Source organism: Aythya ferina, assembly GCF_964211825.1.
Source record: "Aythya ferina genome assembly, chromosome: 1".
NCBI classification, from domain to species: Eukaryota; Metazoa; Chordata; class Aves; order Anseriformes; family Anatidae; genus Aythya; species Aythya ferina.
The window spans coordinates 180,263,503-180,407,681 of record NC_140296.1 but is presented as its reverse complement, the minus strand read 5'-3'; the positions used below and the strand labels follow the sequence as shown (position 1 = coordinate 180,407,681).

The 144,179-nt window shown below is 36.8% G+C and overlaps 1 protein-coding gene and 1 long non-coding RNA gene across 3 annotated transcripts; one reads left to right on the top strand and one right to left on the bottom strand.

Annotated features, from left to right (window-relative positions):
* Positions 1-71,835: 71,835 nt before the first annotated feature.
* On the bottom strand, positions 71,836-72,698 carry LOC311423543. The gene is made up of 2 exons (XR_014685739.1): positions 72,489-72,698; positions 71,836-72,388 (listed from the first exon to the last, which is right to left on the bottom strand). It is a non-coding gene; the product is annotated as an uncharacterized lncRNA (long non-coding RNA).
* Positions 72,699-86,122: 13,424 nt separating this feature from the next.
* Positions 86,123-141,683, top strand: TFEC (transcription factor EC). 2 transcript variants are annotated; one of them, XM_084497460.1, is made up of 7 exons: positions 100,785-100,930; positions 103,251-103,346; positions 123,731-123,845; positions 124,735-124,791; positions 128,331-128,406; positions 136,613-136,760; positions 137,364-141,683. In XM_084497460.1, the coding sequence occupies exons 1-7, from the start codon at positions 100,850-100,852 to the stop codon at positions 137,742-137,744; spliced, it is 954 nt and encodes a 317-aa protein (XP_084353586.1). In that variant the 5' UTR covers positions 100,785-100,849; the 3' UTR covers positions 137,745-141,683. The 2 variants fall into 2 exon arrangements, with proteins under 2 accessions (XP_084353587.1, XP_084353586.1); XM_084497461.1 differs by lacking the exons at positions 100,785-100,930; positions 103,251-103,346 and adding an exon at positions 86,123-86,201.
* Positions 141,684-144,179: the final 2,496 nt, after the last annotated feature.

Genomic DNA, 144,179 nt, shown 5'->3' with positions numbered 1-144,179 from the left:
CTCAAGTGTTGGAAAATGGACTGGTCTGAAGAGCTTTAGGAAAAAAATAAAAATGACTGTACATGCAAGACAAAGAGCAAAGGTCAGAAGCAAATGTAAAGAAAGCAAGATTTAAAGGCTACGTACATGGACTTCAAGAAGATTTTTAAACTGAATTTTTCATGTTTATTCCTACCGATCTGTCATCTTGCTTAGGATCTACTAGCAGAAAATGTAGCAGTAATCATATGGAAAAAAGTTGGCAGAGTAAGAACAGTTGGCACAGAAGGGATGTACTGCATGTGAATTCAACCCCTTCCTGCTGCTTGCTTGGAGGTTTATTCACTCTGATGCTCTGTGCATCATACCCAACTCAGTTCTGCTGCTTTGCTATGAGCATCATTATTCCTGTACATTAGTAACTTATGGGACAAGATGATCACTAAAATGGCTTTAATCCATATGGGTTCTGTGGATTTAAATCAGGAGGCACTTATTTTTCGTTTCAATTTGTTTTTCTTTCTTCAGCTTTTTGTGATTCAGGTGTGATGACGTTCCCCAAAAATCAGTGGTAACCCATGGCACTAGCAGTTTCCAACTAGCAGTTTTTGTTGAAGCCATCTATGTCTCAAATTTATTTAAGCAGCTATGCTTACTCCCAGAAGATTCTTTTTCACAAGCATAGCTTGTTGTAACAGAAGTACTATCTTTCATTCATAAGGACAAATAAGCCTATCTCTTTGCATCAATATTCACACTTTGCATAAACCCCTTAGAAGAAGATTTCCATTTTTAATGGTTTTAATTAGCATTTATGAAAAACTGTGGTTTCACATGATATAAAGTGACAGATTAAATTTGTTAAGTGGATAATAATAAAATGTGAGTTGATTTGTTTCACAGGAGTTTAAAAGGCTTTTGCTCAACGGGGCCTCCATGTTAATTCATTAAGCATGCTTTAGACCTTATGGAGATTTTTTTTTTTTTGATTTAATTAACACAGATCAAACTCCCAAGAGATTTCATGTCCTCCACAACTGCGTGTGATAGAGACAGTAATTTAAAATCTATTTATAGGTCTTTGTGTTCATTTACTTGAAAAAGGGATTAGAAAAACTGTGAAATCATTCTAACACAGTGGAGGGTAGAGAAGTTCTTCAGTGTAGGAGCCAAATGCATTTAAAAGATGGAAGGGCTGCGGCTGGGACCAGGCTTCAGAGAGATGTTTTTAACTGGTTGCAACAGTGGCACCTAGTCCCTGCTACCAAAGTCAATTTTACCTTTTGTCCACTTATGTTTTAATCCATGATGTGTAAACAGAAGCTAAGCAGGGTCCCCAGCCCCTGACTTCTAACTCATGGTGGTTGTGGTGGTCAACAGTGGTCAACAGGGTCAAACTTGATCTCTGTCCCAGGGACTCCTGGATGAATTGTGGCCTGGTTTCAAGAGATGGAATGAAAAACTTGTGGTTTGGACAATCTCCTGGGAAGTTGTGGGTTGTAGGTTTCAGCCTCACCAGATTGAGGAGGTCCCCAGGTTTCACAGTTCTTGAAGCACTGTAACTATTTCTTAATATAAGAAATCACTTTTAGATCCTTCTTCAAATTTCTTTCAATGTGACTACAGCCATTTTTTATTGAAGTCAGTGATTCCTAAGCATATTAGATGTAGTCTGAGAATGCTTCACAAACAAGTTCCCTCCTATCTGTTTTTGCTAGTGTTGTGACTGGAGTGAGGTATCCAGCTTGAACACATAAGGTCTGCCTCAAGATGCTTCAAATTAGTATCAAAGAGAAAAAAAAATTGCTTACAGCAAATAATGATAAATGGAGAGGTAGAGATATGTGATCACTGAGGTATACAACAGCAAAGAACATGATAAATTCTGCAGAACAATATTCTGTAGATCATATTAGAACTATGGAAAGAGATCTCAAGCAGATGTACAATGTCCTCTTGTCCCGACCCCCAAATTTTTCTTTTATCACATTTACTGTTAGACTTCTGCACTAAATAAAACAGGGTCCTGAGATAAAAAATAACAACCTATGATCTCTCAATTAAATAGTATATCCTGTCACATACATGAAGGATAGAAGAACTGCAGGCGCATACCCCCTTGGCATACAGAATATAAGTAGTTCTTCCAAGATGGGGACCAAGCTGAATCTTAGAGGAAATAAGTCTGAGCAGAATGAAACTCTGCCTTTTTCAGAAAGTTCCATAATATTATGCTTTAAAGCCCTCTAGACAAATGGGATTTGAATTGAGATTTGGACACCTACAGAGAGGTGTCCTGTGAGCTAAGTGTCTAAACTCCCTTAAACTCAGTGAAGATCTGGGCAGTACAGTGCCTGGAGAGTAATTCAACTGACTAGCTCCTCCAAGGGGAACTGAATTGTTCTTTGATTGATGCCATGATAACCAGTGCCTGTAATGGAAGCTTAAGATACCTAACACAGTGTGGATTTCTACAGGCAGGCACACAAACTGGCATCTCTTAACCTTGAGCTGAACCTCAGATAGAAAGAGTCCCCTTGATATAGATGTTTTTTGAACAGTTATTACCTGAAATACGTAAGTGGCAGCAGTGGATTTTCATACACACATTTTGCTGTAAAAGTAGGTGAATATTGCTTTTTTACGTTTTAATTTATGATTGTAATGCTGACCACTTTATACTCTTCAGAGTTCAGTAGATTTTGCATTAGTGAGCAGAATCCTGTGAGTGCTAAAAAGCTAAATGATGATCCCCTCTCCCAGCAATTATCTGAGAGGTGCTGATGTTATGAGATAGTAGTCAGGCAGATCTGTATTTTGGTACTGAGACATGGGGTTGATGTTATTCAATGTTCATATTCTTTAATAATTAGGGAAGATTGGAGTTCTCACTCCTTTGTTAGTTTAGTCAACAGCCAATAGAAAATGTGTGGGCTTGTGCTGGAGGACTGCTGTTTCCCTAGATAAAAAGTTAGCACCATTTTTCCCCAGTCTGATTTTACACATCTTTCAGGTTAGTTTTCAGTTATTATTATTATTCTATTCAATTATATTGAACTTTACAGGTTTTAGCACTATTCCTATGGGATTTTTTTTTTTTTAATGCTGCATTTCTTAAAATGTGCCATTATCATCCCAAAAGATTTGTTTTTCCCTGCTCAGTGCTATTCCTTTCAAAAAATATTTATTATTTTCTTTGAGGATTGCTTTTAGGGACTCCCACAGAATTTCTGTCAATTCCTCTTCACTGCTATTAATTACTGGGAATTTTTTAATCTCTATCAATACAGAAATGCATAAAATCAGCCTCATTTAAAGATGTGCTCCTAGGATGCAATGATTTGATATGGGTTCTGAGACCTGCCACAGGTATAGTTGAACATCTGAATGGTTGGGCAGCTTTTATGTTAAAAAAGAGAATCACATTAAGGAAGAACACTTAGGAAGTTAATCAGCAGTTTGTTAACACTGAACTTTAAAGGCAAGCCTTCATTTTCATTATTTTTTTTTTTTAAATCTTAAAAACAATTTTAATAATATATTCTATCCAGAAATTAAAATTCAGAATGCTTTAGCTTTCCAAACACTTAAACGTGTACTTAACAGTAGGAATGCAAGTAATACCATAACTTAATCTATTTTGTTCTGGACAACTGATGAAAAATATTCCTGAATCTGGACTTGTTATTACTATGACAGGAACACCATCTGTTCTGGAAGAAGTATTACATTTGACATAAGAAAGAGTGAGTTTTCATAGTCCTCTGCCAGGTTGCATTAACTTTTTTTCCCGAACACTTTACTAAAATACTAGGCACAACAATTTATTTGAATTTCATCTTTCAAGAGCATGAGTTACAAAAAATGAAAAGATATGATAAAACTCAAGGATAAAACTTGAATTCAGAGGGAATATCACCCCATCCCATATGAACTTTGTGTCATAATGCACTTTAATACTTTATAATTTCAGAAAACTATACTATTTCTAACTACAACAACAGTAGCGATTTTAGAACATACTAGAAAAATTACTTGTGTAGTTAGCTATATATACATAAAAGTTATGAGTATAGTTGAGATTTTCAAAACACTTTCTATGTAAGTGTTTATACAGAACACAACATGGATTTCTATTACAAAAAAAAATAAAAAAATAGAACATACAACAAAATATTTATATTATGCTTTTACATATTCATATTTTTATGCCAATTATTTATGCTGATAAAGGATGGTAAATTAAAGATCACTAAGGATGGAAGATACAGCAGCCTCTGTAGAAAATAAATAGCCTTCTGGTTGGACAAATTGGGAAGAAAGACCACCTGCATCTCTTTCCTGAGGTCTGGATCTAGTAAGATACTCTGAGTCTCCTACAGTAAAGGGTTGGGTTATCTATTATCTACTATAATATCTATATTAAATACTATTATTATTATCAACTAATACCAGTAGCATTCATGCTGATAGTTCCTCACAGAGGATCCTGGAACTATGTATGTATTTATGTGTATTTATGTGTGTGTTTTACTGTAAACTCTTTACAGTGTTAGATATTTGGCCTGTACATGGAGTCTTTAATTAAAGAGTCTTTAATTAAAGAGTCTGTGGTCTTTAAAGACGTGGAGTCTTTAATCCAAAAGAACATTTGGATGTTCTTTTTGAGAGTGCTACTTAGTGTTTTCTTGGTTTCTAAGTCTTAATTTTTGAGCCATGAAATGGGGAGGTAGTGGAGGTTCTTGGGAGTAATATATTCCCTTTCTCCAAGCATCCCATATTTTGCAGAATCATGCAGCCCTAACCTTTTCCAGGAGAGAGGACTGTACAATGTTTCCAGTACTTTTTTTTTTTTTTTTTTTTTTTTTTTTCCCTCAGTGGATCAACTGCTTGGCAAGCTTTATATATCATGACACATCTCCTTCTTTTTGAGGCTCATCATGGAGCTTCTGCAATTTCCAAGAATACTAGAGAGTGGAGGAATAGAACAGTTATTTGGGGGAAGCTTTTGATAAGTGGGATTGAAATTGAGCTCATCTAATTTTCATTAAAGAAATGATAACGTTCAGTCTAAAGTTGTTGTTTAGACTTCCCCCAGAGAGAGAGAGAAAGAAGGGAAGAGGTAGAAGAACTCTGAAGGTGAGTAATTTTATCCTCTGAAGTTGTAAAACAGAGATGAAATGAATCATTTTCTGTGTCTCCATTAAGGAGCCTAGATGGCGAGCTTAGACCACACATGAGCTTTCAGCAAGATGAATATAGTCTGGAAAAAGATGAGAAGGATAAATAAGGCAGAGCTCAACTCTGTGGAAGAGCATAATGAATGAGCTTATGTAGTCCATGAACTTTTCCTGCTTTATGGCATCAGGACACTCGAGGCATGGAGAAAGCACATGTTTGTCTAACAGGGACAGTTCAAAGCAGAGAAATCAGGAATGCAGAGGAAAATATTTATGAGTGCAACATATGACAAGGAGAAAAGCTGAGGTTTTTACCTTGTCGACCAGAAGAACTCTGTGGGGTATCTAAGGGGAGTTCCACTCCAGAGGAACCTCAGAGGACCTTAGACAGTCTGCAGACAGGAAAGAGTAGAAGAAAACAGATGATCTGATATATTTGGTGATATTTCCCCTGCTTGAAGTCTGCAGAAGGGGAAGCCCCAGAGAGCTTTACTCAGCCCACCACGTGAACTTTGGGGAGGAAATGGTCTCCTTTTACATTGTCAAAAGCTCCTCATTAGCAAGTTACATTTTGAGCACTCTGAACATTATTTATGCCACAAAAAAGTCAGAGAAATTTTGCTTTGAATCAATTCAGATACTCTATCCTAATTTTGAAAAATTTTGCTCAATCAATCACAGACCTCCACATTTCTCAGTTTTGAAGGTATTAGGATCACTTTTATGAGTTTTAGGGTACTCAGGAGGTAAAATGAACCTCTGCAAGGCGCTCAGGAAACTCTTAGCAGTTTGGTAAATTACCTTACTCTGTGAAAGTGTGTCAGTTATTACGCAATATATACAATAAACATGCAGAACACATAAAAAAATGATTAGTTGCTAGAAGCTGACCCCCCTCCACAGTGTTTGGTTGAGTATTATCTCTGCTTTGCAGATGGGGATGCGCAGACAGACAGCTCTTTAGGGACTTGAAGGTGACTCAGGAAGCCAGCAGTAAAACTGTGCTGTCAGCCTGTGTGACTTTTGGCTTAGTGCCCTGCTCACTTATTGCAGTTTGTTTGGCTTAATGTGCTTGAGGCCTAAGTGAAGGAGTACTGAAGCGGTTCAGCTTTACCTGTTTTTGAATCACTTCTCACAAGATGATGCATCCAGCTGGTTGTACGTAGGTTGCATACGGCTCCAGCTGGCTGAGTTGTAAAAGGATTAAACAACAGGAACCAGGGATCTCATCTGATCTTTACTCAACCAGAATGGCTACTTATTTTCAAGATAGTCATGATACTAACGTTTGAATTATCTAATTAAGCAAGAGATGACTGAGGCTGCATGCTGCTGTGGGGGTGGGAGACTTGAGACTTTTTGAGACAGGGTGAGCAGAGCCAGATACAACTCTGCTCTCACCATCCTTGCCTGGTTGTGCCACTCTGAGGTCCTCAGCAGCCTCCCTTGGCCACCATTCCAAGTCCTGCAGGGGTGCTGGAGGCTTGCTCACCCCCAGACAGGAGTGCAGAGGAGACCACAGTCCCTAAGTGACCTGACCAGGTTCCCAGCATGGTCATTTCTTCCTGGGCCACCCGCCACTCCTAGGGCAGCTTGTCCCACAGCTGGGGACGGGAAACAAAGACTGCCCTAGGTTGCACCCCGGGGGAAAGTCTTAGGGAACTTGGGAGTTCGGTCCTTGTAACGCCATTGTCATTGAAACAGGAGGCAAGGGGGTGGCTCAGCTGGAGCCTCCTCAAGTCCGACACAACCTGGCCACAGAATGGTGGTCCTGCATCAGCACCAGGGACACCATTCTGTGGTCAAACCCACACAGTGGCCTCCAAACCACTGAAAACATCCCGAAAGGAGGCCTCGGCTCTGCCTGGTGGCCTACGTGTAACCCACTGGCAAAGTGACAGGGCTGTATAAGTGGAAAGCTCTGGAAATGTTTTAAGACTAAGAAAATTCAGGTTGGTTCCTGAGGGAGTAATAACCCACCCCAGGCAAAATCTGCCACAAATGACAGCAATTGAGAACTTCTCATGGGTCAGATGTGCAGCTCCTGCTGATGCATCTGGGTACAGGAATGCTGCTGCAATGGGGTCAGTGAAGATTTTCCCTGGCACAGGGGAATCCCTTTGTTGCTCAAATGTTAAAGAGAAAGCAAACAACAGAAAGTTTTGAAAGTATTTGACTGTCTTCTCTACAGCTCCACTTTTGATCACCCAGTTTCTGCTTTCCTGAATCCTGTGATGTTGTTTTTTTCACCATTTTTTTTCAGAGATCACTGAAGATCTAGCTAGAGGAAAATATTTTTGAGAGGAACAAGCTGAAAATTAGACAATTCATTGTCTTTTAAAAAACAAACCCTGCACAAAACCTCTAAGATATCTCTTAGCTGAAATAGCCTCTCAGCAGCCTTGTTAGCCAGCTCACTTTTAAGATTGGTTTTCCACTGTAAAATTCTTTAGGGCCTTTTACACACACACACGCACACACAAGCAAGTAAGGTCTTTTTCGACTTCTGGAAGCTGAAATACCTAGCCATCTAAGTAGCAAATGTCTGACAACAGGAGCACTAGGCTTTGTTTCACTGTTTCTTACATCTATTCTTTGCTATTATTGGCTGAATTAGGCTTTTTATTGTCACAGTAAGTCCTGGTGGCTCTGCTGATGTGCCGTGAAGTCACTGGAGGTTGTGGACCCCCAATCAGTGTTTACTATTGTTCCAGGCATGTGTGATAGCTATCGAGTAAAAGGTCACTCAGAGTACTTTCTTTTCTATCTCTCTCTCTCTCTCTTTTTTTTTTTTTTTTTTTTTTTTTTCTCTGAGATAGCAACTGCTCATCTACACAGAACTAACTTTTTACCTGATGCCCTGCAAGTCAGAAACATGCTGCTCTAGTGTTTCCAGTTGGAGACCTGCTGGCGCCTTTTAGAAATCCTTATTGCATCCCTGAAAGCAACAGACACACAGCCCTCTGCAGTACTGTTCTACTGTGGCAGCACTTACAGCTGAGTACATGAGAAAACCTAAAGCTCCACAAAGCTTACTGCATTTTCAGAAAAAGCTAAAGTATTGCAAGATTAGTTCTAGCTCAGCTTACCTGCTTTAAGAGTCTAATATAAGAACTTTGTTTCCAGCCTCCCATACTTTGTCAAAGAGGCCCTTCTGGGGAGGTGGGTAAGGCTTAATATGATATTTGTGATCATTCCAGATCTTACTCTCATCTTACTTCTAAAGGTCCATTAAAGCTCAAATTAAGCAAGACTCCTGCTGTTAGCCCAGTCAACTGTGAATGGGTCTGTGGAACTGTTACACATCCTTTGAAAGTATAGAATAACAGTGGGGAAAAAAAAAAAAAAAAAAAAAAAAAAAAAGCAACAAAAAACCTGCTAAGGCTTCCCTTTTGATATATAAGGATTCTTACTGCAAGGATTTTTGTTTGTTTTAAGGCTTTGATTGCTTAAATATTTTTAGAGAGAAAGCATACATGATTCTTAATTGCTCCCTAAATTGGAAAGCTGCTGTATCTCAAGAAGAGAATTAAATTATTATGCTCTTCTTGAGGACCCGTGTCTTGCTAATCTTCTAAATAAAATGAACTCTGGAGTGAAAGTCATTAATCATGATATCTTAATAACACACACTTCAAACAAAGTATATACCCTTTCAGATTAAAGATACTGTGAAAGCAAAGCATAGTGTGACATGCTGAGGACATCTAGTGGAGAAAAAGTAAAATAGTAGTAAAAGTACACAGCAGGAATGCTGCCTACTCTGCTACAGAAAAATGAAAATCTGAACTCACACGATTTAGCAAGAGTTCTCTCTGTTTTAATCCTAAAGTACATGTTTCCAGAAAAAAAAATAACTATTTTTTTTTCTTTTTTAGAAGAGCCAACTATGCCTTTGTACTTGCCTTAAAAAAATGCATTACATATTATTTCACTTAATTTTAGATGTGGTAGTTTCTTTTTCATTTCTTCCATAATTTTGTTATTTGGCAAATAAATTAACTTACATTCATGTCAGAGTCTATGTCTGTAATAAAGCAAGGATAATACCTACCAAATAATGCTTGCCAGCTAGTTCAGTAATTTTGAGATCTTTGGGTGGAAAATGTTAAAAGCAGTGTGTATAGGTAGCTTGAATATTCCTTATTTGTCAGAGTTACAGTTGGCATTTGAGATTATTTATATGATTAATATTACCAGTGTTATTACAGTGTTATTATCTTTGATTACATGCAATGTAGGGATGACTTTTATATATGACCTCACAAAGTAACGTGGTTTTGGAGCTGTATAGTCATCCCAGTGAGCAAAATGGTTGCTTTGACTACCCTCGCCACATTATCTATCACTAGCTTGAATTCTGAGGCCTTGCAATGAATAATCTGAAATCTCCAGGAAGAGGCATATTAATTTGCAGGAACTCAAATGAGAGTTGTATACTGTCAGGTCAGTCAAGTGAAGGAGCCTGCATGTTTCAGGAACTACCTGGCAGCTGTTACCACAACAAGACTGCCTGAAGAGCTGCTGTATGGTGAGGGAAGAGACAGATCATTTTGTAATAATGCAAAATAACCTCTGTCAACCTAGATAAATGTGGTATTACTAAGTTCAGTATCTGTTCCTCTGTTCCTGGCTTGCTTTGGTGTTGTGTCCACATGCTTGCAGTTGCAGCTTGACCCTGCTGGGCCTGTCACCACTGGTGACAGCTTTGGGCCAAGAAGCTCCCTGGATCTGGAGTTCACAATACGGACTGTTTAGGTTCACCCAGAAGGTCACACCAAGAGAGGTGTTTTGACATTAAACACAAAAATTAGGCTGTTTATAAAACACCCATAGAAAATTACATTTCCTTTAAATGTGGCTTTAGTGGGGTCTCTTATTAGGGCTGCTTGATCAATGCTAACAAAGACCTTTATACAGTGAATAGATTATTTAATAGTTACTCAGTTGTCAATATTATATCAAAACAATTACTGATTTGCCGCTATGATTACAGACAGAACAAAGAATATTTAATACACACAATAGCTATTTTCCCCTCTATCTTGCTTCACTTAAATACTCAGTTCACTTTCAAACAAATCCACACAGGTGTGTAATCACGTAAAAAAAAGGAAATAATAATTAAAAGATACAGGCATGTAAGATTCCAACTCACTGCTAATGGAAGAATATTTGGGGGGTGAGCAGCCTCAGTGTCATACCAGTAGCTAAAGCCACTGAGAACCACATTGTCTTGAGCAAGGCTTCCAAATATAAAGGATGGGAGAGAAGGTATATTAAAGTATTATGCGGGACTGTAGCAAAATGAAGCAATGCCAAGGGCCTGCGTGGAAATGGGACACCACAGATACATATAAATTGACAGTTCTACTGGTGAAAGATAGTTAAATTTTTGAGTCAACAGCAGCATAATTTCAGACAGGGACATGGGGCAATGTCTCTGTAAAGAAGCAGAGAAGCACAGCTTGTGTAACAGCCACCTTAAGGAAGAGCTGGGTTACATGGATTTGAAGCCCGAGAAATCCTGTCACCATTGAGCCTATTCTAGTCAGGATATATTATATTTTTCTCGATGCATCAAGGAATCTTTGGATAAAGGAAATGGTGCCATGGTTTTATTTTAGCACAGAGTGTTTGAGGTAGTTCTTCAGAATGGCAAAGTCTACAATTACTGCTAATGGGAGAAAATCAAAAGAAATATCCATGTGCCCTGAGTCTTCCCCATTGGGAGTTCTTACAAAAGTCAGGAATCGGACAATATAGGAAAGCAGGTAGTTTGGGGAAGAGTTATCCATTCGTAACGGTAGAATTTTCTGTCTTAAAAAGCCCTAAAACATAGGCTTTCCCCTCTCCAGATAAACACCATGATAATCCTCTTTCCCACAAACTGGGTTATACTAGACATGTTCACACCAGTCCTGACTACTGTTCTCCAGAGACTTGTGAGGAAAACATGTTTTCAGGCATGATGGGGTTATTGAGTTCTGCTGTAAGATCAGTAAATAAAGAGAGTCAATATATGAATAAAATTTTCAGATATTGGAATCTATGGAACTGTGATAAATTATTTGCTTATGCAGTTGTGGTCAGAACCTTTCCCTTTTGCATCCTGAATTTTATAAGGTCTGAGAGGAAAGTAAAAGCCTCTTCTGAGGAAGAATCTGTAGTGAAAATCTGATAGTTATTTAAGTAAAACTTTTAAGCTTAAAGGAACAGTAAGATTTGCCAAGATTAAACAAGGAATTTCCAACACTGCAATTTTGTTTGTCAGACCTGTTCCTAAAAACCTCCAATGAAGTTTTTGAAGCAGCCTGTTCAAACACTTACCTCTCTTCATCCTTAAAAAGTTCTTACTGGTAGCAAACCTTAATCCTTTTACTTTTTGTCAAATCTGCAGAAGGCATCTGCAGAAGAACAGTGGGTGTCATACTACCTATAAAACCCTTTCATGTATTGAAAGAATGTTCCCAAGTTTCCTCTAAATGATTTTTTCTTTCTTTCTTTTTTTCATCCTTTTTTTTTTTTTTTTTTTTTTTGATTAATACAAAATAATTCTTTTAACATTTCTTTGCAGATCGTATTTTCTAAATCTGTTACATTCTTTTTATCACCTGGGCTGTCTTCCAAAGCAGAGGTTATCTTTGTATTATGTTGTAGTGCCCAGAAGTATACACAGCACTCTAGGTGACATCTCTCCTATGCTGAACAACTCTTGTGTCTTGTAGATGATGCTCCTCAAAATACCTCCTGGAATGCCCTTTTGAAATGCTGTCACATTCTTGACTTAAATTAGGTGTCTGATTTGCTGAAAGCCCAGAGACTTTTCTTCAGTATTACTGACTAGTCAGCTATTCTCTTGTTGTATTTATGCATTTGAATTTCCTTTTTTGAGCACTTTACTTAGTATTTATTGAATTCAAACACAGTGATTTCAATCCATGCTTTCTTTTATTGACATTATTGAAAAGTTGACTCCTATGAAGCTGAGTGTTTGCAACCTACTGCAGTTTCGATATGACAAGTATACTCTCTTGTCAGTTGTCCAAGGCATTGAGGAACATATTAAATGCAGCCTACAATGAATCTCTGCACTCTGTTGCTTGACATCTGACAATTGGCCAGATAATTTTTGGTAACTTTCTTGTGAGTGCTTTGTTTTTTTGTTTTTTTTTTTTTTTTTTTTTTTTTCTGGATATTTAAACATCCATCTTATGATGTTTATCTATACCAACTCAGTATTTGTGATTTTGCTAGTGAGAATGGTATTTCAAACAGCATTGGTACTAAGTGTATTGTACATCAAGTATCTGATCAAGTCTTATCCTTTGTGAGTGTTGAAACACAGGTAATACTGCCATTTTAGCCTTTATTGCCTGCTGTTCTCTATTCAACAGACATATTATTTTCCTTGTCATCTTTCCATTTCTAAAATATTTTTCTTGTTGTACTTTATGTTTCTTGTTAGTTGAAACTCACTTTCACTTTTATCTGTTCTGCATCTTATTCCTTTAGAGACAATTACATCTATGCCTGTAGGTCCTTGTTCCTGCTCTTGTACTTAAGTTTATACTTTTCTGCTTTCTTTTTTCTTTTCCTGGTCCTTAAAGAGCTTTTTGATGGAGCCATATTGGTGTCTTGCTATGCTCTATATGTTTCCTTTGCATCATGACAGTGTGTCATTGTAACTTTAATATAGTCCCTTTCAGTAAGTGTGAGCTCTCTTGCAGTCTTTTTTTTCCTTAGAATATCTTCCCAAGAGACCCTACCTTCCCTGAGTTTGATGAAGTCTGCTTTTTTGAACTCTATTGTCCTTATTCTGCTGCTCTCATTCCTCCCTTTCTTTAGATTTGTGAACTCTATGGTTTTGTAATCACTTTCACCAAAATTACCTTCTACCTTTAGCTTCTCAACCAGATCCTCCCTATTAGTCAGAATCAGTTCTAAAACAGCTGTAAGCTTCTCAGTAGCTTCTTCTATCTTCTAAAAAGAAGGTTGTTCCCAACATGTTCTGAAAGCTTACTGGATTTTCTACATTCTGACATTATTTCCTACCATGTATCTGTGTTTAACCCAAGTCTCCTATTATTACAAGTAAGGGAGGCACCCTTTGGATGTGTCTGTTAGTTGCAAAAACAAAACAAAACAAAAATTAAAACAAACAAACCCCACCACCTCTTCTAAGTTCTTCTGATGAGGTTATTCTAGCAGGTCACTATAACAATATTGCCTTTATTTTTTCCTCTGTAATTTCCTTGAGGTGCTCAGTGCATCTTTCACCTCTTCTGGAAGTTCTGACCAAAGACCTATGTTTCTGATGTACAGTGTAGCGTCTTCTTCTCTTTCCCCAGGGCCTGTCTTTCATAAACAAAGTTAATTCCTTTATCTCAGTGGTTAGAGGAAACAGTGTGGAAACCTGACCATTGCACAGCAGTCATAGACAGCTGCTTAGTCCAGCTGGGACTGTTTCTGTCTCATAATCAACTGCTTTAGTTCTAGGGAATCAGAAGACTTCAGAAACGTCATCAATTTTGTCATACCCTTATTTATGTTTTTTCATCCAAGTAAAAATTTCAAATAAGAATGAGGCCTAATAAAGTTGGAAAACTAATTTCTTGAGCAAAATGCCTTTCATAATTGGCAACATACACAGTCATGGTGACAATTCCTACCTTAAATCTAGAGCTCATTGTATATAAAATCATGGAATAAAAAGAACTGCAATGTAAACACCATATCTTAGGTTTGGGAGGAAGGGTTATTTTCCAGCAGTTCCAGCAGTTCTATTTACACACTATTCTTGCTACAGTAGTCTCTTGAGCTGCGAGTAAATTTATATTCAAAGCTACAGAAGTCTTCATAAAGTTGATGTACCTCTCCAAGCTAGTTTTTTTGACTTGGATTATGAACAAGGCTTGTCAGTCTACTGACATCAGCCTTCCCAACACTAAAATAACTTTTTTTTATGATGGAAAATATGGCCCCTCTATGCCTGGTGTATACTTTAAAACCAAAGAGCAAATAATGCCAGGTACAAGGCTCACCTGGGATTATTCCATAGTTGCGGAAACTAACTCAGAACATTTGTCATTGTACTAGAAGTTGTTCCCGTTTTTGTTTCACCTGCACTGAAAAATCACAGAATCACAGAATGGCTGAAGTTCAGAGGGACCACTGGGTCATTTAGACCAATCTGTTCAAAGCAGGGTCAGCTACAGCATGATGCCCACAAACACATGCGGATGGCTTTTGTATACCTCCAATGATGGAGACTTCACAGCCTCCCCAGGCAACCTGTTCCAGTGTTTGAACAATATATATTTTCTTGTATGTTTCATTTGGATTAAACATTTGAGTTTGTGCCTATTGACTTTTGGCTTCTCCATTGGCACCACTAAGAAGAGTCTGGCTCCATCTTCTTTATACCCCTGTGAGGTATTTATACACATGGAGAAGAGCCTTCTCTTCTCCAGGCTGAACAATTCCATCTCTCTCAGCCTCTCCATGTAGTTCACTTGATCCAAGCCCTTCAGCATCTTCACAGCCCTTTGCTGACTCACTCCAGTACATCCATGTCCTCCTCATACTGTGGAATCCTGGACAGGGCCCAGTCCTCCAGCTGTGGCCTTCTCAGTGCTGAGCAGAGGAGTAGGATAATATCCTTGACCTGCAGGTGATACAATGCTGATCCTGGTGCAGCCTAGGAGAGGCTGTTGGCCTTTTTTGTTATACAGGTTCATTGTTTACTCATCCGCCAAGACCCCCAGGGCATTCTCTGCATGGGTCCTTCCCATCCAGCCATCCCCCAGCCTGCACTAATGCATGTGGTTGTTTCTCTTGAGGAACATTTCCCTTTGTTCAACTTCTTGAGATTCTTGTAGGCCCATTTCTATAAGTTGTCAAGGTCCTTCTGAAAGGCAACACAACTACCTGCTGTATTAAACACTCCTCCCAGTTCTGTATCTTCTGTAGACTTGCTGAGGATACACTCTGTCCCATCATCTGAGTCATTAATGAAAACATTACACCAAATTGGACCCAATATTCACCCCACGGGGACAGTGCTAACAACTGGCCTCTGGCTGGACTTTGTGCTGCTTATATTTGTACTGATTATATGCCTCCAGCATATATGAGTCCAGCATGTAAGCCAGTTTCAGTCCATGTCACTGAGCAATTATCCAGTCTGAACACCATTTTGTTTACAGGAGGCAGTTTTGAAATCCTTCATAAAGCTGAGAAGGGATTCTTTACTCTCCTCTTGTTCACCAAACTAGTAGTATCACTGTAGAAGGTTATCAGATTGGTCATGCATGATTTCCTCTTTGTAAATCCATGCTGACTAATAACAGTCACTTTCCTGAGCTCAACATCTTTGTAAATGGCTTCCAGGACGATTTGCTCCATAGCTTTCTCAGCGATCAAGCTGAGGCTGGTTTTCCTGAATTTCCCTGGATCCTCCTTTTTGACATTCCTTCCAGGAAAGATAATGAGGAGTGGCCTTGCAATGACATCTCATTAAGTCACAGGCACTTACATATGTTCCCTATTCTGATCCTGCTCCACCAAGGGAAAGTCTTGTAGCTCCAGAAAAAATGCCATAACAAGAGTTGCTAGAGTGTGATGAGGTGACCAGTCTAATGGTATACAGCTCATTTTCCTCTCAGTGGGATAAATGTTCAAAAAACAGCCTCTTTTCTTTCTCTTTCTCTTTTTCTTTTTCTTTTTCTTTTTCTTTTTCTTTTTCTTTTTCTTTTTCTTTTTCTTTTTCTTTTTCTTTTTCTTTTTCTTTTTCTTTTTCTTTTTCTTTTTCTTTTTCTTTTTCTTTTTCTTTTTCTTTTTCTTTTTCTTCTTCTTCTTCTTCTTCTTCTTCTTCTTCTTCTTCTTCTTCTTCTTCTTCTTCTTTTCCTTTTCCTTTTCCTTTTCCTTTTCCTTTTCCTTTTCCTTTTCCTTTTCCTTTTCCTTTTCCTTTTCCTTTTCCTTTTCCTTTTCCTTTTCCTTTTCCTTTTCCTTTTCCTTTTCCTTTTCCTTTTCCTTTTCCTTTTCCTTTTCCTTTTCCTTTTCCTTTTCCTTTTCCTTTTCTCTTTCTCTTTCTCTTTCTCTTTCTCTTTCTCTTTCTCTTTCTCTTTCTCTTTCTCTTTCTCTTTCTCTTTCTCTTTCTCTTTCTCTTTTTCTCTTTTTTTTTACCTTTTTTTTCTTTTTTTTTCCCTTTTTTTTTCTTTTTTTCCCCTTTTTTTTCGTTATTCTTTTTTCTTTATTCTTTTTTTTTATTATTATTATTATCATTCTGTCTAGAGTTCAATTTACTGTAAGCTATATTATTTATTTGTTTCAGTCTTTATTTTAAAAGTCAAATAGAAAAAACAAACAGACATAAAATCCAACCCAATGATCTTTCTGTTTCTCATTAAAAATGTATGTTGACTCAAAGACAAACACATAAATCATATTCTCTAACAAAGCTTGTTTATTCATGCAAATATAGGAGGAGTCATATTAGAATATGAAATTGTCTCCTGAGAAATATGGTAGAAAAACATTAACTGGACTGGATAATGACTGAATAAATGATTGATCATCATGTAGAACTACATAACAAGACATATTAGCAAGAGAAGACTTGATGAACATTCACTGATCATACATATACAGAAGATATTTAAAATAATTAGTGATATTTAGGAAGAAGTTCTTTACTCAGAGGGTGATGAGGCACTGGAACAGGTGTTCAAGGCCACTCTGGATGGTGCTTTGGGCAACCTGGTCTGGTGGGAGGTGTCCCTGCCCACGGCAGGGGGTTTGGAACTGGGTGGTCTTTGAGGTCCCTTCCAACCCAAACCATTTTTTGATTCTATGCTTCTGTGATACTAAGAATGTTATTCTGCTGGATTATTTAGAGTACAAAATTGTAACTAATATTTACATGTCTGTTACTCTTAGAATGCAAGGTAAAATGTTTTATTATAAATTTAAGATTATTTGTATGTGAAAGATTTACACCAAGGGTAATACAATATTTGGTTGACAACTGAGCAGTTCTTTGTAGCCCAAGAAATAAGAAGATGCAAAAGGAATCTTCTAGACTGTAAAATCATATCCTAGGTCCAGGAATTTCCTTGCTTTGTATAATATGCAGTAGCAACCAGGAATGGTTAACTAGCCATGGTTTCATTTCCTCCATATAATCATTGAATCACAGAATCAGAATCATCTTGGTTGGAAAAGACCTTCAGGATCATTAAGTTCAACTGTCAGTCTACCAAATCTCATTACTAAACCATGTCCTTTAATGCCATGTGCAGAAGTCTCTTCAGTTCCTCCAGGGATGTGGACTCCCCTACTTCCCTGGGCAACATGTTCCAATGTTTGTGTGGAGTAATTCATATCTCTGGAAATTACTCAGTATAATATTAAAAAAGTAAGTGAAATAATTCCTCACCCTCAGTACTGTTACCTTCTTCTGCAGATTAGTAGGCGTCACTGGGGGCTATAGATACAGAGAATGCCGTTTCTGTGGCATTGCAATATTTTTCCTGGAGCTCAAACACCTTGAAGAATTTGGACTCTGGAGTTTTGGAAGCAGAGATAGCCAGGAGGAGATAGGATGATAGCGGTTTTATAGCAGACTTCCCTCAAGAAAGGTGGATGTCTTTTCAGATGCCCATACATAATGCTCTAACAGCAGCATGGTCACAGTTGCTACACTGAAGGGGGTTTGCTCAAGTGTAGGGTGGCCCCTGTCGGACATATAAACATAGAAGGCACAGGAGAACAGTGAAGCATTTTGCTAGGTGAGGAGTTTCTCATCTTGCTGCTATCCTTGGGCTCATGAGACAGAACACAGCTTTTCTCCCCTTAAAAGGCAAGATTTAGTACTTCTCTCTGTGAAGTCCCTGTCTGCTCTCTCTTCACTAGACATGACAGAGAGAGGGTAAAAGAATTGCTGAGTTGGTTACTTGGTTGGTTACCAAAATCAGTGGGTGCAGAACCAGGCTCCCTGTGGGTTTAAGTTGGTTAAGATATACAAACAGGAACTTCGTACACAAACAGCAAAACTGATAAAAATGTACTGGTTGAAAGTGAAATACTAGTAATAGCATAATTTGTATTCAGTAGCTGTGTGATAAAAACACACTTGGTTGTAATGCAAATAATACCAACCCATATATCCTCCTTTACCATGTATATGCCTTATGCTTTAAAAGATAATGTCCTTACAGTACCTCCTAACAATTTGCATACACTGAATCCACTATGTAGAGCAAAAAAAAAAAAGACTTGAATTGCACATACAAAAAAAGAAGGTATGCAAAATAAACACATCAACTAGCTGAATACTAATTACCTATAAGCAAAATCTGGAGACACTCAGTATGCAGAACCAATCAGTTATTGCAGTGAACACCTATAACTAATTTCCTCCAGGAAGAAAATTTTCCATTAGCTTTAGTGAATTTATACCCATTATTGAAAGGTTGTAGCTAAATAAATATTATTTTAGTTTAATTGGATTAAAAATTAGAAATGCAAATTTTGATGCACCATGTCTCTAAGTCCTTGTCTCCCTTTTTATGGTAATACCCTTCTAATGGTTTAAGCTTATGAAGAAAAAACACTGAAGATTTTAACTAGCAGCTTTGCAGGGGGGCAGAAAGGAGCAAAGAAGATTTAGTGGTGAAAAGAGCAAATAAATAGGTGCTCCAAGATTAAAAAGAGGGTAGAAGTGCATGCTGAGCTGTTGAAAGACCTCTCTGTGTTTAAAGAAAAATATTGTTTGGTTCTTTCACCAGTGCATGATCAAAATAAGAGGTACAAATTAGTTCATGGCTGCTGAAGCTACAAAACATCATGCAGAGAGCTGTCTTTGGGAACGTTTTAATGAGGAGAAGAGGTCATCAGACTGTGACATTGCTTTTCAGAATTCTTCAAGAACAACACAGACTTCCTGTTCCAAATGTGGTAAAGAATAAAACAACCTTAGTAGTAATCGTACAACTTTTGAACCGTGTTCCTTGGAAATACTGTACCGTGCTCATTTTGTAGCTTTAGTTAGCTATCTCAAAGGAACTCTTCCATATTTTCCATGTGCCCTTATTTCAAAAGTACAGTGAAATGGTAGAGCTTCAACAAGGATTATATTTATAAAATAAAGTTTTATTCAGTCTTCTAAAGAGATTTTAATGTTTTCATTGCTCTAGGTGAAATGGTACACTGTGGCTCTGTTCATTAACATTTAGCATCAGTGCAAAAATCAAGGATTACCACATACAGTTTGAAAGGACATCCAAAATGACTTTGAAATTAAATTCACTACAATCTTAGTTTTTCAGCATTTCAAACGTGATTTTAAAATGTATAAGTTAAGTTAATGGCATTCCAGGTCAAATATCCCCAGCCCAATAACACATAGAATGTCATTATTTAAATTTGTGATATACCATACGTGCTGACTAGGATTGAAGAAGTCCACTGTAAATATAATAAATAAGCTGTATAGTACAGTGTAGTTATTTGAAAACAGCTTCCTTGAGGATATTTAGAGAAGCCAATAGCAAAGAGAAGGCACTGTTAAATCAAATAATTATTCGAAGTTATGGGCATCATTAGCAGAAACCTCACAACTAGAATAGCTTCAGGATTGCTAATAATTATAAAAATGCCAGTAACTAGCAGCTGATAGTGGTATTTGCTTCTAATAAACAATTGCTCATGTGAAAGAAACAAGGATCAAAATCTTGATTTTTAGACCTCCTATTCAAAGGTTTCCAATGTTAAGAAAGAACACAGATATATGTCAAATAAGGTTCATGAATCAGGTGCTCTAGTTAATAATTTGGCTGAAAAATTGACTTAGTTGTCTGTTCATTAAAATAGAAAGAGCTGTATTATAAACCAGCCCTTCTTCTTTTTTAGAATAGTTGTAATAAAATTTCGTTTAGAATAGCTTCAGCAATGATGATACAAAGCTGGTGTAGATGGACTACTGCTTGTACCATAGAAATTCGATTGTAGTTCTTTCATTTCATATTCTTTTAAATTATAATCACTATGTTAAGAGAAGAAATGGTAATATAAAATATACTGTATGCTACCTGTCTCTTTTCCACAAATAAAGGGAGAAAATAAGTTTGGTAACTCTCTTGTGTAATCAGAAGGGAAATCTCTGTCAGAGTGGTTTTGCTCAGCTTTTTATTTTATTTTTTTTCAGATGTGAAAAAGTGCTGGCAACTGTCCACCATCTGAAATATGCAATTGTTACCTGAATACTGAAAGTTTACAAAGGAAACATGCATGTATTTATTATTCATTATTCACTTTCATGAGGCATTTTGAAATATTTTAGTGTCCCGTTTCACCTCTAAAAATTCCCAAAGCAAATTTTTCCCACAAAGACTAATAAGTTTGTTGGTTTTCAGTTTAAACCTTTAATCCTGTTTGAATGGATTGATATCTTTTTCCTTGATTTACCAGATTCCTCTGACAGTGATTAGGGCCTAGGAGTTTGGGCTAATCTGAGATTTCTCCTCTTCTTGTATTGTCATTCTAGTGCCCATTATTCTTCTCTCTCTTTTTATTTTTTTCCTTTCCAAGAATACCACTGTATTCTATTCAGTGACCATTGCTCACTGAAAGAAGATGTCTTAGATAGCCAATTAGCTGTTATGCATAGAGTTTTTAGCCAGCATGGTAGCAGTATTTGTTACAGGACTGTAAGCAAAGCATTGAAAAGTAAATGTTAAAAAAGAGAGAGGAAGGAAAAGGAGATTCTGAAATTCTGAATTTTGCTTTCAATTATCCCAAACTACAGCTACAGCCAGTAATGACAAGTGTAAGTTTTGCGAATCAACATGATAGGAGAAAAGAATCTTTGATTAAGTGTATAAGCTGTGATGTAGAAATCCTGGAGCAGTTTTACTAGTAAGTATGCTTTTATAATTAGAGTATCAATGATTCTCTGTTTAATGCAAAAGTGTTGTAGGCAGAAAACATGGGCAGTTCTTGGAAACTTTTATATAACTGCCATAAAACAAGACACTACACTATGTTCCTGAATTAAATGCCATTAAATTCAATGAATAACTTTACTGACTGCAACAGATTTGTACTCATATAAAGAAAACAAAACTTGTCCTTTGATAAATAAAAAATTAATTTTTGAAGCAAGCAAACAAACAAACACTATTCTAGACAATCATAAAGTAAACGTATATAAACTAGGAAAAAAAATTATATATTTCTTTGCTGTAATCAGAGTTTAAACTGTCAAAAATAGCTGTCAAAATCTTTTTTTGGATAAAGAAAACAAATAAAACCCATAGCAATATCCAAAAACATTATTGTCATTTTTTTTCATCAGGATCAGGTGATGTTCTTCATTCTGTGGCAAAAAGATGTCCTTAAACTAGAATGATACGTAAACTAAAATCTATGTAAGATTATACATGTCATGGTATGTGCGTATAACTAATATTATGTATTATTATTAGTTGAGTATTTGTATCTCTATTTGCTATCAATTTTCATGCAAATATTTTATCTTTTTAATTGAAACTTTCTACAAACTGCAGTCTGTTTTCAGACTTTTTTTCAAAAATTGAGATTCTTTCATTTGGCAAGCGACTTAAGATATACTTACATAAGCATGTTGCTTAAGATGACTTCTATGAAGATTTTACTCTAAGTGTTTACAGGTACTAAAGAAAATATCCGTTGGTACCAAAGCAACTTTTCCCATGTGTATTAGTATTGCTGGATTAAATTCAGTATACACCACATATTGGATTGCTCCTTAACATTTTAACTTGGTGAAAACAAACCATTCCATTTAAGTACTACTGAGCAGTGCTTGATAAGCAGCCATTTACTTCTATATACACTGCTGTGCATTGTGTAAAATAACATGTTGTGTTATCATGCCATGCACACTTTAGGACCTTGTCAGGACTAATGAAAGGTATTTTATGAATGTAAGTGAGCGATACAGAAATCTAGGTGCTGTAAGCTGGTATGGAAGTGATTTCGCAATGGTAAGTTTGTCATTATGTTAAGAAATTACAGGTGTTACCACAGAGAGTCATGAGACCTTATGTGTTGCTGAGCTATTTTTTGGATGAAACATAAATTTAAGATTGTGTTTCATTGTAATCACCATAGATTGTGTGACAATTTTAGCAGGAGTAGGAATTCTAGGTGCTGTGCTCTAACCAAACTCTAGATGAATTGGTTAGATTTTGCTACTGTAACAAAATATGTGGGGTTTTTCACTTCCTGACCTATTCTATAGTGCTGTGAAATGTTGCTACATATCACATATTGTCTTGTATTAGCATTGTTAAAAATGACTCCCAAATCCATAAATCATTTGCTTAAGTAATTTATTCATAAAACATACTCTGGCTTTGAGTACACACATACAAGTCCCTTAGAAGGAATTGCTTTGTTCATAAATGATAGAGACCATTTCTACAGTGTATTTCCATAAAGAACCCATTACTGATAGATACCTTTGGGCAGATGAGTGTGGGGAATCTTAAATTACAGCATTCTGTAAAAAAAAAAAAAAAAAAAGAGCAGCTGTAAATAACACAGAATAAATCTTAAGACCTCAGTGACTAGAAATTCTTCTGTCGTCACCTTGGTGTTTACTTATGGTACAACAGTGTGTGTGTATACAATCACTTAATTAAGTCCAAGGTTTCTCGAGCATCAGGACAGGAGTACTGACCTCCACTTCCCTCAGCAGAGAGCAGCTGGGTGTCATTTGGTCTTATCTCCAGGGTAGTTCTGCTTGTCCTCAGGGCCCCTCTGCACATTGCTTCAATGCAGCCCTGATGGTTCATTCTCAAAGGCTGAAAGGTGAAAGAGGATAAAATCTTTCAGAAATCTGATAGAAGCAACCTAATAGACAGTCAAAGTGCAATGAAGCAAGGGCAGCACAGTGCTTAAAGGGGCCCTGGTACGTGAAGGTAAATGGCCTTCTACTCTGTCATAAGACCAAGTAATTTAGTAGGCCAAACTTCCGTTTTGTGGCAGTTATGAGAAACTAAACTGTATCCCAAAAGGAGAACAAAAGGGAAACTGAGTAGAAAGTATTGGCCTGTTATCCTTACCAGTCCAGCATGGAAATAATACTATTCAGGGAGAATAAAATGAGAAGAGAGAGACCCAGAGGGAAAGCAAATAATGAAACATGTAAAGAATGTACCAGATCCTCATTACTAGCACTATTAGCCTGATGCTACCAATTTCGTACTCAAACTGGTAGATTAAACATAGCAACTATGCATCAGTGGTGGCATTTATTAAAGTCTCATCACTACAATTTTACATCCTGGTCTTTGGAATCATTTAAATGGTTTTAGCCGTCTGTAAGCAGCAAGTTTGATCCTCTTCTTTGGAACTTTGAATCTGTGGCTGATTGTAAGAAAGTTTTGCCTGTTGCCACACATATACCACATCAACATCATCTGATGTGAGGAGATAAGTGGCGTTTGTTTGTATACCCTTCCAATCTACTGCAGAAAACTTGTCCAACCTATATTAAAGAAAAAGTTTCAGACATTTTTCTGTTTCTCTTTTTGTCACATTTGCAGTCACACATCCAAGTTTTAAAACCAGGATGTGTGCCCTGCATGTAAACCCTTGTTCACCATCTGAGCTCTGAATATGAGTAATGAGTAACTGTGTATAGTAGCCACAATCCCAAAGTCTTTTCAGCTACCTGGGGAGACACTTTTCTCTACATATGCCATGACTCTTCGGAGTTGAGAAGGCAAAAATGAAGCCTGTATAACTAAAGGAAGGTAAAAACATCAGGTTTTTATTCCTCTAAAGTGGCTTGCTGTATTCACAAAGTGATATTTATAATTTTGTCCGGGTTAAAGTTTGACACTTTTTGCAGATGTTATAACTTTCTTGTAAGGAAGCAGCAAAATAGCATATATCATTTTTACAACATCATAGATCAGAGTAGAATTATGAGAGATCAAGTATCCTGAGAAGTAAGCTCTGTATGCAGAAGTATATATCAGCATTCACTGCATAATATAACTCAGCACTGAGTTTATCCATGTACCTCCCTATATCAGCACCTACTGTGAGGGAAAAGAGATCTAAGGCCAGCAGAAAGACATCACAAATAAATAAATTTGTCAGGATAGGGCACACTTAAAGGGTGATGTTATGCTGAGTGCCTAAAGTTGTTAAATTAGAATACAAATTATTGTGAAATATTTAGGTGGAAATATTTGGGCTGCACTGAAACTTTTAAAAATATCTATATACTCTGCCAATAAATATTGTTTAGATTGTCTGAAAATTTTAACTTGTCTGATTGTTTCTGAACTAACAACATTTTCTGTCTCATTCCTGGACATGGTACAAGCTAATTTTTGTATATATGTGAAAATTTCTGTAGAAGTAGCATCATCATTTTTCAGAGCAAGGTTATGGGAAAATATATTAAGTCAGTGTTAAAGCTTTGTATAGCTCTTTACTTGAAAAGTAAGCGTGCTACCATGACGTGGAGGTGGTACTTTACATTTGCCCAGCAGACTATTGGGGAACAGAAGGCTCTTATTATTATTTATTTTGAATTCCAGATTATTAGAATAAATAGTTGTATATTGTGTATAATCTCTTGAGGTTTGTTAAACTGTAATGACAAACCTATTGTATCCCTTTGAACATTGCTCCAACATGTATTTGCAGAGACTAAGGAACAATTTTTGTGCAGCTGATCTTTTGCCTGCTGGAGGTCACAAAAACAAGATCAAAGAGAAGATTCAGCTTCATTTCCAGGGCTCCCCTTGGTACAGAGACAGGGAAATAGAGAAGAACTCAGAAGCAGGAAAGCCAACTATTGAAAAGTTGGAAAATGTCAAGAACTTAAAACTGGCCAGCAGGTATTCACACTGTGTAGTTTAGGCTGACTGCTGGAGGAATTTTTATGCTCTTCATCTTGTTTAATATGTAGCAACTGTGCTTCTGGTAGCTGGTCTGCTGCACACCTTATTACAGGGTTTTCAGTAAAAAGGTGAGGATGACAGGATTCTGCCTTGCTCTCAGTACCTGTGCTGGGCTGCTGCCAGGCTATCACATGGTCTAGAGCATGATGACCTGTTATTTTTTCATATACAAAGATCACTTTTAATGTATCAGAGTTCAAGGCCTCTTTAGGGCATAGATATCAGGGCATAGATATTCATGTAATTGGCAGCCTTTATCAACCATATTTGCTCTTTTTTTTTTTTTTTTTTTTTTTGCATTGTTTCCTCTTCCCCTCCTCCCTCAACATTTGGCATTGACAAGTTTAATATTTGGAGTAAAATACAACCATATGTATCCTTTGGAGATACAGCTACTAGCAAGTGTTGTGACTTGTTGCAAACAATTAAGGTATTTTTGTTTGTAATTTTTTTTTTTTTTTTTTTTTACATAATACTCTATTCCCTCAAGTTATGTGGATACAGTACAATCTGACTTATTCTCTCTTCCAAAAATATTTTTTTAATTAAAAAAAATTAAACTCAAGTCATGCTTTTTTGTTTGTTTGTTTTATGAAATAACATGATTTGTTGTTTTGTAACATTCAAATTGCTGGTGAAATTTGCTTCCTTCAAATAGCCTTGAGGAGCCCTCTCCTGAAGGCAGAACTGCACAGTGGAGTGGGATCATTTTGTCCCCTGGCAGCCATCACACAGGAGAGTTGCCATTGAACTGATAAATACCAGATCTGGTTTTGGTTTCATGAGCTTGAAACCTAAACTTCAGCATATAAACAGATCCCTCCCAAGCTGAAAAGAAAATTCAAAATCAAATTCAATGTCAATATCCAGTCTAATCATTTACAACAATTACAAAATATTTAAAGAGATGCCTATATATCATATTCATATTCCCTAATGTTTTCATTAACAAAAATGACAGTATTAATGATCATTTTCATACACTAATTGGTCATACACCATCTTCATTTCCACTCTGAGTGCTGTAAGGCAATGTTTCTCAGTTATGAGCTGTGTTGCTACTGTATAAGATATCAGGAAGTGATTCATGAAATGATTACAAAAATCCCAAATAGAATTTACAGATACATTTCCATATATGTAGATAGAAAATATAGAAAAGAAGAAAATGTAGGAAGATGTTTTCTATGGGAAAAAATACAAGGAAGAAGAAAATATAGGAAAAGAAAAAGAATGTTGAAAATTTAACATGAATTTAGACTAACAGGTAGATGGGCTTTGATTTAAGATAATGGAAAAAAAATATATTTGAGTAGGATAGAGAATGGATTAATATGGATTAATATCAAGGACTGAGGGACAAACACTCTGAGGAACTAAAACTCCTGGGAGGTTCTGAACAGCCTCCACCCTGGTAAATACAGTGACAGATGAGGGCATTCAGAGCTGGTGTCCATTAATTATATTAGTGACAGCTAAAATTTCTGCTGTCTGTTACCCTGATAAAATGTTCCTTCAGATATGTTGTCTGTCCTGTAATCCTGAATCTGCTATTGATTCTGAAGGTAGGAAGAGGCACTGAGGTGGAATTTTCAAAACCTTTTATTGACTGAGGTGCTCATGCCCTACTGAAAAGCAGAGCAGAGTTCTGCTATGGAAACAAGCTATTTGGAATTATACAAGATTATGTTAGCTAATAAATGTAGTTTACATTGTAAACCACTGGTGGCTCTAATGCATTTTAGCTTGGGGGAGAAAGTGTGCAGGTTTTTTCATGAACGTGCATGTACACATTCAAATAACACAACAGAAGTTGAAAAGAACATTGCTATATAAAACCAAAGCAGTGGGGGCTTATTAAGATAATACTAGTGATATGAGAATTTTCTAGTTATACATAGGAAAATAGAAAAAAATAACTCTTGACTTGCAGAAGACTTTGTGACTATCCTTAGAGCGTCTTTCCACGTTCAGCCCAAGCTGCCACATCTTTGTCTCTGCAAAGTTGGGGTTGGCCAGAAAAATGCCCTAGAGGTTACTCTGCAGGTTCACAAATATGCACTAGTAAGAACTAGTACACAACTAGCACACAGCTTTAAGCACTAGCTTAGGGAAAAAAAAATAAAAAAAAATAAAAAAAAAGGTTCTGGAAACCTAATATATGCTGTAACATAACAATTTATCTGCTGCTTTGTTGTTTCGTGTTACCTCTTCCTTACATGCTGTTTCCGTGGTGTTATGCTGTTACTGAATACCATTAGCAGTGACATGGAGAACAGGAGAAGATTTCAGTGGAGTTACTAAGTTCTGATGGGGTTGGATCACATTATCCTCAACAAAAAAGCTAATCGTACTAAATCTTCCCCCAATATAATTTTGAAAACATTTAAAGACTCCTTCTTGAAATGCAATGTCTATTAGTCTTCTGATGTGTTTCCTGTTTGATGATTTCTTTCCAAAAAAGCATTAGTTTTAAGAGGAAATATGAGGCTGAGACATTTAATACTTTTATAATGACAAAACCAAAGTTTTATCCTTTGTTTTATCTGAGAATGTTCATGGAACTTCAATTAAGACATGAAGAATTTGATTTCATGAGATTATGCATACTGAAGCGGAGCTCCTGATGTTGCCATTGATTCCATGTGGGACTCTGGACATTATCTTCATCCCCAAACCACACAATGGCCTTAGTCACTCTACCCATCAATAGCGAAAGCAGTCATCCTTCCTCCTAGGATTAGAATGAGGTTTAAATATACTAATGTAAACCTCGCACTAGGGTGACTGTGCCACTAAAAACCTCACATCCAAAGAAGAACAATAAACAAGCAAACAAAAAAATAAATAAATAAACGGGCCCTAAGTTTCTCTGCTACTAGGAAAATGTATCTTTTTAAGGAATAATGTGTTTTATACTACCTATACTTTGAACTTAGCGTGCATCTTCATTTCCTAAAAAAACGCAAGAAACACTTTTATTTTTAATCTCTCTTTGTTTTAGTGACTCCTGTACAACACTTTTTTCTGGTTTTTGAAAACTACGTCAAGGCCAATTCATTCCTGGTTTGTGCTCTCTTTATGGCACAGAGAAAGCAGGAGCTGTATGGCTTGTTAAGGATCTTCAGATATGACACAAAAGTTCATTCTGGAAGAGAAACCAAATTATTTTCCTGGCCTAGTGTTAACACTAAAACTTGATGAAATTTCTGACAGCTGGTTACCTCCGGGATTTTCAGCAGTTATTAATATATACATGTATATACATGTATATGCATATATATATATATATATATATATATATATATATACCTATATGCATATCTTTGGTAAGGCTAGTATTGCTCTGATGCAGTTGAGCCAGATCAATAAATTAGTTTAATTACAGATATTAATGATGTACATTGCAAGGGAAACAACACCATCTCCCCAGAGATGCTCTTTTCGTGTTTATCATAAGATGTAGTAATTTGCTGTAGTGAATCGCACCAGGTATTTTTCTGGCTCAGTACCCTGTCTCCAACAGCTAGCAGTAGTAGAAGCCTAGAAAAGAGTCAAAAGATATCTCCAGAAAGTGATCATACTTCTCCAGGAAACAATCCCAACTTCAAGCAATATGTGGCTCAGCTAATTCCTGAGCCAGACATGTGGTGTCTTTGCAATTAATAGTCTTTGATGTTTTTCCATTAATTATGCCAATGACTTTTCAACCTATGTAACTTTTTCCTCTCACTATAATGCTTTGACAAAAAGTACCACAGTTTAGATATCATTGACATGTTTTTCCTTTTGTTCTGATCTTGCCCTGTGATCATTTCATCATGGACATGATGGTTCCATTTTTTAACTAACAACAAGTACAAAGTGTTTTCTTTTCACCTTGTCTGTGCCATGTAGGTTTTGTACATATCTTTAACATGTCTCCCCTGAGATGCCTTTCCCTCAGGATGGAGGACCTTTCTGTTAACTTGATTCTCATGAAGTCATGGTATATTTTCAACTACCTACATTTATCTTTTTAACACCTTTTCTGTTGCTGCTGTGCTGTTTCTACATGGATAGACAAGAATGACAGAATTTGAGGCACACATACACTGTGAATTTAGGCCATGACATTGCCTTGTTTTCTGTGTTGTTTCTAATACCCTGTCTCTTTGTTTGATTGCTACTGATCATTGCACTTAGAGATTTATAGAATTATCTTTTGGCTTCAAAATCCTTTCCTAAATGGTAGCAGATAGTTTTATAAAAGTGTATGCCAATAATGTACCCAGTTAGAGATGTGTTCCCCTAAGTACATCACTAAATTTTTGCTGACATCAAATTTCATCTGCCATTTTTAAACTGTTCAGTCAGTGTCACGAAACCCTTCACTTATACCACTTTCAATAACCAGCAAATTGTACTACTTCCCACTCTACAGTTTTGACAGACTATTTCTGAACATTTGGTGCATCCAGTGATAACCTCTGGGATTTTGCTAATGACATTCATTTAGAAAACTGACCATTTACCACTACTTTTTCCTACCTATTTTTCAATGTGATATTAATACTGCAGCATGACATTAATACACATATCTTTTTGTCCTAATGCTTTTGGCTGGCCACTTCTACACAAGGTCAGCAAGACCACACATTAATGGTAGTGAAGGCAGTAACATTCAGTTGGCCCAGTCACTGATTGTTAGAGTCATAGTCGTAGAATCATTTCGGTTGGAAAAGAACATCTAAGATCATCTAGTCCAACCCTTAACCTCACACAAAATGTTGACACCCAAAGCATTTTAACACCATGTTGATACAGAGGGGAAGTAGGAAGCCCTAAGTGAAATCTAGGTCTGATGGTCAGACTCTGGGGTCACAACAGACCCAGGCGTTACAGACTTGTAACCAGTAGCTACTATCCTGTTTCACCACTTCCTGCATTCATAACAACAACAAAAAGAAGTTTTTTGATTTCCATCAAGGCACTGAATTTTTCTGAATACCTTCAAATGTTACAGATTTCTTTGGGTCTAAGTTATTTCTCAAGCATTATTTTCTAATGCTGACAATAATTAAGAAAAGACTGGAACTAGCCAGACAACAGTGAGGCTTTTGGTAGGATCTTTGTTTCTATCTGAAAAACAATCAAGAAAAAAACATGTTTATGCATGAAATCCTGCTACTGCTGTACATTTGAGACCTGCATTTTCAAGAAGTCAATGGCAGGGGACTGTACATTTCCTTTGGCTGCTACTCCAGCCTGATTCGTCTGCTGTAGTGACCTCTACACTTACTTTGCCTTTCACTGTCTTAAAATTTAGTTTTCTGTGCAGACATTCATACTGAATGCTGAAAAGAAGATACATATATATTTATAACAATAAAAGGGAAAGAATTTCTTAACTTATGGGCTTCTGATATTTTATTAGCCAAGCCTACACTCACCCTCACCCTTACAGGTCTCTCTGTGGTAGCTCTGAGCTCTGCAGATCTTGTAGACAAATGAAGGAAGCATCTGACTGCTCTGAAGCATCTTTTAGAATCAAAGAAGTATGAGAGGGAAAAGACCTGCTAGGTCATTTTGTCCATCCCCTGCCAATACAGGTTCATGACCTACTGTACAATAACTTCACTAATATTTTGCCAACTCTCAATTTAAGTGAATCAAATGAGGGGGGTTATACCACTTTCTCTGGGACAGTATATCCTCGATGCTTCATATTGTCTAGAGAGAACTTGTGCGATCTTCTACTTAATATTCTTAATATAACCATACTGACAAGGGTAACTTATTTTTTCTTGTAATAATTTCTCTCCTGGTGTTCGTATTTTTCACATACATGTACATCATGTCAAAGGCCCTGTATTTGTCACGTAATTCTTTCCAGCTCACTTTGTAACTCAGTCCCTTAGTCTCTTACTGAAGTTTGCTGTTCAACTTTATTCTTTTTTTTTCTGGTATAGGCTGCTCAAAACTATGCATAATACTCATTAGATTATTCTAGGCATGATAGTCAGCTGTTAATGTTCTACAGCAAGGCTTTTGCCTGAGTCATAATGTGATGCATCTGGATATGTAATTCCAAATCTCATGGGCATCCCCTTTATAGCTTAATGCAGTTCTTTGGCCAGTTCTCATTTTTGTCTTTTATTGCACCAATATACCTTTTACACACTGCTGAAATTCTGTTTTACTGAATCAACCTTCCAATTCTCAAGTAAGCCTGCTTGTTCATTATCTTCATCATTTCATATTCTAACTCATCCTACTTATTTTCCCATACCCTTTTGTAAAATGTAAAACTTTTTTTTTTCAGGATTTCTGTATCTTATATTTTACTTAAACTAGAAATAATAATAATAATAATAATAATAATAATAATAATAATAATAATAAACAATAAACCAAACACCTGACTTTGAGTTACATAAATGGTATTGAAATTTTTAAAATCAATTTAATCTTTTCTTTCACAAAAACTGAACTGCCTTCAACATAAATATGCATTTTTTTTTTCAGTTGCATTGCTACAGATCAGAGTCAAGGTCAAAGTATATGCTGACTGGATATTTCAAAACCAATCTACGTTTAGCTTTAATTTAAGCATAATCTTCACACAAAATGCTTATGAGAGGTTTTTACTCTTAAATATACATATTTTTAATTCTAACCCTTCAATATATATATGTAAATATATATATATATATTGTTTCCATTGGAATTCTATTTGTAAAGTATTGTACAAATGATGCAAGTTAAGTTGAATTTTATTTTGAAAGTACTGTTTAACTTGATTTTTACTTTTTTAATTGCAAAAAGTGCTGGGATAAATGAAACTTTTATAAAGGGGAATATACTTGAAATGTCTTGATGTCTTTTCTAAATTGGATTTGTGTGTAACTATCCTCCAACCAGCATAATTAAGGGATCATAAGTGTTCATTCCTTTATAAACACAGATTTCTTCACTGTCAAATGTTGCTCTAAGCAAAAAATTGGCAAACAAAGAGTTTAAAAAAGTCAATGATTTGTGAAGAAAAATGATCCTCGATGTGTACAAAAATATTATCTATGGTTTTAGATGTCTTTTATGCTTTTATTGCTCAAAAATAGATTTTTTTTTTTTTTTTTTTATTATTGAACATTTTCAGCCTTCCATTGACTGAAATAGATGACTGCCTTAGGGCATTTTTGAAAGGGATATCTAAAAGAAAAATGGCTAAACTCCTTTGTTCAGAATCGCTGCTCTGCATATCCAGTAAATTTTATAATACAAAGACATACCAGTCAATGGGGAGTTTTGTTTGTGAAAGGACTATAAGAGTAGGTTCTTAGTATGCAAGTGTGCCAACCAAACAGGCATGATAAGACTGCAGTGGCCAGGAAGGGGTAATCACAGCCATCTTCTCAATTTTCATATTTGAGAACATCTCAGGATTCCACACTGGAGTAGTTTGGATTAAACAGTAGGGAAGGCCAGTGAGGAAAGGAAGAGAAATTGTTCACACTACAGAACAGCTAGGAAGTCCTGCTAGCTAGTCGCATGGTTTAGGCAGTCTCATGCTCAGACACAATAACAAGGTGACCTTCCTCAAACATGGGAAGACTTTGGTTTTTGCCAAGCTTTAATATGAAGCTGACTATGCACTTGCCTACAGAGCAGGTCATTGATCCAGGCACAGTGGATCAAAGGCTCTGAGTCACCCTCACACTACCCTGCTTTTACACAGTGTCCACACTGCCAAGCCATGGCACAAACAGTCCACAAGATGCTGAATGTCCACCTATAAAAGAGCCAGCCATGATAACTGGGCTTTTGTCTGAATTATGGGCTTGGCTTCTAACAGAAACAGAGAAGAATATTGACAAAATCTGATGTCCTGCCATCTTTTGCATTGTATAGGGAATGTATTGGAGCAGAATCGATACAGAATCCTGCTTCTGCTGAAGCTGGAGGGGATTACACCAGGTATAAGTGCAAGTGGTACTCCCTAATTCAGTTTTCTTTGACAGAAAAAGAAGAGCACAAGATAAATATGCTCAGGTTGAGAACAACTCTTAATAAAGAATCCCTCATTATCTTTCCTGTAGGTGTCATTTAAGTACTGGAGCCTTCTCTTCTCGAGGCTAAATACCCTCAATGTTCTCAGCCTGTCTTCGTAGGAGAGGTGGTGCAGCCTTTGATCATCTTCATGGCCCTCCTCTGGACTTGTTCTTAGTAGTACTTCCTTGTCATTCTTGTGCTGGGGGCCCCAGAGCTGCACACAGTGCTCCAGATGGGGTCTCACAGGAGCAGAGCAGAGGTGCCCTGTCTCACCCTGCTGGCCATACTGCTTGTGATGCAGCCCAGGACACGGTTGGCTTTCTGGGCTGCAAGAGCACATTCCTAGCTCATGTTGAACTTTTCATCCACCAGCACCACAAGGGCTGGGCTGTGTACAAAAGACCTAACCATTTACTCTTGGAGGCTAAGAAGTTTCATTAGCAGTTAGGATATATAGGAAGTTTCTGTTCTTTATTCCTGAATCAGCACAGATGACTTAGTTAAACTGTTTATCACCTTTCTTTCTTTGCTTGTATCTACTAGAAGAGACTGCTTTGTGAAGCAGTGATGTAGTCTTTGTGATGTATTTACATCAGTCTCAGCAGATCTGAAAGAATAAAGCCAGGTCCTTGTCCTGACATTTATTCTGGACACTCAGACATTGCTCAGTGCAGAATTGCAGAGGTCAACGTTGCTGGAATAAATTTTAGAAGTGATGTTTATTAGTGCATATTAGCCAGTAAGAAATGCATTGGCAAAGCCTTGATCAGAAGAAAAGATCGTAAAGACTTTGTTCTTCTCCACTGGTGCTGCAGTTACCACCAAAAACATTCTATATAATGCTTTATTTTTTTTGCTGTGTATTTGGATATGTATTGACATGCTAGATTATAATAGATGCTTAATGGCTATTATGGTTTAACAGGTTTGTTAAATTCATTTAAAAAACAAAACAAAAAACACTAAGCAGGCATTTTCATAATAGGAGAAAAAAAATCTAAGCATCAGAAAGACAATGCAAACAATAATTAAAAAAAAAACCTCTGCTGATATACTCTGAAATATTGGCTAAGTTCGTAAGCTCCATGTTACATTGAATCTGGAGAGGAACATGAACAGCATGAAGAGTTTCTACAGGTAGAAGAACAGGAAAATGCAAAATCATGCTGAACCAACACAATAACCTGATAGTGACATGACAAGCTTGGTGAACAAGAAAAGAACAGTGGATGTTTTTTAGTTTTACTTTAATAAGATCTTTGAGCTGCTTCCAGAATATCTGTGTAGACAAACTGAAGTATGGACTATGCATTCAAAACTAACAGAAATGCTCGGCTCAAAGGGCTATGATCAGTGGCACAAAATCCACCTGGATGCCAGTATCTAATAGTGACCCCTATGAGTCAATACTGGATTCAGTGTTGCTTAAAATCTCAGTTAATGGCTCAGATGATGGGACAGAATGCAAGCTTGCAGACAACAGAGAACTGGGATGAGTGGTCATTATACCAGATGGTTGTGCTGACCTTCAGAGTGAGAATCTGGAAAAACAGGTTGACAGATATATCAAGAAGTTCAACAAAAAGTCAATGGCAACCCTGGGGATGAATAAGTATATGTGTATTAGTGCAGGCTGGGGGAAAACTGGCTGGGAAGGAGCCCTGCAGAAAACGTCCTGGTGGTCCTGGTGGAGGATAGTGGGTGAGCAATGAACCTGTACAGCGCGGCAGGCCAGCAGCCTCTCCTGGGCTGCACCAGGAACAGCATCGTATCACCCACAGTTTGAGGGTGTGATCCTACCCCTCTGCTCAGCACTGAGAAGGCCACAGCTGGAGGACTGGGCTCTGTCCAGGGTTCCGCAGTATGAGGAGGACGTGGATGTACTGGAGTGAGTCAGCAAAGGGCTATGAAGATGCTGAAGGGCTTGGAGCAAGTAAGCTACGTGGAAAAGCTGTGATCCAGACTCTTCCTGGTGGTGCCTGGGGACAGGCCATGAGTCAATGGGCACAAACTGAAATGGGGGAAATGCTAATCTGACAATTGACCAAGAAAAAGCTGTTGTGAGGGTGTCTGGGAAGGCTCTGAGGTCTCCATCCTTAGAAGTCCCTTACAGCTTTGTCCATTCTGTGACTCTGCTTTTCAGATAGTTCATTGTAACATACACTGCAGTCAGTAGAGGTTTTTTTTTCCTTCTTTTTCTCCCCTCCCCCCTGAGAAAATCATGTAGCAGTTAATAAACAAAAGGTCAGCTCACATCTTTGTGTACCACTTCCCTCATTTTTCTTTCTGTTTATCTGATAGTGCTTTCTCCCAGCATGTGGACCAGGAATGGGAGATCTCCTGTCTCATGTTGTTCATGTTGCATAAATGCTCATACTGCAGTGAATTAGTGATAGTTCTCAAGCCTTATTTTGTTTCCTGAAGGCAAAGGCAGTACACACCAGTTTAAATGTGCTATTATTTTAAATGGTTGGAGGCTGATCCTACAAACACTTTCTAGGATGAGTAATTCCGATATGAAGTTTTCTTCCCCTGAGCTATTCATTTTTTGAAAGGGTTACTCTTTGCAGGAACCAATCCTTGTGTTATACGTGAGTGTTTAGAAACTGGACTGTGAAAATATTTCTAAACATAGAATGATAATGTGGATGGTTGTTAGCAAGGCAATTCCTCCAGCAAACAGGAATGGTTACTGCATACGGAATCAGTTTTACCTTCATTACTTTTCAAGAGGTTACTTAAATATATTTCATATCTGCTATAGAACAAGTAGGAAACAGAATGTGGAAGAATGAAGGTTTCTCATATCAATTGTGGTCTTTTTTTTTTTTTTTTTTTTTTTTTTTTTTTTTTTTTTAACTGGCAGTTGTTCCTGTTTTTAAGTGTTTGTTTCTACTTTAATGAGGATACCAACTTTCATCCAGTGAGAAGTGTGGGTCACTTTGTTAGCGCACTTGCACACACCAAGGCAATATACCAGCTGGAAATTTTGACTTTTAGCTGAATTATTTTTCTCCAGCAAATGGCTTTCCTTTTGACATATTTTAATGTACTTGCACACTGAGAGGAAGAGTGGGTGAACAGAAAACAGACTGTTTTATTAACCCAGCAGTCACCTTTGAGATTCATACATGTCCACTTTTTTCTCGCCTTTGTACCTAATCCCAAGAGACTGGTACCTGGCTTCCCTTGGAATAACAAAGTCAGCCACAAACCTCCAAACATGATTGTTAACTGAATGCCAACGGTTTCTTCTCATCTTTTTTTTTTTTTTAGTGGTATGCTAGGGATTGTGTCCTTATGTCCTTATGGGTGCCCTATAACCATAACATTAATTTGGTATTATATTTAAGGATTTTTTTTTTTCTCTTGCAGTAGTAGAGGTACATTGTGCAAGAAATTAAATTGCTGCTTCTATTTTTTTGTGTGTGTGTTTTATAGTGATTTTTTCAGCTCTGCTAATAGTGGAAAGGGAAGAAATAAAGCAATGCTGCAGGCACTGACTGGACTACAGTTTCAGCTCAGAGGAAAGCTACGGGATCAAGAGTGGACAGACAAATACCCTCAAGAAGAAGTGCATGCACGTTATTCACAGTGCCATATGCCAGTTTCACAGTATCCTGGGTTCAATGGCTTTTTTCCACTGGGAACACATTTTTCATCAGACAAAGCTCCAGCAATCTCAGAGGTACCTATATTATCAACAGACAGTTACAAAACCTATTTCTGAATGTTGTGTTATCTGCACAAAGCTATACTTGTAACATACTTATCTCATTTTTAAGTGCACCTAAATGAAATCCAGGAGGGAGATGAGGGGTAGAACTGTTGGGGTTAACATTTTCTAAAAATTATGTAGGGCAAGCAAATGATGGGGTATTAACTAACTAGGTCTTGTACACTTCTTGAATCATTTAATTTCAGGATCAGCTCTCTAATGATCTAAGGCTGACAACACACTCCATCCTCCCCTTGGATATTGGAATGGCTCTGGAGGTTTCTTTCAGCATGCCACAGTGTTTCCAGGCAGCAGCTAGGGAACAGGAATGGGGCTGAGTACTCCCTTGTCCCATGGCAGGGCAGGCAGCTTCTTGTGACATGCAGAGAGGGGGAATGCTGTCTCCTGGTAGAACTATGTCTGGCAGATGTTTTTAGCATCAGCTGTTCAGGAATATACGTTTTCAAGTGCTGTTGTTGACAGCCTGGCATGGTCCAGCGTTGAGGTTTGGAGTTCCACGTCCAAGAAAGATCTGAGGTGAAGTGGTTTGGTACAGTGGTTGTGGTTCTGTACATAGGTGTTAGGGCAGCATCGCATGGGCTGCTCGCTCCTAAGCCTCAGCAGGGCACATGTAGGGTTGCAGAGCAGCAGCTCATCAACCACACCATCTCTTGTGAGCTGTGCATGTGCACTACAGAACTGATGTTTAAAAAACATTCCTGAACAGATCAGGTGATGCCACCATACTTCTGTCTGTCGAAATTGGAAGTAACTGTGCTATTTCAGAAACCACATGGTGGCAGCTGTTGATAAAGGCTGGTACTAGTTTGTTTTTAATTTTTCAAACTGATGAATGCTAAACTGTGTCGAGTGGAGCTGCCAAGTAGTCATTTCATAGCTGTTACATCAGGAATGTTCTGATAGATGGATATCTGATGCATTGACCCTTTCTTTCTCATTTCGCACTGGGAAGGAAAATAATAAGTAGAGAGCCAGCTACTATCCAACCTCTGAATCCAACAATGAATATTTTAAGCCTTTGTCTGACTGCTAATAAACTTTCCCTTCAGTTCTTGCCACTCCCTTTCTCTTCTGGACTCCCTCCACTCTCCTGTTCCTCCAGTATTCCTCAATGTAGCCTGGGGAAAAGAAGTTTAAGAAAAATAATAAAGTTTTTATTTATTCCTTACAGACTTTTTCTGCCCCTGTGGGCATTTGTCTGCCTGTCTGGCTAATGTGCTATAATGAATCTGCTCTCTGCCATACACACATGTATCGTCCTATCAATCAGTGAGAAGAAATGCTGAGTATGGTGAGTGCTAATAAGCACTCAGAGGGGTCAGTACACCAGTGCACTATGCTGGCATGCTACTTTCCCTACAGGCTGTTTTAATTGGGAGAAAATAAATCAGGCAACGTGTCTGGCACCATGTCTTCTTGCCAGCCTGCCCACTTTGGCAAAATGACCCTCCCCTGCTTCAACTTTCAGGGCAGTGCTAACCCTCACCTGGCTCCTGCTGGAAGTCAATTTCCTCCTAGGGCCTTTGGAGTCCTTGAGTTGGCTGAGGCAGGTTGTGCTGCCAGAGGAGCCTGCTTGCAGAGGCTAGTGTAGACCAAAGGGTGCTCAAGAACCTGTGGGGATAGCACTTTGCAGGTTGGAAATCACATGGAAAAAAGATGGGAAAAGGTGAAGGAGAAGTAAGGAAGGGACTGTGGGGAAAGGAAAGCAAGGAGGAATGGGAAAGAGAAAATAAGGAGAGGGAAAGGATGAAAGAACCGGGAGAGAGAGCAACTGGAAGGATTGATGAAATAAACAAATAAGAGGGGAGGGAAAAAGGTGAAGAACTAATAATGAAAAAGATGTGGAAAGTTGTATAGTGCTGGAGAGAAATACCAGAAATAGAAAAAAAAAAAGTAGAAAAAAAAAAAAATATTCCTGTGCACAAGTCAGGGTAGACAGAAAGCAACAACTCCAAAAGAACTTGAAGAAGATCAGGTCATCAGAGGAATTTTTCAAAGACAGGTTTCAGAATTTAGACAAGGAATTATGCACTATCCATAATTAAGTAGAAGTATTTAAGTTATATTACTAAAGACATGCTGAGTTCTACACGTGATTTCTTCTCATGCATTTATGGCAAGACAACATGCCATTGTGGACAGACTGTCATCACTCTACAGAAGAGTTATGTGTGAGTAAATTTTCTACCAGAGGCTTTACAGCAAAGCCAATCTGTCCTTTGTTGGCTGTCTGGAAGGTGAAAAGGGATTTGTTAGGAAGAACAGAAGAATTATAGATCTCTGAGGAGTTATAAAGTCCAAGATAGGAACTCAGGGTTAACAGCATGTAAGGGCAGACCTTTCTGAAAGTCCCCCATTTTCTTTGCATGCACAGAAGTTCTGGTGTTGATAAGTGTAGCATGTTTGCATGGCAGTAAAATGATAAAAAATCTTAATGCTGTTTTTCACAGCCCAGAGCCAGCACTAACGAGGAATCCAGATTGGGTGAAGAGATACCATCAAATACCATTGAGATCATTGACATACATTACTGAGATCAAGGATTCAGAAATATAGTAGGAAAGGGTGACCTCAGTATTTTAGAAAAACAGTGCCAAAGGCCTAAGACAGTTCAGAATTTGATTCATTCTGAGGCCTCTTCTTGTGACACAGAACCAGCATCCTGATTAATTTCTGTTTTGATAAAGGACAGTTACTTATACTATCCAGAAATGTGACTCAACCTCTAGAAGTGTCAGGGGTAGTTAAAGATGTCAGATTTTCTCCTGCAGTACCTACAAGCCATATAAACAAAGCAACGTTGGCTTTAGCAAACATCTGGACTAAAAATTGTGTAAGAAAATCCAGAGGAACGTAGGATGGCATTTGTGACTCAAAAAGTGTGACTTCTGCTCTTGAATTAATGACAGATGAGGTGAAGGGCAACATGTGGTGAGAAAAGCCATCCTTCAGTCAGTAGGAAAAGGCCAGGTTCCCACTGTTCATGATTACACCCTGCTGCCCTTTTCTGAAGAGTGTTCCAATATCCTAGTCAAAGTTCAGCTTAGATAATGACTAGCAACACCTTTTAAATGAAAAATGATTTTCTTTAGGAATGGCTTTTATCAAATATTAGTTTTGGTGGAAACTTTAGTGTCCTTTCTTCTTGAAGCAATCAGACAAAGCAAGCTAATTTTGCAGTGTCTTCAATCACTTACCTTGCTCCCTCCCACATCATTTAATGGATACTTTTAAATGGAGGTTACATTATATATATATATAATGTATACATTATATATGTAATATATATATTTTATGTACACACAATGCATACATGCATATATGTATTAATGTATATATACCAGTGTATATATACATTATAATGTGTATAGTTTGTGTGTATACATATATATATACATATATATATAAAAACTTTCTCCAGCCTCTTCCTTCTCCATGGCATGCCTCTATTTAAAGTGATATACTGTGTGGGTGGAGGATTGTGTATGTCCTTTGTAAAGACTACTGGCATCTTTTAGGTAAAAAGAGCGATAATATATATTGTGATTATCATTGTTAAAAAACAGAAGTAATCATTAACATATAAACATTCAATACAGATATTCACTAGTGATAAGATGTTGTGACTGGAAGAACTCTATTGTCATGGTAGTATTTTATAAGAATTAACAAGTTATTCATCATAAATAGCACAGGAATGGTTGATATGCTTAAGAAAGAATGAAAGAAAGGTAAAGTGGCTTATGGAAAATTGATCTCATCAATCTAACTTTTGATCTGGTTTGATCAGATTTCAGGTTTGTTTGATAGAAGTAAGATTATTAATATAATATAATCAGGGTTCTTCAAGATGTTTGATTAGTACCTGTGGCAAATAACATTATCTTGTCATGAAATAATTGGATTAATAAAATGAATAACTGACAGTTGTGAAAATGGATTTGGAAAGGTGGGATCATTGCTTGTTTGGATATAGTCCTTTGTAATAGCACAAGAATGAGTTGTTGGCCTACTGCTACATAAATACATTATCAACTAAAGAACACAGTTTACAAGTGTAAGTGACTTCATTTCTGGAGGACTGGAAAAATGTGCAGAAAAACACCACTGGTGTAGAGTAGTATGGGTCTTTACAGACTGCAAGCACAACTAAATAGTGTGTATTTTAATGAGAAGTGAATGGAACTGCACCTCCAGAAAATGAAAATCTCTATCGGTCTATAACAAGGCGGTGAACTTTGTCCTGGGAACCTCTAATTTCATTAAGGACCTGGAAGTCAGGATCCTTGATCAACTAACAATGAGTTGTTAGCACAGCATTGCAGCCAAAAAAAAATTCTTAATGAATTACTTAAACTGGTATATAATATATATATATAAATAATTTGAATAGGACCATGGTTACTGTTTTACGTGCTTATTAGATGGTCAGATCATTACTAGATGCTGTGTCAATTCAATTCAGTAGGAAACTGAAAAAGTAGGAAATTCTTTACTGTGAGGGTGATGAGGCACTGGCACAGGCTGCCCAGAGATGCTGTGGATGGCCCATCCACCAGGCTGGGTGAGGCTTTGGGCAACCTGGTCTGGCGGGAGGTGTCCCTGCCCATGGCAGGGGGGTTGGAACTGGGTGGTCTTTAAGGTCCTTCCATCCCACAGCATTCAGTGGTGAGAAAGTAAGATCTAGAAAAAGAATCCAGAAGGTTTTTTACAGCATAAAAAGATCTACATTATCCTGAAAGGTTTTGGGACCACCATCTGTTTACGTAGTGTAAATTGAAGTTTAAAGGAGACTTGCTGAAAATCTGCAAACACATGCAGAGACACCAAAACATTGAGAACAGACATTCTAGTATACACAGCAAATGTTCATAGTGGTTAGACACAGGGGTTAGAAGCTGAAGCTGGAGTCTCTGGTTAAGAATATTTTCACCTGTTTTCTGACATCTACAAGGTGTGTATTGAATAGATATTTTCCTGCAGTTTTCAGTGAGGCCAAACTGATGTTTGCCTGCATATGCTGGAAAAAAAAATTGTCTAAGGGTCTGTCTGTTTACCAGTTTAAAGTACCCACCCTATTGTGAACTTCAGTATGGTCTGCTAGAGAGAATAATACTATTTCAGTGACCTGGGAGACTGAGGAGTCTGGGAGGTAAGCTTCTCATGAACAGATCTGTAAATGGGTACATTTCTGTCTGAAATAGTTGTTTTAAAGCTGCTTGGGCTTAATTTTAATACTCTTAGAAATTTTATGTAGGCAAACTTTTGCGTTTAAAAAATCAGGTCTAGTTCAGATACTTCTAGGAGAGAAATCATGGCTTTTTTTACAGTATTCTAGGAGTCAAAAATCTCTGTTATACTTAAAAGTCCTGTGCTGCCCATGTTATATAACCTCTGTAGAGAATCTCATTTACCCATTATCTGCTATACTGACAGCTTTCCAGCTCCTCTTCTGAAGTTCTCTGTTGGTTGCAGTGACTCCCCACATTTCACATAAAAATATATACAATTCCTAAAGCTGACTTTTTTTTTTTTTTTTTTTTTTGAAAAGCTACATGGTTTGATAGATTTTTAGTAGATTAGGAGACTGTCTGAAAGGGAGAACAGAATGACGGTATCTTACCACTCCCACACATATAGATAATTTGGAAGCATGAAGATGCTTTGTACATCCAAGAACATCCTTTTCAGATCCAAGTATATATCTCACCTGTCTCTAGGCTTTGTAATATCATGTTAGGTCTTTGCTGTAGGCCACAACTCCTGTTAAAATTAAATATTATCTGCATACAGCAACATAAGGATACTTAAGTTAGTATAGACCACCTGTCCATATACTCCAAAATGCCTTCCTTGGGATCTCGCCTACATCTAATACAAGTGTCTAAATGTGAACTAGGTTCCTGAGTAACTTTTTGTGGGCAGTGGGACAAGCAGACCTTTTAAGACCCAATTTATCTACTTTATTTTAGGCATTTACTTTCAAGTAAGACGGATTGCACAATCAAAGTGCTTTTTTGCCCCTGTTGACTGAAAAAAAGTCTAGATAATTAGCTTGGATTTAGGCATCTTCATTTTCTCATACACGTGAAGTCAAATGAATTCCACCTCTATATGTTTTGCTTCAGAGAAAGGATAGAAATCTTGAGCCTTCTAGATTCCACTTTAAAATTAGCTTATGAGCTGATGCTTGAGGGTTAAAATTTAATTTTATGTCAAATTACTGCAAGTAAAGTAATTGATGTTATTATGCTTTTTAAGTCTTCCTTAACTGTTTGCTGAAACAGTATGTAGCAGCACAGATGCCTGTATTTTCACTAAATGCACATAGATTTTTTCATGGCAGCCATTTGAAATATATTAGTTTTTAGTTTTATGTACTATAGTTTTATTATTTTTAATTCAATATATTTATTATCGATATTAATAAAACCTTTTGTTTACTATTGATATTTATATCATGAGAAAGAGTAAATAGAGATGAGTAAAGGCAGAAATGAGGTGAAGGGGGTCAGAAATAAGAGGGAAAATGGAAATGGGAAGGAAAGCAAAACACATTTTGGATGATCTAGTAAGAGGAGTAGAGCAGATAGCAAAAGACACTGGTAAGTGTGAAATAAATATATCTGTGTAGGATCCTCAGGCTCACTCATTATTTTGTAGACTTTTACAGTCTACCTTCTTTTCTTCTCCTTTTCAAACTTCACAGACTTCATCTTTTTAACCTTACAGTGTGTAAAGTCCACAGTCTCCATTCTTCCTCCCATATACCTCATCATTTTTGTCATTTTTGTAGACCTTTTTATTTTCGCGATGTCTATTCTTGCACACACCTCTTCACATCTGAGCACAGCTGTTGACCTACTTCTGTGTGATAATTCCCATAACATGGAAATCACTGATGTATCTGCTACTGAGAGAGTAAGTTCAGCGGGTCCATCACCTTCATCAGTCGAAGAAAGCATTAATGCTGGATCACTTTGGCTCAAAATTAGAAACAGAGGTAACAATTCTCTAAGGACTTGAAGCTGTCTACTGTTAGGATGGTTCAGTCTGAAGAGTATTGTGATTCTTTGTATGAAGGAGGACAAGAACTGTGGAAGACAGGTCTAAGAAGCAAAATAGTCATGCTTTAATCACAGGCTCTCTTGATTCCTTCCCATGTATTCTCAGCACAGAGCCTTGAGCAGCAGTGAGATGTCTGTCCACACTTGTACATTTATGTCCATATGTCCAGGACATTTCAAGGCACTGAAGTCATCCTCACAGCAACTCTTAGAAGAGTTCTTGGCATAGTTTTGGCCTATGCCAACCTGTGTTTTTCCTCAACAAAGTTTTGAATTTATAAAGTCCTGGGACAGTTCATAATTGACATTTCACAAATAGTTGTGTTTTTGTAGAGGGTAAACTATTTACTGACATACATACAGGCTCTTCCATGACTTCTGGGCTCAGTGCCCACAACCATTCCCAGGCATATCAATTTTATGAATAAAGTTATATCTTCCCCAAAGAGAGAAAATGAATCAGCTTCACTAGCTTGCAAAGCAGATTAACATTTGCTGGCCCAGGACTAACAGGAATCCCAGCTTGCTGTTTACTTCAGCGGAAAAGTAGGAATCATGACTGGAGTTAGGAGTTCAGTAAGTCTTGACAGTTATGCTAGTCCTGAACTGACAAATGGCAGCCTAGCAAAAAGTAGTCAAACTGAAGGGTTACCAGGAGAAAAAGTGCTTTGAAACAGACATGCTAGTCTCTATGACAAGGGCTATAGTAATTGAATTTTGAAGACCTTACTGTTGAGATAGTAAGTATTATTCACTGCATTAGTAATTATATAATAGATGATATTAATGGTCTTATGCAAGTGTTTGTTAAACCTGTAATTCAGACTTAATGAATAACCAATGGCCTTTGTTGTAAAGAGACGGAAACCCACACTTCATTTGTGAGATTAATCTTATTTAAAGCAAAAATTCTCTCTGAATAGCTGGCGATACTCAGCCTAAATTAGCATCTGCTGAAGTGAGCAGTTGAGCTTCATCTGACATTTATTAGGACAAATGCATAAAGGCTATGCCGTGGCAATACCATTTAATTGTCAGGGCAATTAGTTGCCACTTTGGATATCAGAATAGCTGCTGAGTTAAAAAGAGGGGGGGAGGGGTGAAGAAACTGTTGGTTGTTATGAAGACCCAGCAGAAATGGTTTCATTTTTAACTGGAAATTGTGTCTGAATTTTATATTGCTCATAAAAGTGAGAATCTGATGACATAGACTAGACCCAGGCATAACAGAGAAAAAGTAATCACTTTAACAGTGGTTGGTCTTCTTTTTGCGACTTCAAACCAACACCGACTTTTATAAAAAAAAATATGTAAATCACTGAATGCTAGGGGCAGTCCCTCTAGTATTTATGGTTCCCTTAGAAAAATCAGGAGTATTTATTTTCTTTTCTACTGTATTAATATATTAAAAATAAAAAGCCTTGTGTCCTCATGCATTATTCTGTAAGCCTTAGCTCATTTGCTCAGTTTGTGTAGATCTCCTTAAGCAAATCAGATGTGCAAGTTGTCCAACAGTTTGACTCTTATCTCTTACTATACAAGCTTTCTTATTTTGAAAACTACTCTTATGGTTATACTTTTCTAATATACAAATAAACTGACCGTTGCACAAGAGACTCTTTAACTGCCCTCATTTATTGCTCTTTTCTTTCACTAATGATTTCTGAAGACCTTTGCAATCAAATGTTACTTATCTGCCATATAGAGTATGGCAGATAACAGAGCCAGAAAAAATCCTTCATGGAAATGAGAGTCTGTTTAGGTCAAGACTCTGATCACAAGTGCAGTGTCTGGAAGCCTGTACTCTGGCAGCTTGTACAATGGCTGGCCTTTGGATTAATACAGGAATGCAGGACTACAAGTCCTTTAATCTTCTTGAAGAGTGACAACTATCTCTAAATGGCTGGAGTCTCTGTGTTGTGTGTTCATCCCTCTTCTCCCCTCCTCACCAAAGTGGGATTTGTTGGTTCCAAATCTATCCAGATCAACTTCTGTAGCCCAACTTTTTCATGTGTTGGTCAATTCTGTATATGGACAAATCTGAGAAGGTGATTAAGTGTTTGTCTGTTTTATAAAGGGGGCATTTAAAATGAAATTCAAGGAAGAAAGTAGTGAGGTTTTATTTTGAATGTGCTGGAGACCTCTGGGCTATGTTGTCATTCAGTTGTGTTGAGGGAGGGTTTTGCTTTCTCAGCTACCATTTTGCTTTCTCAGCTACCATCCCTGGAATGGTGGTAATGCATCTCACACCTACATTTAAAGCTATTTCTAACTATCCCCAAAAGCTTTGTATGTTTTTACCATGACAGGTGATTCTGTCTACCTAAATGGCCTGTCTACTTTCTGAGCACTGCTAGACAGGGTTAGGTTCATTTAGATCTATATTGTAAGTGAATTAACTTCTGTACAGTATAGGAATATCTTGACCTTTGGAGGCCAGCACTTCTTGGGAAAAAAAATACTGTTTCATAGGTAGGACATTAAAAATATCTTCTATGAAAAAAAAAAAAAAAAAGAAAAACAAACCAGATCAAATGTATATATTTTTGCAATTTATAGATCAATTCATTTCAGATTCATTTCTTTTGTTGGAGTGAGGGGCAAAGAGGTTAAGATGAGTGGAATCTCTGGATAGTCTCTACAGGTAGTTGAAAATCAGACTGAAATACAAATGAAATAGCGTCAAGATGTCATGGTTTGTTTATGATTACCCTTACCTAGTCCAACAGAACAAGGTACTCTGATGTGCTGCCATGGGTAGCCTATACGAGTTATCTATCTCTAAGTCCATTACAGTGCTGCAGCTCCTTTTATTTTTATATACTGCCAGCCCTGGTTCTTCTAAACTTTTGCTGATCTTTGGGATATTGTGACCTGGATTACACAGTCTTTCCTCTTATTTGGTGTTATTATATCCACCTCCATTTTTTTTAAGTTCAGCAATCTTAATTAAAAACAAGTTATTAATAACCTGGGTAATCAGATTTACTTTTGGAAGTATTATAGTTTTTCTTTTTGGGAGTTCTTATCTGTTATAATATTAGGGCTGGATTTTGGAAATATACAGCCACTTATACTCATTTACAAATTTTCTTCCTGGGTCTATACTGTTTCAAAAAGGTGCATTTAGTGATATTCAGGTATTTCCTGAAGTGCATTCTTCCAGAAATGAAGAATATCATTGTTGTCTACAAAGACTTATGGCCAGTATTTGGCTTGATATCTCCACTAGCTAGGAGGAAATAAAAATATGTGGGTCACTACAACCTGTCCTGGTTCAGAGCTGGTTCTGGATCTATGTAACTGTACTTCAAAAGTGCTCCTATACAAGTTTCTGATAAGGAAAACAAGATATAAATGTTTCATAGTTGCCTCTGAGAAAGCATACAGAAAGCAATTTTTGACTTGACAGAAGGAATTTTTAGGACATTTCAATTTTCTCTCAGAAATCAAATGTACTCCCTATGAACTGAAAATATCTTCAGTTTGGGCAAATGTATCACAAGCTGTAGAGGCAGATAATCAAAATACAGTGAAAACAAAGTGATTCATTGCCCACAAAAATCAGATACAAAATAAACAACAAATAACATGGCATGGATAATGAATACAAGAATTCTCTAGTATAAATTCAATCACCTGCTGTTCAAAACTGTAGTCTAGAAACATAGCTTTAGTCTCCATGGCACTTTCCACCTGCAAATGGGTATATTTATCCTTTCTCAAGAGACAGCTATTCGAATGCAATAATTTGGATCTGTGGGATTGCTGATTTCAAAGAGCTGAGAACCATGAAAAGTCAGTAATGGAGAAAAATATAATGGACAGAAATAGCTTTGGTGCTCTTCAAAGGAGAATACCTATTGTGAATAGCAGCAACTTTTTCAATTGTCCATAAAACTAAAGGAAGAAAAATTTACTGTTATTCTCCAGCCATGATAGTTTTCAAAGCAATGCAACCAGTAGAGGTTGTCAAGAAAGCAAACAAAACAACAACAACAAACAAAGCAAAACCAAACCAAACCAAACCAAACCAAACCAAACCACAATGACCCTCACATCTCTAACATTCCACATCCACTTATTTCACCCGGGACTGCATATTTATTTTGAGATTAATTTGTACATGTAGTGTACATTTGCCAAGCTCTTTTTTTCCTATTTAAATCTTCAGTTCCAAAGCTATGTTTTAATCCTATTACTGCTAATTGAGTGAAGTCTGCAGTCTTTTTGAGTTAGGTGAAGTTCAAGTTGTAATTGGTATCAAAGAAAGGCACAATGCAAGAACTGAATATTAATATTTAACTCTTGCCATTTTATTATTTCCACTTGAAAATCACAGCAGTGGTTAAAAGACCTTTTTATGAGTTCATGAGGGTAGTGAATTGGAGAGTATGGGATGAGATTTTCCATTCATGCAGCAAGATTAACAAAAATTGCTTTGTAAGATGTGTAAATGAAATATTTTACTGGTGCCCAGTAGTACTGGTTATGGCTACAGGTCTCTTGGTATTCCCATTATGAAATTTTGCGTGTAGGTTAAGTAGCTGCACTGCAAAATTTTGCTCAAGGCTAATACAGCATACAAGATTCTAAGCCAGGAGCTATTTTGTTTTATGTCTTCCATTTAGTCCTTTGCCCCTGGAAAGTGTACCAATTTTGGATGATGTTTTGGACTTCAGTACTTTAAAAATGACTGTAGTTTTAAAGCAGAACATCTGATAAGATATACATGCAATGATGGATTAATTGCTTATGACTGAAAATAAGGACAAAGACCATCCAAGACAAAGACAACCCCTTTGATTTCAGACCCATAAACAAGTTCATTTGTTTGCTAAAAAGAGTTGTTCAAAGAAATGAATGGTTAATTTATCCAGAGATCATAGAAATTAAAATAAAAATGGCCACTGACTTGGTGACTTTGGAAATAATTTTTATCCTTAATGAAAAGAATATTTGGAAAATTGGTTAAATAGGAAGCTCTGTAAGTTTTATTTTCTCCGTTACTCTGACTTTTATTAAGAACTGGGATTCACAGGTTCTTGCTTTTATCATATCCACTGTGCATATTTGACATTGTACTCTTTGAATCAATAGCTATGATTTGAAATCAAACTGGATAGACACCACAGCAGAGGATTCATTTCGGCAGCATGGTAGCAGCAACTACAGTTCTTAGAACTATATCTTCCTGAAATATCACTAATATCAGAAAAAAAACAGTGATTGAAAGAAAGAAAAATGATAAAAAGCAATGCTGGAAGCCAGAGTAAACAAGCAAGAGATCAAAAGAGAAAGGGAGAAAAGAAAAAGAGATGAAAAATTAGGCAGAGAGAAAAAAATTGAAAACAACAGAGGAAAAAGAACACAGCTGGAAATACTGCATCTCCATCATCTACTTCACATTAGGTGGGACAAAATGTGATAATTGTTCATTTTTTTCTACTGAAATTGTTGACCATCATATGAACTCTGCAGACAGTCTAAGCAAATCATTTGGCCAGAATGTGTAACTTGCAATGACAGCAAAGCTGATTGTGGAGTGAGATATTTGATTCTAAACACTCTGTGCCTTGTGATTTTGGATCAATGTACAGATAATTAAAGCTGTTTTTTTTTTTTTTATTATTATTATTATTTATATATTAATTTTTCATTAATATTTTATGTGATTTTCCTGCAGAGTTTGTTGCATTGAAAAACCCTGTGAGGTCAGACCAAAATTCTGGTCCATTCAGATCTGATCTCCAGAACAAATCTCAATGGCTTTCTAAAACAAATTAGAGCTTTTTTGACTTTTTTTTTTTTTTTTTTTTTTGACAAAATAAACTGAAACTAAAACTGATTTTATATATATATATATAATCTTTTAACATTCATTTGTGCTTTTACATATTATAGGAATATTTCTAAAGAATAACAGACTCCTCATTTTGATCATATCTTAATCATAAATAATTGAAATGTGTCCTCCTTTTCACTGGAAAAAAAATGTTGTAAGAGTCAAATTGCAGTTACAGGCCAAAGGATGTGAATAATTAGAAGTAAGTTTCACTATATCTTGAGACAATCTATGGTGTTTAAAACGTAAAGAATGAATAAAATGGAATTTACCACAACCATTTCCAGCTGACTTAGTGAGAATCTAGTCTACAAACAAAAACAAAAGCAAAACATCCACTTTATGCTACTGAAATTGTGGATTTTGTGGTTTAAATGTTAAGATTAATATTTTTAAGAGATTTCACATAGAGTGCCTGAAGTATGATCCAGTTCATCTGAACTCCAAACTTTATTCACTGAATTTTTGCTTTAGTTAACAATAGTCTTAGAATAAAAATAATTCAGTTCATACCTTTTGGGATTTGGGCTCATTGTCTCCAGCATCCTTTCCTATCTAGTTAACTTAAGTAATTGTCTGGCCCCCACTGACATTCTGACGACATCAGATAAATTTTAAAGTCTCACTCCTCCCTGTCTCACCGTAAGGAAGGTGTCACATTTTACAGGTGAAAATTTGAGATAAAGAAACACAGATTCGGTTTCTCAAAGTATAAGGCTTAGCCTCCACTAATACCTGAATGGATCCAGATTTTTAGCATGTAAATATTAGACATCTAATTAAAGTTAGTTGCCCAAATCCCTCTCTGTGATCAATGGCAAGAAATAAGTACTTCCAGAGGAAAACCAATAATTTCCTGCCTTTATAAAATGTGTCTCAGGGTGTCAAAAGGTGAATCACACTCTGGAGGTCTTTTCTCTTGCCATTGTCCAAAAGATAGACTTTTCTGAACTTAGACAATATATCTGTCTCTTAAAGATGAATGTCACTTACGATGAATGCTCAAAATTATCCAAGGACCCATGTTCAGGGAGAAAATTGAACAAGACTCTTTGACGTCTTTGTGTAACAGGTAACCATTGAGTTATTCTTGCAACCCAGGTGATCATCCTCCATACAGTCAGTCCTCTTCTCTTATATCCAGGTGAAGCAGCAAGTCTCTTCTACCCTTAATGTCAGCAATACTTCATTTTTCACAGTAGGCTCAGCACGTACTACAATACTGCTCCACAAATGACTATGGGATGCTAAAAGTTACAGTTTAGGAAAGTAATACAGGCAAATATGTGATCTGCCTGACAGTAAGCTAATCTTCAGTAAGCTTTCTGCTTCTCTCACTGGTAGAAGTAGGGCATGACTGAAGGCAGATGTGATTCCTTTCCATATATAATACAAATTATTTCACGTTAGTTGGTGTGTGTTAATTATTTGGAATATTCATGATTTAAAATGTTTTCTACAGTAGTTCAGCAGTAAAACAAATGTAGCTTCCCTGCAGTCTGACTAAGAACTGCCATCCACAAACTGAAAGACCTAAGACCAGTTCCAAAACCCACTGAAAACAATGTGACTTTTCTGCGGTTTACTTTGGGTCAACAAAAGCAGCATTTTTTTTTTTTGTGTGTGTGTGTGTGTTAAAATAAAAAGAATCATTCTGTGTTCAAACAGAAAAATAACTCTGAAAATGTTTTGTAGACATCCTATCCAGTGATTCTTCCCAGAGACGTGGTATGATTAACATACTGTGCTGATTTGTATTTTGAAAATTTTTATTTAAAACAATAAAAAATGCTATGGAAAATAGTATTTTGGATGATAGATAATAAAGCATCTTTATGAGTATCTTTCTGACTTCTTTAGAATAGAGTATATAATAGAATAGAATAGAATAGAATAGAATAGAATAGAATAGAATAGAATAGAATAGAATAGAATAGAATATAGAATAAAGAATAGAGTATCTTTATGACGTCTTTAAAGCCCCATGTCTTTGTGAATAAAGTGAACACACATAAAAGGAAAAAACTAAACAAACAAAAATGCATACAAAACTTTTCTGTATTTTTATTTGAAATCTTTATACCAAGTCAGGTTTCCATGTGTACAAGGCTATTTTAAGCCTTGTACTTTCTACCAAAAGAAGTGCTGATGACATTTCAGAAGTGATTCCCTCACTGCTGTGCTACGGTTAATTGGCCACTCTTGTGATAACAGCAGTTTTCCTTTAAAAATGTGATGATCCTCCACAGATAGAAACATCTTTCTTTGCATTACGCCTATTGATTAAAAACAAACAAACAAACAAAACCCCACAACAATACTAAAGCACTTCTCCATGGAACATAGACTTGGAAGAAATGAGGTGTAACTGGAATTTATTCTCAAAAATGAAAAAAAGAGAGAAATAAAAACAAATAAAATAAAATAAAATAAAATAAAATAAAATAAAATAAAATAAAATAAAATAAAATAGAAACTGTATTAGAAGAGATATCCTAGCCTCTTGCCAGTCGTTTTTCTCCTTATTATTCAGTATTACAAAATATATAAAACTACATATCACCCCCTCCACGTGAATACATACCTGTTTATAATATATTTTATTTGTAAATCTGTGGAAATCTACATAGAAGTCAAAAGCTGTGAGGAGTGTCCCATTGCATAAGACATTATAAATGTGCATGTGAGCAGTCAGCTAGGGCATCATCAACATCATCAACAATTTCACCGCAGACATAAAGATTCCCCCACACTTAGTATCTAGCAGTCAGACAAACGACTAACATGTTTGCTGTTAAGGTGGTTTTGATACAGGATTCACTACATTTGCACTTTCATTTAAGAAAGGGAAAGCTAGAATTGACCTGTTTGTTATTGTTAAAGAAGAGAGACATTCAAAATAAAACTCCCAGATCAGGTTCTCAGGCACGGAAACCAAGTTTCTCAAAAGTGTCTAGATGACTTAGAAATGTAGTCTCCATGACTTCAGCTAATCAATGAGTCCCAAATTATGCAGCAAATTGGTGAATCTCTGTATTTTTTTTTTTCATTCAGCCGTAATACCTAAATCTCTCTCATGTGTCAACAACATTAATGTATTTAATCTGAACTATACTACCAATTATTGTTTTCTGCAGTGATTTCTTTCACAGCTGGAAGATGAAAGTGGATTTTCTTTACAGCTTTATTAAGTTCCTCTGAACATAAGCATATTCTTAGACTGTTACACAGTTTCCAGTTTCCCTGCTACCATTGTTGTCTGCATGCAACCATTCAGTTCATTGGCTTTCTTTATAGCTCTGAAGTTCATCGTGCATGTTAGTTCTTTCAGAAATACCCATTCACAGAAAAAAGAATTTTCCCAGGTGAAGTTTTAATGGTACTCTTCAAGACTTAAACAAATATAATATACATCTTTCATGAAATATATTTCATTAATGAGGCTCTAAAATTTCTATTGCTTGGTGCTAGTCAGCAATTAGATCACAAAAGACATTTACAGTATGTTTGAACAATTCCTAATACTTCAGAAACTTAATGGTTAATAAGATTTGAACTTGAAAATCCATTTTAGTTTTAATATCTGATTTTCATTTTTTTTCCTCCGGTATTTTTAATATCAGTGTTTTACTGCATCTTCAAGAAACACCCCTTGCCTAAAACCTTTTCTAACCTTCCTGACTATTTTCTACATATTAAAACCACTGAATTTATATTCATAATCATAAGTATTCTTACCTTTCAGTTAATGTTAACATTAGAGAGTCGTTCCACAAGAATTCTGCACATTATGAGAAAAGTCAATGTTTTTTCAGAATGATGAGTTTTGCTTATTACTTCTGTATTGTCTCACCTTCACATCCTTGCAGATATGTGCACTTGTAGCTTGTAGCTTTTCTGGGATTCAAAGGACATCATGGTGACTCCTTAACTCCTATGAAATCAGTTGAGAATTTTGTGTTTTTGGTACAGCCCTCAAAATTCTTTAAAATCAAATTAAATAAATATATTTTGTTTTCATTCTTGTAAAGGAGTATACCATGGAATTCCATTTTCTCTGCTGTGATCTCCCAAGGGGAAAAACTCAGTGGAGCTTCTTTAGCTTGTGTTGTATTAAATAAATGAGAGCCTATTGAATAAGCTTCATAGTGAAGTAGTGTTCCAGGGGGTTCTGTTTCAATGTGGTATCCATCACTTTTCCAAGGGCAGAAACATTTGATCATCTTTAGTACAGCTTCCTAAAAATTGTGTCATTTTATGATGGCAGTTGCCACCTGTTTGCTCAACATCAACCTTTCTTTCCTGCCATCTCAATAGCTCTTGAGCCTGCAGGCCAATTTCAACAGAAGTGCCTTCAGGTGTTATGAAAATCCATGAGTGGGTAATGGAAAAAAGCATAAATTGTATCTGGGAGAGGGAAGGCCCTTAATGACTCCACTAGGAGTCATTAAGAGACATGAATGTGGGCAGTCGTCGTGTGTGGGACCATGGGGCTGCCGCTGAGAAGCCCAGGTGCTGCCAGCTCCCTTCCCAGGGAGCAAATGTGCACATTGGAAGGTGCTATGTGGTGGCTGTAAGAAACAGTCCAAAATGGGGGATCTGGGAAAGAAAGCTTTCAAAGGAAGTATAACAGATATCTGCAAGAAGCAGTACTATATTGTTTTCACTACACATAGAACAGCTTGTTAATATGCAACATTCAAATTATACTGTGTATATATAACTCTGTCATGAGATAAGGGGTGACTGCTATATTTTATTTGTATTTCTTTAGCTCTTGCTCATTTTGAGGCTGATTGTCTGTGTCTATTTCTGTACTGCAGGTTGTTAAGGCAGTGTAACAAATCAATGCTTTTGACTTGTGTGTTGAATTTTGAGCTAGGCTTTGTATTTAGTTGCTATGCTTACAATGTTCCCCACATGAAGATAGACATCCTTTTCCTCTGAAAACTTGAAGTGCCTCATTCAGTTCATCAGAGTGTTGTGCAGTGCAAAAAGTTCATTGAAAATGTCATTATCTCCTCTAATGCAGAGAAGTAATTAAAAATAATAATAACAATAAATTCCTGTAATTATGGTTCAGGCCAAATTCATAACAAATGGTGATATTTTAAAAGCAGAAGAGTAGGCTTTTGCCACTGTTAAAATAAGATATCCTGGTTATTAGCTAAGAGAAAAGATCTGAAAACAAGATGTAATCGCCAGGTAAAAAGCTCAGTTTCTGAATCACTTTACCAAAAAAAGAAAGATGCATCAATGTGACTTGTTTCCGAATCATATAATGTCCTTGCTGTATTCAGCAGACATCTAACTTTGGACTGCAAGATTTCAAATGAATTTAATAAGTTTGTTATAATTCTTACTATATCTCCTTTAATGTATTACTGAGTAGATATTTAATTTGTTACCACTTTGGAAAATGAGGCAATATTAGCATAATAATGCACAGCTTATACAGGGGTCGGAAATTCAGGCTTAAGTCCAGTAGGGTGCATAATCAATATCTGCAAGCAGTTAGGAATCTAGTTGAACATAACTTGGATTTTTTTTTTTCCAAGCAGTTTTGCTTCTGCTTGTGCTTTGCTTCCATTTCAAAACAATTGCTCTTGTAAGTATCAACCCTTATTTCTGTTCTTTGCTGTACTGAATGTCTAGTGCAAATTCAACTTATATCATTGCTCTTGGAGGCCCCTTATTAAAGTGTTATGAATTAGGAGTTAAATATTAATCTGTAAGCTGCAATAAACCTATTCACATATGAATATCTATTCTTCCACACTGCTTTATTTGTAGAGGAAGGAGTCTAGGAGACTTACAAACTTACCTGCCACACATCAGATGAGATCTCTTAAAGACCTCTGCATTGGTCTGCTGCTATTGAAGTTATCACGAATTGCTATTGACCTCAGCAGCACAGCACTTTCAAAAGCCTCAGCCATGACTGAAAGAGGTTGTTGTCAGAAGTTATTGGCTAACTCTGGTTTCTTCAACCAGATCAGGGCCCCAGCATGCAAAGCAATATACAGATATAAATGAATCACTTCCTTAAGGGCTGTATAGCTGAAAAGGACTTTACTGACAGAAAGCACATCTTGAACTTTTAAAGACTCAATGTCAAATCCAGAAATACAGAAGAAAAAAAAATATATAACTCTAGAGTGGAGAAGATAGCAGTAATTATTCAATACAGATATCTAAGTAGTATGTTTGTTTAATCGTTGTTGGCAATATCTTGCTTCTCAAATTAAGAAAGTAGTTTAATCTATGCTCCCTGAAATAAAGAGCTGTTCCCAGCTCTAGGGTTCACTTTAAAGATTATTATCTGCTGTTAGTGTGCAGCTGACTGGGGTTGTATCCAACTCCAAAGGCAGCAGCATGTGAACCAACCTCTCCATTATGCTCACGTATCAGACTCTTCCATTACTTTTAGGGCTTTTCTGATAAGGCCTACAGCAGGTTGGGCTTAGAAGTGCCTCTTTGCAGGCATACTGGTGGTTCTGGAGAGTCCTGAAATCTCTCTGTAATGATCACGTCTTCCTAGTAAAACCAAACTTAGTGCAAAGTATTTGGGATGGGATCTTTCAGTATAGAAAACTGATATTCAGAGATTCATAAAAACAGATATCAAGAAATTATTTGGTGCAGAGAACCTGTTTGTTCTCTGCTGTCTTGCCCCAGAAGTAATTTCATCCATGCTTTAAATGCTTTGATGTAGTTCAGAAGTGGAGCATAAAGAGGTGTGGTTGGACACCCCTTCAGCTGGGGATTGTGTGATACTGCTTTACTTTAGTAGCAGTGCAGGTACTCATGCCAGCTGCATTCTTCAAGTGAGAGTGGAGAAACCAATGGAAGAAAGCAACTGCATGCAAATCTGTGGACAGTTTCTTTTTAGTTGAGCAGCTCTCTGAAGTTAGATCCTAGAAGACCAGAGCTTCTGTTAGCCCCCTCTACGTCATGAAGATGTTCCTCTGCACAGCTGCTGAGGAACAGTATAGGGTGACTCCCCCTCTTATTTGATATATGCAGCGACATGAAGGGATTAAGAGGCTTTTTTTTTTTCCAAAATTAGTTTTCTAATTTATGGATTTGACATAAATCTTTATCTCTTTTAAGGAATAATTCTTTGGGAATATTTCAGCCTTTTGAACTTTTATCTCTACAGTATCACAAACCCAAGTCTGCACCACTGTCTCAAAGTGCTTTTCTGATTGAGCATTAGATAACATTCTCTTATTTCTATAATCTGCTTTCATTTTCAGATATTAAAAAAATACTGTTCCTTGAAGAAAATACTGTTCTTTGAAGATAAATAATTCTATATCTTGATTGCCTAAATAAGTTATTAATGACGAAGAAACCTTATGTTCGGTCTGTTTCATGAGAAAAAGTCTAGTCATGGAGTGTGTAAGATTCATATTTTATGCTTGGACACAAGTATGTAAAACTAAGTTACTTCACAGAACTCTTTGTTATCATTTTAGTTTTGATGCTAATGTAGCTTATGAAACCAAGTTTGAGAGCAAATGCTTAATAAGTATGTATTAGTCCAGTCAACAGGTCAGAGTAAAAAGTGAGGTCAAAGATAGCATTTTGTTTAGACTAATAAAGATCTTTTGCACAGCTTCCACCGGAAGATGGAGCTTGAGTGGTTCTGAATATACATGCAAAATATGACTCATTTCACAGAACTGTTATTAATAACTTTCCATTTGGACTTGCTGTATAGGCAAAAAAAAAAAAAAAAAACACACTATCTTAAGCTTATTTAGATTCTTGTGGCAGAAAAATGAAATCTATAAACAAACTTTCTTTAATCTTCTTCAGCTGGCTTATGCTCCTGGGTGTTTTACAGATTCTTATATAAGACTCCTGTAATTATTGAACTGTTCTTTTGACCCGGTTGCTTGAAGGATATTGGATTTCTGTTATCTGCAAATGGAGATTAGCAGTTAGATCACCTGAAGTGCTAAAACACTGCTTATTTTTTTAACCAGATTTATTACAAAATCACTTTTTTTTTTTTTTTTTTTTTTTTTCTAACTTTGACTTCACCATTTCACATTTAACTCATTGTAATATCTGTTCAGTATAATTCAAGGAAGACATTCCCTGGGTAATGTTTTATTAAGCACTCTTATGACTGCAATATGATATTATAAACAATCTAGTTTCTCTGAAAAACAATAATTAAATAGCTGGATAATTACTTAGGTACTTAATACTCTGGTTTAAAATAATCCAAGCATGCTTTCTATGACTGCTGCTTCCTGTTAATCTCATTGAAGACTTTCTTAAAGGACCTCTTGTTCTGTGCATACCGAACCTCAAAGTATGCTCTGAGGACCCAGTTTTGCCACATTTCTTTAGCTTCCTGCTTTTCAGATAAAGTCCTTGATTTTACAGTTTCCAGCCACATGGTAGTCACTGAGGGGCTAAAAATACTGAAATTGCCTGTAGTGGAAGTACTTAAAAAGTGGGGTGTACAGAATCACAGAATCATCTAGGTTGTAAGAGACCTCCAAGATCACTGAGTTCAACCTCTGACCTAAACGTCTACATCTAAATGTTTAGATGTAGCGCTTAGTGATATGGTATAGTGGAAGACTTGTAGTGTTAGGTCAGAGGTTGGACTCAGTGATCTTGTTGGTCTCTTCCAACCTAGACAATTCTGTGATTCTGTAAACGTCTTTTAAAGACCTCCAGGGATGGTGACTCAACCACTTCCCTGGGCAGCCCATTCCTATGCCTAACAACCCTTTCAGTAAAGAAGTTTTTCCTAATATCCAACCTAAACCTCCCTGGTGCAACTTTAGCCCATTCCCCCTCGTCCCATCACCAAGCACACGGAAGAACCCCCACCCCAACCCCCAACCCTCACCTCGCTACAGCCTCCTTTAAGGTACCTGTAGAGAGTGACAAGGTTGCCCCTGAACCTCCTCCAGGCTGAAAAATCCCAGCTCTCTTAGGTGCTCCTCATAAGACTTGTTCTCCGAACCTCTCAGCAGCTTCATTGCCCTTCTGTGGACTCCCTCAAGCACCTCGATCTCCTTCTTGTAGTGAGGGGCCCAAAACTGAACACAGTACTCAAGGCGTGGCCTCACCAGAGCCGAGTACAGAGGGACGATCAATTCCCTAGTCCTGCTGGCCTCAGTAAATGTGCCTAAATGTGAATTGGCTTATGCCTCTTCTGTTTTGTGCCCTCACATTCTTGTCCCAGACTACTACGTTCCTAGGGGTGTAGGAGTAAGAAGTGTGGGTATCTGTGGCAGCAAAATAACAAGTATAGAATTAGTGGCCAAACTTAGGAAATGGACATCTTCTTTCTCATTTTGGATGAAAATGAAGAGATTGCTGTTTGTGCATTTTTTGGAATTAGAGGTCCCTGAACTGAGATTGCAGACAGAAGCCTGTGCTTTGACCTCACAGAACAGAAAGTTTTCCATTTTTTGTATTCTCATAATTTCTTTTTTCTTATGAAATTGTAGACATGGAAATATTGCAAGCATTAAAATCAGCTAAGGAATATGATTTTTTCTTTTTGTTAACTACAAGACTATTTCTAGAAATTCTCTGTTAAGATATGAAGAGATCTGTACTTCACAGTTTAACAAAGGTCCTTTCTGACAGAGCCAGAATGGGGATGTGCAGAGAGAAGACGAATGACATATTCTAAAATAATTCTAATTTCTACATATGCAATAAAAGTCCTAGACATGATGCTTGTAAATAAAGAGACAAGCATGTAGGGAAGGAAAACAGGTTCACTAAGGCCAGTGGCCTCCACAGAGAAAGAAGAAGACAATTGTAAAGCATTATCTATCCAGTTCTTAAATCTTCTTCAGCCTCTGTTTTGCAAGCCTGAGTGAAAACATTTTAGGCAAAGCTTTAAAAGAACCTGGAAAACTGTACAAAAATGCCAAGAATTGGATTAATTGGCATAATATAAGGTGGCTGGGCACAGTTGGGGAAAGTGTCAGTGTAGGGAGAATCCCCACCAAGTAAGACTGTCTGTGCAATTAGCTATCTGAACTCTAACCCTTCCAGAATAATTAATGAATAACAGAGGGGATCAAGACAAAGACACAAAGTGATTTGGTGGGTGCTAGCAAGTAATACATCAAAGAATGCTGGTAATTGGCCCTGTGGCTTTCATTCTTTGCCCTATTTCTTTCAATTCATTGACTCAAAATAATGGGTTCAGGTTCATTATCAACAGGTTTTAGCTGCAAGAGCACAACACTTCAACAAAGCTATGATTGTAGCAGCACTGGTGGTTAAGTAAAAAGTTGTAGACTGTAGCACACTCCCTTGAAAGGGAAAGAAGCAACATAGTCATAAGCTTTGTCTTACATGAAACAGTTGGCATTCACGAATTTGCTCTGAGTTTTCTAAGACTTGGTTGTCACTGAGGTTACAATGCTGGAGTACAGTTGGTATGGACAGGTATGTATAATTCCACTTTGAACCATATTTATAGCAGCTGCATCTATATTCTGTTCCTTCACCTGTAAGAAATGAAAGATTTCTTGACATCATGTGTCACATGTACATGACATTATTTGAATACTAATGGAGACAGTTTAGAGGTGTTTTAGAGTTGTGTGTTTTTTTTTTTTTTTGTTTGTTTGTTTGTTTTTTTTCCCCACACTATTTTTGGAAGCATTGCAGTAAATGGAAAGTTAATTATTTCTAATCCCTAAAAATATCTTCCCATCTACAAAAAATTGCTGGGGGGGGGAGGGGTTGGGGGTGGGGGGTGGGGAAAATAGGGGAAGAATAAGGGGAATTGAAGATATTTGGGCCAAAATCAGAAAGAGAATCTCCACTATTATATTTTGTTTCTAATGTAAATGCTGTTGTAAGATGTTGATTTAACTGATGAGGATGTATTTAATTAATTAGAATAAATTTTCATTAAGAATAGAAGAAACTGCAGAATATTTATAGCAGCTTCTTTAGCAGTCATCACCAGTGAATGCATGTTGTGTACTTTTGCTCTGCTGTTTCATTTTGCTGTCATTATTTCTCCCTATTTACAGGCTGTAACATATATTGTTTATTATTTTTGTTACCATCACACTAAATACAATTGCATGTATACTATGTACATATACCAATGGTTAAAAACTGCCCTTTTCGTTCATTATTTGAGAAACATTAGAAGTGATTTAAGTACTAGAAGCATGATTTTGAGAGCAAATGGATGTAAAAAATATTTTTTCTTTAAGTTAAAAGACACTATTTTGAATGTGGGTTCACAGAAAACATGTAAAATGTCATACATACTTAAATAATCAAATTGTGCCTCATAGTTGTATGGGCACCTATCTAGAATCTTCCCATTACTTCTGATAAGTCAGTTAGAAGGCATCTGCTGGTATAATTATCGTCTGTCCAAGTGTTACAGGTCAGATTTTGATCTCCATTATATCACTGTTTTTTTATTGAAATATCTTGAACAAAATTAATCCAGAATTTCATTTCAGGAGCACCATATATTGTAGCTGTGAAATCACAAACTAAAATCTTGAATAATAATAAAGTTAAAGTTTCTGATAAAATTTATGGCATTTCATTTTGATTTCAGACATGTTTCTGAGATTAACAATGATATATAAAATATTCAGACCACTGTTTAAAATAATGTCATCACAGGTCTGTATGTATTTAATTTTATGCTATTATCTTCTGTCATACAGATCCATTCATTCGAATCTATAACTATCTATAACTTTGCTCATGCCATGAACAGAAATGTTTTGGTTTTGGAAAAGCAAAACTTCATGAACACATTTTTGATTTGATTTTGATTTTCAATAAATTGAATAGTTGCTGTTGATGAATTCTAAGTAACATTTCTTCATATATATATTTTTTGTAAAGTTTTAATATTTATAGTAAGATACTGCTCAGCACTGATATTACAAGTATAGTATGAAAAAGAATGCTAGAATGTTTGCTTTTCCCCTTCCCTAATTGCAGCTGATTTTGGTAGACGTTTCTTGTCTAAACCTCCGCATGGCTTAGCGAGTATAAGAAACACTCTGAGACAATTTGAGGATTCTTGTTTTTTTAAGCTCAAATCCTAGCTCTTATGGAGGCTTTTTTTAATGGCAGAGGAAGACTTTTCCATCTGCTCACCTGGGAACATGGGTGCATTAAATATATCTTCACAAAAAATGTTAAAATGGCCATCAAGCAATTTGTAAACAAGTATCTATTTTAGTCTTGCCTCTGTTATATGTTGCTAAAATAAACAATTTTTAAAATATTTCTATTATGAAGAGTAATAAAGTGTCTTCTATCACACATATAATTCAAGATCCTGTGTTGGCAAAATACTGGTTGATCTTGTCCCAGAGGTTATTACATTTTTTCATAAAGTTTCTCCTTTTGTATAATTTTACCTTCAAGTGAATAACAAGACTTTAGGAGAGAAGGAAAATCGTTATTAAAAATACACACAGACTTGATCAAAATAACTTTGATGGCTAGGATGATGAGAACAGTCACTCTTTTCCTTTGACAGGTATTTTTTGGTCTGAGATTTGAGGGCACTGATATTGATTTAGAAAGCTATGTGGCTCAATTTTAAATGAAATGTAAAACTTTTCCATTTTCTCACCTATCAACCTCCATAAAAGAGCAGCTGCTCTCGCAGGCACAAGCACTATTCTCACTTTGGGTATCACAAAGCACTTATTAGGTGAGGCTTAACTAAACATCACTTATGTGAACAGGAAAGAAGGTCTGTCTGTTTAGTGTAAGAAATCTAATTTTAGCTTCTGGATGCAAGTCTGGATCCCAGGCAGGGATTTAGGTTCTGGTCCCATTTGAGGCCATCCTTTCACGTGGGTCCCCACTGTTTTTCTCTTCTCTCATGGAAGTGGCAGAAGGGTACTCCTCACTCCTCCTTCCCCCTATCCTGCAAGCAGCTCTACCCTTGGTCCTGACATCTACTCCTCCTCTCCAGAGAAACAGCAGCAAGCTGAATATGCCTGGGCAGTTGCTTGGACCCTTGCTATCCCAAAGAAAGTGTTCCAAGAATACACATGGTGCTCATACTTTCTGCCACTGATGATCAAAATTGCTCTTACACACTGAAAATGGATTAGGTTTGATGGCAGAACTACCCATTATGGGAAAGGCAGAGGAGGAGGAGCTAGAAGACGATCCTGTCTCTCAAACTTGCTCAGTTCCTGTCTTTTAGTGAGAACAAGAACAACTCTAGGCTTTTAAGGACATTTAGAAGATGAGAATGAGAACATAACCCATGTCTTGCTTTCTAAAAAAAAAATCCACAAAGGCTGCAAAAGACTTGGAAGAGAGTCTTGGCTGGTTAAGGTCACTTCCTGTTTCATATGCTGACCTCCCTGAAAAAGAGGTCTCTATGCCTAGTGTTCCCATAGCAAGGGGCCATGGGCTGGTTCCAGGCTGGCCTGCAGTCAGGGAAGTCCTGAACTTCTGTGCAAGTCCCTATTCCTTTAAAAACAGACATTTCAGCATTCTCTTAGGTGTCTTTGACTAAAAAAGGGATGTTTTCTAGAGTACGGTCTTCATTTGGCTGGTATTTACATGTATGTGCTTGAATATCTCAAAGGTTGTAAAATTAGCAAAATCCAGACACTTCTAGGATGCAATTGCATTATCTCTGGTTGATATGGTTTCATTTGGCCCATTTTCCATTGCACAGTGTCTTACCAGGACTATGACCAAAACATTGTCTAAATGTTGTTTGCAACAAAACTTTTTTTTTTTTTTTTTTTTCCAGATTCTTAAGTACATGTTCTAGAATAGATCAGAGAGAGAAAAACATAGAATGGTAGGGAGTGTAATCTGGATTTCTGGGTTTTATCCTAAACTGTGTTATATACCAGTGTTATCACCAGATCTCTTAGAGGTGTCCTTCTCAAAGGACAAAGCCTTTTGAGATTGCTAGATGAAAGGTTTTGTGTAGCAGCAAAATATTACAATAATGCCATTTTAATTTAAACATTTCTATAATAGTGAAAAAAGGAATTGTTCATAGCTTGGGGAGGGAAGGAGATGATCTCTTGTCATTCATCAAAAGAATGAGTCACCTCTGGACTTCAGCGAAGGTGGTAGCAGGATGCTGTCTGGCACCAAGATGTCAAAGAAGAGTCCTGATTATCCATTTCTTATGGAAATCAGTGAGGTGGAAGCCAAAATCAACACACAATGTGTCAAAGATCATATCAGATATTGTATCTGCTAACAACATGTCAGTGGCCAACCAAGAAGAGACTTATCTGTCTCTCCTCTCTCACCTAAGGTCAGACCTTCCATCTCTGTCCCCATTGCCACTGTGATCACCTCAATAATGGTTATGTCATCCAGAAATGTATTCTCATGAAAACAAACAAACAAACAAACCAACCAACCAAACAAACAAACAAACCAAAAAACAGTTCTGTGAAGGATGTCTGTTTTTAGAGCTTTGAATTCTTCTTAGCTTTTCAAGTGCCCAGAGGGGAGATAGACTGTCCCAGCCCAGATCAGATCTCGGGGGAAGGCAAGCATAGGTCCCATGAATTTTAATCACAGAATCATAGAATCATTAAAGTTGGAAAAGATCTCCAAGATCATCTGGTCCAACCATCCCTCTGCCACCAATGTCACCCACTAAACCACGTCCTCCTCAAGCATCACTTGCAACCTTTCCTTAAACAACCCCAGGGATGGTGATGCCACCACCTCCCTGGGCAACCCATTCCAATGTCTGACTGCTCTTTCTGAGAAGAAATGCCTCCTAATTTCCAAGCTAAACCTTCCCTAGTGCAACTAGTTGTTTCACTAATAACCTGTGAGAAGAGGCTGACCTCCAGCTCCCAGCAAATTCAGTTCAGGTACCTGTAGAGAGCAATAAGGTCTCTCCTGAGCCTCCTCTTCTCCAGACTAAACAACCCCAGTTCCCTCAGATGTTCCTCACAGGACTTGTGTTCCAGGCCCCTCATCAGCTTCATAGCCCTTCTCTGGACACACTCCAGGGCCTTGATGTCCTTCTTGTACTGAAAGGCCCAAAGCTGAACACAGTACTTGAGGTGTGGCCTCACCAGAGCAGAGTACAAGGGGATGATCACCTCCCTGGTCCTGCTGACTACACTATTCCTGATATGAGCCAGGATGCAGTTGGCCTTCTTGGCCACCTGGGCACACTGCCACCTCATGTTCAGGCAAGCATCGACCGACAGCCCCAGATCCTTTTCCTCTGCACAGTTTTCAAGCCACTCTCCCCGAGGACTTTAGCAGTGCATGGGGTTGTTGTGACCAAAGTGCAGGATCCGGCACTTAGCCATGTTGAACCTCATCCCATTGGCCTCTGCCCATCAACCCATCCTGTCCAGATCCTTCTGCAGGGCCTTCCTACCCTCTGTCAGATTGACAGTTCCCCTCAACTTGGTGTCATCTGCAAACTTACTGAGGGTGCACTCAATTCCTTCATCCAAATCATCAGTAAAGAGGATGGGCCATTAAAGAGCATGGGCCCCAACACTGACCCCTGGGGAACACCACTGGTGACCAGTCGCCAGCTGGATTTCACTCTGTTCACCACCACTCTCTGGGCCCAGCTATCTAGCCAGTTTTTAACCCAGCAAAGAGTGTACCTGTCCAAGCCATGGGCTGCCAGCTTCTGCAGAATGCTGTGGAAGATCATGGTTTTTGTATTTGTTTTTGAATGGAGGCCTCTTTGTGATGAGATCAGAGGCACTGTTAACTTCTTTCAGTATTATTACTATAAATTGTGAGCTGCTGTTTGAACCTGAACTGCATTGCTCTTGTTTTGTTCAATACACCCTAAACTTGACCGTGACTGTAAGAACTTTCAGAGAATTTTATCATCTTTCAAGTAAAGATAATTAAAAGAGGAAAATAAGTCACTAGTTGCAGCTCGCTGTCTATCATTTCTTGTGTATCCCAGTTCTCACCTCTTACAAAGGCTTAGTTGAATCCTTTACTCATGTTACATGGGGAGTAATGCAGTGTGAGAAAGAATGGGTGCTACCCAAAGGTGACTCAGGGATAAGTCCATGTTTGAAAGTATTCCCTCATAGAAGTTACAGCAGTTATAAAAACTGTGCTTAAAAAGAGACAAAATTGACTCCCTCAAGGCTTTAGCATATAGGCACTATTAAAAAAATAAAAAAAATTAAAAAAGCTCAGGCTATGTGGTATGATTTCAAGTTATTCATAATTTGGAGGAAATTATTGCATTACAAGACCCTATCCTGATTACAGAATTTTTCAATCTCAATCCAAGATAAATATGTCTTCAAAACCACATACACCTGAGTTGCCCTTTTAAATACCCAAAACCTTGATCCATATTCAGGGCTTTTTTTCCTTGAGTCTGCCTGCTGTGATGAAAGAGTCATCTCATCTCATATTAATTTTGTCTTGGTACATGGAATATTATTATGTTATAGCTTTTGGGGCTGGTTTTCAAATATGTTTCTGAGAATTTTAAATCTGTTAAAGTAATAGCTAAATTTTCTAGCTTGCTTCTAAACAAAATGCTTTGTTTGTGAGATGAAGGTGATATTACACAACTTAGCTGTGAGCAATTTCTTTAGCAGTTGTAGAAAGTCAAATATAGAACTGAATTTCTTGTAGTTCCTTAAGAAGCAAAACTTGTCCCCACCCTTCATAGGGAGGGAAGCAGGATCTGTAAAGCCCTGGGTGGTTTCTCCTCTCTGCCTTACTGACCTTCTTCCATCCAGCCACTTCTATCACCCACAGTATGGGTAAGGAACTAGGGTGAGTAAGGAAAGTACCTGGCTTTGGGAATTGTTTTGCTACTCAGAAGCAGGGAAGACTAGCTGGCAGGGTCCAGCCTGGTTTCAGAAACTACATGAACAAGAGCAGGGCATTGCAGAGGTAGTGGCAGCCCTGGGGAGAGTGTGTGCACCCAGCCCCACGTTTGGGCTCAGAAAGCAGTAACTGCACAACAGGGAATAACTGTATAGACATTAATAATCAATTTTAATGCTCGTATTTTAGCTTTCATTGAACTTGCAGGCTTGCACTGTGGTTTATTTATTTATTTATCTTTGACAGGAACTGGTTGGTTAATGTGATATTTTTCAATGCCATCTGTATTTAGACTGCATTACAATCCAACTATTGTACTTCTATAACCGTAGCATTGCACCATAGCTAACTGGGTTTAAGTTGGACCATTGACTTAATATACTGCTTTCTGAAGAGACACTAAGATTCCATTTCCCCATTTTCTAAAATTAAATTTGTTGTAGTGCATGAAACAGTACATGCTTTTTACTGCTTATTTACACAAAGCTTCTGTTGAGTTCATTGGAAGTTTGGCTGACAAGTTTGGAACAAGATCATATTCAAATACAATTTACAGCACACTGCACTTTCCCATTATGTACTACCCACCCCCACTCCTCCTTTTTATGTTTAATTATGAAATAATTGTAGCACCATAGGGATTTAAACAATCATGTATGTACAAATATTAAGTCCATGTGTATAGATATAAGGACTGCTATATTCATTCTTACTTAAAGTCTATACCATAAACACTTCCTTCTACATATAGACAATTTGTCCGCAATGGAAAGGAATGTAAAACCCACTGATCTAAGGAAAAATAAATAATAACACTCCTCTCTCCCCCAAACCTATAATTACTACTTGGTATCTAGGATTTTAATTATAGATGGTCTTTTTGACTCCATGATCATGGACAAATGTCTCTAATTTGGATGTCCAAAATAAAGATGAATTTTCAAAGGCTGAAAGTGATTTAAGAGCATGGTCTATAGTAATATCAGTGGGGCATTCTTGAATCACTGGTGTGAAGAATATTTCAAATGTATAATTTGTCATCAAAGTAAATATCTGTACTTTTAGAGCTATACAGCTATAAATATTCTGGCACTTCTGTGGCAACTGGCAGAATTGAATGCTAACTTAGTTTTCTAATTTTAAATCAAGGTAAGCTTTTTTTTTTTAAAAAAAAAAAAAAAAGAAAAAAAAAAAAGTTTTATCCCAAGCCGTGCCTTAAAAGCTGTTCCTAGTTATCTTATCTGAGCCATTCTAAAAAGTTTAACATCAGGGCTAAGCCTGTGGTGAGTGTGGAGAAAAAAGATCTAAACACAGAACAATCCCATCTGTTTTAGACATAAACTAGGACACAAGTCCAAAGGACATTAAGTCCAAAATTAATATTCTGGAATCTGCATGCATTTTTATAGAAAAATATAGCAAAAAAAATGGTAACAATGTTGGTCTGAGCCATTCTTTTCTATTCTTATTGACACACTTTGTGCTCCCAAACCTCAAGAATGCTCAGCACCTTTGCTGGGTGGGAGAAGACATCCATGACCATAAGTTTTAGGGAATAACACTTGTGTACTAGAGAAACACTTATGCGCTCTGCTCTCAAGTAACTGCCCATGTTGGGGGAATGCAGACATGATAGTGTGCACAACTCTAAACACAAATGCATTTAAGAAAATGAGGGTGCTCATTGCAAGTGACTAAGCCAGGTCAGTAAAAAGCAAGGCTGTCCTTGAACTGTGTTTTGCCCTTGTATGTTTTATTATAAATCACCGCTCTAAGTTGCTTCACCTTTCCAGAGTTGCACTGACAAGACACAAGACTGCAAATTTTGCCTCACCATTGTTATCCGTGCACTGAAAAAGAAAGGGAATGTCCCTAGGAGAGTTGTGTCACTGGAATGTTGCAGAGCTGCCTTGAAGCAGTATAAGTGGCCAGCATGTAGGCAGAGGTCCGGGATTATGTTTCATGGTCATTCTGTTACTTTTGGCAGCTTCTTGTGACTTTATGAATATGTTGCCCATTCACATGGCAAATTATCTGGGTTCAGCAACATTGTGGTCACATCCACCTGTGACTGGCCTTGATCTGATGGGATAGTTTTTGCTGAGTTGTGATGGCTGGGGAAGCAGCATGTGGCTGCAGACTGTTTTCAGCAGTAGGCTAGGAATTGAACAATCTCTGTCATACAAGCAATAATTATACCATGTGTAAGTAAAGGAGCACTTGCAAAACAAGGCACAGCCATGAAAAAAGACCCTTGCTGATCAAGCAGCCAGACACATTGAGATCTACTAGCATTGCATCTTGGCTATGACTATATAGGTCAACCCAACAAGACATGTTGGGTTGCTGTTTCTTCAGGAAATAAAAAAAGGTGTAGGCTAAGGAGCAGCCACCTCTCAAGTTTCAGGTTATACATGCTGTAGGAAGTACTTGTCATTTTACTAATTTTCACAAGATGTTTCGAAGCCTGACTTCTTCAGAGGGTGTTCGGTCCAGCTGCACCACTGTGCATAAGCGGAATCCCCCTCTTCACTGCCTACATGGCTGCAAAGGCTGCAGGGAATGAGACAAGATGTTGCAGCACAAAATCATTTTCCCCCTTTTGGGTGTTTAATGAATTGTAACTTTGAAATGAATAGCAAATCTGTTAAACTAAAGCAAATTCAAACAAATTCAAATAAAACTTTTCTTTGAGTTCTATTATTTGTTCAAACAGCCTCACTGGCTACTATATTAATGAGACTTCATCTGCTCTCATGTACATGTCCAGAAGTCAGAAGTGTTAGCCTGAGTTTCTAATGTCAGGTTGCCTGTATAACAACTGGAGTAGAGGAAAAAACTCAGGAGACCTCTGTGCTATCTCCAGGTAGCTGTCTTTGGCTGGTCAAACAAATCATCTCCTGGAGATTTCTCTCCAGTAAGATGATCATCTTAGGTGGAAATGCCTAAATTAGAAGTCTCTAAATTTTAGCAAGATGAATCCTATCAGGTTTGCAAGAAATAGGCCTTGCTCTGAAGAATCTACCGTTTATCTAGGAATGGCAAACAAAATACTTGCAGAAGAAAGATGCCACAAAGAGGAGGCAAGAACCACTCCCAGATGACCCAGCAACTCACTCACTGCATAGGAATACACACTAATCCTGAGACAAAGTTCATCATTTATGTTGGATTCATTTTAATCTAAAGTCTATTATTCGTTTTGGCATGCTCCTCCAAACTTCCTGGTTCAGCTTATTTTAAGCAATAGCTGAAAGTTTGGGGGTGGGGATGGGGAGAAGGAAGGAGAAGAGATGTCTCACACTTTACAGATAATCTAAAAAAGGAAGTGCTTGAAGTGTTGCAAGATAATCAGACCCTCAAAAAAAGTACAGCCTGTTTTGCAGCCAGTCTGGCAGCCAGTTTCACGGATGCAGAGAGATAAATGTAGGTATGCTATTAAACAGTTCGGTCACTGCTTTTACTGCAGCTGCTCTCATTTGTACAAATTTGAAAATGGCCACAGGAATACAAGGATATGTATGACAACAAAGATATCTTTATTTTTTCTTCTTATTTAAACTAATGATGACAGAACCATAAGGGGAAATTTACAATCTGTAGCTAATGGGTTGTGGATTGGAAATGTGTAAAGACCTTTCAGATCACTTTGAACTCTTTCTCTTCTCAATTTCTATTGGCTAGATACAATCAGTATGCTTGATAAATAGGAAATATTCTTCTACTTTGGTTTGGTTTTCAGAGGTGCACTTTTGAAAAAAAAAGTAAAAGGAGAGAAAACAAACAAACTGGAAATAATTCCAAACCCTGGCAATTCACCACCCAACAGAAACATGAATGGCAGACCCAAAACATGATAATTAGGAATGATTTATAAAATGAAATGAAATGAAAAGAAAGATGTTGATAAAATTTAGTAAACATCAGTATTCTGGATCCTCACTTAAACCAAATCTAATCTGTGAATCAAGTAAATTTTGCTTCTCTGTTCTAAAATTATTATTCTAATTAAAAACTTAATTTTTTCTTCTTATTATTATTATTGTGTGTTAACTTTCACCAAAATTCAGTCTCTGGGCTTGGCATCTATGAAAAAATAATCTAAACTTATGATAGCAGAAAATAATGACTGTGAGCAACAATGGCATGACTGAGACTATTGTTTCTTAGAGTCCAGTATCAACTCAAACAAAGGGTGGCTTCTGTTTGGTTTCACTGGCTAATGTTAGGCTATGTTTCTTGCAGAATTTTAGTAAAGGCAGATGAAATTTTTGTATAAATTATGATGCCATATAAACTTTAATTGAAGGGATCCAGATATTCAGCTACAGTATCTCAGGATTCAAAGAAACAATGAGTTACAGCAAGTCATGATCTCAGCTAATGTGACCAGTGTGCAAAGATGGGTGGTCATTTACCTTACTTATTTAAGATAATTTCAAGACCATATAATTGATAGAATCTTTAGCTCATTGGCAGTAATATATTTAATGATGATAAAGCAAGGCCTTTCCACTGCAGTGGGGAAATTTTCAAGCTCTCTCTCTGTAAATGTTGAAGAACCTTTAGGTTCATAATTCCCACTGCCATTCTCCATGTGATTACCCACTGTTGGTATCTGAGTGGGTGGTAGACAGATGTGAAGCCAGTACCATACAAAGAGGAGCTGCTTCCTGGTCCATCAGAGCAACCATGGGCAGCTGGTATTGATTTTGTTAAAAGTGTGCCAAAGCATGTGGGAGAGTTTTCTGATTCTCAAAGTGGATGATGTTGGGCTTCTTCAGAGTACTCATGAGCTGTCTGGCACATCCAAAGGCTTAAGGTTTGAAGTCACTCTTTCTTAAATGAATCCCTGAGGGACGCCAGAAACTAAATATTGACTATCTCCCCTGAGGAATAAATTGTTATGGGAGTGCCTGGATCTCCTAGAGTTAAAGGGACTCTGTGTGTTACCCTAGAGCCTTCAGATGTTTGATTGACTCTGCAGATTCTTGTGCTTTACATGAAAGTACTTGAAAAAAGATGTCCAACTGTCGTGGTTCCGCTCGAGTGGGCAGCCGAGCTCCACCACAGCCGCTCTCTCACTCCCCCTCCTCAAAGAGGAATGGGGAGAAAATATGTGAAAAGGGCTCAAGGATTGAGATAAGGATGAGAAAATCACGCAATAATTATTGTAACGGGCAAAACAGACTCGGCATAAGGAGATAGTAAGATTTATTGTCTACAACTAACAAGCGAGAGAAGTGAGAAAACAAAGGAAAAAAAAAACAAAAGCACCTTCCCCCCATCCACCCTTTTCCACCTCCTCCCCCCGAGCGGCGCAGGGGAACGGGGAATGGGGGTTATGGTCAGTCTACAGCACTTCTTCTCTGCCGCTCCTTCTCGGTCACTCTCGTCCCCTGTGCTGTGGGGTCCCACCCACGGGATGCAGTCCTTGATGAACTGATCCGGCGTGGGCTTCCCACAGGCAGCAGCTCTTCCAGAACTGCTCCAGATATGGGTCCGTACCACGGGGTCCATCCCTCAGGAGAAAACTGCTCCAACCTGGCTCCCCTACGGGCAGCAGCTCCTGCCAGATCACCTGCTCCTGCGTGGTCTCCTCTCCACGGGCTACAGGTCCGGCCCGGAATCTGCTCCGGCAGGGGTCTTCCACAGGCGGCAGCCTCCGTCGGTGCAGGGCCACCTGCTCCACCGTGGTCTCCTCCACGGGCTGCAGCGTGGAACCCTGCTCCACCGTGGTACTCCATGGGCTGCAGGGGGACATCCTGCTTCACCATGGTCCTCACCACAGGCCGCAGGGGACTTCTGCTCCGGCGCCTGGAGCACCTCTCCCCCTCCTTCTACACTGACCTTGGTGCAAGGCTGTTCTCCCACTCCCTTGACTCTCCCGGCTGCTGTGTGGCGCAGCGTTTTTTCCCTGTCTTAAATATGCTCTCACAGAGGCGCAATACAACATCGCTTATTGGCTCGGATCTGGAAAACAATGGGGCCCTTCCCAAACATGGGGCAGCTTCTAGATCTTTCTCACAGAAACCACCCCTATGGCTCCCTGCTACCAAAACCTTGCCACGTAAACCCACTACACCAACCAATTATAAACACCAACAGGAATTTTAGTTTATAGTTACTAACATGATAGCAACTTGAAATATTCCTGCTTTCTAACCAAACTGAATTAATCAAATTTATCTCTTACTTTGATGCTCACAACTCATGTTCATTCTGCAAAATGCTCAAAGGGTTAAATTAAAGATGAAATAGCACACAGTCATGTGCAGGAGTGCCTCTGTCTCCTCCAAATCATATTTAAATGATAAAAAGCCTTTCTACAGGGTTAGATCCAAACTGTGGAGTTCCTGTTACATTTAATAATGTAACCTCATACATAATGATAAAACTTAATTCTTGTAAATTCAATTTTTAGAATTACCAGAATTATTTATGTCAGAAAATAATTGAAACATTTTATTTTGTTTGTTTGAATATTGTTTAAAAATGACTATTTTTATGCACAAGCATTATTTTTTCCCCCGCATAGGACTTCAATTTTAAAGATCCTTCATGTTAATTCTGTTAGCTTCATTATTTTTCTCCACATTGCTATTTCTGAATTCATACCATTGCAATTAGATTTGATTTTAAATTTTAGCTGAGGAGAATTTGTTACATTTGTATGTTAGGGAACAGTGCTCAGAGCTTGTGACAATGAGGACGATCATGGCTTCATATTTGGAAAATGTCAACAACTTTATTAAATGAAATTAAATAAGATATCTTCAAAGACATACATATTCAGCAGCTACTGAAACTCTGGGAGTACCACTGCTTTTTATCTCCTTTTCATCAAGCAGGTGCAAGGAGAACTGTCAAGAAAATTAAAAATATCATATAAGCTTTGTTATTTAGGATTTGTGAACATAACTATATACACCTATGGAATTCGTCACTGCAGATGGGCAGACTTTGTATGAGTGAGGAATATTCATAAGTGAATGTCATGGAACATTAAAGTAAAACATTTTCAGAGAGCTCCTGTTCAGAGCTTCCCGTTTCACAGTCACTGACTTTCATCTGGGAGTTGCTAGTCACTGACTCTGAGCTCAGTGAATCCCTTCATTTGGATTGGCTCTACAGTTGTTCAAGTGATATATAACTTCCCTTCTTTTTTTCTGTATACCTGAAAACGGTCACTGTTTGAGACAAACATATGCTGGAATACATGTTAGCATATGTTACATGTTAGGCAGCTTAACTGCCTAAATTGAGCCTCATTTCTCAGAAAACCTGTAGGAACTTCAGGTTAATTCAACAAACCAAACTTTGATTAGAGACATATATATTTAATTCATGAGACAGGATTAAGACACAGATCCACAAAGATGCTTAGGGTATATTTAGGAATCTATTTCTACTGGCCAACGTAAAATTTGGGCATCTAAAGATGAGTGATCCAGCCTGGGCATGGAATACAGATTTCTTGTTCTGATGAAGGGATATGACAAACCATTCTTCAAATTATATAAATGCCTTTAGAAAACACCAATATAATTGATGGAAGTGATACTTCAACTGTTCTCACAAAGACCAGGATAACATAATGCTATAAGAACTCCTAACAAACTGCTTAACTATTGCAATCCTCAAACCAAGGGATTGAGAATATGCACAAGACTGTGACAAAGCCAGGTAGATGCTACAGATAGCATCAAAGGATTTCTAGTCAGTCAGCATCAGTCACACTTCTTTTTAATTATCAACACCTGACTCCTCTTTCTACCAACTCACATTTCGTTTAACTACTTGCATCTGTACAGAACATGATGTTGCAATCAGCAGCCAGGATACAGGAGATCTTAACTTGGGGCACTGATCTTAACTTAGTTTTCCTTTAATAACCTTTGTTTCCCTACTATATATATCAATGTTATATTAAAACAAAAAAAAATGTAAATTTTTAGATTTAAAAATATTAAACAAACAAAAATAACCTAATGACTTTCATTTAAATGTGTGAAAGCATGATAATTAGTATAGTTTTGATTAAGAAATTCCAATCACAAACTCCCCATGTACATAAGTAGAGGTCTAGGAAAGCAGAAGCCTGTATTTAATGTTAGCTTCATGTGCTATGTCTACTATGACCTTTAACGTCTGAGCTAAGATTTATTAATTTCCAAACTTCCTCCTTTAAGCTTACATTTAGAAACCTAGATAGAAGTGTTCCCAAGAGCTACCACTTTCTATGGTACTTGGTAGCCTCTATGCCCATCCATGGTGGTGTCTTTCTATGCTTACAAGAAGCAGTTCATTTACACTGAAGGTCTTAAAGGAAAAAAGGAAGCATACCTCTTTATGGGCATGAGTCTTAATATATTGCTCCACTGCATTTGTGTGAAGTGCACTGACTCACTACTGATATCAGGATTGTTATTTCCATGTGTCAGCCAGTGTATAACAAATACTGAACACTAACAGTGTGCTTGCTACACAAGAGAGAAGAAAATCTCCTTCCTATTGTGGTCTGTTCAGTCTGTTTATTAGGGGTACCAAAATAGCCTATGAAGTTTTTACATTTTATTTTCACTGGGTAAGAATAATGAATTTAAAATGTTCTTCGTAGTGCCTGACCCACCTCAAAGTTTCAATTGCACGAGGAGCTGGTGGTTCTGTGCATTCACTTCAGGTATTCGTGTGTGTTTTATTTAGGTATGTCTTATGCTCATTAATGTTGTGTTTTGATGTTCTCTTAGTTGCATTCATGGGCTGATCAGTAGGGCTGGTTCCTCCTGCCCCGCTTTTGTTGTTTACAGAGTTCTTCTGATAGAAAAGTGGTAAGAGTGAGCAGGGAACTAAGTTTGTAATTTGAAGCACACAAAAAAAGCAGATCTTTTTGTTATTTTGAAGGAAAAAAATAGTTTAGAAATGTCAGTAATCATAACAGAACCCACTTTTTCATTTAAGGATGTAAAAATACATGTGGAAACCAATAAGACTGATTAATATAATGAGATAAGAAACTCAAGTATACAGAGAGTTTTGAGATAAACTGCAAGCTTTTTTTTTTTCTTTTTTTTTTTTTTTTCCTGCTCTAAATGTTATGTGTGTGTGTTTGCCCATCTATACAAAGGTATTCGTGAGAAAGAAGGCCATTTTCTTACATATGTATTTGTCTATTATATATATATTGCTTATAAGATACCATCTAAGGTTATCATTTCAGTTACTTAGTCTTTACTCGACAGGAAGATGAGAAGGATATTTTGTCCTTTACAGCTGAGTAAAGGCCTGTCCTACAGCCTTATTATCTCCTGTTAAAGGATGTAAAGGTAGTGCTGGATCTGAAAAGAGGGCCTGTACAGGAATGGTATTTGTGCAAAAAGGTCAGAATAAGAGAAAAAGCCATCAATAATAATAGATACTTTGATTTATACAGAATTGTTTATTAGATTTTTGGTATGAAAGATGACTGCATAATTTTGTTGTTGCAGATTAATTCAGTTTGGTCAGTCATAAGGAGTAATTCTGATCACTGTGTAAGATCCATTGAGAAAATTCTGAATCTCATGAATGCTCTAAATGTCTTTCTGCCCTTGCTTTATGCTCAGGGAAAGAGTTCTCATGTGGAAGGCACAAAGGTGTAGCAGATGTCAAGTTAGGCACTGACTCCTCAGCTGTATGATGTCTTAAATTCCTTTATGGACCTGAATTCAGACTTCCCTCATCTGAAAATGAAAAACACCATCATTCATCTGCAGGGCAATTGAGGTTGCTAGACAGCCTCCCCCCCTCCTTCTTTCCCCCCCCCCTTCCCCCCCCAGGCAGGAGCTCATGTACTCTGCTTTCTACAGAAGAATAGGAGCCACAGCTTGTTCCTTTCTATGTTTACCATACTTTTTAGAAAATGTATCCATTTTGATGTATTCATTACAAGAATATGAAACTTTACATGACATTTTGGATCCAAACTTACCTATAAATGGATGCAAATATATGTATATTTTTGTCCTAATCCATTTGAATCATAGAATCATTAAGGTTGGAAAAAGACCTTTAAGTTCATCTGGTCCAACCATCCCCCTACTACCAATGTCACTCACTAAACCATGACCCTAAGTGCTAGGTCCAACCTTTAAAGAGTGCTATTGTTTCAGAATTCCTACATTGAAAGATGCAGGTCTACAAACCTGCTGTGATTTGGAAAAGCTGTCTGAGTATACTAACTGGTTCTTAGACTCTGCTATTGTGCAAATGCTGCATAAGGTGGTGTGGACTGTAAAGCCCCACTAATTGAGAAACTGTGATGTTCCAGGTAAAGCCTGAGATGGGATGCAAATGTTGCAGTGTGTGCCTCCCTTCTTCTATCTGTCTCACTTTCATGAGCAGTACAATTCACACACGATTATTTTTTTCTTTTAGAACAGTTGAACAGTTGGTGCCAGCCTACATAATGGCTAGCTATTCTAATGCCTTTTTTTTTTATTATTATTAACAAAAGCACTCTGAATATTCATAAAAAGTTGACATTATTTCTTTAGCGTTTGCAGGTGTATGTGTAAGCCTACTGAAAAGAGTATCATGCTCTCTGCTGGATATCTGCATGAATGTTTCTAAAACATGACTTCCCACAAGCACAGAGGACCATACAGCAAGGCAATTAATCAGTACTGAATGTGTATTCCCGGTCTCTCGCTTCTGCTCTCTTTCTTGTTAGTTCAGAGCTGTATTTATTATTACTTCTTTCATAAATCTGTGAGATCCTAATCTAGCTCTCCAATAGATAGACAAAAATGGGTGTTTGTCAAATTTCTCAGCCCTTTTGACCTCATTTTTTACAAAGAGGTTTTTATATATTGGATTTTTATCTGTATTACAGAAACAAGACTTTCAGAGTTTATTTCAAAATCAGAGTTGCACTCCAGGAGCTCAAAATTTTCCAGTCATGTTCAAAAAGCAGGAAATCTGACACATTGTATAGCTGGTAATTATAACTGTTGGTTGATTGTGCCTCCTGAGCAACTAGCGACATGGGGCAGAGACTAAAATTTTGTTCTGAATTTGTGAAATGCATACCATGAGGAATTTGTAGTACATCACAGGCCCCTAGGAGCAACATGGTTACTGAATGTGTGTGTAGTGCAGCTGCATGGATCAAGAGGGTTGCAGGTGCTGGTCTGCCAAGACGGAAGAGAGAAGTGATAGTGATGGGCTGGGACCCAACTTCATTCTTCGCTCGTGCTCTGCCACTGCTGCTATAACGCAATAAATAAATAGTAATAAGGTTAATAGACAGCTTTGGCCTGCTGATATTTTGAAGTAGAAGAAATGGATGGAGAGCTTGGAGAGCTTTTTGATGAGAAAGTTAGGATGGACAAAAATCATCTTGTGTTGGGCTCACTGAAGAGCTATTAAAAAGAAAGCCATAACTCTCTGCTGTAGTGAACATTAATCAGCCTGGGGACCTTATCCAAGCAAATGTCCTGGGTTTCCCATGAGCTCCAAAGTTATGCTTTCCAAAGTTATGCTTTCAAGAATAATAACTACTCCGTGAATTTTGGCCTCCTGCCACAAGATATTCTTCTGCTCTCTGGTGACGTGGGCCAGCTTCTGCCAGCCTCAAACACACCTTTACTCACGTTCCAACCTGACAAGGAGAATGTCCATTTTCAAAAGAAAATAGAAACAATGCAGTGAAGACAAATTGACAGATTTTCTTCTACATTCAGCACTTTCCAGTAAAACTCCAGCAGCTGAGATTTGTGATTCTATCTATTATCTTCAGGTCTTATGCTAATTTTTACCCATTGCTTTTCACCTCCACATGGATTAGCAGCTGCCTATGAACTTTCAGCCTGCAGATCCACATAACATGTTGTAAGAGCTGCAAATCAATAGAAATTATCTGAAATCCATACATCATCTTACACCTCTTACACAGTGACTGGGAGGTGAAGCAGACCTACAGAGGGAGGAGAGTGATGCTGAACATTTATTTGTTCTCTCTTCCTTGTCCTGCCTGTCCAGCGTTTAGTGGCTCCAGCAAATGTAATTATTGTAATAATGATCCAGAAGGAAAAAATTACAAGAACTAGACCCAGAACATTATTTATTTATTTTTAGCATGTACTCTTCTCATTGACTGTGGTGTTTTTTCTGTGCTAGGTAGCTAAACACCAAAACCGCTCTCTCACTCCCCCTCCTTAGATGAGGAGGGGAAGAAGTAAAGCAAAGGACAACTCATGGGTTGAGATAAGGATAATTTAATTAAAGGAAAAAAAATAATAATAATATTAATAAAAGAAAGATTTTTATGAACTAAACAATTTAACTAAAGGGGAAAAAAAAAAGGGAAAGGGGAAAGGGAGAGGAAAAGGAAAAAAAAAGGGAGGAAAACAAACAAACAAAACAAATAAAGACTATGTGGAAGCGTAGAGGAAATAAACTACTCTCTACTTCCCACAAATGAGCGATGCTTGACCACGTCCTTGAAGCAGGGCCTCAACGCACGTAGCTGATGTTCGGGAGGAGGACCGATGTTTTCCCGATGAGAGCCCACCCCGCCCCTCTTCTTCCTTTTTCTACCTTTTATTGCTGAGTGTGACATCACATGGTATGGAATATCCCTTTGGTTGGTCAGCTGCCCTGGTGATGTTTCTCTTCTCACTTTTTGCCCACCCCCTAGGAGGGATAGAGAGAGTCCCGATGCTGTGCCAGCACTGCTTAGCAGTAGACACAACACTGGTGTGATAACACTGCTATTCCAGCTACAAGATCAGAGCACAGCACTGTATGGGCTGCTGCAGGGAAAGTTAACATTCCAGCCAGACCCAGTACATTGACTAAATAGTCAGATCATTTATTATGGAAATTCCATATGCATATTCCCAAGCATTTCTATATGTTGTCTATCTGCTACAAGGGGCTGGCTTCCTTCTAAATCTTAGTGTGACAATGTGGCTCAGACTAGGCTTTTAAAATAGATGTGTGTACAGAACTGGGTTTTAATCCCAGCTACACCTGAATTGGCTTTGTATGGACTCTCAGGTACCTTAGCTGTACAACTGGTGAATAGTTGTGACTCCCCAGTGCATGAAGACTTTTTGCATATTAACAACAGTGAGCAGTAGCAAAAAATTAGGAGCAGTTGGTTCTCTAGCAGGGATTAGAAGTCACGGTGTCTAGGTTTGGATTTAGCTGTAACTCGTAGCTGACTACTACTGCAAGAAGTGGGAAAGAGGCTGTCTTCCAGGGGTAATTTCATAATCCATATTTTTTCTTATAGCAGACTGCAAAAGCCATAAATTTAATCAGAACAGGCAGCTGTGTTCCACACAGGGGTTGGGGTTAGGGTTGAGGTGTGACTGGGTATGATTCATTTAGATCTGTAGTTTATCACATGGTGTTGGCTGTGTTACTTCTACAAACAGAGCTCTTAAAATGAAAGCTTTAGGGATAAATATGAAACAACACATAACAGTTTCCTGATAAGTAAAGCCAAGTTAGAGATTCCTGAAATGTATTTGGGAAGTAGGATTGACAAAAAGATATTTTGTGGATACACTACAATAGTTCATAACAGACTTGCTCTGAGCTACCAGAGCTAGGGTTATTCTTTATTAGTCCAGATTCTGGTGCTCTGTCCCCCAGATCTCAGACAATCATAAAAGTAGAAAGGAATAAAATGACCTGTATATTTTTATTTATATTAAAGATACTGACTTTAAAATTTAGAAAATTCCAACTTAACATCACATGTAAATGGGCTTAGCTGTCTTCGACTCCACAGCAGCTGCATTGATTGACACCTCCTAAAGACCTGTCTAACCTCCTAAAGATCTGTCTATTTTATTTTATTTTATTTTATTTTATTTTATTTTATTTTATTTTATTTTATTTTATTTTATTTTATTTTATTTTATTTTATTTTATTTTATTATTTATTTTATTTTTCTCTTACAGTTTTGAAAGCAAAACCACTGTTGAGTTTTTATTTTAAAACAAAGAATACATGTAAATTATGTCCTCTATGTTCATCAAACATGCTGTTGAGTTTGATAGTCCTATCATTTGTAAGCTATATATATTGTTGCTTTAATGCATTCCCTCACTACTTTGATAAAAGCCTTAAGATGTTGCCACTAGTCCTTTGATGTTTCCTTCTGATGTTACAGTACCTCTTTTTTCTTCTCTTCCAAAAATTCTGTTTTGCATAAACATGAGGAGGCAAGACATTTCTAGTTAAGGATAGAAACATCAAGTTTTATCAATAAAAGGACAAAAAAAAAAAAGGTAATTCAGACTTTTATATACTCTAGTCAAGTAGTAATAGATGAAAAAAATACCCTGCAAGGGTGTTTACATTACACTTGGAGCAAACATTATTTCACTAGTTCTAAATAAAACAACCAGGCTACTGTGAATTTTCATATGATGCAATCATTTATTTCTTCATAGATTGTTATGGGAACTCCAGAAAAATGAACCTTATGGTTTAAATAAACCTCCTAGTATACTAGTAAGAAAACATTTTCATGTCAAGTCTTGTCCATAAACTATCATGCTACTAACAGGGATTAACTGATTATCATAGTAGAAAAAAGACTTTTTATTTTTAGCTTCAAAACCATATGTCTTATTTTGAAACAAAAATGCTTAGTCTTCCCCCCCCCCCCCCCCCCCCCCCCGGAATAGCTAAGGGATTATTATTCCTATTGTTATATTGTTATAGTTATTTATTGTTATTATCTAAAAGTCTGTAGGAAGAAGAGGTCCCATTAATTATCCCAATGGACTGAAATAATCCCTGTCCCAAAGATTTTCCAAAATAAGAAAAAAATATTAAAATAATGAAGAATAAATGTTATTATTCCATTTTTAACAAGGAAATTCAAGCCAAAGATCAAATGTTCTGCTCAAGGCTATATAGGGAAAATGTAGCAAGGTCAGGGACTGAATACACACAGCTCCTGAGTGCCAGTTCAGTGTAATTTAAATTACTGGCAAATGTTGTGGAAAGTGATTTTCTTATGAATGGCAGGACTGTTTCATTGCATTCAGGAAGAACCCAATGTAGCGGAGCCACAACATAGTCTGGTGATTAAAGAATGTTAACTCAAGCCAAGAAATGCTAGTTTGTAATCTTGCTTCTTCCAAGACACATGTCCTTTGGCTAACCAAAATTTTTACTGCTTTCTAGACAAGAAGACAAAATCTCATACTGCATTATAGCTATAACCTGAAAACTTCAAATCCTTTTCAAAGGTTTTTATGATAAATTCTCAGTAACATAAATAGGCATAAAATATGGCAGCTTTATCTCACAACTGAAGAGTGGTACGTGTCTTAAGGACTTGTTTCACAGCTCACTAATGCACAATGCCCTTGACAATTACTGCTCAAAGCTTCAGTCTTAAGAGCAGTTGTCCATGTGAGTATTTCCCTGAAATCAGTGAAACCACTTGGTAGGAAAAAATGGGAAAAGTGTAGGTAATTGCAGGATCAGAGCCTAGGAAGGTATTAGCGAGGATAAAGACATTCTTGTAGCAATAAGCAGAGATTTGGCAAAAGCAAATAATCACCCCTCTCTCCATTCCCCCTCCTCAAACCTCTTTCCCTCCCAAGTAAGATGGAAGTGAGTAGAGACAAAGTAATCAGCTAGGGTGAAATTTGGGAACTGGAAATAAGAATTAAGCAAAAACTACTTGACCTTGGAATCAAAAACTATGTGACCACAAAAAGTTCTAGAAGAACAGAAAAATTGAAGGAACCAAATGATTGTTGTGAATTAATATCTGCTAAGTGCATTTATTTATTCGCCTTACCTCAAGGTAACTATAACTTTTGTGTCTACCTTTGGTCTTCCCTGTGTTGTTGCAGCTGCTCAGTTCAGGCACAGTAGGCTGGAGAGATGGCCTTCAACTTTTGCTGCTTGCAAGTAGAGAAGGGTGACTTTATTTTTTATTTCTCCCCTAAACTTCAATACTCTATAACTCTATTTTAATATTTATTGATTTTACTGTCCAGTTGTAAAACAAAATCTGAATTTATGCCATTGATCAGAGAATGATCCCTATAAAGAATGATCTCTATAGATGCATAGACTTATATTTCCCATTGCTGTGAAGACCACTTCTTGCTGCAACCATAGAATGGTTTGGGTTAGAAGGGACCTTTAAAAATCATCTAGTCCACCACCCTGCCATGGGAAGCAATGTCTTATACCAGATCAGGTTTCCCAAAGCCCCATATAACCTAATTTTGAACACTTCTAAGGATGGGGCATCCACAGTCTCTTTGAGGAACCTGTTCCAGTGCCTAATCACCCTTTTGGTAAAACAAATCACTAAATCTAGTCTATTTAGTGAGATCATTATCCCTTGTCCTGTCACCACAGGTCTTGGTGAAAAGTCTTTCACTGTCTTTTCTATAAGCTCCCTTTCAGTATTGGAAGGTCACAGTAAGGTCTCCTGTAGCTGTCTCTTCTCCAGGCTAAGAAAACCCAACACTCTCAGCCCCTCTTCATAGCAGAGATATCCAGCCCTCAGATAATTTTCCTCTGTTTCAATCTCCTTCTTCCCACCTTTGCTCTCTTGTTTGTCTCTTCTCACACTTTCTTCAGAATAGGTGTCCATACTTGAAGCCTACAGTAAAAAGACATAGAATTTTACCATACACTGTTACCATGAATCATTTTAAATTGCCTTGCTTCTATGCAAAGACTTTATTTTGGTTTCTGTTACAAGAGAGTCCCAGAATGATTGATATCAGACCTCCCAGAAGGTGGGCTTTAAAGGTATGTTTATAAAACTACTATCCATGTTCATCTCTCTTATAACATTAGCTTTTTATTGTCGAAGTCTAAATCCTAGGACAACTGGACACCAAGTACACTGAAATTGAGATCTGTGTATTTGGTCTGAGGGAAAAGTTGTTTACTACAGAGTTTTATGTGGGTTTTACTGAATCCTCACCCATAAAATATGTCTCTCACTTCCATGTATTTGAATTGATTAGTCACCCAGGGCTGCTCTTCCATGAAAGATCTTTCCCCTCCCATCCATGGCAGGTTTTGCACACTGACATAAAACTGAAATCAGATAAGTCTCTGGGTATATCCTCGAAACAGTGACATTGTACTGTTGGCATGGACTTCTTATCTGTGAGGGAGGATGCAATGGAATTTGCTTTAATGAAACAGAGCTTTAAATTATTCATCAGCCGATTGACTGCCTGGTCCCAAACTAACCGTCTTGAAGGAAATGCTAGCAACAAAACAACCAGACCTAATTTTGATCCATAAGAAAATTAAAAGCTCTGCTGGAAGTTAGTTGTTGTTGTTGTTGTTTTGTTTTGTTTTGCTTTGCTTTGCTTTGCTTTGTTTGTTTTGTTTTGTATTGTTTTGCTGGCAATCTTTTGTGTGATCTGCAGCCTATTCTGGCAAAGGACTTTCTAACTGATGCTCTGGCCTATTCACCTACAGGTGAATCAGCGTCAGGACCCTTTTGTTCAGTGCAAACACAGAAAGTGAGCTAACCAGGATTTTCTGCATCCAAGCTTGTTTTTATGTTGAATATTTTGTTTCCTTGTTTTGCTTGAAAGTTAAGCATTGATTATACATAATTACACTGAATATTTTTTTTTTTTTATTGCATACTGGGACATTAGTGCTTTACATTTATTATGGCAGACCTACTTTATGATGCCTGGTACTAGGGCAAGTATTAGACTTGGCACCTAGGTAAGCTGTCCAGTAGAAAAATGGAATAGGGTCCAAATTTCTGTTTCTTATGTTCCAACATTCTCTGTTATTGTTTTGTCTACTTCCTAGTTTGTATAATTGCAATATCTTGGTTTTCCTTCTATTCTTTTAAGGTTATTTATTATGATGACATAATCACCTTTCTTTTCCATCCCATTTTTATTCTTCCTGTATTCTTGGTGATGGGCTTTATTTTTCAAGTGTTCTGTCTAGGAATACAGGGATATCCAAAATGCCTTCTAAGTAGAAAAATGAAATTTATGTTCCTTCTGTTGTTCAGTATTCTGACAGCTCTTTAGCCAGCCCTATTTTTTCATACTTACGTTGTCAGCTTAATCTAGCCAGCTGGTTTAACTTTCCTAATTTTCCTTAGTCATAGTGTTTTCCTCTTTCATAATCGTATTAAACCCAGTTCTTGTTTGGCACCTATTGATCCTAAATCAAAATTTCCTGCTCTTGCTACTATGCTGAACACTGCTTCAGAGCTTTCCAGCAAATAGGATAATGCCATCTGCAAACTAAAGGTGACTTGAGTATTCTCCCTCAGTACAGTTATGTTCTTCTGGGGTTGGTGAGATAGTTCAGCAAGACTTTTTCTCTTGCCTTGCCACATGCAAATTTTAACTCAACTGCACTATAAATGTTTTTGAAGACACAAAATCTACAATAATGTAAACTGTACCTTTGGAAGGGAAAATTAAACAGCTATCATTGACATAAAAGTATTGCTTCAGAAATCAAAAATGTGTCTTAAATTTAGCTGGGCTGGAGATGCACAGATTAATGTGGCAACCTAAATTCTTCTGTTGGAGATCTAGCCTCGGAGACCTTGGAGACAGCAGGAAACCTACATCTCAAGTAGTGGGATTTCATAATCTTTAGGGAAGGATAATCTTGCTCATTACAGAGACCACCCTCACTGTTAGCAGTGAGCTGTGCACTAGTACAGCTGTCATCAAAGGAGAGACAAGGCATGTGTACAGCTCAGAGACCAGCACAACTAAAGTCTGAGGCCAAATTTATGTATGCTGTACATTCCATCAGTTTTCAGTGTGAAAACCTTCCTCACTCTGGCAAGCTTTTATGCATCCTTTGATTCAGTGGGATGGTCCTGAGGGCCAACAACATACCGATAAAATCTGGACTTGACTGAGGGTTTTACCAAAATGCAAGTCTTGCCAGAATGCTTTGCAGAAGAATGCTTTGCATCCAGCAATGTAAAATGTAACGAGCCCAAAATAATCTCAGTAAAATGTACTGTTAAATTACTTTGAAACTGTGCTGAATATACTGAGAGTGTGAACTGGATTGAGAATAATCCTGGTGTTTGAAGTTAAAGAAAAGAAAATTAGTTTATTCTAGATGGTAGTAAGAGATTGTATGAGAGTTCTTCCTCTGTGTTTAGATATTGTGGCTTTTTGAATGCAAGTGGTGATGACAGACTAACAAAATGATCGAAGGAAACTGCTAACATGGCCATACTATTATGTTACTGATTTCTTTCAGCATCTATTCTTCATTTAATACTGCATTTAACACCCACATAGGAAGTTTCTTTCCTTAAAAGTGCTGTATCATTTCTTCTTCCTTAACTGAAATTCCAGACAGAGTTAAGGAAATACCCTCATGAGCCACTTCTCCTTTCTCTCCCTAGAACCAACTGGATACACACAAGCAGTGACATACATTATTCATGGTCAGAATGTACTGGTCTTTTCTTGTTTGCCCTGCTGTGTTCGTGTCCCTGGGCTCTGGGGTGTTGCTGTTTTGTAGAGGTGATAGAACTGATAGCAGTCCAGCCTCAGCCGGTAGGTAAAGACACTGGAAAACCAATGCTTCTGCATGTTAACTGTGTGATGAAAATCAGCCTAATCAATTCTTGCTTTATTTTGCATGCATGACAGAAACATAGTTTTAGCTTCCATCTTCCTAAAGCAGGCCAAAGGAACTAAGTTAGCCTTCTTTCCATAATGTAGCCTATTGCTTATGCTGATAACTGCTAATGAACTCACTTGATAATTAAAAAAAAATGCTAATACTAATAAACTCACATATTAATTTTTACTCTTTAACATTCACAGCACACCACTTTTTTGCAATACAAATAATGTGATATATTTTCCTACTGAAAGTTCTGTGGAAACATGCTGAAGGCTTTAAAATACTGTTATCATTATTAAATAATGAGAAGAAAATAAGAAAATCCATTGGCACTAGCATATATAAACGTAATATTCCATATTGTTTCTTATTTTAACAATATATAATTTTATAAACATATATATATATAAACTTTTCACGATCTTTTTTTTCCACCAGTTTCGTTACAAAAAAAAGCAGGATTCTTACTTTTCAACCAAAAAAAAATCAATTTTGGTGGCAGAAAGATTTCACATAGATACATAACTACATCAGTCATTTCCTAGGCAATTCTAACTTCACTTATTTTTAACTTGTACATTCCTTCCAGAATTAAGACTATTGTATTTGAATTTCTTGTTCTGTGCTGCTTATAATTAATACTGCTTATAATTAATACTGCTTATACTTATATTAAGTATACTTTAATACTCTTAAAAATGACTTACCAGTAGTAATTTTTAATTCTATATTGACACAGAAATTTCATTTAAACTAAGTAGGAGTTTCTCTTGATTAATCCCAGTAAAATCAATCATCTTTTGTTACTCAACATGTTTTCATTTAGTGAATATAAGCTGTAGACTAGTTTGAGTTTACCTTAATATCACTCTTTCAGCTCCTACTCTGCAGTGTTAACCATGTATGCATATGTTTGTTGAACCTAAACTGAACTGTAAATGCAGTTCAGTTAACCCTAACACTGAAGGACACGTACCTGTTTCAAGAGGCCAGGCTTCCTCTTGATTCTATTTATGATGTTTTTACAGTAGTTCTCATTGTAAAGATTTTAAAAGACTGATATCAGAATTCAAGTAATTAGAAAAAGAAATGAATTTTGATCTGTTATACATTAGAAATTGTATTAATTATTTATTTTTTATTTTTATTTTTCCTCTGGCTAATTGTGTTACTGCTGAATGGAACATGTGGTGACCTAAGATTAAGTTAAGTTCATGTCAAAAGGCAAGACTGCTTGCTCAGTTCAGTACTGAAAGCACCAGTTAATGCTATCTTTGTGAGATTTCCAGTCAACTGTAGAATATAGCAAAAACATAAGTATTTGGGAACTTGCACTTTCTAAATGTTCACTGAAGGAATTTTTGGCATCCGTTTTCCTCTTTAGCAGCGTTAGGCTGAAAAGTATCTTTTCAGGCTCAAAATGAAAACCTATAGTTCCAAAAAGACTCCCCAAAATGAATTATGCATTTTTAAGTAAAAAGTTAAATCTTATTCTTTATAACATCTGCTCATGCTAGTGCTTTATTAATTAATTTGTTTATTTGTTTGTTTATTTATTTGTTTTCCACTAATACCTAGGCTCCTTATTAAACTTTTATTTTCTAAGAATAATGACAAAAATGTGAAATTATTGAAACATTTCAAGGACAACATAATTACTGCACTGTAAACCCAGTTATTACTTTAGGTAGAAATGTATTGCCAGAAGGATATACTGATTTATAGGTAGTGTTACAGTAGAATCACAGAATGGTTTGGGTTGGAAGGGACCTTAAATATCATGTTTCTGCCTGACCTTGCCACACGCAGGGACACCTCCCACCAGAGGTTGCTCAAAGCCCCATCCAGTCTGGCCTTGAACACTTTCATTGATGAGGCAACCCGTTCCAGTGCCTCACCATCTTCAGAGTAAATAATTTATTTTTCATATCTGCCCTTTTTTAGTTTAAAACTATTATCCTTGTCTTGTCACTACACTCCCTGACAAAGAGTCCCACCCCAGCTTTCCTGTAGGCCCCCTTAAGGTACCAGAAGGCTGCTCTAAGGTCTCTCCAGAGCCTTCTCTTCTCCAGGTTGAAAAACCCCAACTCTCTCAGCCTGTCCTCAAAGGAGAGGTGTTCCACCTCCTTGACCATCTTTGTGATCCTCCTCTAGACTTGTTCTAATACGTCCATGACATTCTTGTGCTCGGGGCCCCAGAGCTGATTGCAGTGCTCCAGGTGGTGTCTCACAAGAGCAGAGCAGAGGGGGACAATCACCTCCCTTGCCCTGCTGGCCACACTTCTTGTGATGCAGTCCAGGATACAGTTGGTATTCTGGGCTGCAAGTGCATTCTCATCAACCAGCACCCCCAGGTCCTTCTCAGGGCTGCTCTCAATCTATTTTCTGCCCAGCCTGTGTTTGTGCCAGAGATTGTCCCAGCTCAGATGCCAGACCTTGCACTTAGCCTTGTTGAACCCCATGAGGTTCACACCTGTCTACCTCTCAAACCTGTCCGTGTCCCTCTGGATGTCATCTCTTCCTTCCAGCATGTCGATTGCACCACACAGCTTGATGTCATGAGCAAACTTGCTGAGGGTGCCCTCAATCCCACTGTCCATGTCATTGACATAGATGAGAAAGAGACACTGAATTGACAGTAATTTTTGCTATTTTCATGTATAGCAGGACAATAGCATGCTAAAGCATGAACATGGTCAGACTCATTGCCGCTTGCAGCCATAAAACATATTTGAATACAAAATGTAACAGCTGATTTTTATTTTTATTTATTTTTTTTTTTTTTTTAATTTTTATTTTTTTTAATGTCCATTATGTCCATATCCTTACATACCAGGAAAATACACTTTACAGATCTAGAATTGTTTTGTTGTCTGTAAATGAACAGGAGGGATGTTACTGCCATCAGTACATCTCAAATGATACGGCATCTGCTTTCCTTGGAAGACACAAAAAAAGTGCAGCAAACACTGAGTAATCTATTACTTCATGTTCTGTCTTCCTATGTATTGAGGTTGACTTCTCTCTGAGTTCTCCAAGTGAGATGCAAATGAGATGCTCATGGTTGTGGTCACATAAAAATAAGTATAATTTAAAGAAAGAACAAGAGCCTTTTAAAACTAATCAGGAATATACTAAATTAGATGTCACACCAATGATCTGTTTTTCTTTTGTTTCTTGCTATTTGAAGTTCAGACTTTCTCAGATACAGATAAATGTAGTATACGTATGTGTTGGTTCTCTCCTGTTAGACCTTTCTTTACTTATGGATATATATACATATATATATACCTTATATATAGGCTATATATATATATACTTTAACAGTATAGACATCTTTGGACTTTTCTGTGTTTCCGTCTCCATTTAAATAGTTAAAAATGCTGACATTAAAATGTAATTTTTATGATTGAAAGCATTATCACTATTCCTGGCATCTGCATCAGCCAGTGTTGTATAAATCCCAACTTTTGGAGCAGATTTGGTTTTGACATATGATATTTTTCAGAAAATTTTGAATATCTGAATTAGATGCCTTGTTCTAGTTATGGATTTCTCACGCTGCAAGAACTGTGCATTTACAGATCTGTGCTAACTGTTCCAGTTGACAAATAAAGAACTCTTAATGTTGTTATTTTGTTTCTTCTGTTAGGACTGAACAAACTGCACTGGTGTAAGATCATTAGCACAGGTTTTTTAACTAAAAAAGTTTATACTTTTCATATTGAAAACTGATGTTCCTAGAATATTTATTTAATACACTCTTCTCCATTTGATAGCATCATATTGACTGACCTAATTAGAATGACTTCTGGAAACAGAGTATTCTGCAAGTAGTTAAGTAAAGGTATCAGGATCCAGCTCTTTAAACATAGCTGGCCATACAAAAAGATTCTTTCCATTCTTCAAATGCAAGAGTCACGTTCACTGTCCTTTAATAAAATCAACAATAAAGAGGAACTGGAACAGTACAGATTTATTATATTCACAGATGTCATGAATCAATGAGAGCATGGACAGGGTCATTGTGCAGAGTCAAAGTAAGGATATTAGCTGGGGTTTTATAATTTGATTGTGGTCTATTGTTATGCTTGTGTGACCTATTAACTGTAGTGGTTGGTTTTATTCGCAGTTTAGATTTTCAGCTTAAATTCTAACTTAAATCAAAGGAATAGTTTTGTAAAAATACTTCCTGTAGTTTGCTTTGCTTAACTTTATAGGCTGTTTTTATACTGTAATGTTAAAATCTTGAGTCTTTGCCAGTGAAGACCACAAAGTCATCGAGACTCATTGTTATTTTAAAACATGACAAGCTGGCCTTAAGACCTTGGGGGTCCTTTCTTCAGAAGTCAAGCTGGTGATGGATAAGGAGCCATGAGAACCATGTGTATCTTAACTGCAGGAGTTCAATTAAGAAGCCAAGAGTGTCTCAGGTATATCAGTGCAAATGGAAGTGCTTGCTTTGATAATGTCTCTGTAGCTGCTCAGTACAGGTAGTTGGCTTCCCCCAACTCATTTCTGATTGCACAAGGAGGTTAGCACAGAGGAATACCTGAAAGGACTGAGCTCCATCAATGCTCAGTGAGTGCTAGGGAATGCCACAATGGTGAAATGCTATCAAAATCACTGCATCTACACAGGGATTTGTTAGGAAATTGCTAGCTGTATAATCTAGCCCCTAACAGCTACAGCCATTAGAGCTCTTCTGCCTCTCTCTCCATGAGAGACGTTCTTCTGCTATATGTATTGTACAGAAAGTTTTCTCACTCGGCACTGGTTTCTACAAAGTCTCTTTTGCAGCTCTTTTGCCCCCACATTCATCTTGGTTATATTTTTCAACTGTTAATTTGCTGAACTACATAGATTTCCAGCTCTTTCGGCACATATTTGGCCATGTCCCTTCATCTATTTACTCTGGCACACAAGTGGATTTGCTTGAAAAAGTAAGGCTGAAGTAGATTCAAGAAGGTTCACCACTTTTGCCTATTCCTGTCATTCCTAGCATGCTTCGATGGAAGGCTTTTGATTTTAGGAATCTCTGTATTATCCTCATTTCTACCAATGTCTCAGTAGTCTTATCCTGAGAAATCTGTTCCTAGTTTCAGCCACATTCACTTTTGTTGCTACTTAATGCCATGACACTGACTGTCATGGCATTCACTTCATACTGAAATCTGTTGCTTGGCCACAGTCTTTTAAAGACATGAAGACTTTTATTTGTTTCCTCTCAGCCTTCTCTTCTAAAACTAAATACTCCCTCTCCTTTCAATCACTGATCATTTTTGTTGCTTTTCTTTGGACCTACTCATGCACTTCTCATCTTCAAAGTCAGTATTTCCACTGTAAACACTTTGTAAAGAACACATCCTATTTTCAACTTCTGATGTTGTGAGATGCTTGATGTCAGCAAAGCCCTGTGGAAACCTGCTTCATAAAACTTTCTAAAAATCAGCAGAGCCGTGCTTGGAAAGATCATTCACATAGCACATTACAAGAACGCTGTCCAATTTTTGTCTTCTGTTTCCAAATGCCTTGTGTTGTTAAAATATAAAAGACTTACACCCCTTTCTATTTTTCCAACTGGAGTAAAACATTGGACTTTAATATTATTTAGGAAGACAAGTTTATTAAGACATCTTTTCCAAAGTAGAGCATCTCACTCCATTTTAAATTAGAATTTTGCCTGGAATTAGAATGCATTTGCTGAAAATACCGTATTTAGAGGGTTGCTTTCTTTATGAAATTCTTTAAAAATAGAACACCAAAAAGCAAGTCTCTAATTCTAGCAAATGTTTTACTGTGTGTTTATATCTGACCTTATTCAAGGAAACATTAGGATTTATTTTTCAGAGTACACATTAAGTTACTGTGACTTCAGTGACAGTGAATCACATAATTAATTGTTTTCCTAAATTCACATTTAAATTACAAGGACTCTGTCCTATGCTCCATCTTACAACCAGATACTCTATTTTAGCACTGTGTTAGTGCTGATGATTTCTTTAACTTGAAGTACATATTACGTAGATAGCAATTTTTAAAGTAAAAAAAAATAAAAGTAATTTTCTGAAGTATTGTAATAATTGAAAATGTACATATAAGTAACTCTGTCTCAGAATAGAACTGTGCAATTAATAAATTTTTGCAGTTTTTATTCTAGATACAATAGAAAATATATTTGTTTTCATAATGGTTGTCAATGTGATGGGTAATACTCCCATGCTACCCAACCTTTATAATTATCAGCTGTTTTCGGCCATTGAGATAACAAAATAAAGAAGCAGTAGTCATTGTTGAAGACAAGGCCTTTGTCAAAGAACTTTAAAATGTTTCTTCTTCGGTCTCTTCACCCTTGAAAGAACATTCACAAGTTCCTGATGAATATGATGTCAAAGGTTAAACAAGATGAAAAATAGTGCAATAGAGTCACATGAGATTTTTTTTTTTTTTTTTTAAACTTGAAAGCTACTGTAAGGCATCAACTAAACACAGCTCTGAATTGCCAGACTGGATGTCTTTTGCTTTGTATTCTCTTCATGCATATTAATGGAGAAGGTCTCATCTAGTCAGATCAAAGTTCCAATAAGAAAAATATATTCACATTTAAAAATTAATTACTGTGTTTAGCTTAAGCAATTAATTGACATAATCACAAATGCTTTTATAAACTAAACATTAAAGTGAACGGCTATGTTATTTGGTGATAGGTTTTAAGATAGAACAGAAGTGTATAATTACTAAGATGAAATTTCATTTTATTATGAAATAATTTCACAAATGTGCTTTTCTCAAAAAGTTTAATAGAAAGAACAGGATAAACAAACAGTTGATGTTCATTTATAATAGAAGTTAGAAAGGAAAAAAGATTATTTCATCACTATTTTTTTTCCTAACTCTTAAAATCCAGCTGAAAGTCCTCAGAAATAGAACTGAAACAGTCTGTGTTATGTCTATGTTTCTTATCTTAAAATGGAATTAGATTTTTTGGGTACTTGCAGAGCATTTTAATAATTAAAAAGCTCATAATTAGATGCTTATTTTCTTGTACAGTGACTGAAAAGAACATGAAGCCCCATAACTCAAATAGATTCAGAGAGGTGTTGTGTTCAGGATTAATGATAAATGATGTGATCCCATCAGTGTGAGAAATTTGACTTCAGGAACTTTTAAAAACATTGGAACAGATTAACATCCAGCATAAATGGCAAAGTAATGAAGTCTACTGCTCAGTCCAGCATATTATGACTATATTTATACATATTATATTGTTGCAGCAATTTGAACATTTATTAAATTCAGAGTGAATTTTCACTGAAGAAAAAGTTACTATTATGATAGTGAGTTCTCAGATCCAAAAGTCCATAAAATCTAAACAAAGAAAGAGCTACTCATTGTAATAGACCACTCATTGTAATTCCTTTAATATCACTGGCTACTGTACTTTATTCAGTTATTATCCTAGTACTCAGCTTTGAGTCAAGAAAGTGTTTGATAAAAGTTTATTTTGGATTTTGCTAATGCATCTCTTCCAGAAAGTCATCAACCCTCAGTCTGAAGAAAACAGTAGTTAGAGTTCCTGAACTATTCCTTCTGAATATTTCAGTGTCTATTCACAGAATTTCTGATACGAGCTTACCTAGCATCAGCCTGTGGGCAGTAGCTCATACTTTCTATGTGTTAGTTTAACATAGACCTTTCACATTTAGCATCCCTCACAAATTTCACAAATTTCAATTTGACAGCAAGAAAGTAGTGGAGTTTCTTAAAGTGTTCATTGAAACACATTTTTTTTCACTCTATATTTGCTTCTGTGGTTCTTTTCTATGTCATTTCAAATTTTCAACTATGTTTTAAACATGTTTAGGGTCCACTGAACCGTTAATAAGAGCAGAGTAAAGCTAGGTTCTTACCTGCTTCCTTTATACCATTTTCTCTGTCTTACTGTAGCATTACCTGGACTCCCCTGCCAAATCGCTGGTTTGTTGTTACCCCAGATCTTTTGTGGACTCTTTGCTTCCAGAGTATTCTTCAATCAGTTTTCTACAGTGTTGCATCCTGTATTTCTTTTCCAGAAGATATGTTATTTGGCTGACTTGGAACACATTTTGTTTCAAAGGAGTCACTACTCTATAAAAATATTTTTCCTTTCAGTAGCTTTTATTTTTCTCTAGTCCCAAATCATTGATAGAAATGTTGAATAGTACAATATTGTGAAGAGCCTTTCTTTCTGATGCCAAACCTTTGCTGATTACTTTCTTATGCATATTCGTTAGCCAACTGTTAATCCAGTTAAAACACACTTTGTTGATATTGTGTAGTGCTATATTTTTAATTAGAATATTGAACGATGCTAAGTCAAAAGGCACACAAAAGTTGAAGTATATTATACCTACATCGTTACCTTTGGCAACCTAACTTAAAATCTCATCAAAGAACAGAAGTGGATTTGTTTGACCAGGCTTATTTTCCACAGAGCTATATTGACTAGCATTAATTATATTCTTATCTTTTAATAATTTATTAATTGAATCTCTCTTCAGTTTTTCCATTATTTTTCCCAGAACTGATGTTGGGCTAAGCCGTCTGGGAGTTAATGTATCATCTGCTTGCCCATAGTGGAATATCGGTATGATACATGGCAGTGCTACTGGTATATCGTTGACATTGATCATGCCTCATTTATGTTGCCTAAATATGCCCTCTTTCTTACTTTTGGTATGCTAGGTATTTTTTACTAGTGGAAAAATCTCATTGGCAAATGTGGAAGTGAAATATTTTGTGTAAATAGATTACTGAAGACCTAGTTATGCCATTGTGCAACATATTAGAAATGAAAAAAGAATAGTGTGAGTGTGGGAAAAAATGTTACACAACTCTACCACAGTTTTGCAACACGAGGACATTTGCTCAAATTAGAAAGAGCAATTGAAGAAGTTTGACTATGTGTCTGTAATTCTGAAAGGCAGTTATGTTCTTGTTCTCAGAACAGGCCTCTCAGTGAGATATAAAATAGAAGTAGGTACAGTTGGTTACGTGTGAATTGAGATTTGCTCTGGATTACAAAATCCATCCCAAAATGTTCACTTCTGTTCTAGCTTTGTTCAGGTTGAATTATACAATTTGAGTCTGGTCTAGATTCTTTTGGTCCACACAAGCTTGATGTTTCTGGTTCTATAGTTTTAATTGCACAGGAAAGCCAGATAATAGACAAAAGCAGTGCCTAGGAGGGAGTAGATAATCTCTCCACTGTTAAATTTTATGCTGTCCTTCACTCCTCAAAAAATCTTTAATAATTAGCATTTAAAGTACACGGCCAAGTACATGGCCAGTGCATTTAAAGTACATGGCCACTGTAAGAGAATGCCTGGGATTTATCTACCAGCATTTATCTACATAGATTCACTGCCTTGTTACACCTTGCACACGAAATAGTCAAAACAGTCTGTAAAACTTCAGGAGCACTTCGCAGAAACGTTCAGGCCACTGACTTTACTGAGAGCTAAGCAGGTATGCTGGCAGATAGTTCTAAATCTTGGGCTGGGTCTGAGGCTTTTCTCTCCCTGGAGTCTGTATCTGATTCATCGGGTGGTCACTGGGTGACTACTACCGCTAGAGATTCCCAGAAATTAGGCATGTCAAAGAGCAAGGTCATCCATTTCACAAAAATTAGAAAGGCAGAGAGATGTTTAAAAGAAAATGACCTTCTGAGTGCCAGAAGATAGACTTTTTTCAAATCCCACTGCTCCCACATTTCTGTGCCAGGAATGAGAACCCAGGTTACATGGAGCCACCAGTCCCGTGGATTCTCTAACCTAAAAAATATCCTAGCATCTTTTAGGGTCTTCCTTTAAGGTGTTGTCCTGGTTTCAGTTAGAACAGAATTAATTTTCTTCCTAGTAGCTGGTGGAATGCTGTGTTTTGGCTTAGGATGAGAAGAGTGCTGATAACACCCCGATGTTTTAATTGTTGCAGAGCAATGCTTATACCAAGCCAAGGACACCTCAGACTTTTGCTCTGTCCTGCCAACAGGCAGGCTGGGGGTGCAGTAAGAGCTGGGAGGGGACAGACCCAGGACAGGTGACCCAAACTAGCCAAAGGGGTATTCCATACCATCTGACGTCATGCTAAACAATATATAGGGGTGGCTAGCCGGGGGGAGGGGGCCGGACTGCTCGGGGTTAAGCTGGGCATCGGTCAGCGGGTGGTGAGCAATTGCATTGTGCATCACTTGTTTGTACATATTATTATTAGTAGTACTATTATCATCATTGTATTATTATTATTATTATTATTATTATTATTATTATTATTTTCCTGTCTTATTAAACTGTCTTTATCTCAACTCACGGGCTTCACTTTCCATTTCTCTCCCCCGTCCCAGAGAGGGAGGGGGGAGGGTGAGCGAACGGCTGCGTGGTGTTTAGCTGCCAGCCGGGTTAAACCACGACAGGTGTCCAACATTAAACAACCAATTAAATATTCATTGTACTAAGAAAAAAATAATAAAGTAACTCTATATTGAAACTGCTGTGGTTGTAAAGGATGTGTCATCTTCAACAACGCAGGTTCCTGCTCCAAAGAAGTTTCAATGATTTTATATACAGGAGGAATCCTAAACTGAAGAGATTCAGAGATCTTTGCCTTGAAATTTCATATAGTCTGTAACAAAATATTATTGCTGACTATGGGAACTCCTTGAATTAAAAGGAATTAGAAAATTAATTTCCCAGTACTGCTGGAGGATATACCTCTGGAATTGTTATGTATTTTTTCCCAGTTTTCTGTATCGGGGAAATAATCTGATGGATCTAACGTATTCCCATTATAACTGTCTCAAAGCAGCTTAGTACATGTATGTGTGGGCTGTTTTGCTTGTGGGACTATTTATATGTGGGAGCAATTTTTCTTCTTTTTTTTCCTTCCTTTTTTTATTTTTTGTATTTTTAAATTTATTTAACTGATCCCCTAACCTGAATATTTAAATAGCATTTTTTTTCCCAGACTTAAAAATTATTATCCGGAGTTTCAATATTTAGATTACCATTGCAAATTTCTTTGGTTATTTCTTTATTTATTTTACCTTCTCAGGGGCTCAGGGCCTTCTCCAGCCATGTATTGAAAATCTCCAAAGATGGAGATTCCACAACCACTCTGGAAAACCTATGCCAGTGCTTAACCACTCTTTAACATCGCTAAAATGAAGCTCAAAATAAAAACAAAGTTTATAGTTTATAATTATTGTAATGGTTATTGTAAAGAGCTTATGTTACTACAAAAAAATAAATAAATAAATCAGAAAACCTAAACTAAGTTTAACAGTACTGATATAATAAAAACCATCCAGCAAACCAGTAGAGAGTAAACTGATCATACTTAGTAATTGACACTTCACTAACAGACTTCATAAAATTATTAAATTTTGATTTTCCTCTCCTATTTCACACATGTTGCATGGACAGCTTTAACTGTCACTTCTAATTTTCAGAGAGCTTGAGTTTGTATTCTTAGTATTCCTTTAGCATAACATGACTTTTTCTCCCCATTTATTATTACTAGCAATATGATTATAAAAATATGTTATCAGTTCAGTTCTACTTTATCTCTACGTAGTGGTTTGACTTTCAAAGCTCGACTTCCTATCATTGACATTGACTTCTAAGATTTATTTAGATATATAGGGATAATTAAGTATTGCAACTTCATCTACTTTTGAAAATCAGGGCATAGATCCCTTTTTAACACCAACAGTACTGCTTTACAATGACTGCAATTTGCACAGTAAAGGGAACAGGGAGGTTTGCAAAACCACAGAAACAGATCCCATCAGAGGAGATTTAGTTTTTTACCTCTGTGAAAATTGAGGACAGTACAGGCAGGATCTAAGCACTGAAAAAATGTCATACAAGAGGAGCATTCCAATGAACTTGATTTTTTTACTTGATTTTCTTTCCCAGAGCACACAGAAATGGTCCCGTGGCAGTTCACCAGCCAACTGGGCTGGACAGGGATTTCAATCTACCACCAGCAATCTGAAGGCGAGAGAAAGCAAAAAACAAGCCACTGACTTTTCAGCAATATTCTTGTGGCAGAATCCACTTCCTGATTAAAATTCTGCCCATATGCAAAATCAAACCAAACCAAACTAACCAATCAACAACAGCAAACTCTTAAACATAGTACACACACAGGACACTGCAAATTTCTTGTTTCCCATTTAATTTGAAGATATTCAACATTCATGTGGATTTTGTGTTTCAGGTAGGCCTGTAGAATTTCTAAGAAAACACTTCATTGCTCATTTAAGAGAATAAAGCAGAATAAAGCAGCTGGGTGAGATGCAGTAACTGGATTTGTAACCCATTGATTTGTAACACTGATTCCACTCCCAGTTGTTCCATCCAAAGAAGCTGTCCATTCAAAGCTGTTGATTGTAGTGTTCTGCACTGCTGGAAAGAGATCTTCATCAATTTAGGCAGTGCAAGATCTAGATACTTGTCACATTCATTGACCCTAGAGTTCAGTACAAACACCAAGTATCTGTGGGTGCTTCTGAAACAGCAACAGAAAACAAGGGTAGACAGCAAATCCCTGCTTTGGCTGTACAACGGGACATATTTTCTTTCCCTCAGCACATTTCATTTCACCCAACCTGTTACTTTTGTTAAATTGGTATGCAGTAGAATTCATATTTAGATTCTAATTTAGAAAGCTGCATGAGTGTCTAACTTTCAGTATGAGCACAAGCCTTATTGAAGGTGAAGAAGCTATCATCCTTACACAATGATAAATCAGAGCCTAAATTAACCTTACATTATACACTTACTAAAACTAACACAAAGATCTCAGTTAAGATAAATAATATTGTAATTTAAGTAAATCCCAAATACACATTTAGTTCTTAAAATCTTACAAAAGATGCATACCTTCCTAACATAAAACAAGGGAATATCAAAACAATGTACTTAAGATTTGATATCAATATTTTGGTGGAATATTATTTAATAACTTTAAGGCTTACATCAAAATAATTAATATTATATTCATTACTGCATGGCTTAATCTTTTTTATATGACTAGAAAATTAGTTTAAAGAAACATAATTAAAATAATTCTAGACATGCCACTGTAACATGATTAAAAATAAAATAACCACTGCAATGTTGTACAAAAATATAGTTAATTTAAATGCAAACCCCTTTTATGGGCTATTTATCTCTGCTTATGTATGTTAGGGGAATTAAAAAGAAGTTTGTTTAAATGACTGAATTTTTTCAGAGAAAATAAGGGCTGCAGAGCAAGTCTTGCTATTATTTAACAAATATTAATCATGCTTGCACAGAGGCCACTTGAGAAAAATTTATTACGCGAAATTTGTGACCAGTCATGCCATAGCAAAAGGAGAAAGCCACAGGGCTGAAATGACAGTGAGGTTTGTGTATGCAGTGCTCCTCTGGTAGTTAAATTGCAGGAATGTGACATTGATCTGAGATGAGAGCTGTTTGAAGTAGCAATTGTCAATCTTTGTAATCAAAGGATGGCCCAAAGTCCTACTCAATTAGCCATTTTGGCATGACCGCTTGGTTTATAAAGTCCTACCGACTCAAAAAGTGATCTGTCCTCAAGAGGCACTTCACAAAGACTGCATGGTTTGAGGACAGTAAACGGTCATCTAGGACTGTAACTTTGGGCCATTTTTTTAAATTATTTTTATTAGATTTTTATTTTAATTTTTGCAAAAGTGCAACAATGCCTCATTTGACTGACTGTACTTATTACAAGGTGAGCCAAATTTGGGTTTAGATATAAATGAATGTCTGATGCTCTTGAAGTTGGTTGGATTATGTTTTTCTTTATACATTTCTTTGCTGTTTCAAGTACAAAAATGTAATTACATTGTGATACTAATTTTAATACATATATGCTTATAGATTTGATTATAATTATTAGTGATTCAGTAAAGACCAGTCTTGACTGAGAAAAGAGAAATGTGTAGCACACTTCTGGCCTTTTCTCAGGATCATGTTTATGATCAGGCAGTTGGACTTGATATTTTCAAGTCTCTTTCAACTGAACTATTCTGTTCTGTTCTGTTCTGTTCTGTTCTGTTCTATTCTATTCTATTCTATTCTACTCTACTCTACTCTACTCTACTCTACTCTACTCTACTCTACTCTACTCTTCTTCTTTGATAATTATTCAGAGGGTTTATTCACCTGCGTAGGGGAATATAGTACACAAAAAAGAAGTGTGTGTGTAAAATTTTAAAAAGATTTGTGGTTAATAACAATTCTATGCAACGGTATAAAAACTGAATGTATTGTTCTAAAGTTCACTAAGGGAGCATATTGGCAAATGGTGATACGAACAGCTTGAAACTTTAGCAATCATTTCCATTTCTCCCCAGGTACAAACACACTTGGAAAATCAGTCTAGATACCATATCCAGCAAAGCCAGAGGCACCAGGTGAAGCAGTATCTGACCCTTGACACCAAGCTGTCCAGCCAGACCCTCTCCCTGTCCCACTCCCACACAATCCAGCCTGCAGGAGTGACCTCCATTTTAAGAAACGGACACATGCCTCCCGTCAGTGATATTGGCACACCAGAGAGCCCTGTTACCAAGCTGCTGGCCCTTGGAGGAGACCATGAAAATGCGGTAGGGCAGGGCTGGCAAAAAGATTGGGGAATTAGGCATTGCTTACTGCTGTGAAAATGTTGCAAGACATATCTTGTATACATTGTGGGCAAGAGATGACTTTCTCATGACTTTCTCTTCATGGGGCATCCAGCTGCAATGCATGTGCCCTGAATCCTTTCAGATTATATGAGCATTCCCTTGAATGCTGTGTGAACAGCTTATTGCATGATCAGGCTTCTAAATTTCTGCCAGTTTAAATGTACTGTTCTATCTTCTTATCTTTGTGGCATACATTGCTGTACTTTTTTTAAATATGTACTTGGCAATGCAAACTTTTTTTTTTTTTCTCCAGATAAGAGTTATTTCTGTCTAAAAGTATTATCCTAGCTGCATAACAAACTTATATACTGATTACTTCAAAGAATCACTCATTCATTTTTATATTTGACATATTTGACAATTTTTTTTGACATATTTATATAAGGATTATCTTGGGTAAATTGGCTTAGATTTCCTAACTTTCATGCCACCATTGATTTTAATAAAGATACAGCTGTTATACAATGCCAGTGTGAGATGTAGAACATTATGGCCTTTAATACTTCAATAGATTTCAAGAGATAGTGCTTATTGGGTAAAAGGGGAATTCCTACAGAAATAAAAAGTGGAGGTGCCATATAATATCTTGGGCACTAACAGAAAAGTCTTACAAATATATTGCAATCTATCTCAGCACACTTGGATGCTACGCAGCTAAGCATGAGGAACTGAAAATAATAAAACCAATGCTTGTCTGAGTGCTCATTTGAGGCCCCTCTATTTCTTCTGCGTTGACAACTGACATTTTCTGTCAGGTTTATGGATTACTGGAGTCTACTCTGCAAAGATCGTTTAAAATGACCTTTGTGGTGGTCTCTGTGATCACCTCTGTTCTGGCAATTGCAGCATGCTGGAACCATTCTTAAATACTTTGCATATCTGACCAAGAACAACCATTTCCTTCACTAGTACAACTTTATCCTCTAGAGCAAGACAGCTGCTTGTAAAGCACCTGCTGTGCCTCTTGAAATATGCCTGTTTGTGATTGAGAGGGTGAATGTTGGCACAAGCCCAAATCCATGTAGGATCATTCAAGTAATTTGAATAATCCCATCCCAGAGCCGCAGGAAGATCTCTGGCACAGTGTGATTTCCTAGTACAGATGTATCCTGTGGTTCAGTGAAAGCTATGGGTATACTGGTAAATAATAGAGTCCCAATGCACAGGTTGGTGTACTGGGAAGGAGTCATTCATATTGCATAATTGCTGATATTCCCTGGCCTCCTTTGGCCCAAACTACATTTTTCTAGATAAGCCTGTGCATAACTCATGGGACCGCACATGCCTGGCTTTTGGAGGGGGAGAGGAGTGAGCATATCAGCTGTGCTGTGCCATATGGCCTAAAAAATAAATGTACATGTATTTAAAGGTCCCTGGCCTATGAGTGGTCCTGGGTTGTGTTATGTATCGATATTTCCAGTCATTGTGTAATGCTTCCTCTATTTCCTTCAGCTACAGCTCTTGAGACCACTACTGAATGCTGCTTGAAAGCCCTCAGAGCATGAGTGAACTGCTCTGGCAGACAGCAAAGTTAACTGTGACAGATTCATTATGGGCATTCCTACATAGTTACTTTTTAAAGGGAACCAGACCAAAATTATCACTGAAAACTCATACTGTGTCTTGTCCAAATCTGTATATGTCTATATGTCTGCAAAGTATTTACTGTTTTACCTCAAATAGCTAATTAGCTACCTCATCTTCTTAAGCAGTTTTAGATTCAGACTTGAACACATGTGGAACTAGAAAGCTGGCTGGAGAAGTATCCAGCACGCTGTCAATCACAACACAAACCTCTGTCTGCTGAACCCTGAGAGCAGTGTGTGGTACCAAATCTTGAGTGACTCATGCTCTTGCAGAACCACAGGTTCCTTTCAGTCTTCATGCACCAATGGAAAAATACACTGTGGATATGAGACATTTGATGGTGATAGATCGTAGTTATAGCTTAGCAATGTGCTCTGGTCATCTGATCTTGGTGTTGCAATACGAGGTTAAGAAAGTTGAATGGATTGGTGGTTGGGAGGAAAGAAGTAATCGCTAAACCATAAAATAGTTTTCAAGAAGTAAAAATTGTGATGTTGTGTAAAGGTACTTGAATTATTTGAGTTTTAAGATATAAACTTCTGAAATTCAGTTTTATTGAAGCAATAAATATGATTGTTTCATCTGTATTTTCAGAATAATATTGTCTTCACTAATACTACTAATGATTGGTCTTAAAATATTATTTTACTAGATGGAAGAGGTTATTGAAGATATAATCAATATGGAATCAAGCTTTAATGATGAAGGGATAGGTTGCTCTGAAACTCCTCTATTAATGCAAAGAACTGTAAGTATTTTGTGGAATTTGGTCTTGCTATTTATAATAGAGAATTTCACTGAGTGATTATAGATTGCACATTACACTTCAGAGACCAAAGCAGTGCTATCAGAGAATTATTCTAATTTCTCTTCAGTTATTTGTCTTTTTATGAAGAAACATTACAGGAAAATGTTCCAGTGTGGTGGGACACAACTGCTTTATATGGTCTGAATAGCTAATTAAATATTTGTAGTTTTTCGCCTCCACCAGCTCCAGTGCATAGCCCTTTACTAATACACATGCCGGACTATGGATATGCAGATTCCCTGGACCACAGAAGGCTTTTAAAGTCCTGTTTTAAGATCCTTCTACTTTGTCTAAAAAAAGTCAAAGCTTGGCTATGTGTTAGTATCTGTTGTAAAGTATTTTTCTTTAGTGTCTTGTATTGAACCAAGGTGGGTTCTATTTGTTGGCTTTCATAGAGGCAAGTTGCACTAACGTTAAATAATTTAAGAAAAAAGATGAGAAATATCACCTTTCAGATGAAATGCTTTATAGGAATAATCCTAACAAAGTGTTATAATTTTCTTTTTTGTAAAACAGTGACAGCAGATTGACGATGCCTACTTAAATTTTCATATATGTTACACATTTAAAGAGGAGAGATGGGCCTTTTCTGGACGCAAATGCTCGTTATTATTGGGGAAGTAAAATCTATCAAAAATGTAATGCAATACACTCTATAGAAGGGATGTCCTTTTCTCTCAATCTAGATTTATCTTGGGAACCTTTTTCCAAGATTTTGTCCTAGAAGGAATACTGGTAAAGACAAACTCCTCCCTGGTGAAAGCAGAAGAATTTTCACAGGCTTTGATAATCTACAAAGTTCATTTCAGAATACCGAGTCAGGTGCTTGCACTTAATCATCCACTGGAGGAACATCTTTTTCCGGCTACAGAGCATCACTGTCTATAAAAAATATGTTAGGAGATGAGATCTCTACATCTTTGTGTTGCCAACTACGCAATCCAATATTAATGGCAATTAATGGTTCCATGAATACCTGGCATTTGTATGCCAGTTACAGAGCTAATACAGTCAGTCAGTCTGATTTATACATATCTCAGTACAGAGCATAGCAAAGAAATTCTCCTTGGGGAGTGAATTAATATTTTGGCTGAAATTAACGTGGGACAGGGAAGGATCCTTTCAGGTGTTGTACCATGGGACGATGATGGGAAGCATGAATTCTGGGTTTTGTATTGGACTTGCACTCCCTCAACACCTTTTAAAACTGGATGTTAATCTATGCTAATTCCAGCCTCATTAGCCTTAATGAAGGACATATGTCCTTGAAGGACATATCCCCATGAAATATGTTGAATACCCTATTCTTGAAGAACAAGGAAAGATGTAACGACTTTTAGGTCTAAGTAACATTACTTGCAAAGATTTAGAGTCTTGCAATGTCTGTGGGTCAGGTAAGGATATTTACATTTCTGTTTGTGCTGAGGAAATCACCAGGCTGCTAGGTAGCTGGAGAATATTGTGTGTTTCCAAATATCTTTCTATAATGATGTGGCAAAATGAAGCCTGCCTTCACCAGTGCATGCAAACTGTGCCAGTGTTGGAGGAATCAAGCAATGCATCTGGCTCTTCTGTTTTCTCTTTTGTCAGTGTGCACTTTTGCAGTACAACACTATAGTATTTTTAGGATTGCACCTTAGATTTTACCTTCTTTGGCATTGTCTGAGATTAGTGGTGTGAAACAGTATGTCTAAAATTGTGAAAAAAATCTGACTCCCTTGGTTTTCTGAATACAGTAAGGCTTTTGGCTTTTTTTTTTTTTTTTTTTCTTTTTCCTTTTCTTTTCAGAAATCTCTTAGGTTGACCCAGAAAAATTCATGAAGCCATTTGTTTTTCTCATTTTTCTCAGTAGACAGTGGTTGAGATGAAGGATTTCACAGTGTTACACAGCATGTGTTGCTATGAACTGATGTTTGCTTTAGTTAGATGCACCCCTGTACCATTTTAATGGCACATTAAATGAGGACATTGAATTCTATGAGACCACTCATGTGAGTAATTGCTCAGAGACTTGTTGTCTGACCCTGAATTAATGAATTACAATCATGTATTAGTAGAACCAGAGAAGTGAAAATAAGAACATCCTTCCATCTCTTACTAGAATTATAGCGTCCAAAGAGCAGTTTCTCTTGCTTTTATTGTGTTTGGCCCCAAATTCATAATTTCATAAAACTCTCTTTTTGCACAGCAACTTAAGAATTTGCTGTTCAAAACAGGGGGTACTCTGGCTGGATTCTCTTTCTCCTAAATTCACCCTACTGCTATAAACTTACCTTTTAAAATTACTTTTAGAAATTGAGTTACAAGACAAGATCATATCCTCCCTGTAATGCAAGAGATCTTAATTCTTCCAAAAGTACTTGTAAACCCAGTTATATCGTTGTCCAGAAAGCATAGCTGAAATCAGATTGTAGCTACTCTCATCATCTATTACTTGATAAAAATTGTTCATAATGGAGAGGATAGTTAAAGAGTAATAAAGCTGTATAACAACATTTAGTACAACTTTAAGTGGGAAACAAAATTGTATTTTCTCTGCTGAAAATATCTAGAATTTAATAAAGAATCTCCTGTGAAGACAGGCTGAGTGAATTGGGGTTGTTCAGCCTGGAGAACACAAAGTCTGGGGAGACCTTAGAGCGGCATTCCACTGCCTAAAGGAGGCTACAGGAAAGCTGGGAAGGGGTAATGGTTTTAAACTAAAAGGTGGTAGATTTAGATTAGATATAAGAAGGAAAGACTTTACTCAGAGAGTGGTGAGGCACTGGAACAGATTGCCTAGAGAAGCTGTGGATGCCCCGTCCCTGGAGGCGTTCAAGGCCAGGCTGGATGGGGCTTTAAGCAACCTGGTCTGGTGGGAGGTGCCCCTGCCCATGGCAGGGGCATTGGATCTAGATGATCTTTAGGGTTCCTTCCAACCCAATCTGTTCTTTAATTCTATGATTCTATGAAGAAAACTTGAAAATGAAAGTGAACACAGTCATTTTCTTTGTTAGAATAATTTAGTCTTATGAAATTGTTTACAGCAACATATTTAATTATATTATAAGAAATCCATTCCTGTCCTTATTAGTATATTAGGAATGACAGGTATCTTCCTAACCTCATTGACATCACTGCAAAGTTTCCGTTTGAAATGAAGCAAAGTATATATGAGTGAGTTTTAAAAAGTAAATAATATCATGTATATCTACTGTGGTGACAGACATTTGAAAAGTAAACATTTTTCAATTTTATCAATCTTTCATTTGCATTCAAAATCCTCACAGTATCTTCAACATTCTGTAGTGAATTTAAAGTTTATTAACTTCCAAATACTCAGGACATATGAAATGTATCTACATTTCAGCTGTAGGTCTGTTAATATAAAGCAAATATGACATCATCATTGAAAGTGTAAAGAAAGTTCTAAAAAGCTGTAGTTTACATCCATTTTAATATCTGAAGAAGGGAAGTGTAAGAAACATACTGTATCAAGGGAGATATGGAGAGCATTAGTCAGAGTGCAGATTAAAAAAAAAAAAAAGAGTTGAAAAATAGGATCTTTGTGCATTGCAGTGTTCAATTTGACAGTGTGTGACCCAGTGAAACCTTTTCTTGTTACTAAATGCTGTTTTGTTTTGCTAATATGTGGATACAACCCTGGGACTCACCAGAAAACCTGGTAATTCAGCAGGCACAACAGTCATCTCTATGAAAAAGTTTGGCATTTTACCAGCAATTTCTTTCAGAAATAATTGATGTATCCCAGATAATCACTGTACAGCTACTGAGATAATGTCCTCTACTTGACATGGAGTCCAATAAAACTTACATCAAAGGCATTGGGAGATTTACTGGTTTGAGATGAGAATAAGATGAGAAGATACTAGTGTTATGAAAGACACAGGCTTCTCCCACTCAGCGCTGGGTGGGACAGGATGTAAAATAATTTAATTTTGTGAGCATATCCAAGGATTCTAAGTTGCCTTTTGTTACTCAAGAAAACAAGACCTTTCAGAAGTATTCTTGAAAGGAAAGAGGCTCTGTAGCAATTAGGTGGCTGGTGGTAAGAATGAAGGAATAGTGGAGAGTACTGCTTGAGGCAGAACACTACCATAAAACAGGCCTTCAAATAATCCCCAGCAATGACCCAGCTAGTGATCTGCTGAATCAAGTGGGCTCACTGTTGCTGGAGCAGTAGGTTTTGAATAGCTAAACAAAATGGAACAGCTCCTTTCAGATTGCTTGGGAGAAAAAGGAAAACCTTTTTTTTTTTTTTTTTTTTTTTTCCATGTCAGTACTAAATAGAGTTGAGAACGATGCTTCTGTCTTGATTTATTCTTAATATTTAAAAAATGTTTTCTTCTCTAATTATGTCCCTCTGAATGAGTTTACAAACAGAAGTGTTTCCTGAAAGCAGAAGTTCCTAACCAATGAGAAGCACAAAAAATATTTCTATATATGAATATACCACACCACAAATCACAGGTGTGATTTGAAGAATTATCTCACTCAGAGAATAGAATAGCCTTGGTGGTCTTAGACTAGGCTGAAACAAATAGCTTTAAAGTTACTTTAAAAAAATCTGCAAAATATTTTATTTTACTTTATTTTATTTTATTTTAGTAGGAATATTTAAAGATTTGAAACAGCACTAATTTCTCCAACAAGTCTTGCTCTAACTATGTACTGATTGTACAAACTATGTTATGGTTTCATTGGTGGTTTGAGGTTCACATCACTTTGGAGATTTAAAACTGTCACAAGCAATGAATCTGTTGCTGGAAACTTTGTCTATCTGTGAATTTAACCAAATTTCTTCAGTTCTCCTTGGAATCTGAGTTGATGTATGTGGTATTTATATAGTGGGAAAAGAATTAAACAAAAAAATTTATTTTTGTTTGTATGATTTCAATGAAATAATATTGTACTTCAGTTGAAACTTGGTTTAGTTATTGGATCCTTAGACAATATTACATAATATAATATTGGATTAAAGCTTATTATTATTTGTTATGATTAGAACAGTTAAAGGACAGCAGATGCCACAGATCCCATGGCTAGTTATCTAGTTGGGTAATGTGGGATGAAATAAAGAACTGTACAGATTTGAGGCCTCCGGCTTATCTGGTACTTCTGGTTTTGATTAAGGGCAGAAAGAAAGAATGAACTGCTCATCATGCCTTGTTCATTTGCTGAGCCATCTCTGCACAAATCTGAACCAAAGACAGAGGCTCTGTTTCTCTGTACCCTAAAGTCCTCTGTTTTGCACAACCATAAAAGGGGCAGTTACAGTTTGTCTATAACCAGATTCTTCCCGGCTTCCACATCTACTTTACCCCTTTTCCAAGAACTCATGGCAGTCTATAAGATAAAGGGGTCCTCTTGAATAATTAAAAGACTTCTGTGTCGTTCAGAGGAAAGCAGAGAGAAAGTTAAGCTCAGCCTTATGGGATCAGCCATCTCTCAGGGGTACACCTTCCATTCGCAGGCCTGTGCTTGTAAACAAGTGGCCTCATCGCTGCTTTCCTAACTCACTTTCTGCTTTTGTATTTGTTCACCCATAACTGAGGATTCACTGACTGCGAGGGGAAGCAAAAGCACTTAGGCATTCTGAAAGACATTTTTTTTTCCCCTAGTTGTTAGGTGGCAGGGCTGGGCCAGCATACTCAGGGAGTGACAACACAGTGGGGAACACAGTGCTGTGCTTGTGAAAGGACATATCTTGAAAGGTCCTGCAAGATTTTGTGTCTCCATTTGCACTACTTCATTTTGTACATTCACAGTGCACTCTTTCAGTAAGACGGAGAGCTGTGGTCTGCTTCCTCTCTGCTTTGGAGTCAAGTCAGGTGAGATTGTTCTACTTCTGTTACTCTTGCAGGCAAACAGTTTATGGAGAAAATTCTCAATTGTCCTGTGGCTCACTTGCTTTTTGTCACCTCCTTTGACATTTGATAAAAAACTTGGATTGTATGACATGGGCTAGAGATTAGATCAGGACAGAATAGTTTGGATGTTTTCTTTCTCCAATTTTTATGATTTGGTTAACTACAGCCAGTATAAGGTTCTCATTATATCTGTTAACTCTGCACTTGATAGGAGACACTATTTTTTGATAAAAGTACAACGGAGTCTGTCTGCAAGATCTCACTTTCATTACAAGGTCTTTGAGGTCACAGTTTCTTGTCATGGCATTACTAAATTTTGTTATTTGTCAAATATGGATGGCTACCATTTGTATGGATTACCCAAACTGTCTGTTCCATTCTCAGAAATCATACAGAAAATAGAAATTCAAGCAGGTATCCTCCAAATTATTCAGTAATTGCTGGTATTCTTCAATCATGAAATAAAATCAGTTTTACTTTAGTGGTGTATATAGCATTGATGATTTAGGAAGCCCTATGCTGTACAATCACAAGTATTTCAAGTTGGACTCAACGATCCTTGTTGGTCCCTTCCAACACGGGATATTCCATGATTCTGTTTTTTAGTTTAGGGAACGCTGATGCCATTTGACAATTGTTGTAAGTTTATAAAATCTGCTAAAGTTCAAAACCATTTTAGAGAAAGGGCCAGAGTAAACATTAACAACTTCATTTGCTTAGGTTGGGTAACCTGAAAAGCTGCATAACATCAATGAAAATGCTTTGTCAATCACATTCTACACTAGATTAGTCTTAAAGTCCAAGGAAAAATCAAAGTTCACCTTCATATATAAGCTTCTGTCTAGCACTCCTGGTATCTTTTACAAGTTTAAAGAAGAAAAATGAAGGAGAAAGAACAGTCTGTAGCTATTGTGGAAATAATAGACTCCTCAAAAATAAAACTGGTGAGCAAATAATTTCTTTGCCTTTCTTCAATTGTATAAAGGTACCAGATAGGGAATTGTGTCTTTCAGCTGCAAAGTTGAGCAATGAAATGCACAAACTGAGAACTCAGAACTGTTTTCTGGAGCTGAAGACTATTTTTTTCCACTTTGTTTTTCTCTTTCATAAATGTAAGTAGGCATAAGGAGAAGTATTATTCTTAAATATTCAATTTATTATATATAAGTTCCTCTTTCAATGGTAAACTGAAATATGGTCTTCATATGCTAAACATGTTGAATAGGGGTAAGAGAAAGGGATATATAAAACAGGTTTATATTTCTCCTAATATGCTCATAACATTTATTTTTATTAAGAATATGCCTTGATATCATAACCTGATCTTTCAGTTAAACTGCATATATCTGAAAGTCTTTGCAAACTCTGCCTATTGGAAACAACCCACAAAGTTTAATGCATTGTACTAACTTCTACATCAATATCAGTTTATTAGTTCCTTCATTGAGGGAGCTAGCTGGGCCCAAGGAAACATGCTAATGATATTTTATCATAGAAATACAAAAACAGAAACAGGATCTGTTACTCTTAAAAACAAACAAACAAACAAACAACAACAACAACAACAACAAAACAGACAAACAAACAAACAAAAAACACCCACAATTCTTTATCTACATTTGATGAACCTCAACTCAGTATTAACTGGTAGTCCAACAAATAGAGTTGAATTTATCACACCTAATTTTAGACTACTCACATTTAGCTTCCTAATCTGCAGCATAACTCTTCAATTTTTATTTACTTATTTATTTATTTTGGTCTGTACCTATTATAAAGAGGCAACCGTAGCCTGTGATTTGCCACACTGATTTTAGGTTTAACATTTAGTATGAAATGAGCTGCACTGAAGAAGTATCTGTTTCCCTCCTTAAGTATTAGGGGAATCTAAAGAACTAACTCAAATACTCATGTTCATACTGTAGATACCTGTACTGAGTTGTATTCCCAGCCCTTGGGGACAGGAAAAGAAAAGAAACATATTAAAACTATAAAAACAGATATTTATCTCTTCCTCACTGTAGGTAAACCCAATTCCTTCAAGAAATCACAGTGTCTAAGAATTAGCAGTTTGGAGATCCTGAACTAGTGGACAATGGAATGAATTTTGAACATGTGTTGTCATCTTGTAGTTTGCTTTTGCTGGTGGGTAATATGTTTTTTCTGCTCTTTGAGGCCATCAGGCAAATTCCATCTTCTCCCAAAGCCCTGATGTCAAGCCACTGCTGCATGTCTCAGGAGTTCTTGTCTGTATATAGTAACACAGAAACCGAAGTCCTTATTACATGCCACATAGTCTCTACTTCTCTAAGGCTATGTTAAGCTCCTTTGAGTCTGTAATGCATTGACTATGGCTGCTTCTCACACTATACTTGATGAATTTTTGTGAATGACATTTATACAGATTGTATAAAAGTCTTATGAGCTCAGAGACAGCAATAGTGGCTGCTTTGTTCTCCAGGCACAGGCAAGCTTCTTACTGCAAGCTAAAGCTAATTTGTAGAAAACACAGATTTCTTGAAGGGTCTTTTTGAGAAGCAAACTCCTGAAAGATATTGTTGCTTTTCTTAGCACCTCCTTCTCTATCTGTCAAGGTCTTCTTCCATATACTGCTATATATAGTATTTTATAGTAGTAATATAAAGTAGTTGCATAAAGTAGTTTAGTGTGCATTTATATTTACACTATAATTTATTACTTGTGAATGTATTTGAAATCAGTCACTACAGGAAGGAATTCCAAACAAAACAAAAATGCATGTTACATGATCACACATTGAAAACAATAGATCATAAAGGTCATTAAATACCTTACTATGCAGTATTCAGATACTTAGATGATATGTGAAATATATACATGTATCTTACATACATATCTAAGATAAATAAAGAAATATATAGGTGCAAGGTGCTGCACCTGGATCATATAGACTGGGAGAATAACTCACTGAGAGCAGCCCTGCAGAGAAGCGCTTGGGGGTTCTGGTGGATGAAAAGCTCAACATGAGACGACAGTGTGTGCCTGCAGCCCAGAAGGCCAACTGCATCCTGGGCTGTATCAACAGAGGAGTGACCAGCAGGTCGAGGGAGGTGGTTGCCCCCCTCTGCTCTGCCCTTATGAGGCCTTACTTGGAGTGCTGCATCCAGGTCTGGAGTCCCCAGCACAAGAAAGATATGGGGCTGTTAGAGCAAGTCCAGTGGAGAGCTACAAAGATGATCAAAGGGCTGGAGCACCTCTTCTACTGGGAAAGGCTGAGAGAACTGGGGATGTTCTCTCTGGAGGTTCAGAAGGCTCCTGGGTGACCTCATTGTGGCCATTTTAGGGGCAATTAAAGGGGTCTTATAAAAATGACAGAGAAGAACTCTTTACTTGGCTAGGTAATGACAGGATAAGGGGGAATGGCCTTAAACTAAAAGAGGATAAATTTAGACTAGACTTTAGAAGGAAATTCTTCACTGTAAGGGTAGTGAGGCACTGGAATAGGTTTCCAAAAGAAGCTTTGGATGCCCCATGCCTGGATGTATTCAAGGCCAGGTTGTACGGGGCCTTGGCTAACCTGATCTAGTGGGTGATGGCAGGAGGGTTAGAGTTAGAAGATCTTTAAGGTCCCTTCCAATCTGAGCCATTCTATGATTCTGTGATATGATTCTATGAAATGTAAGATATATATAAAGTATGTAATATAAATACTGGTAATAAAAATTTTAGCTTTTATATTCAAGAGGAAGTGGCCAGCATTCACATCCCAAAAAAAGTCTAGTTTTCACTTGTCCCTCAGCCTCATTTTTTTCTGATGTTTTTGTGCCATTCTTTGTCTCCAGAGCAAGACTTTGAATGATTTGGTATTAGCATTTATAGATGGTAGTCAGAGAAACGGAAGAAGCTGCAAGGAAGTAGGGCATTAGCTGGTGTTACTAGTGAAATAATCTTAGTAAAAAACTAACAGTGCTATCACTGTCATTTTGGGGTTTCAGACCCTGGAGATTAGTGAGACAGTACTCCCATAGCGTCTTATTTCCAGATGTCAGTTGGCTGATGACATGTCACACCACCACTTCACTTTTGGTCCTTGCCTGTTAATTTAGGTTTGTAACCAGAAAAGACAAGAACAGATAAAAATGTATCATTAAGAGATGATAACTGAAAGAACAGAACTCTACAGTAAAAGGCTGATTCTCCAGTAAATTCTCTTGCTTGGTCATATTTGACCAGACATTTATCTAGACAAAGTACTTCTATGTATATGATCAGGGCAGGAAAGTACTGTAACTGGGAAAATGAACAGAGTTCATTTTTCTCCGATGAATAATGAAGCAGCTTGATGATCATTATTTGAAGATAAAAAATGAACCAGTTTTCATACATTATATATAATATGTAATATAATATATCTGAACATTAAGTCTCTGGTTGAGGAGTATGCAATTATGAACCATGTTAAAGATAAATATAGAAGGAGATACAATTTGTTCTAAAAAAAAAAAACAAGTCTGAAAAGGGATGAATTTGCTTTTCTGCTGTTCTCTGCAGATAATAAAAGTAGGAACTGAAAAATTTGGATAGTAGTTGTCCCCGAAGACCATCTATTTTCAAATATGTCATAAACATTTTGTATTTCAATTGAAAAAGACCTAAAATATTTAGCTGTAGAGGAATCTTCTTGTTCTAGACTAAATATGTTACAAATTTTTTATAGTTTACAATGTAAACACATCTCTTCAGAAAAAAAAAAAAAAAAGAAAAAAAAAAAAAAGAAAAAAAAAAGATATCAGTTTGTGTTCACCTTTCTTCAAGCAACCTAGAAACTGAAAAACAATGCAAGGGGTTGAACTCCAGTATTCTGAGTACAGGTCTTTTGCTGAACCACACAATCATTCCTCCTGTCTGTAATGCTTTTGAATTAGAAGAAAAGTCACAATTCACTAAAACACACATTGAAGATAGAAGAATAGCCCCAGTTTTCCCGTCATCAAAAATTAGAAACACTTGTTATACCAGATACCACTGTTCTGAAAATAGAGTTGTAATGACTGGGTTATTGTACATTTATTGACCAATTCACTCTTTGACCAAATTCAGTGCACATTGTGAAGTTCATCTGTGGACTTCAAAAAATTAACAATATTTGAGTTTGTGTATCATGACTAAACAGGTCAAGACTGACAAGAAATATGTCTTTTTATGTTTTGTATTCCAGTAACATAAATAGTGCACAAACCAAATTTTACTTAGTATGTAAAATGAAATGTGGACACTGTTCCAAATTTAGATTCCTACATTTGGGATGCATATGAAATTAGTATAAAATCTGTGTAAAATATCTGCTTTGATTTTTTAATTAAAATGAATAAGCAAGGACCACACTGAGATAGATGAATGGGTGCTAACATATATTTTATATCTAAGAAGAAATAGCTTCATTTTACAAAACTGTTCTTTGAAGTGATGCTATCAATTAGGTTCCAATGATAACATGATTTAAGCAGGATATATTTAGGGGTGGGCAACTATAAAGTATTGTAGTAATATTTCACATGTGAACACTTAATCTAGATGAAGTCTGAGCAAGTATTATTTTTTATCAAGCACAAAAAGACCTTTTTTTTCCAGATACAATACCCAAGCCCTCAAGTTAGGCAGATACGTAGCTTCTTCTTGTGACAAGTAAAGTGCATGTACTTTGCTTCCCTGTTCCTAGAGATTGCCAAGTCTGTACATGCAGTACAGGCAATGTGACCAGGTCTAGTAGGGCCAATGGTTTTCTGAACTATCTGTATTGTATACATCAGCTTCTCTGGATGTATACCCTATTTCTGTTACTGCAGGATATACAGGCACGCAACATGTAGGCACACTCATCACGTTGCATGTCTGCAGTTATTAACCCTAGAAAAAAGGGTAACTTAAGGATGTTTCTGCTAGCAAGACAATTCCTGCAGTTTGCTTCCCACTTGTCCTGTTTTCCATAGGCTCTTCTGACATGAGCAGAATGAAAATCTCAGAGGCAGTCAGGTTTATGAACTCTTTCTTTTCTGGGGTCATCTTTAAGCCCTCTGATCATATACCTGGGCTTTATGACCTTTACATGACCATGGAGAACTGAGAAGACTATAGAAGAAGTGGTACCTAGAAATGAGCTTCCACAAACTGGATAGTCCATCTTGCCTTCTGCTCCCAGATCCCTCAAGAGAACTCAGGTTAGCTGATGAATTGATCCGACCTGTCAGGACAGTCCAGATAACATCAGTGAAAAGCCCTTGCTATCCTAAGAATTAACCATTTTAGGTAACAAGAACATAAAAGGTATTTGCTCTTTAAAAATGTGCATACCTGCATCACTTCCATGACTAGTGACATCCTTTTGGATGTATCTGTTTGCTACTGGAATTATCCTTTCTAGCTAGCCTTGCATATTCAGGATTTAGTGTTTGTATCCTCCTTTCTATGAATGACTATTAGTAAAATGCAATACAGATTACAGAGAAAGGAAAATGAGCAGGATTGTATTCAGGTTTAGGGGTAGGCTAGAAAGATGACAAAGATTTTGTTAAAACGTATTAATGAAGCACTCCAAGAATTGGTCTTGAGCTTCTGTTTATTTAATAATTTTGTTAATGACTCTGGTAGAAAAATATATGGTTTTGCTGATGAAATTCATTGAGGTAGCAAAAATAGAAAGCATTGCCAATACAAAGAAGGGTCAAGATATTGTAGAGGAATAGTTAAATGACTGAGATGACAAAATAGTATAAATGGAAGCGATGTAACAGGACTGAGTGCAAGGTCATTCATTTAAATACTAATAACAGGAATGTCTGCAGTAAGCTGAGAGTTCATTAGCTGGAGATGACAGAGAAAAATCTGATTATATTAGTTGCTTACAGAATGACTATAAGCCATCAAAATGATGAGACTGGAAAAAAAAAGGAGGGGGGGAGGGGAGGGAAGATAAATATGATCTTAGAATACATCAAGAGAGGGACGAGAGAGATTTCCAGAGACACAGAGGAATATCCACTGTGGAATTCACTGGGTAGAAACCTTTTAGAATACTGTAGACAAATGTAAGTGTACATCCTTCAGAAAGACTTATTCAAAGCAGAAAGCAGGAAAGGTAGAGAGAGGACTGTTAGGACAAATCATAGCATGGGAAATTTGGCTAAAAATGCATGGCCTGATCAGTTTAACAAAACAAAGGTTTATAGGATCTATGGCTACTCACATTGGGAAGTTAATTAATTACATAAGTTAAACAATTAATTACATAAGTTAAAGGAAAACATAAATGAAATAATATTTGTCTGGAGGTGGAGATAAAGCTTTTTAACAGCAGTCTGTAATCACTCAACTTCTGCAACACACTCCAAATCAAAATACTGGAGACAGGAAACCTAACTGATTTTAAGAAAGAGTATGGTTGGTTTATGTGATGTTATGATAATTCAACCCAATGTCCTCGGCACTTTCTAGCCCAGGGTCTCTGTGTCTAGGCTGAACATTACCACATTCAGCAGAGTTTTTAGATTAAGAAAAATCTATTCGCCTTTGGAACAGGGTTCACTTATTATTTTCTATCTGTGCAATATTAACTGTGATAGATTCTTACAGACTTGGATGTTACTGTAATACGAACACATCATGCAAAGATTAGCCAAATGAACAAATACTTAAATAGTATATGATGATGTAAGTGAACACTGTTGTGACATGGTACTGTGTTGGGACTACAGGTGAAAGGGGAAAAGTGACCCTTATAGATATGTTTTATCATATGCTATTTAATTTAATTCTTCCTTGAAATTAAATGATACTTGTCAATATCTGTCATGCTACGGGATTTGGAATACCATAGTATTTCTCTGTATTCCCCTTCATGAAGAAACAGTTTTTCTGGATTAGTAATGTTTCCCCCCCCTCTCTCGCTACCTCCAAACAAACAAACAAATAAATAAAGCATATTAAACATTGCAAATTGTGATCACTGCTGTTCATTGGCAGCCAACCATGCAAGTAGCGAACCCTTAATATTAATATTTAATGCACAGTCCTGCCTGCATGGCAGTTTAGATCCAAACATAACAAGCTCCTTTGGATGAGGCCTTTATAGTACTTGTGTTAGACATTGCCAGCAACCACAAGGTCTCAGGTTCTTGTGAGGTTCTGCTGAGCTCAAGCCAGGCAGAATCTCAAGCCAGTCACTCAGGTCCTCTTTAATATCTTCATCGATGATCTGGACGAGGGCATCGAGTGCACCCTCAGTAAGTTTGCAGATGACACCAAGTTAGGTGCGTGTGTCGATCTGCTTGAGGGTAGGAAAGCTCTGCAGGAGGATCTGGATAGGCTGCACCGATGGGCTGAGGTCAACTGCATGAAGTTCAACAAGGCCAAGTGCCGGGTCCTGCACCTGGGGCGCAATAACCCCAAGCAGAGCTACAGGCTGGGAGAGGAATGGTTGGAGAGCTGCCAGGCAGAGAAGGACCTGGGAGTGATGGTGGATAGTCGGCTGAATATGAGCCAGCAGTGTGCTCAGGTGGCCAAGAAGGCCGACGGCATCCTGGCTTGTATCAGGAACAGTGTGACCATCAGGGCTATGGAGGTGATCGTCCTCCTGTACTCAGCTCTGATGAGGCCGCACCTCGAGTACTGTGTTCAGTTTTGGGCCCCTCGCTACAAGAAGGACATTGAGGTGCTTGAGTGAGTCCAGAGAAGGGCGACGAAGCTGGTGAGGGGCCTGGAGAACAAGTCCTACGAGGAGCGGCTGAGGGAGCTGGGCTTGTTCAGCCTGGAGAAGAGGAGGCTCAGGGGCGACCTTATCACTCTCTATAGGTACCTCAAGGGAGGCTGTAGCGAGGTGGGGGTTGGTTTGTTCTCCCACGTGCCTGGTGACAGAACGAGGGGGAATGGGCTTAAGTTGAGCCAGGGGAGTTTTAGGTTAGATGTTAGGAAGAACTTCTTTACTGAAAGGGTTGTGAGGCATTGGAACAGGCTGCCCAGGGAAGTGGTGGAGTCACCATCCCTGGAAGTCTTCAAAAGACGTTTAGATGTAGAGCTTAGGGATATGGTTTAGTGGGGACTGCTAGCGTTAGGTCAGAGGTTGGGCTCGATGATCTTGAGGTCTCTTCCAACCTAGAAATTCTGTGATTCTGTGATTCTGTACTTCAGCTGAAGTTTGCCTTTATAATTGGTTTAAGCTTCAAAGTTGAGCATCTTTCAGGATTGAGCCCCATGAATGGAAATTCTTACGTTCCAGTCTTTGCACACAGGCATTGAAGATCCCATGACACTTTATACAAAAGAAAGAACGTTAACCCCAATGTCCTTGCCAAATGCTAACTTCGTTAATTACAGTCTGCTTTCTTTAATTCTCCTTGCAGTTTTAATTAGATATAGTATTATTCTCTTCCTGTACCACATTGTCACTGGTTATTCCCACTAAATCATTTGCTGTGTTAAAGGTTATTAATCTTTTGTCCAAAGCTGGCTGCATTTTAGAAGCAGAAAAAGTGAGTAATTATATCCTGCTATTTTTAATATGTCTGTGTTCACCCCTTGCATCTAAATTCTGAGACATACACACACAAATATATGTATGTTCAATGCAAAGGTTGAAAATGATGTGACTTACCAGTACTTCTCAGAACATCACAGCTGTGAACTAGTGTGGCTCTTGGCACCTGCAGGATAAATAGTTTATTTCCTGGGACTTATGAATTTTCATACCTGAATATCTGTGTTTCCACATATCTAAACTGAAACAAGAACATACTTTTGATGTAGTGTAATGAGGTGCAGCTTTAAAGTGCTTTGGGATTCATCAGATTTGTCAGTGCTCTATAATTATAAGATCACTATTGTATACACATCATATAATTATGCCATTGCAAATGATTTATACTTTAGTACTTTTTTGTACTTTTTTGGTAAAATTATGTCAATGTATATATTTGTCTTGTAGGTTAAAATTGATAGCTATTTGAAGCCTCAGTGCTGCAAAAATAGATAAATCTATTTATATGACATTGTAAGAAATAATTTACATTATGGTATATGGAGCTCCAATGCATAATCAAACAAAAAATCTTTTTTATGTTGTATCAAAATTGACTAATATCTATTTTTTTTTCTTGATATTCTGTAACAGTAGCAAGGATTTTCCAGGGTGAATATCAATTCAGGCCAAATTCAGGCAGAGAGTTGCAACAAAATTCAAAAGTGATATGTTTTTGACTTTGTATTTTTAAAATTCTCCCATAATAATCAATGTAAATATTTGTCAGGAAAGATCCAGTCTGTTTTGCTCTGTTTATCTCATGTGATTTTGAAAATAAGAGCTTATTTGGAAATTTGAACCTCATCTGGACCCAGTCTAACAGGTCTATGGTTTTCCTAGTTGCATACCCCAGAGGGTCTCCGAGCATAAGATTTCTCTTCGAACAATGTGATGATAACTACATCATCTAATTTACAGGCTGCTTTATACCCACTTTACCCAACTGTAAATGTGAAAATGCTGGTTAACTGAAGATGAAGACAGTGTGTCAAAGGGAGATCACTAGTGGATTTATCCACAAAGACACATAACCATCATAATGGTCATTTCATTGTATTTGAGATTTCTACCAAGTGGCAGTTGATAGTGAGATTGGCACAACTGCTTTTGTACTGAACAGTATCACCTACAGTGAAGGGCAACAAAAAATCTGTGTCTGGATGGAAAGTAGTTATGAAGAAAAGAACCTTTTTTCCATGTCTCCTTTCTGTGGTCAGATGAGTAAGCTGTTTATTCTGCTATCCAATTGTTCAGTGCATTGGTTGAGGCAGTAATAGACTTAAGTAGGATTGAACATAAAATTCTCTATTTCCTGGGAGTTACTTACCTAGAGGTTATTGAAAATGGTCCTACTTTTCACACCTCTGTATGTTTCAGTCAGAAAGATGGATTCTGCAACACAGATAGCACTTTCAAAGAAGTGAATGAGTGAGTATTTTGTAGGATCTCTGTGGCAGTGCTCTTGAATACGTTTATTCTCTGATGTCTAAGTTCTGGATAACAATTTATTAAGGCTAGACAACATTAGATCAAAGTTTCTCTTTAATGGTGTGACACAAAGCTGATTTTGACACTCCTAGTGATTGACATGTGATTAACATATATGAATCATTCTAATTAGTGAGGTTATAGGATTGTTGACATCAGTAGATGAATGACGTGGGTTTTGGTTTAATTTTTATCATCTCTGCATGAGGTTATGACTCTGTTTTCCTAATGATTGATAAAAATTGCCAAATGATGAGGGGAAAAATGCTATAGACTGTGTGAAACAAAGTTCATATGGGATATTTTGGGAAATATTACATGCCTTCTGCTGTTCGATGAAAACATTAATGAATGCAGCCAGACATAGACTACAGACAGATATAGCAGTTCTGCTGATGGAAAGAATCAAATGAATTTATATAACTCCATACAAAGTAAGCTGAGTTAGATGACATTACCTTCATCAACTGTGTGATCTAATTGAGCTGAAATGTCTGCCCGTAGTTCTGAGTTTACTCACCCTAATTGTCACCAGAGAGCCTCTTTTGAATCCTTACACACTTTTGAACTTTCAGATGTCTTGGTATTGTTTTTTAATTACCAGCCAGTTGGCTGTTTCTAACCTTTTCTCTTCAATTTGGGCCTTGTCAATTAAATTCATGCTGTTTTGAATAGACCATAGACATTTAACCATACCTAGATCATACAGATGACTTTGTGAGGGAAAATTAAAAGCACTCATTGATGCATCTCATGTGTTTTGCATCAATCTGTGGTTTACAGTTCTGATTTTTCCACTAATGGTTTTGATAATATTGTAAATTAGAAAATTTACGACCAGTGTCATGCAAAATATTGAACTCATGTACACAACTGTGCGAACTATGTAAAATACAACATGTATGATACAAATGAATTTCTCATTTGTTAGATTTTATATGAGATTATCTTATTTTCAGTGATTACCAATTCCTAGCATTTCACAACACTAGCCCAACCCCTATAATAGCCTTATTCAAAGTCCAATGAAATCAGTGTAGGAGTCACATTGACTCTCATTTTTTTTTATATCAGCACTAAATAGGAAATTCTATTTTCATATTATTTCAATAAGCCAAATTCATTTACATAAGTGTAGGAAGTCTTTAAACGTGTATCCAGAGCTAATATGAGTTTACTTTTGTAATATAGTTATACTATCATTGAAACAAAGAAAATCTAAAGTTAAAGCTGCAGTGAATGCTGTAATACTTGTCAGTTTACCTCTCAGGAATGAAACGAAGGTACTTAACATGGAAATGTGCTTAGCTTTCAAATCCTGCATATTAAACATAGCTTGTTCTTGAGTAATACTCATCTGAATTCCAAACATTCTTTTAAAAAGTGTTTTCATTGAGAGATCAAATATTTAATCAGACTTTCAAAACTGACTTGGTGTTTCGATTTCTAATGGTATTTAAGATTTTTTAGTTCTCTTAAATAATAGACTTCTACAAATTCATTGGAAAGTGAGCATGTTATTTATATGTATTTAAAAGGAATCCTGAATGCTTCATTCTATTGTGGGTTATTAGGAAAATTTAACACAAACTAGACTCTCAAATAATTAGAAAAAATATTATAAAAAAAAAAAAAGTTTATTTACTTTTTCAGAGTTAATATAAAAATGTAGTAAGAACTGCCATGGGATAATTTCACACTAAAAAAATCATTGGGAAAGTGTCTCCATTCAAAATGTTCCAGGTGGAGGCCGATGACAAATAGTGTCCCTCAGGGGTCTGTCCTGGAACCGATGCTGTTTAATATCTTTATCAGTGACACAGACAGTGGGATCAAGTGCACCCTCAGCAAATCTGAAGATGACACCAAGCTGAGTAGTGCAGTTGATACAACAGAAGAAAGGGATGCCATCCAAAGGGACCTGGACAAGCTTGAGCAGTGGGCCCACATGAACGTAATGAGGTTCAACAAGGCCAAGTGCAAGGTGTTGCACCAGGGTTAGTGCAATCCCAAACATGAGCATAGACTAGGTGAAGAACTCATTGCGAGCAGCCCTGCAAAGAGGGACTTGGGGGTTTTGGTGGAGGAAAGGCTTTGTATGAGCCATCAGTGTGTGCTTGCAGACCAAAAGGCCAGCTGCTTCCTGGGCTGCATCAACAGAGGATTGGCCAGCAAGTCAAGGAATGTGATTGTTCCCCCTCCACTCTGTCCTTGTGAGGTCCCACTTGGAGTGTTGCATCCAGGTCTGGGGTCTCCAGTAGAAGAAGGAGAATTTGGACATTTTAGAATATGTCCAGTGGAGGGACACAAAGATGATAAAAGGGCTGGAGCACCTCGCTTATTAGGTGGAAAGAGTTTGGGTTGTTCAGTCTGCAGAATAGAAAGCTTTAGGGAAACCTCGCTGAAGTCTTTCAATACTTAGAGAGAACTTATATAAATGATGAAGAGCAAATTTTTCAACACAGGCAGATAGTGATAGGACAGGGGAGAATGGTTATGAACTAAAAGAGAGATTTAGATTCGATTTTAGGAGGAAATTCTTCACTCAGAGGCTGGTGAAGCACTGAAGCAGGTTGCCCAGAGAAGCTGTGAATGCCCCATTCCTGAAAGCATTCAAGACCAGGTTCTGAACTAGATTTCTGAGTCATTTTGTATTGGCCCCAAAAGAAAACAACAAAACAGTCTGCACAAACTTTATGTGCATCATAGAATGAAAAAGAAAAAAAAAGGGAATAAAAAAAGGAAAAAAAAAGTTGCTTAGCTGTTTTACATTCTTGGTTGTCTTGGACTTGGAGTCTATTTTCACATGAACATACAGCAATATATAAGACAATAATCAATAATGAAAGGATTGTTATATGGTCATAGAAACTGAGTCCAAACTGTTCATTACTAAACTTCAATACAGTTAAAAAGTAAAGGTAATATTTGGGTGATAATCTGGAATCCACAGAATCATTATGTAGTAGTTCAAAATCAGCAAGGTTACTTTTCCTTTCAACCTAACTTTTGTTTCAAATGCAGTTGTGCTAATCCTGTTATTTGAAAATATGGAATAGAATTAATTCAAAAACAGACACCATGGGCCATATCCTTCCATTACTCTGCAGCTAAAACCTGTAGAAATTTCACTTGGAAATCTGCTTGTAGAACAATGGCACACTTTGATCTTTCACTTTTGAGGTTACTTAATATTACTTAAGGACTAAGTTTCCCTTTAGACATATCTATAGCTGCTTCTAAAGAACATCAGTCTCATATTCAAGAAACATATTTTTCTTTTGTATTTATGGCTTTTTTTTTTTTTTTTTTTTTTTAATCTTCTAAGTTTTTTAACTTATTCTAATTGTTTTTTTGTTGTTGTTGTTGTTTTGTTTTCTCTTTCTTCTTTTCCTTTCCTCCCCCTCCCCCTTAAGCTATCTAGCAGCATTTTGGATATATATAACAGTGACCAGGGAATGACACCAGCTAATATGGGTCTCACAAATGCTTCTTGCCCAGCTAATCTACCAGTAAAAAGGGAACTCACAGGTAAAAGAACTCTCAGATTTCAGCATTTTATAATTTAAGAAGTTATGATGTTTCTCTTAAAAGTTGAACAAAAAATACTCATGAAATAAATCTCCATAATAATTCATTTCCTGAGAATTTTGCGATATGTAGTTTCGTTTAAGGAAAAGAACAAAGACCATGAAGAAATGTTTTCTTTCTGTTCTCCTCTTTAGCAATTGAGAAACAATGTTTGCCCTGTGATTTTCATGAACATCATGCTTCTTATAAACCTAATTATTTTAGAAAACAGTGGATTCTTCCACATGTTGGCTCCTGATCAATGGTATAAATAAATTATCATCCATTAAATTTGTTCCAGGGTGGAACAAATGGTTCTTTTAAAAGCTTACAATAAGGCTATTCAAGGTAAATCTATATTAGTGGATTAACAACTTTAAAAGTTACATTCAATTAATCCAAAGAATGCTACCAACCATGTACAGTTTATTAGTGTTACTCAGAGGAAACACTGAGTTTGTCCAATATGAATATATTAGAAATCTGATTAACTCTTGCATTATGGGATATAAAAATCCATATTCACATTACTGTGTTGTTTTTTCCTGTTGTAAACTACAGCAAATAGTAGAAAAATACTCCTCCATAACATTTCTATATTCTTAAATAAAAAATGTGCAATAATAAATATCTTAAGTAACCCGTCAGACTTGCTCAAAAATTTAGTACTGGTAGAATGTAGATTTGCTTATGATCTTGTTTAATAATAAAAAGAGTAATAAAGTAAAATGAATAGAAGTCTTTCGAGTGTGTGTGTGTGTCTGTGTGAAAAGAGGCTATTTTGAAATGGTGATAGGAAAGCTGAAATTGTAACTTGAGGACTGTTGTAATAAATGTTACTTTCTGTCAGAAGCAGATACAAGAGCAATGGCCAAGGAGAGACAAAAAAAGGATAACCACAATCTCAGTAAGTATATGTTCATCTTCAATCTTGTTAAATGAAATACAGAACTAATATACATTAGCTGCCATGTCTCTGCTCATTTTCTGTGTCTTGGCAGGGTAATCAGATTGAGCTCAGTCTGTAAACACAGCCAACCACATAGCTTTCTCCTCTGAACCAAATTTGTCTTTTTTTTCTTTTAAAGTACCTTACATATCTTTAATTTCTTCCCATATCATCTCCTGCTATTATGTTTTGAGTTTACATTTCTATATATATCTTGCACTATTCCATTTTACTTGATGTCTTTAAGAATTACAGTGCAAAACAGACAATAAAGGAGTAAAAAATAAAATAAAATAAAATAAAAAATCAGCCAACCAAACAACCAAACAACAGAGCAATGATGATCCAGACTCCTCTAAAGCATCCAAGCGAGACCATATCTCTCTACAGTCAATTGAAAGAAAAAAAAAAAAAGGAAAAAAAAACAAACAAACAACACTGAAAACATCCCTCCACAACCATTTTCAGACAGTAGTTAAGCACTTAAAGCTATGAAAATTGTACGTCGCAGAAGGAGATTGGGGCACAACTGGACAAGACACAGTGCTCTGACTTCTCTGATACACATACCCTCTGACCGCTGTAGGCTGGGGTAGACTTCTGTTTCCTTTGTGGACATCAGTACAGTAGTGCAATGATAGTTTCATTTTAGTTTCAAAGGAAAAGTCTTCTGTACTTGATGCTTAGAACACAGTGAAATTTATAGTTCGATGTTTAAATATTAAACACGTAAAAATAAACAACATTTTGGTTTATCTAGAATAGATAAAAATATTTTTGATTGCTGAAAGAAGATTGCCTGTAACATTAGGCAATTTTTCTCTCTGAAGAGTAATTTAAAGCAAAAAACCTGAAGCATTCCCTTTGAAAAGTGTTGAATGAAACAATTGCATTTTCCATCTCTCCTTTTCATTTCTTCCAGCAGAAATAATTTGTGAATGTAAGTCTAAGTTCATAATTAGTTAATAACTACTATTTTAAACTTTGTTCTCTGTCTATTCCAGTGATCTTAGGGTTATGAATTTACTTGCATGTACCTGGAAGTATAAGTCCACAGGTACAACATACTGGCATCTTTCTGCTACTGATTCCAGAAGGAATCCTTGTTTCTGTATGTATGTTTTTGTGGATCACAAACAAGCCATGTAGATTTTTGCATTTGTTGCTAGCTCATTTTCTTGGAAGTGTCACAGTAGCTGCTGCCTGCCTTATTTGGGCAGGAATACGGTGTTTTTGCTGGACTAGGAAAGGAGGTGGGTAGGAGTTGTCCCTAGCTGTATGAAGGGGAAGAAGAGGAAAGACAGGCAAGATAGGTACACGCATACATTAGGGATGCCTCCACTGGTTTGGTTTGGTTTGGTTTGGTTTGGTTTGGTTTGGTTTGGTTTTTTGGGGAGGGAGGAGAGGGCTCTGAGATCATCCTTGCTGCACACAGAAATGTCTGTGAAGTGTCCTTCACAACTGGAAAGTATGCCGAAGGCTGTATGCCAGGATCATGGCAAGAAAACACATAACATATTTTCTGGTTTGGCTCCAGGTGTATATTTCAGAGCTCAAAGTCTCTCTGGAGACAGGTCTACTGTGTGATGCCTTAGGCATATTAACGCATTACCCAAGATGGTTTTGTTAGTGTTATTTACTATTTAACGGTACTGTGTTTTTTAGAGATGGTCTGAAAAGTCAGGTTTTGGAACCTGTCCTGGTTTCAGTTAGAACAGAATTAATTTTCTTCCTAGTAGCTGGTGGAATGCTGTGTTTTGGCTTAGGATGAGAAGAGTGCTGATAACACCCCGATGTTTTAATTGTTGCAGAGCAGTGCTTATACCAAGCCAAGGACATCTCAGCCTTTCGCTCTGTCCTGCCAAGAGGCAGGCTGGGGGTGCAGTAAGAGCTGGGAGGGGACAGACCCAGGACAGGTGACCCAAACTAGCCAAAGGGGTATTCCATACCATCTGACGTCATGCTAAACAATATATAGGGGTGGCTAGCCGGGGGGAGGGGGCCGGACTGCTCAGGGTTAGGCTGGGCATCGGTCAGTGGGTGGTGAGCAATTGCATTGTGCATCACTTGTTTGTACATATTATTATTACTTTCCTATTATCACCATTGTATCGTTATTATTATTATTGTTATTATTATTTTATTATTATTATTTTCCTGTCTTATTAAACTGTCTTTACGGGCTTCAATTTCCATTTCTCTCCCCCGTCCCAGAGAGGGAGGGGGGAGGGTGAGCGAACGGCTGAGTGGTATTTAGCTGCCGACCAGGTTAAACCACGACAGAACCTGATGAGAATTATGCAAACATTCATGTTGCAGGTTGAATTAAAGTCCATATTTTACAGAAACGTTCTTATACGTCTTATAGAAAAGCCTTCCTTTTGACATGTTAGGTTCCCAATGAAACCCTGAAAAACAATTTAGGTCTAAGAAATGGAGCCACTTCTTCTAGTAATACCAAGAGTTTAATCCATTACTATTATTGTTACTATTTAAATGTTTATACTTTCTGTGCCACCATTATGTACAAAAAATCCCTCTAAGTGATAAGATGTCCTTTGTGCCACTGATAAATGTGAGATTTCTGCATATACATGTATATGTAGCTGTAGAAAAACTTGCGAGGAAGAAGAGGAGAACTCTCTCTAAATTAGTCAAATGGAGGCAGAAAGGTGACAGGCCCATTGTGTGCACACACTCATCTGGATACCCATACAGCACTGAAAAAGTGGACTGAGAACACAGAGATGGGAAACTAATTTTAAGAGGCTTATCTTCTCTTTTTGTCTTTCTAACTAAGCTGCAAATAAAGCAAGATACCATACATAATTTGTCTTGGAAGAATACATTTATTTATTTATTTTAATGACTTTTTCTTCATTTTGTTGAGTGTTTTGAAAGTTATTTTAAGTATGGTTGTGCTGTCCATTATCAAAGAAAACAAATATGCTGGGGATGGAGTGTTTCTGGGACACAATCTTCCTCTGTTTCAGTGAAGAGATGGTTGCTGTTAAGTCCTATCCATGGTTTACAATGCTGAGAGAAGTAGATAAGAGATAAAAAGCTGTTAACCATGGTCTGTAGCAGGAGTTTTGACAAAATGTGAAATATTGTATGAGTTGTCCTGCATCCCTGTTGAAGTCCCAATGAATGCTGAAACCCCCAATAAAAGCTGAAAACTCTTGTGTGGCAGCACAGTGGAAGAAGGGTGCATAAACTTCAGAAGAAATTAAGCGTAACTCACATTTAAAGAATGTGAGACTATTTCACTCTCTGAGTCTAGTTTTAAACTGGAGGAAACCTACATACAGGGTAGGATGCAGAGTTGATACTAATCATGGAGTTTGTCATAGGCAGGTAAGAGATCATGTTGGGATTTCTTTTTCAGGAAATTTTATGTACATTGACTGACTTGTTTTTAACTAATTATAACAAAGTATGTTGACTTTCTGCAAGAATATTTCACCATAGAAATAATAACCATTTCTTTTTAACAGTTGAGAGAAGAAGAAGGTATAATATTAATTACCGAATCAAGGAGCTTGGCACACTCATCCCCAAGTCTAATGATCCGTGAGTTCAACAATCTTTCCTATAATAATGTTTATAGTTTAAATACAGGAAAAAAAGATAGTTGCATGTAATGGCCACAGGACTGACTGATAGGATACAGAATCTTCCATGCCAGGCCACTAGCTTGGATCAGGCTGTTAAGTAACAAACTTTTGACAGATTTTTGGTGTCTGTTGGGAAAAGGATAATTAAATGAAAACAATTACAGGGTGTTAAAGGCAGAGATCCACACACACAGGGTGAGTGTGTGGGGAAGAAGATAAACCAAAGACACCACAAGTATGCGTGGTGTCTCTGGAGAAGAAAGGAATATTTTCAGCCCTTGTCATGGGCCCTCTAGTGGGATAAAAAAAATTGTGTGTCACTGTCTGCATTTTGGCTATCAAAAATAAATAAATAAATAAAATCATGTTAAAAGATTGTAGACTGAGCATTTTTCAGAAGTCCTCCACACACTGCAGGGAAAAAATAGTCTTGAAATGCACAGATAAAAATAATAATTGCTATAATTGCTACAATAATTAAATTTCATACTAATGAGTATACTTATATTAACAAAAAACGCACATTGCTTATACTATATCTGCCTTCCCTTAGAGCTTGTATTTATCATCAATATGAAAAAAAAAAAAAAGCCACCTCAATAGGAAAAAAACTACTGTAGGATTAGCAATAATGATTCAGTGATATATTAGGACGTTAGTCTTAGAGTTTTCATGTTACGCAGGGAAGCCTTAAGACCATGTTTGTATCTTGCATAAAATTGGTTATACAGATGTTGTCTTCATCATTTGCATTTCATTGTAGACCTGCAGGATGCTTCAAATGAAAATGTCTATCAATATTTTAGCTTTTTTTTTTTTTCCTCAGAATCAAGAAAAAATGTATTATATTTAAGATTTCTGTAACATTAGAAAGCTCTGTGAGACTTAGATATGCATAAGGTTGGCATAATAAGCCACTTGGAGTGAAATCACCAGAGAGAAAGTTAACATGTCACAACCATTTTAGAGTATTCACAAACTCTGCTCCACCTACAGCATCCATCCAAGCGAGATAAAAGGGCATGTTCTTGTTATTTAAATACATTTGGGTATTACTTCTGAGTTAAAGTAAGAAGTGTTTTAAGTGCCTAAATAAAGTTTTGGCTACATGTGATCCCCTACAAACACACACTCATAAAGAGTTTTAATTTTGCTGGCATATCTTTCAGTATTCAAGACCATTTGGGCAAATAATTGAGAGATTTCTCAGAAAAACAGTGGATGGCACTGTTGGTTTGCAGGTATAAAGCAATAATGGAAGCAAGCTATACTGCAATTAGAAATGGGCATGAGGTACAAATTCCAGTTGTGATTTTGATTGCCTACAGAGGTGTTTCAGTTACATGTTTTGGTCTGGATTCCGCTTTAGCTTATAAACTTATTCAAATTGTTAATACTTAGATCAATCACCTAAGCTCTGCTTAAAATGAATGCTCTGGACCTGCAATTTTGCTCCAGGAAGTGGATGATGGATTTTACTCATAGGTTTTAATGATGATGCCTTGAAAAATATTTCAGGAAAAAATCCTGAAGACATCACGTTTTCTTGTTTTAGTCTCCAAACCCATGATTGAGTTCAACAGTGTGACATCCCCAAAGCAGTACATATTTACAAAAGCAAAAAGTCCATCCTGAGGTCTGAGAATTGTTGTTTTTAAAAGGCTAGTAATCAGTACTACTTTTGAAAATGTTTCTATATAAAAGCTTTCAGGTTGATCTTCGGAAAAAAAAAAAAAAAAGAGGCATCAAAAGGTGCTGGACATATTGAAAACTTAGGTTATAACATAACTTAATGAATAATAAATTCTTTACTGAGAGGGTGGTGAGGCTATGGCACAGGTTGTCCAGAGAAGCTGGGGGTGCCCCATCCCTGGAAGTGCTCTAGGCCAGGCTGGATGGGGTTTGGGGTAAACGTCCCACGGCAGGGGGCATGGAACTAGATGATCTTTAAGGTCCCTTCCAACCCAAACCAGTCTACGATTCTATGATTAACTTTGCTGTAGCTTAGTGGCCAGTTAAATTCATCCAAAGAATTGTGAATTATTTTTTAATATATATTTGCAAGTTGAAATAATTCAATTTGACCACACTGTTCTGTTGGCTGGGCAGATCAAAATTTTTATTTTTCTGATATCATCATGTGTTGCCAAATTATAACTCAGAGTCCTTAGCCTCTCTTTCTGTTCTTGCTTTTTCCTTCATAACACCCTACTGTGCCCCCCGTTTGCCCTGTTCTTTCAAAGAAAGAGTTGTATCAGCTCTTACAATATTTTATCTGTAGCATTTTATCACACATAGCATTTTCACCTCATATATTGATTTTAAAAGATTCTTCTTATGGTAGGAACTTAGATGTAAAAGGAGAAACCTTACTGTTGCTTGGACAGTGAAACAAGTCAGCCTTTGCATTGAAAAGTAAATACTGTTATAACGAAGTCACTGTGATTAACATGCCTGCCCCAAATGGCTTGTTTCAAGAAGATTACATTCAGGATTAGAAAATGACATTGTTAATGCTATTTGGAAACCTTTTATGATTTATGCTTCTTAGAAGTTTGTTTTTATTTATTTATTCTGTTTCACTTTTGTTTTGTTAGATGGTGAGCTTGTTTGGCTCCTGCAGAGGCTCTGCAGAAACTTTCTTTTCAATAGCTTAAGCCCTTACCCTCTTTATTTATTTATTTATTTATTAAATAATTTAGTGACAAAAATGTGGATTATGTTACTTAAATGAATGGGTATTTATCAATTCACTTCGTCAGCATTAGAAAATGAAGATAAGTTGCAAAAAGCTTTGCCTTTGTTTAATTTTCAGTGCTTAAATATCCAAGTAATAGATGTATCAGAAATGTAAAACACATAGAATAATTCAAAGATAGAGTAAAAAAGACCAACATTTACAGTCATATTTTGCTGCAAAAAAAATCAGAATATACATCCTTTAAATATATATACTTTTCTGTTCTTGGTTCCTTTGTGTTTGGCCTTTCAAAATCCGGTGGTTAACAGGAATTCATATTGTAATAGAGGCTGGGAATGACAACTCAAGAATTGTTTTATGGTAGCTAGACTGAAATTATCAGAAATATGAAGAAAATCATCTTTCATTTATGAATTCTAGTCATTTTATCAAATTGAAGTGCTAAAAGAACCACTGAGGATTTGGGCAGAGCTAGTGAATTGCTCTCACTCACTCTCTGCTCTCTGCATCTGTCTTTACCTGATGTTCTGTCTGTTGTCTATGGGCAGACCCTCTAATGGACAGCATGACCATGTTTCTTGTAAAGGAAAAAATTGTATACACTTACACTATTATAAAATGGCCAGGAGAATACACTTGGTAATTGTACAGGTCATCAAAACAGGTACAAAGTCTTTCAAAGGATTTCTTTGAACAAACAGTCTAAAGCTAATTTCTCAGAAATAGTGAAAAAAAATGGCCAGCAAACATAGTTTCAACTTCACAAATGCATTTGTTATTATTGACTGCTCTGCAACTGGCAAACTCTGTGACTACTACCTGTTCCCAAACTCTGCTTTCATTAATTAGTTTTAATCTTAGATAATCAGATGCTCATGCCCCTCCTGCAGGAGCCCTACAACTTGTGCAAACTAGAGAAGCTCCTTTGACTTCAACAAAGATACCTTACTGGAAGCAAGCTGGTGTACAGCCTCATGGCTATGTTTCTTTTCTCCTAAATGAGGAACACTCCTAGATGAGAATTTCACTAAATTCCTGGGCTCATGAGATTTGTAGAGAGATTTAGTTGGTAAACTTAGGAGGAACTAGGGTTCACACAATATGTTTTTTTTTACTTATTTGCTAGTTTTCCATGCAAATTATATTAAGAGTAGCAGATCTCTGTTAATTAAGCCAGGTAATATGTGTGTAGACTGCTTAAAATTTCAAATTATTGTACCACATGTGCCAACACACAAAGACACAATCCTCCTTTGCAGAGGTCATTGCTGATGCCCAGACATGCAAAACTTACTGCTCTCAACTGACTTGTTTTACAAGTGGATTTTCCCATCTGTCTCAGTATTTACAGGACAGAGTCTAACATATGTACAATAAAACGGAAGATTAAAAAAAAAAAAAAAAAAAGAGAGGAGTTTAATAACCAGTGTCTCCAAAGACTAGTTGATCTATATCTGTATTGGTAGTTATAAATGCAACTGTTTTACCTATTTTTATAAAGCACTTTCCAATTAAATGACTGGAATATACTAGTGACTGCTCACTTTTTACAGGTTCTCAGATGAACTTGTAGGTATTGTCATTATAAACTCTACCTCTGTTAGATATTAAGCAGGAACAGTGCATGTCCCTAAAAACAATAAACAATCTCATACTACCCCTTTTATCACTTTTCATACACCTTTATCTGCAGCCAACTTTGAATTCAGTATTTTCAGGGAAAAACAAACAAAACAAAACAAATCAAAACAACAACCAAACACAGAAAACCAATAACTATTCTGAGAATTTTCCAAATTATTTTTATGTACTTGCCTTTCTTGGATTGAATCTGTTTTTAAAAAAAAAAAAAATTTTTTTTTTTTTTCTTCCCATCATAAATGAATTTGCTTGCCTGCCTGCTAAACAGGGCTAGACACATTACAGTCACTTGCTAGGCAGTTCCCACTGTTTCTGTTCATTCTCTCTAGTTACATTGCTGCTCTTCCAGCCCTATACATCTCCTCTGTAGAGCCTCTGTTTCTCCAAAGTGCTGTCTTGTCACTGCTGTATGGCTAGTCTGCCAGGCTAGAAAGGATGGAGAGTTTCTGTGATGCAGAACCAGTATTTCTTTTGCTCCTGGTATAAATAATGAGATACAGAGTGAAATATGAATTGACTTCTAAGGTTGCCAGACAATCCTTTGCTGTGTTGCTTCCAGACATTGGAAGATGTTGCTTGACTATCCCTCAGTTAATAAGATATCAGTGAGTATATGCATAAAGAGAAGTAGGATACATGTGTACACACATGCCCACACACATAAATAACAGATATAACAGACGCATAAATAGTAATCAGGAAGAATTCTGTTCCTGCATCAGATATGTTCTTGCATGCTGGGCAGCAGATGTATTGTACATCACAGTTCATTAAGCACAGACCTTCAATGGTTTAATGGAAATGGCTCAAAATCTGTTAAGTGATAACAGCAACCACAGCATTTTCATCTGAGATCTCCATGATAGTTTTGCCTCTTAAATTTGTAGATATTACTACCAAAGGTATCTATAAATATATATTTCATCCAAGTTGATCAAATCCATCTCTCTGGCAATTTGAATCCAGGAATTAGCTCTTCAGTTATGACTTTTATTATGTGAAAATTTATAATAACCATATATAAATGAAGATTCAAAGTATCAAGGCAACACGAACTAAAAGTAAGCAATTTCACAAATGTTGCCAGTTATGTGCAATATGAATGAATCATAATAAAAACATTTCAAATAAAGTCATAAACATATGGGTTATTCATAGGTCAATCAGAAAAATTGACTGAAAAACATTGTTGTCTGAATTTGATTTTGAATCCATAATGCTTTATAACTGATGTGAAATTGTGAGATCACTATTAAATGTTTGTTAAAGGTGTGATTTATGTATATTTTTCTGCTGCTGTTAGATGTCTTAAGAATTTCAATTTTGTCAGCTATAGCTTAGTAAGTAATTTTATACTACTATGTTTTCATGTTTAGATCATCAGTTTAAAATTGGCTTAGCTTGGTCTTAATTACATACTGGGAGGAATTGATCCCTAGTGCCTAGTCAGATTTTGCTTCTCCAGAGTTTATACTATAAGTTTTTGTACTGTTGCATTTTTCAAAGTTGCTATGAATAGATGACAGTGGAGATTTTCATCTTGAAAAGTTGTTTTCCTCCTATCTTTAACTCTTCCTATTTATTCAGAAGTTCTTTGGTGTAGAGAGACAGGCACTTTCCAGCCTTTCAAACTACACAACAAGTCAGGCTTAAATAGAGAGGTATTTAAGAAGTCATCATTTTACCTAACTTTCCAGAGAGGTCTGAAAACAAACACAAAAAACCCACCAAGATTATAATGGGGTGATGGTATTCAAACGTTTGTTCAGAAACATAAGCATCAGATGTACCAAAACCTTCCATAACCTTTGCAGTTTGAACATAGACATCCCACATATGAGGAGAAAGTCCACTCACAGGAGGAAGGCCACAGGATGCTGTCAGGAAACATGTTCTGCTCTCCCATAGGCATGAAGGACAGCAAAAAGAAGGAGGGCAGAAGGACTGTCAAGGCTCAGCTCTTACAAGGAACACAGGCTCTTCTGTTGGCTCCTGCTCCCACCTCTGCCTAATTTTCCATCCAGAGATAGTCTAAATGAAAATGCATACCCACTTCAGAGAGCAGTCTGTGAGGTTTTGGCTTTGAAGACAGCCTGGCATGAGGCAATAACCATTTTCTCTCTGACCTCCCCAGTTTCTAAACCCCAAATTTGTGTATTCCTGGCCCACATAGCTGAGAGGAGTTTGCTGGAGGCCCATGGTTTGTCTGCTGCCTGGAGAGGAAGGAGATGTGAATTCCATCCTTCTCTGACCATAAGGCTAGTTCTCCCAAATCCCTAGCAAATGATCTAAATTCTAGGGCATGGTTAAACACTGTGATGCTCTATCACAAATCGTTTTAATTACTTTCCTGAGCATCTTTAAAGCTATGAGCTCCATAAGCATTTATCATTCAACTGGATCCCCAGATCCTGTACCTGCCTAGCATTTGCCCTATACATTCAGGAGAAAGACAACAGTCTTGGTGGAGATCAATGCTGCTTACCTTTGGGATAAGAGTGCAAGGTTCCTTAGGTATTTACTCTAGGAAACTGAATGTAAAACATCAACACTTCTAAAAGAAACAAATCCACTCCAGATCACATGCATGTGAGTAGAGTCAGGGCTCCTTAACTAAAGCAAACAAGAAATAATGGAAAGTGGTAATAGATGAGAGTATAATACATATCTATTTTTTTACTCTATAAATGCCAGGGTATAAGTATATGCACTTGGGACAGATGCACTTGGGACAGATACTTAACAACAACACACTAATTTGGTTATTTCTCACTCCCAACCTCAGATTCTTACTGGTTTAAACAAGTTTTTCCCTCTTGGGCTTGGTTTATAAGACCAGAATGGCTGTCTGTCTTCTGCTCAGTTTAAGCCATCTTGCAGTGAAGTGGGTAATTTGGATAAACTCTTCTATATGAATATTAATGCATCACTGCCCATCCCTGTATTACACAATACCAAATTTTATCAGAAATTCAACATTTTCAAGAGAAAATTATTCCTGTTCCAAGGCCTCTAAGACCTTGCATAAAGGAGTATATGGAAAGTTAACAAATGGATGTATGAAAGTCCTTGAACTCATGCTAAGTTTGAACAAGTGTATTGTTAATAAGACTGCTTGTAAGCTGGTAGCTAAACCATGAATTCCTGAATGAGGGAAGGGTTTAATCTTATTTTTGGGGGGCAAGAGTTTTACTTTAAATTCATGTCTCTATGTAGCTGTGGACTTCAACCTGGTTTATATTGTTTCAAGCTTGTTGAATGGGCTTAAGCAAGAATTTTTGTCATACCATTTTGGTTACCAAACCATGATTTGTCTGTCGTCAGTGATGAGTGGCATTCAACATAGACCATTTTTTCCTCAACAAGCATAAAAGCAACCTCATTAGTAAGTCAGGTAAAAGGAGTAGTATATTTGAAATGATCTTTAAAAATTTAGTCTTAAGTCCTCAGTAATGTATATTTCCTAGTTCATTAATGCAGAACTACTGCACATAGATTTTAATCTTAGAGTTAATAATAAAAGCAATTTTCACTAAAAATATAAAAACTGTAATGGTAGAATCATGATATTGCATTTAGCTCTCCCACAAAAAGTCACTTTATTACTTTCTTTTGACACTTATTTTCATTCTGGGATTAATTTTACTATATAAGGGCTTCTTAACTATTCTATTAAAATTTCCATTCAGAAGCAATAATATCTAAGAGTGAATAATAGTCATGTAAATCATTATTTCATATTAATGTAAAAGATTTTGTAAGTTCTTATGAATTCTGCTGACATGCACAATTGTGAAAAGGTTATCTCTACATTCTGCAGTGATATGCGCTGGAACAAAGGAACTATTTTAAAAGCATCAGTGGAGTACATCAAGTGGCTACAAAAAGAACAACAGAGAGCCAGAGAATTAGAACACAGACAGAAGAAATTAGAGAATGCTAACAGAAGACTTTTGCTTCGAATTCAGGTTTGTATGAGTGTGTTGCCATGAACTACAAAGCTTCCTCAGTACTTATCCCTCATCAAATTCTATTAATCTATATCATTTTTCCCAAATGTCACTACTAAAAATGTTTTTCCCTGTTTATTGCTGTGTATATTGGGGATGAGATATTTATTTTTTTCAGATTTCTAGGAAATTCCTTTCCTAATTAAACTTTACATAAAGGAATACGGTGAAAATTAATAAAGTATCTATACCAATGGTTAACTTATGTATATATTATAGCCTGAGAAGGACAAAACAGGAAGGTACATTTCTCCTGCCAGAAATCAATACTGAACACAAAATTTCTTTCTGTGTTTTCATTTCCCTTTGTAACCATTTCAAACTTTGCAATGTTCCCTGCTGCTTAATGACAGCAGTGGAATTAAAAAGAAAACTATCTGCGGAAGTACATGGCAAATTTTCCTAGATTAACAATTTTGTATTTTAACATAGTCTCACAACTAGACAAGAGGTATAACTAATATGCATGTATGATCTGAATGCTTGTTGCAATAGTTCTGAAGACATTAATTATCTTCGAAAATCATTATCTAATTTTTATTTTTGTTTTTTAAACATTAGGAACTAGAGATTCAGGCACGTGCTCATGGCCTTCCAGTCATATCTTCACTCAGTGCTGTAGATTTAGCTGCGCAGGTCATCAAGCAACAGTCATATCCAGAGGAGAGCTCTGTAGACTACTCTCAACAAATGCCTTTGGCACGTGGACAAAATTCTGATGTTTGTGATGGATCTACAGCCTTTTCTGATCCACTTTCACACTTTACCGATTTGTCCTTCAGTGCGGCTTTAAAAGAAGAGCAACGACTAGAGGAAATTTTACTGGATGACACTGTATCACCATTTGGAGCAGACCCACTCTTGTCTTCCACATCCCCAGCTGCATCAAAAGAGAGCAGCAGGAGAAGCAGCTTTAGCACAGACGATGGAGATGATTTATAAAAGCAGAAAGGGCCTCACACTTCTTTAAACCACTTTCTAAAAGACTTAGCTGAGCGTAAGCATGGTGTTTGTGCTTGTTTCAAATACAAATATGGAGAACCACTGTGAAGATAACAGGTAAGAGTTTAAATCAGTCCTTACTTCACAGGAAAATAAGAAGGACATGAACTCATATCACTTTGCCCCAAATTCACACCATCTATTCACAGCTGACATTTGCACAAATCTTTCTTCACTGGAAATGTTTTGATAATTGTTCCATGACTTTTTACAGCACTATGAATATGGTTACGACAAAAGGAATATACATGTTACAAAAATGTATTCAGACTCTCTTCGATCTATACTTACATTTATCTGTTATAAAAATGAATTAGTCATTTGTTATTTTTTTCATAACTAAAATGAGAATTTTGTATTAAAAATTCTACAAAGCATGAGAAACAATAGGGAAATATTTAAACTGGGAACCGTAGAAATGTTACAGTTTCTAAAAACTGAAAAAACATGGTAACGCAAGTGAAGTAAACATGAATTCAAAACCGCATAACTTGTTTTTAAAATGAGAAAATCCATTAAGTTTTTCATGCAATCCTGTTTATATATATATATATATAATTTCATTTGTAGAAAAAGATCATACTTTTAATATATATTTTAATGATACAGATGAAAATTGGAAACTAACGTAATGACAGAGACTCAAAGAAACTCAGAGAAAAAGGTATGACATTTCAGCAGAAAGTATTCAGAAAGACTGTATGGATGTACAAGACTGAACAAAGATAATTCATGTTAAAATTAGCACAATTTAAAACAAGCACTGCTGGTAACAGTGCTGCATCAGGTGTTTATTCCAAGAGTATTCAAACTGTGTCCTTCTTTCTGTGGAAGGGACCAGACTATTTACACATGCCAGTGTGCTTCTGGACAGTCCTTTCAGTGTCCCTGGACAGCACACTAAGGTTTTACTAAAGGGACTCTATCTTATCCATACCCAAGCTTTGATCCTTTTGGAAATGGAGGAAGATGAACAGAGTCCCAGTAAACATATTGAAACAAGGAGAATTTAATTTCAAATTTGCAGAGAAGACAGGAAGACTTCAAACCAAATGGGATATTCAGAAGTGTTGACTTGATTTCCATAACTTGCATACTAGGAGTGGGCACTCACAACACGTGTTTTGATGACTCAATAAATGCATATCGTTTCTATACACAGTGAAATTCTGGAGGGTGATGTATGTTCCTGCAGTACATGAAGTGCAATCATTCTTACTGTAACATTAGTATGTGGGAAATAAACTGGCATAAGTTCTTCATAGCTCTTCCTCAACCAAAGCCAAAAGAACACACCTGGGAGTCCTCTAACAATTCCAAATATATTTCTAATGTATGTATTAAGTATTGGTGTCACTGAGCCCTGCTTCATTCTTCAGAAATGTCACATGATCAGGAACAGAGATGAAAATGGATTTCTATTTGTGTGAATGGTTTAAATGTATTTAAACATTATCCAAGAACAGAGCATTTGTTTCCTCCTAATGCCTACTGGTACCTGGGTCCTCCTAATAGTCCTCATGAGGTCTGTATTCATCCAGGGCCATAGCACATTCCTGACTGACCCTGTAATATCATAATAGTTTTCTTAATTGGAAAGTTAGCAGTGAAATAACAAATTACATCTAGATGTCTATGAAAGATGATGGAATATCCAACCTCATGAGAATATTTATGTTTTTAGGAACCTTGATGATTTCTGTGAGCCTATGCAAACTGCTTGGATATAAGTTGAGCAGAGCAGAATTGATATTTTTGTCATATATGTATGAGTTCCCAGATAGCCCAATACAAACCTAACCCTTCTTAGAGGCTCTGATATGCTTCCACTGTATGGTTAAAAATTAATCAAAACAACAAACTCATTTTTATTTATTTTTTTTTAACATGGAGGAAAGGAATGGAAAAACAAATGAACAAAATTAACAAAAGGTAAAAACAAATAAACAAAAGTCAATTGAACATAGAGCTGATGAGCGTTTTAATTGGAGTGCTTCTATAGATTAGGCTCAATAGATCTCACTTTGTCATAGTTTTGCCAAAGACTAGCTAATATTGACATTCAAATACAGAATACGATGAATTGAAAGTAACATTTATTCCCACTTTACGTCTAGTGTAGGATATGTACTGTCCACATTAGCTGATGAAAGGAGGAGATACTTGGTTGACATCAAACACTATTTGTCCTTGTACTGCAGTTTCTACTACATTGGTTTTAAATACACCAGTGTGGATTGCTCATAATGGAGAAAAAGAAATTAAATATGAATGTATAACATGATTTTCCCATTGAACTTTTGCATTGGAGTTAGGCCACTCTTTTGAACTACATGTATATCGACTTTAAATAACATCCTGAGTTTCATCACTTTTATAAGCACTGTTCTAAAAAAAATTATAGTGCATCCATTAATTTTTTTTAAAGTTGATTTTCATTCTTCTGACAATTGCTTCAGTCTAAAGCACCAGATTTTTTTTATTTTTTTTTCTCTTCCTGCTTGAGAAATCTAACAGGAGATAGGAAATGCTCCTTTTGCAATATATTGTACTGCATCTATCATCAAGCATATTCAAGCTGTCTTCATTCACACATGACCCCCAATACCCCTATCCAAAACACTAAATGTATCTGTACCTGTGGGTTTGTATTATGGTGATGTTTCACTACCATTACTTGTTTTTTTTTTTAGTAAGAAGTCATCATAATTAGTGTTTTCACTAATAACAATAACCTGTATTACACATCACTGTTGAAATTAAATGGTGATACAGGGCACCAGAAATCATAAGCTAGGGCACCACATAGGTGGTGCTGAAGGTATTTAGAAGTTTCTGCTGGTATCTGTATCCCAGACTTTTTGGAATATGTAGTTGGTCTCCCACCTCAATTTGGTGAGATTGCTGTGAAGCTGGGGGGGCTTTTGGAGCAGAGCAGAGCACAGTGCCTTCTGGCTTGGACAGAGGAAAGGGACTGCATGACTACAGGGACAAATCCTGACATCCTTCCTCAGGCAGAATTTCTTTCCTATGCAGGGGAGTTTTACTCAACTAAAATGTGGTGCATGTAAAACACAATTTGTGCTCTTTTCTATACAGATCTATCTAATGAAATCTCTCAAAAAAAGATGCATAATTTGTCTGTGGTTCTAGGTCTAGAAAAGAATTTAAAGATGTATAGAGTTTGACCTCAATCAGGGCACAGATGAGAATAACTGGCTATTTTTGTCAAAATGTATTAAATGAGGAATTCTTGCTTGTTTTCAGTAGCAGCTGTTCAAAGCTGGTGGACATGTTCTTACAGAATACACAAACCAGCAGACTGATAATTATACAAAAGGAAAGGGAGCTGAAATATTAACATCCTGTTTAATTCATGAAATGGATATAGATACTATACTAAGAACAGAAATATAAATTATTTTTCACTGTGCATAGCACAGATAGTGTGAAAAGCTACAGTAAGTGCAAACAGTTTTAACAAACAGAATACAGTTGTTTTATATAGTAAAATAACTAAATATAATTCAGTCATTTAATCTTAATAAGAACACTGCTATTGTAATACCTTTTGACTTTAATAGGGCTGTATATATGAATGGAGGATGTAAAATTATTGTAATTTAAAATTATGTTAAGTCTCTTAGATAAGTAAAGGCATTTACATTACTATTATGAGACTGTAGAATATTTTTATAATAATTGCTATTTTTCATTGTTAACCATATAGTATCTTGTTTTCTAAGTCAATGTATGCAGACAGAATGTACTTTATTACACACTGTATATGCAGTCTTTTTGAAATTACATTTTATACATGCTGGTATTTTATGTTTCTTATATGAATACAATTAAAGGACTGAAATTAAAACATTTCTATATATGTCTCTTGTGAAACTTCACTATCCAGTCCCACAAAGAATGCCATCACAAGACAATATAATAACATCCGCTAAGAGCATCTGAGATACCTAACAGACAAAACACTTCACAACTGCTAAACATTTAGTCCATTATGATACATCATGATCCAGTAGCCTTCCATTAATAAAAATAATTGATACATTCTTTAATATGGTCTCCTGCCATCTGCTTATTCCTGCTGCTAAGGCTTTGATTTATGGAAAGTGTTTTCAGAATGTTGCAAAATTGCTAGGAGGCATGATGATATCAGTTAAATCACTAAGAAGCTCTACAAAAACCTTTTAATGTACTAGATGTTCCCCAGACAATTTAGGATAAACAGAATATTGTATTTTAAGATGTAAAACATTTTTTTAAAGCTGATAATTAGGTAGCATTTTGTCACTAAAAGATATTCTTGCTTAATAAATTAAGTAAGGATTTGGGTTGCATTTTGAATTCCTAATATAAAAAATGCTGCTTTCTTTAGAATATATTTGGTGCTTTCTGTTCATGACATGATGTAAAAATTGTTAAGTAGTGATATATATTTCAGCTATAGTTTTGTAATAGTTCATTTGTTTCACGTAAAATAGTGCTCATTGTTTGTGTATATCAGATAAACATTTTATTTGTACTAAAGATTCTCTCCAGACTCTTTATTTCATCAAATCATCCCTATCAGTATTAAAAGAGAACAATATTATAAATATTATTTAAAGTTCAGTGATTAGTCATGGAAGGATGCTTTGATTTTTTACTTATTGTGCACTTACGATTTGATCATAAAAGGTACTCGGTTCCTTTGTGAGGAACTGAGAGCCCTCGGTTCACTATGAAGAAAGTCAATGCCCAGCCTGTTGCAGAACCAGGTTCTTAATGAGTAAATAAACAGCATCAGAAAATAAAAGTTATGTCATAGCTTAGAAAAGCACTATATGATACATTGCTTGATTAAAAGTAATGATATTTGCAATTGAGAGGCAAACAGATTTGATGCCAGCATCAGTTGTGCTGACAACCAATGTGAGATTAGAGGAAAATGTATGAAGTTGTGATAATTATCAGACCAGAAGTCTAATTATAAAGGAAGCTATGGTAGTGAAGTATGATAAGGCTTATTGGTTAAATCACTGGTACCCATCAAGTTAAATATATATCAGTTTCATTAATTGGCAACCACAAGACAAGTGCTCTATATTCAGGGTGGTGATGATTTTGATATAATCCACCACATTGTGGTTAAGTATATGATTCATGTAATAAGAAAAAGGTGCCTCCAGGCTATTGTTCCTAGCATGGATTAAAATTTACATATTGCTTCTCCTTATGTCAAAACATCTGGTGCCTGCAAATGCTAACATTTCGTTAAAAAGTTTCACAAGATAGGAAAAGTGGATTGGAAATATTGCATGTGAATCATTCAAGCATTATAATGGAATAAGAGGCTGAGTTATGAACAGGCAGATTGAACAATAGTACAGTCAAAGAGATTCATATGCTTATGAGTTTGATAGACAACACTTTGTGTAAGAAGGGGAAATGCCCCAAATCATAAGAAATAACCTTTATATATATATATATATATATAAAGTAATTGAAATACATCTTCTAGGTTCCTTTCCAAACTGTATTGTTATTATATATATATATATATATTTAAATAAAATTCATGTACCTAAGTGGATGTACTTAGCACTAAGATGATGGCTAATACATTCATCTCATTCATGCACTTTAGTACGTTGGCATTCATTTTCTTATTTGCCACGTAGTTTCATCAGAAAATTGCATGACTTACTTTTGCTCTTCTATCTATAAATACATATTACAACAGTACATCAGAGTATATATAGCAGGGTACATACATCTAAAAAGATTTGGATGACCAGTTATCCTAATGATGATAACTCCTTGAAAAACCTACCAATCCTTGCATTAGCACCTAGACTTAAGATCTTTTTCCTGTTGATGGAACTTCAGGTGTTAATTTTCACTTAAAAAAAAAAAAAGCTGGTGTTAGGTTATCTGGAAATCCCCATCACAAATTGCTGCCATTAGCAGAGGCATAAATGTTGGAAACTTCCCTCAGTGTGAAATAAGGCAATAAATAGAATATTTTCCATGATTTTTTCCAGAATATATTCCCCCCGCTGATACCTCAGGAATATCTCAAGAGTGTGTGTCTGTGCAATGCAGATGGTGGTGACAGCAACAGCTCTTTTCTACAACCAGTCCCACTCTGGGCACAGCCATCTCCATTCTTCAAGGAAGACACCTCTCCCCACATTCTTTTTCCACCTGAATTTCTTCCTCTGAGCTGGAACAGCTCTCTTAATCATCCTGTCTCAAATTCAGATGGTGGTCTGAACAAGAGGGAGGCAAAAGTCTGGTGTAGGTCAAGAGCTCTTTCTTCTACAAACCTTGTGAGAACATCAACTTTGTGATGGTGGTGATCTTCTTGTTTGCCTG

Coding starts and splice junctions, on each gene's coding strand:
- TFEC (XM_084497460.1), top strand. CDS start 100,850: ATGCCTCCCGTCAGTGATATTGGCACACCAGAGAGCCCTGTTACCAAG. Junction 100,931..103,250: donor GAGGAGACCATGAAAATGCG/GTAGGGCAGGGC, acceptor TTATTTTACTAG/ATGGAAGAGGTTATTGAAGA. Junction 128,407..136,612: donor ATCCCCAAGTCTAATGATCC/GTGAGTTCAACA, acceptor TACATTCTGCAG/TGATATGCGCTGGAACAAAG.